This window comes from Sorex araneus, chromosome 8, assembly GCF_027595985.1.
Source record: "Sorex araneus isolate mSorAra2 chromosome 8, mSorAra2.pri, whole genome shotgun sequence".
In the NCBI taxonomy this organism is placed as follows: Eukaryota; Metazoa; Chordata; class Mammalia; order Eulipotyphla; family Soricidae; genus Sorex; species Sorex araneus.
In genome coordinates this window covers 29,961,577-30,103,663 of record NC_073309.1, presented here as the reverse complement: position 1 = coordinate 30,103,663, position 142,087 = coordinate 29,961,577, and the positions used below count along the sequence as shown (strand labels likewise).

The 142,087-nt window shown below is 52.4% G+C and overlaps 2 protein-coding genes across 11 annotated transcripts; one reads left to right on the top strand and one right to left on the bottom strand.

Moving 5' to 3' along the window:
* Nucleotides 1–52,686: 52,686 nt before the first annotated feature.
* On the bottom strand, nucleotides 52,687–108,151 carry LOC129406787 (nuclear receptor coactivator 5-like). Of its 10 annotated transcripts, none has more exons than XM_055145676.1 (11): nucleotides 107,999–108,147; nucleotides 94,044–94,181; nucleotides 83,278–83,344; nucleotides 69,166–69,246; nucleotides 64,069–64,148; nucleotides 63,832–63,958; nucleotides 60,233–60,432; nucleotides 57,796–58,071; nucleotides 56,148–56,339; nucleotides 55,476–55,625; nucleotides 52,687–53,012 (listed from the first exon to the last, which is right to left on the bottom strand). In XM_055145676.1, exons 3-11 carry the CDS (start codon nucleotides 83,334–83,336, stop codon nucleotides 52,954–52,956), a joined length of 1,224 nt encoding a protein of 407 aa, XP_055001651.1. In that variant the 5' UTR covers nucleotides 83,337–83,344; nucleotides 94,044–94,181; nucleotides 107,999–108,147; the 3' UTR covers nucleotides 52,687–52,953. The 10 variants fall into 10 exon arrangements, with proteins under 10 accessions (XP_055001651.1, XP_055001655.1, XP_055001653.1 ...); XM_055145680.1 differs by having other exon boundaries at nucleotides 69,166–69,243; XM_055145678.1 differs by lacking the exon at nucleotides 107,999–108,147 and adding an exon at nucleotides 97,801–98,330.
* Nucleotides 108,152–108,374: 223 nt separating this feature from the next.
* On the top strand, nucleotides 108,375–123,075 carry CNEP1R1 (CTD nuclear envelope phosphatase 1 regulatory subunit 1). The gene is made up of 6 exons (XM_004600679.2): nucleotides 108,375–108,505; nucleotides 109,802–109,873; nucleotides 114,406–114,479; nucleotides 119,392–119,501; nucleotides 119,621–119,675; nucleotides 121,733–123,075. The coding sequence occupies exons 1-6, from the start codon at nucleotides 108,481–108,483 to the stop codon at nucleotides 121,772–121,774; spliced, it is 378 nt and encodes a 125-aa protein (XP_004600736.1). The 5' UTR covers nucleotides 108,375–108,480; the 3' UTR covers nucleotides 121,775–123,075.
* Nucleotides 123,076–142,087: the final 19,012 nt, after the last annotated feature.

Genomic DNA, 142,087 nt, shown 5'->3' with positions numbered 1-142,087 from the left:
GCGGGGGGCTGCTGGGGGGGTCTCTGTGGTGCTGAGGAGCCTGCAAGGCAAGCACCTTGCCTGCTGAACGATCTCTCTGACCGCAAAGGTGCTGGGCTTTTCTTTGGGAGTGGGGGTGGGGGGTGGGGAGTAATTTGGGCCCTACCTGGCAATGGTCAGGGGTGACTCCTGGCTCTGCACTCAGGAATGATTCCTGGCGGGGCTCGGGGAACCGTGCAGGATGGGCAGATGCTGAGGACTGAGCCAGGGTCAGCCACGAGAAGGCAAGTGCCTGAGTCACTACTGCTCCAGCCCCAAGGTGTGGTGTTTTTCAAATTCATTTAGAGGGCTTTATGGGTTTGTTTTGGGGGAGGGGGCGGGGAGGGGAGCACATACCTGGCAGTGCTCAGGGGCTCCTTCTGACTCCGAGTTCAGGGTCACTCCCGGCAGTTCTGAGGGGACCCTACGCAGTGCAGGGACTTGAACCAAAATTGAGGTAATGGGGCTGGAATGATAGTAGGTAGGGCATTTGCCTCGCATGCAGACAACCCGGGTTCGATCCCCAGCATCCCATAGGGTCCCCTGAGCAGCGCCAGGAGTAATTCCTGAGTGCAAGAGCCAGGAGTAACCCCTGTGCATCGCCCAAGGTGTGACCCAAAAATCCAAAAATAAATTAATTAAAAATTTAAAAAAACAACAACAAAACAAAATTAAGGTAGTTACAGTTGCATGGCAGCATAGCTGGCCTTAACCTTTGTATAGTGTCTCTCCGGCCCCAGTGCTCATTGAAACAGCTGTAGGAGGCAGTGTGTGGGCCCAGGGAGACAGCTCACAGAGAGAGCGTGCTTTGATCCCCGACTCCCCTCCCCCACACCAAGTCCCAGCAGAAGCACCCCAGAGCACGGAGCTGAGAGCAGCCTCAGAACAAGGCTGTGGCCCCCAAACCCAAAATAATAGCAGCAGTAACAACTATGTACTCTGCAACCCTTCCCCACATCTACTCCTAACACAAAATCCCAACTTAGGAAGAAAGATAAGGCACGGAGCAAGAGTGCAGAGGGTAGAGCACTAGCCTGGCATGAGGCTGACCTGGGTTCAATCCCCCAGCCCCTGGCATCCCAAGCACAGGCAGAAGTAATGCCTCAGTGCAAAGCCAGGAGTAACCCCTGAGCACTGCCAGATGTGCCCTCCCAAAACAAAATAAATACATTTTTTTTAAAAAAAAAGAAGAGAAATAAGGGGCCGGAGCAATAGCACAGAGGGTAGAGCTTTTGCCTTGCACGAGGCCTACCTGGGTTCGTTGGGTTCGTTCCCCGGCATCCCATAGGGTCCCTCGAGCACCGCCAGAAGAAACTCCTGAGTGCAGAGCCAGGAGTAACCCCTGAGCATCACCGGGTGTGACCCAAAAAGAAAAACAAGAAGAGAAATAAAAGGGACCAAAAGACAGTCCAGTGGGCAGGGTGCTTACCTGGACTGCGCTTGAATGGGGTTCAATCTCCAGCACCCCGATGGTCCCTGAGCACTGTTGGGAGTGAGCTCCGAGTGCAGAGCTAGGAACTGAACTCTAAGCACCCACTGGGTGTAGCCCCAAAACAAACACACACAAAAATAGAGAAAAAGAGAAATAAAGGAAAACGTAGGGGATACATGTGTTGTTGTTTTGGTTTTTTTTTTAATGGCAAGGTCAGAGGTGCAGAAGGCACGTGTTCCCGCGGGAACAGCAGGGCTGAATTCCTCCAGGGAGCACCAGAAATCACCTGAACTGCAATCTCGATGGGCAGAACTGCGCGGCCTCACAAACAGGACACCAACAGGGCTTCAAGCTGGACAGGACATGACCAAGAGGACGTGGCCGGTTCCTGGCAGAGCTGGCCCTGAAGTACACAGCTCAACAGCCGGAGCCTCGGTTAGCAGACACGCCTGAGATTATTATTATTATTATTATTATTATTATCATCATCATCATCATCATTATATATTTTTTCTTTAGCTTTTTGGGCCACACCCGGCGATGCTCAGGGGTCACTTCTGGCTCATGCACTCAGGAATCACTCCTGGCGGTGCTCAGGGGACCCTCTGGGATGCTGGAGATCGAACCCAGGTCGGCCGTGTGCAAGGCCAACACCCTCTCCTCTGTGCTATCGCTCCGGCCCCACAAGCCCGAGATTAGAGCCAGGATGCACACGGGTTCCTCTGCTGGGCGTGGAGGGTGGACACAGGAGACATAAGTTACAGGTACACGAGCAAGAAAGACATTGATTGGTAGGGGCTAGAATGACAGTGGAGCGGGGAGGGCGTTTGCTTTGCACGCAGGCGACCCGGGTTCGATCCCCAGCATGGCATAGGGTCCCCTGAGCACCACCAGGAGTGATCCCTGAGCACAGAGCCAGGAGTAGCCCCTGAGTATAGTCCCCCCAAAACAAGCAACAAGAAAAAAAGAGCATGTATGATAAAAGCCTGAGAAGGTGTCAACCAGAATATAATCAGAACAAACGGTCTGGTTTTCTTTGGGGGTGCTGGGTGGGGGGTGTGTGCACATCGGCTGTGTTCAGGGCTTGCTCCTGGCTGAGCTCAGAGCTCACTCCGGGTGGGGACAGAACCTGGGTCCGCCGTGTGCAAGGCGAGCACTGTTCCCCGGCTCCGCATCATCGGGTTTCTGTTTGTAAAAGCTCCCTCTAGCTGCGGAGTGGGGCCAGCGCGGCAGGACGCCAGGTGCAGGCGACGGAGGCGTCTGGGGCACCCTATGGGCAGATGGCTGCAGGGTGTGGACTGAGGGACCAGGGCGTCGCGGCAGCGCCCCCTGCTGGGGGTCCTGCTCACCACCAGGGCGAACAGAAATGGGAGGGAGGGAGGGGAGCCGAATCCCCTCCAGCCCGGGCTAGGCAGGGCACAAAGAAACAGCCTGGCCTCTGTTCTCTGAGCTTCCTCCCACGGTTAGGCCCTCGGGCTCCCCAGGCTGCGCCCCCAAGGTCCCTCCACTCGCCAGTTCCTGGTGCCTCTGCTTCCTATCCAACCAGGATTCGGCAGGGGCCCGGGGGTGGGGGTGGGGGTGTCTCCCTGCTTCCTCCAGGCTCCCAGCCGGGCCAGCATCCCTGCCGCGCTCAAGTCACCTTCCTCCCTGGCAAGTTCTCCTGAAGCCACAGGCCCGGCCGTCCCCGTGGAGATGCCCCAGGCCCTGTCTGCTCACAGCCCTGCCTCTCTGAAGGGCACCCCAGAGAGGGCACCCCGAGAGCATGCCAGCTGCTCCACAGCTGCCTGGGCTATGGGCGTGGGGGTCTACTGCTCCCACTTTGCCGCTGGACAGGTAGAGGCCTGGATCACCCAATGGCCAGTCCTAGGCACTGTCCTGGCCTCCCACAAGCCCTAACTTCCTTCCCAAACAACTCCTCACCCAGCATGCTAAGTACTCCTTCCACACGCCCGTGACACCAGGGCCCTAGGCCCCGGCTACAGAGAGCTTCACATACTCCCCCCGCCTCCAACACACACACACACACACACACACACACACACACACACACACACACACACACACACACATACACACACCCCTCACCACTGTGTTCCTTGGCTTGGTTATGCATTCTGTTTGGTTGGGTTTGGGTCTGGGGGCCGTACCCGGCGATGCTCTGGGCTTACTCCTGGCTCTTAGCTCGGGGATCACTCCTAACAGAACTCAGGGAGTCAGAGGCTGTGCTGGGGATGGAACCCAGGTCAACCTTGGGCAGAGCAAGTGCCCTTCCTGCCGTCTCATCTCTCGGGCCCGTGACTCAAGTTATAGCTGTGACTTCCTGTCTGTTGCTGTTCTTTGAGGCGTGTTCCTGAGTGATGGGTGCTGCCCAATGCAAACAAAATATGGGGGGGGGGGGAGATGATACAGGGGTTAATGCCATTGTCTGGCTGCAGCTGATTCTAGTTCAATACCGGGCACTGCAATGCTCCTCCAAGCAAAGGGCCGGGAGTGTGTCGAGCACAGAGCAGGGAGTAAGCCTCAAGTTACACTGGGTGGGGCCCAAAACCCAAGGCAAAAGGAAGCAAAACATAAGCCATGTATGCAACTTTATTTTCCTTCCTTCCTTCCTTCCTTCCTTCCTTCCTTCCTTCCTTCCTTCCTTCCTTCCTTCCTTCCTTCCTTCTTTCCCTTTCCTTCCTTCCTCTTTCTTTCTTTCTTTCTTTCTTTCTTTCTTTCTTTCTTTCTTTCTTTCTTTCTTTCTTTCTTTCTTTCTTTCTTTCTTTCTTTCTTTCATTTTTCCTTCTTTCTTTCTCTCATTCTTTCTCTCTATCTCTTTCTTTTTTTTCTTCCTCCCTTTCTTTCCTTCCTCCCTCCTTCCCTTCCTTCTTTCTCACTTTCTCTCTTTCTTTCCCTTTCCACCCAGCTGTGCTCAGGGGCTACCCCTGACTCTGTGCTCAGGAATCACTCCGGGTGGCTTCAAGGGACCATATGTGGTGCCGGGATGAACCCAGGTCAGCCTTATGCAAGGCAAGCTCCCTGCCTGCTATAAGCTTACATTTTTTTCAACAGTCACAGTAACAAAGTGTAAATATAAACAGAAAATTAATTTTAATATTGCTCATTTTAACCAAGTGTGGCTGAGCGCTGAGCAAGGCAGGGACAGGAGTGCCAACCTCTGCTCCTCACGGCTGAAAGTCCACGTGTGACTTGCACCGACTCCCCCGCACTTAACTCCAGTACTCCCAAAGCATCCCTGAAAAACAGGGTCCCCACCCACCGCTGAGTCTCCGGCTGCTCAAGTCCCTCAGCCCGAGTCCAGCATTGGAGAACTCGGCTACCAATGTCCAAGGTTGCTGTGACCCTGAGTGCTGTCATTTCTACACCCAATCAGGGTCTGAAAATTGTTAACAAGGTAGTTTACCTTCTTTATTTCACAGTGAGTTTTGATCTTAATTTTATTATTATTTTTCTTTTCTTTTTTTGTTGTTGTTTTTTGGATCACATCTGGCAGTGTTCAGGGCTTACTCCTGACTCTGCACTCAGAAATCTCTTTTGGTGGGTTCAGGTGACCATTGGGATCCTGGGGATCAAATCTGGTGGGAGGGCTGACTACAAGGCAAACACCCTACCCACTGCACCATCTCTCCAGCACCCCCCCCCCCTTTTTTTTGCTTTTTGGGTCACACCTGGCGATGCACAGGTGTTACTCCTGGCTCATGCACTCAGGAATTACTCCTGGTGGTGCTCAGGGGACCATATGGGGTGCTGGGAATTGAACCCGGATTGGCCACTTGCAAGGCAAACGCCCTACCCGTGTGCTATCACTCCAGCCCGCTACTTTCAGTTTTTAAGCCATACCCAGTGATGCTCAGGATTTACTCAAGCTCTCTGCTCAGAAATCATCCCTGGCGGGCTTGTGGAATTAAGGGTGCCAGGTCGGTCTTGTGTAAGAGAAGCACCCGCTTGTACTATTGCTTCAGCCCCCGTAACAGTGAGTCTTTAACATCCAGTGTGAACACACAAACCTCGGCTCAGACGAGCCACCTTTCAGGCCCTGACCGCTGTGTGTTGTGTGCAGGTGTGCATGTGTGTGTGTATATGTGCGTGTGCATACATGTGTATGTACTTGTGTAGTGGCTTCAATAAGGGCAAGAGATGGAGTGGCTCAAGTGCCCGCTCTGCAAGCCTGCAGCCATGGGCTCCATTCCCAGTGCCCCACGGGCCCAGGCCATGCTGGCAGCTCTGCAGTTTACACTCCCTGGCACGGTAATATCCACCACCACACCTCAGCCAGGAACACGCAAGCACCACCACGAAAGGCCTCCAGGCCAGCACGCACCACAAGTGAAAAAAGCTGGGCTGGATGGGGCCAGAGAGATAGAACAGTGGAAAGGACATTTGCACTGTCCACAGCCGACTCCAGTTATATTCTCGGCATCCCGTATGGTCCCCGGAGCACCGCCAGGAGTGGATCCTGAGTGCAGAGCCAGGAGTGAGCCCTGGACATCGTCCGGTGTGGGCCCCCAAACATTATCAAGCTGGGCTGGAGAGAGCACAGTGAGCAGGGTATTTGCCTTGCAAAAGGCCAGTGTGGGTTCAACCCTGGCAGCTCATTATGGTCCCCAAGCCTCCAGGAATGATCTCTGTGCACAGGGCCAGGAGTAAGCCCTAGCACTGCTAGGCGGGACTCAAAAACAAACGACCAAACAGACAAGCAAAAGAACCGAGAAAAAGAAGACACTATTATATATATATATATATATATATATATATATATATATATATATATATATATGTATGTTAGACCAGGTCTTAGGACCAGAACGATAATACGGCAGGTAGGGCATGCTTGCCTTGCACGCAGCTGATCAGGGTTCAATCTCCAGCATCCCATACGGTTCCCCGAGTACCACCAGGAATAATTCCTCAGTGCAGAGTCAGGAGCAACCCTTGAGCATCCTGTGACCCAAAAAGCAAAAAAAAAAAAAAAAAAAAAAAAAGAACAGGCCTTAATCTAACCGGACTGACGTGGCACCCAACCCCAACACAACAGCTGTGCAAGCTCTGCGCCCGGAGGGCACCCCAGCCAGCTGTGTGTGAGTGCTGAGCCCCTGCGGTTAGACAACAGAGTGTGTGTGAGGCCCCCAACTGAAGCGGCCTGAAGCTCTCCAGAGCCCAGGTGACACACAGCCCCCATCCTTGCAGCACTGCCAGCAGAGGGCTGGAGCGTCAGGTGACACAGGATCCAATCAAACAACAGCAACGCGCAGAGCGGCCCTTTAAGAAATCAGGCCGGGCTGGGAGATGCCCGGTGGTGGAGTACAGACTGCAGATGGAGATGTGATTCCATCCCGGGCACCACAACACACGGTCCTCGGAGCACGGCCAGCTATAGTCGTCTAAAATCCAGAGCAAATTCCTGGAGTGCGCAGCCACATTTGGGGCCGTGCAATACCTCATGCTCTACACTGCTAATGCACCAGGAGCAGCCACCACAGTGAATGGGGTATAAAGTGGAAGACAGGGGCTGGAGCGATAGCACAGCGGGTAGGGTGTTTGCCTTGCACGCGGCCAACCCGGGGTCGATTCCCAGCATCCCATACGGTCCCCTAGCACCGCCAGGAGTAATTCCTGAGTGCAGAGCCAGGAGAAAAATAAATAAATAAATAAATAAATAAATAAATAAATAAATAAATAAATAAATAAATAAATAAAGTAGAAGACAACCGATCTTGATAAAAATATATATATATAAATTAATATATATATAAGCACTTCAACCTGTAACAACACGTTAGTAATCTCTTATACAAGGGATTAATGGCTCCAGGGTGAGATACAACATTTTTTTAATCATTTTTAGCAGAAGATTCACAACAAACAATACAAAATAAATTGTTTAGGGTCTGAAATTGAGGCAGGCTTGGGTGATGGTTGGGAAAATTTGAAAGAGTGGTGTTGGGAAGGTGTAACGGTTGGTGGGATAGGCGTTGGAATATCGAATGTGATAAATTATTGTGAACCTTATAAAAATAACATTTAAGGGGCTGGAGCAATAGCACAGCGGGTAGGGCGTTTGCCTTACATGCAGCCGACCCAGGTTCGATTCCCAGCATCCCATAGGGTCCCCTGAGCACCGCCAGGGGTGATTCCTGAGTGCATGAGCCAGGACTGACCCCTGTGCATCGCCAGGTGTGACCCAAAAAGCAAAACAAAACAAAACAAAACGCAAAAACATTTAAATTTAAATAAATAAATAAAGTCAAAAGTGTGCCAGCACACAGTGCTTCTCTGGAACATGGGGAAACCCTGCCCTCCCGGGGTGCAGTCCCCATGGGACCACGTTCTAGGACCATCAGAGGGGCATGAGACAGAGTATTCCCCAACTTCCCTCGAGCGGCTTCTCCCCATACGGACACGACTCTGGCAGAGCCGACCCACGAATGGGGCACAGGGAGGGAGAGGTTAACGACGATGGCTAATAGTAAAACAGACATCACGACGGGAGGCTGATCGAGGGGCATGGATGGGGCTCTCCCGCTCACGGGGTATCGGAGTATGAACGACACGGAGACTGCAGCCGGCCACGGGGACTGACAAGTGGCAAGTGATGGGGACAGTCCTCAGAAGGCGAGGGGCACGCCTCACCTGGGTCACCGGACTCGCTCTTCTACTTCTGCCCCGGTATACCCACCACCCCCCCGCCCGCCGCCCAGGCATCCTTCAGATCTTTGCTCAAACACCTCATCCCGGGGCTGGAGCAATAGCACAGCGGGTGGGGCACCTGCTTTCCCCATAGCCGCCCTGGGTTCCATCCCCCAGAACTGTCTATGGTCTCTGGGCACCCCCCCAGGAGTTCTCCCTGAGGACAGAGCCAGGAGGAAGCCCTGAGCATCACCAGGTGGGACCCCAAAGCAAAACAGAGCAAAATCCCTCAGGGAGGCCGCCCCTTTCTCTCCCTCCGATTGCTCTGTCCGCCATCCAGCCTGTTTTCTCTTAGGCCCATTGTAAGAATTAGTTTTCTTCTGCTGGGGGACTGTGCTGGACATCAAACCTGACTGGCCACATGCAAGGCAAGTGCTCTTCCAGCTGTACTATCCCTCAGCCTCACACCTTCTACCATCATTTTTCCTTCTTCTTCTTCTCCTTCTCCTCCTCCTTCTTCTTCTTCTCCTTCTTCTTCTCCTCCTCCTCCTCCTTCTCCTCCTCCTGCTTTTCCTTCTGCTTCTCCTCCTTCTCCTGCTTCTTCTTCTTGTGTCTACTCTTTGTCTCCCTGTTAAAATGTCAGTTCCATGGACCAGATAGCACAGAGGTTAAGGCACTTGCCTTGCATGCAACCCAATCTGGTTTGATCCCCTGCCCGACTGCATATGGTGTCCCTCTGATCCCCAGCACAGCTAGAGGCATTCCCTGAGCAGAGTCAGGAGTAAGCTCTGAGCATGTCTAGTGTGCCCAATAACCAGAAAAATAAAGAAAGAAAGGGGGGAAAAGGGGGAAGAAAAGAAAAGGAAAAAGGAAAAGGAAGAAAAAAACAGAATAAAAAAATGGAAGTCACCCACTTGGAAGGGGACCACCATCTTCTAGAACCCACTACCCAGAGTTTGCAGTGACGTGGCACGAAGGAGATCTTGGGATGGGGGTGTTATCAGCACGCTCTCTGCCCAGACAAGATCCAGAGCAGCCACACACGAAACTGTGAACTGAGCTAAAATATCAGAAATCCAAAACTGCCTGGCCGCGATAGCTTATATATTCTTCATTCTCAGCAATGGAACACAAATTGTCAAATGATACCTTTTTAGCAGGTTTGATTGTTGGGGGAGAATTCTAAATAATAATAGTATTCTGTTGAAATATTGAATGTATTCAAAGTATAGAGAGAATAAAGTGAAGATCATTAGCCACAGAGGTAGGGGGATGGGAGAGGTGTACTGGGGTTCTTGGTGGTAGAACATGTGCACTGGTGAAGGGATGGGGATCTGATCATTGAGTGACTGAGACTTGAACCTGAAAGATTTGTAACGTTTTTCATGATGATTCAATTAAAAAAAAAAAAGAATCGGCATTGAACCATGAAAAAAAGAAAAGAAAGTCAGTTCCAGGAGGGGAGGGAAGGTTACCCATCTTGTTTACAGTTTTATACCCAGAATTTGGTACATAGTAGACAGCCAATGAACACTGGTTTTCATTGGGTGGATGGATGAAGAGAATAAGGGTGGTAGGGAGGGAAGGGGAGAGGGAGGAAAGGATTGGTGAATGGATGCATGGATGAATGCATGGATGGAGAGAGAGATGGCTGGGTGGATGGATGATGGATAGGTGGATTGATGAATGGATAAACAGAGAAAGATTTAAGATGGGTGTAAACTGGTAAAGAGATGGGTGTTGGAATACTGTATAACCGAAACCCAGACATGAACAACTTTGTAACTATGTATCTCACAATGATTCAATAAATAAAAGATAAATGGATGAATAAATGGATAAATGGAGAGATGGATGAATGGATTGATGGAGATAGATGGATGGGTGAATGAATGAATGAATAGATAAATGAGTAGATGAATGGAGAGATATGTGGATGGATGGATGAATAAATGGAGAGAGCATGGATGGATGGATAGATGGATGAATGGGTAAATAGAGAGTGCATGAATGGATGAATGGATGAGTAAATGGAGAAAGTGCATGGATGATGGATGGATGGATAAATGGAGAGATGGATCAATGGATTGATGGAGATGGATGGATGGGTGGATGAATGAATAGATACATGAGTAGATGAATGAAGAGATATGTGGATGGATGGATGAATAAATGGAGAGAGCATGGATGGATGGATAGATGGATGAATGGGTAAATGGAGAGAGTGCATGGATGGATGGATGATGGATGGATAAATGGATGGGTAAATAGAGAGGGAGATGAGTGGATGGATGAAACTGAGCTATGTCCTGGCAGGCAGAGTGGTAGAAAACCATGATTCATACATGCCTGTGCACAGGGAGAGCTGGAAAGCATGCAGCACACCCCGCTCACCAGGCACAGTGTGCCCCCTCCTCCCCGGAGGACCCCCACACAGGCAGGCTGAGCCGCTGCCTGGGCCTCCCTCGGGAAGCTTATTTCCTCTGGCCACTTCCTTCTGGTCTGGGAGGTTTTAAAACAGTCAGTGATTTAAAAACAGAAAATCTCCCGGTCTGCCCAATTAATGTTCACAGTTCATTGTTTGTAATTGCACATAAAATTTTATAACGGGAAATTACAAGAATTCTCTGTGAGAACTTCCCCCAAGGAACGGATTTGGGAAGAAAAATCCCATTTCGGCTTTTAAGGGATAAGTTTTCTAAGCAGAATTTCTGGAACCTTCCTAAGAGATGAGCTTACGGGTGGTGTACAAAGAAAGAGGGGGAGCTTTGGGATTGGCTCCCAGCTTGGCCAGATAAGTCAAGCGGCTGTCAGCACTGCTTCATCCACGGTCATTCCCTGTCACTGGTCACACTGTGTTGTCAGTGGTCATTTCCTGTCAGTGGTCAGCACCGTTTCACCCATGGTCTTCCCCGTCATGCACTAAGAAGTGGCCCATTTTTAGATCAAAACACTGAGGCCACCACATGCCTTTTACCTCCCACTCACAAACTTTGGGCTCTAGATTTCCCACTGGGCTCCACAGAATCTTGGAGACCTGCTGGCAAGAGGTCGTGCCCATCACATAAGCCATTGCTTCCTAATGCAAAGGCCCCCTGCACTGCACGTTGAAAACTATGTATGAAAGTACTCCTGTATTCACGGGGTCAGAGAGATAGCACAGTGGGTGGGGTGCTTGCCTTGCATACCCCCGACCTAGGTTTGATCCCTGGCATCCCCCATTATCTCCTGAGCACCACCAGGAGTGACTCCTGAGCACAGAGTCAGGAGTAAGGCCCTGGAGACAGCTGGGTGTGACTCCCCAAAAAAACAAACAAAAAAGAAACAAAACAAGAGAAATATGTGGGGCGGAGTGATAGGATAGCAGGTAGGGCATTTGGCAACCCAGGTTCGATCCCCGGCACGATCCCCTGAGCACCACCAGGAGTCATTCCTGAGTGCAGAGCCAGGAGTAACACTTGAGTATCGCCAGGCGTGACCCCAAAAAGCAAATTAATTAATTAATTAATTAATTAATTAATTAATTGGTAAAGTACTCCTGTGTTCGGTGCAAAAATGCAGCCCCACGGGTGTCTGAAACCTGTCTGGGCATTTGTGTGTTCACTTGTACCTGGAGAATTGATAACAAAAGTGCCTGCCTTGCTCTGCAGAAAATCCCCCTGTGACAGGGCTGGAGCGACAGCACGTGGACAGGGTGTTTGCTTTGCACGCAGCCAAGCTGGGTTCGATCCCTGGCATCCCATATGGTCCCGTGAGCACCACCAGGAGTCATTCCTGAGTGCAGAGCCAGGAGTAACCCCTGAGCATTGCTCGGTGTGACCCAAAAATAAAAAAAAAAAAAAAAGAAAGAAAAAAGAAAGAAAATCCCGGTGTGTGTGTGCCAAAGAGACAGGACAGCAGATAAGATGTTTGCTTTGTACACGGTCAACTTGGGTTCAGAGCCTGGCAACTCGCATGGTTCCCTGAGCACTGCCAGGAGTGGTCCCCTGAGCACAGTCCCCAAACAAAACAAACAAAAATAAACAAGAAAAAGAAAAATCTTGGTGTGCATGTGACCCCTGCAAACTCCCCTGCCCGCAGTTCTCTCTGCCTTTACGCTCTCCCCTGATGTTGCAGGGGGCCCAGAGGTGGGACACGAGGGTGCTGCCGTGAGGGTGCACCCACAGGGGAGTACCCCCACCTCAGGGCAGCTCCCATATCCCTGCAGCCTCTAGCTGGCCCCTGCAAGGGCACCCTCGCAGCACTCTGGACCACAAAGGGGGCTGCTGAGCTACTCTGGAATGTGGCGCCAAGCTAGAACCCAGGGCACTGCAAGTAGCCAGGCGTCACCTCCCCTGACGCAGGGCAGTTGTGTCAGCACCCCACTCTCAGAGCCCCCCACCTCTCCCCAGCATCCCGCTGCGTCTATAGACTCCTCTGGCCAAATGCCTGGCATCATCACTTTCCACTCGCCTGTTAAGTGCTTATTTATTGAGCAGCTACTGTGTGCATCCAGGAGGAGAAAGCAGGAAGAGATAAGGTCTCTGCCCTCGTGGACGCTGAAGCCCGGGGTAAGAGCGAGGCAACTCACGGACACAAAGAGATGGGAAATCTCCAGAGGCAGCTGTGCAGGGGGGTTGAGGGTGGAGAATGGACTCATGGCCACAGGGAGCCCACCTCTCACGGCGGGGGGGGGGGGGACACTAAGAAAAAGCAAAACCGGACTGACGAGAGAACAGAGTGGGGGGGAGGGGTCTGGCTTCAATCCCTGACCCCCCCCCTCCACATGGTCCCCCAAGCCCCACCCAGGTGTGATCCCTGAGCACAGAGCCAGGAATAAGCCCTGAGTATCATTGCGCATGGCCCCTGAAGCAAACACTGAGGCCTCCTAAATGGTGCTTGGTGTATGTGTGTGTGTGTGTGTGTGTGTGTGTGTGTGTGTGTGTGTGTGTGTGCGCACGCGCGCACGCACATGTGTGTGTATGTGTTGAGGGTGGGGCGATGTCCAGGGGTCTACTGGGCATCTAGGCCAGCTGGGCCACAGTTCAGCATCAGCATGCAAAGCTGGAGGTCCCCAGAGCTCATCCTCCTAGACCATGTAGTTCTGGGAATCGAACCCAGGCTGCGTGTCCCAGCTCCTGGCCCCAGGTGGTTATGCTTTTATTGTTTTTGTTTTTTTTAAGCATTTGGGTCACACCCGGCAATGTACAGGGGTTACTCCTGGCGGTGCTCAGGGGACCATATGGGATGCTGGGAACCAAACCAGGTCGGCCGTGTGCAAGGCAAACACCCTGCCCGCTGTGCTATCACTCCAGCCCCCCAGGTGCTTACTTCTTAACTCCAGCTAGCAGTTGCCGTGACAACACAAGCTCCACCCCACCCCACCTCCGCAACCCCCCCCCACACACCTGAACCTGGGGTTCCAATCTTCCAGAAGCCGGACGCCCCACAGAGCAGAAGACCCCCCCTAGGTGCTCACGCTGGCAGCTGGCACGTCCCACCATCATCATCGTTGAGGTCGTGGGACCCTGGAGGCAGCAGGTCCAGGCCAGTGTGCCACACACTCGGACAGGGCCCCCACCGCCGAGCACAGAGGAAGACCTCCAGCCAGCAGGAGTCGGGGAGGGGAACCACGGCGTCTTGTGGCCGGACCCCATCGGCCGTGGCTGGCGCAGTGAATGAACTCCCCGAAGAAAGTGCTCGGCCTTTCCGGGACAACGGTGGCGGCGGCGGTGTTGGTGCAAATCTTCAGGTTTTGAGAAGAACAGAAGCGGAGTGGACTTTTTTCAGCCCAGCCTCGAGCTGCACCCCTCCTTCCCCACTGGCAGTCCCAGCTCCCCCCCCCCCCACCTCTTCCCCTCTGGTAATCTCCGCAGCTCACTCATAAATTATGAGCACATTCATTTGCATGTCAGAAGCTCGGCCAAGAAATTAGATAAAATTGATCCGCCACAATTTATTCTCTCTATTTTTCCAAGAAATGGCCTCCCTCCCATGTTTTATTCATGGAGACACCCAGCTCTCTCTTTTATCTCCAACCCTCAGTAACATTTTCAATTTACTCAATTTATAGCTACGAGACGCCCTTAGGCTGGGCAGGAGGGAGGCCACCCAGAATGGGCCGGCGGCGTGCACGCGGGCAGCGGGCAGGGGGGCGGGAGGCTGGGGGGGGGAAGGCACGGGAGGCGGGCACTCTGAAGGGAGGCGGAAGGTGGTTCCAGCAAGCTCGCTCTGGCCCTGAGCTCCCGAGAAAGGCTTCCAGGGGCCAAAGAAGGCCCTGAGCACTAATGAGGGGACTGAGCTCCAGGGGGAGCACTTGGGGACCCGGGTCCCTGCTGAATCTGAAGAAGAGGCCACCAGCTGCTGGGCTGGGCTGCCCTGGGCCCCACACAGGGGTCATCTGTTCGGGGCGTGGGGGGGAAGACAAATAAATGCTCCCTCTGTCAGCCTCTGTGTCTCCACAGGCCGGCCGTGCCTTCTCCGAGGACGGAGACCTGCAGGAGGAAATTCCCCCTGGCCACACAAGAAGAGCCCCGGGATGTCTGGAAAGCACGGGCAGGGGTGGGGTGGGGTGGGGTGGGGTGGGGTGGCTGGATGTTTTCTTCTTTTTCTCTCTTCTAATTTCAGGACCATTTTCTTCCCTGAGCAGCTTAAGTTCACATGAGTTCATTTCTTTTTAATTTTGATTACACATTTGGCTTTTTCTGGGGTCACCCCCAGTGATGCTCAGGGGTCACTCCTGGCTCTGCACTCAGGAGTCACTCCTGGCGGTGCTGGGAGACCGTGTGGGACGCCGGGGTTCGAACCCGGGTCTCCCGCGTGCAAGGCAAACGCCCAACCCCGCTGTGCCATCGCTCCGGCCCAAGTGAGTTCCCATCTACGAGGGTGGCAACCAGCAGCGGCTGGCTCTGTCTGTCCAGACACAGGGGGCGCCTATCTAGACACCCACCCAGGTCTCTCTAAACAGAGCTGCCGACTCAGATGTCCACCCTGTTCGGACAGGGCTCCGGGAAGGCGAGAGGCAGGAGCTTGGTCCCTGGCTCCACCCCACATGCCAAGTGTGACCCTAGAGACCACTGCTGTGGGGACAGTGGAGCACCACAACGTGTGACCCCCCCAACCCCCCTAAGTAAGCGCAGGCAAGCACCGCCCCACAGCAGAGAGGATGGGAGGGATGACACCACACAGTGGGGAGGGCGCTTCCTTTGCACTCTCGGCCAGCCTGGGTTTGATCCCCCAGTACCCCCCAGGGTCCTGAGCACCACCAGGAGTGGTTCCTGAGTGCAGAAACCGGAAACAAAGCAAAATTAAATTGCCACTAAGTTCCAACACCAGCAAAGTGTTCTTTAACCCCCCCCCCCACAGTCAGTGGTGCTCAGGGCTTGCTTACCCCCGGGGGGGGGGTTGGGGGGTGGGAGGCGAAACGAGGTGCTGGTACGGGAGCCAGGTGTCAGGCTAGTGCCCTGCCTGCTGTACTGCCTCTCTAGTCCCATATTGGTTCTGTTTTTTCATTTTCTTCAGGGCCACACCCAGATGTGGTCAAGGCTTATCCTGGCTCTGCATTCGGGGATCCCTCTGGGGGGGGGGGACTCCAAGGACCATATGCAGAGTGCTGGGGACTGAACCCAGGTCTGCTGCGTGTAAGGCCAGTGCCCTGCCCACTCTGCTATGTCTCCGGCCGTGAATCGGTTCCTTTCGGACACTGATGCAACAACCCCTAACGGTGCAAGACACTTTAGCTTGTTTTATTTTTCCTTTTTTTTTTTTTTTGGTTTTTGAACCCCACCTGGCAATGCCGAAAGCGTATTTTTTGGTTCCTGTGCTCAGGAATATTACACCTGGAAGGGCACAGGGGGCCATATTTGGAGCCGGGAACTGAGCCGGGTTCAGCCACATGCCAGGCAAGCACCTTACGGGCTATACGATCTCTCTAGGCCCCCAACATCCACTACAGGCTGCCGGCTCTTTTTACTTAGGTTGTTCTTTTTGGGTCACACCTGGTGATGCACAGGGGTCCTGGCTCTGCACTCAGGAATTACTCCTGGCAGTGCTCAGGGGACCATATGGGATGCTGGGAATCGAACCCGCGTCAGCCATGTGCAAGGCAAATGCCTAACCCGCTGTGCTATCGCTCCAGCCCCAAGACTGTTGGCTCTTTAAGAATAAGGACCGTGTCTTCTTTCTCTGTGGTGGGGAGGTTACGGGTCACACCTGGTGGTACTCAGGAAGGATTCCTAGCTCTGTGCTCGAGTGACCCATGGCGGTGGTTGTGGGACTGTACACCAGTGGTCGGGAATCAAACTGGACTGGCTGCAGGCAAGGCAGGTGTCTTACCTTCCCCTGCATCTCTCAGCCCTTCTCCATCTCTATGGGGCCCCGCCCTGCCCTGCACTGGACGAACACTCGGTGCCTGCTACGTTGACCTAAGACGTGGAAACCCTCTGAACCTTTGTCTCTCCCTGCCACAGGTGGAGCCTCACACACGCAAGGGAGTGCTCTGTCACTGAGCCACAGCCTGGCTCCCAGAACTCACCCTCTGCTTTTCCCACCATTCGCTTCCTAAGTTTATTTGTGGGGAAGGCTGAGCTAGTGTTGGCAATGCCCAGGGGTTACTCCTGGCCCGCCCGCATGCAGGACAAGCGCCGTACCTGCCCGAGCTTCACTCCCACTCCCCAGTACTCACTTTCCTTGGTCTCTCTGACATCAAACCTTGCAGGCTGTTGTTGTTGTTGTTGTTTAGCTGCTGGTGTATTTCTCAGCTTCCCTTGCAGTCAGGGACTAGTTCCAGCCAAACAGAAGTGAGCTTGACAGTTGAGTGGGAAATGCTGGGAAGGAGGTTGTTTTTTTTTTTTTCCTTTTTGGGTCACACCTGGCGATGCACATGGGTTACTCCTGGCTCTGCACTCAGGAACCACCCCTGGCAGTGCTCAGGGGACCATATGGGATGCTGGGATTTGAACCCGGGTCGGCCGCGTGCAAGGCAAACGCCCTACCCGCTGTGCTATCTCTCCAGCCCTTTTTCTTTTAATTAATGAATTTTATTATTTTCTGTTTCTCCTAAACTGTGCTTTACAAAGTTGTTCCTGACGACTTGTTACGGGCAGTCAATATTCCAACAACAATCCCACCACCGTGATACGTTCCCGCCCCCACTGTCTCCAATTTTCCCAACCACCCCTTAAGTCTGCCCCCATAGCAGGCCCTCAATAATTTAATATTGCTTGCTATCAACAATTTGCTAAGAGGGTGATCAAAAATGTTGAGAAAGAGGTTGAAAGGGAACTGTCAAGAGTTGGCAGGAGGCCCTGTTTGCGCTTCTGTATTCCACCTTCTGGGGATGCTGGCTGTAATGGCTGGAGCCCAGCAGCCATACTGGCACATGAAGTGACCTTGAGGATGGGAGTTGATGCTGAAGTTGTCATGGTAGAAAGATAAGCCTGGGTCACAGAGGGAGGCAGACTCCTCTCCTACACCTGAATTTGTTTCACGAAAGAAACTTGTGGTGCTGGGGATGAAACCCAGGGCCTCATCCATGTGCTACTTGGGTCCACCACTGAGTGGCATCCCTGGCCCAAACTCTATCTTCTTTAAGCTACTATGATTTTGAGGTTTTCTATGACGTGCATCTGCTCCGAACTCACATGCCCTCTTGCAAGGTACAACTGCGGAGTCCCTGGGGAGTGGGAGAATCCACGTGGCCTGCTTTGACCCATGTGATGTGGGCACACAGATGCCCACAGAGGCTTGAAACACGAGCAAATGCATTTTGGGGACTAGTAGGGTGGCTCAGTGCAGAATAGTTGCTTTGCATGGGGAGGAACCGAATTCAATCCCCTGCACTGTATCACTGTTGTCCTGTTGTTCATCAATTTGCTCCAGCAGGCACCAGTAACGTCTCCATTGTGAGGCTTGTTGTTACTGTTTTTGGCATATCAAATACGCCACGTGGGTGGGGGGTTATTTGCCAGGCTCTGCCACGTGGGCAGGATACTCTCGGTAGCTTGCCGGGCTCTCTGAGAGGAACGGAGGAATCGAACCCAGGTCTGCCATGTGCAAGGCAAATGCCCTGCCTGCTGTGCTATCGCTCCAATTCCTAGCACCACAAAAAGGGAAGAAAAGAAAGAGAAGAAAAAATGTTCCACTAATCATAGTGAGAGAGCAGACCAGATCACATAGACTGAGGCACCTTCCGGTCTCCTAAATACTGCCATGGACCCCGAGCACCTAGCTGGGAGTATCTGCTGGGAGCATAGCTCAGTGTGGCCCCAACACAGAAAAAACAAAATTTAAAAAGAAAATACATGATGGGGCTGGAGTGATAGCACAGCGGGTAGGGCGTTTGCCTTGCACACAGCAACCCGGGTTCAATTCCCAGCATCCCATATAGTCCCCCGAGTACCACCAGGAGTGATTCCTGAGTGCAGAGCCAGGAGTAAACCCTGAGCATTGCCAGGTGTGACCCAAAAAGAAAAAAAATACATGAGCTCACCACAAAGGGTCAGCACTTTAGCAAGGAGGAACCATGGTCCATCAGGAGAGCGAAGGGCCGGGTTGGAATGACCCAGGGCAGTGTTTGGACCCCAATTATGCCCAAATCGGGGTCAGAGCGATAAGCGTTTGCACAGTGGGGAGGGCATTTGCCTTTCACGTGGCCAATCCAGGTTCAATTCTCAGTATCCCCTATGGTCCCCCGGCACTGCCAGGAGTAATTCCTGACTGCAGAGTCAAAAGTAAATCCTGAGCATCACCGGGTGTGACCACACACACACACACACACACACACATACACACACACAAACACACACACACAGTAAGCCCTGAGCATTACCAGGTATGACCACACACACACACACACACACACACACACACAGAGTAAGCCCTGAGCATCACTGGGTATGACACCACACACACACACACACACACATACACACACACATACACACACACACACACACACACACAATCATGCCCAAATCACGCCCACAGTATCGCCAGCCTGAGACCAGCTCTCCAAGCCAGGTGAAGACCTCCTGTCCAGACAGCTGTGGTCAGGGAGGTCCCGGGGCAAAGTGGCCGCCTTGGGAGAGGCTCCGAGAGGCCCAGGGAAAGAGGCTCCTCCTCGTACCCCTCGGGGCTTTGTTCTGGAGTGCAGAGCCGCCCTGTCCGCCCCGGCTCCCAGACACATCCCACCTGCCTCTCGGGTTTGTCTGTTGTTGCTTGTTACATGGGAAGGTTCCTACCACCACCCGGATGCTCTCGCTTTTCCTTGAACACACTCATCAAAGTGGCAACTCATTTCCCTGCCAGGCCCCTGCGGGCTGCAGGAGTGAAACCCTCGGGTGGGGTGTCGGCGCGCGGCTCCCTTTTCTCACGCCCCCCCCAACCCTCAGGAATCATTCATTCACGCCGCCTCCAGGGCCCGGTGCTTCCGAGGTGCGAAGCTGACGGGAAGGTTTGCGGGGAGCCAGAGAAGCTGCAGCTCCGAGGGGGCCTCTCGTTTCCCGGGGTGCTCCCCCCAGAGGTCCCCTGCCTCCGTCCTGCCACCTGCCACCCAGCAGCCAGCCGGGACAGGCTCTCTCTGTGGGTCCAGCCACCCCCGTCCCGTCAGCCCCTCCAGACCGTCCCGGGAGCAGACGGGAGACCTGACAGGGGCCTGGAGTCTGGGAGGCAAGGCCCAGCCCACGGCCAGGCTGTCCCCAACTCTGACGGCTGGGCGTGGCTCAAAGGACCTTCTGCTCGGTGAAGAGCAGCCCCCACGCCGCAGGCTGATCCAGAGGCCTCCCGGGGGCCTAGTCCTGCAGGCGCGCTGTTCCCGCCCGAGGCCACAGGGCATGTTCTGGTCAACTGTGGGTGGGCAGGTGGACTAAGGCAGGGGAATGAAGATGGCACCTGGGGAACTAAGCCCCCCCCCTGTCTCTTGGGCAACCCTCTGAGCTGCTGCCTTCCTGGGGTCCACAGGTGAGCAGCTCCTTGGGGCCTCTGTGAGACGGCAGAGCTGGGCAAGTGTTGAAGGCCCCTTTGCAGTGGGCTTCCAGGCCAAGTCGCGGGCAGGTGAGGAGGCCGCGAGCCCTGGGTTTACGGTGACCAGGACTTATTCCTGGCTCTGTCTCGGGGATCAGTCCTGGTGGGCTGGAGCAGCAGATGGGTGCTGAGGACGGAACCTGGCTGGCCCCGGGCAAAGCAAGTGTCCTACCTGATGTGCAGCTTCTTTCTTCTTTCTCTCTCTCTTTCTTCCTTCTCTTTCTTCCTTCCTTCTCTTCCTTCCTTCCTTCCTTCCTTCCTTCCTTCCTTCCTTCCTTCCTTCCTTCCTTCCTTCCTTCCTTCCTTCCTTCCTTCCTTCCTTCCTTCCTTCCTTCCTTCCTTCCTTGTCACACCTGACAATGCTCAGGGGTTACTCCCGGGCAAAGCAAGTGCTCCCTCCCTCCCTCCTTCCTAAGTGCCCTATCTATCTTTCTTTCTTTTCCCTCCCTCCCTCCCTCCCTCCCTCCCTCCCTCCCTCCCTCCCTCCCTCCCTCCCTCCCCTCCTTTCCTTCCTTCCTTCCTTCCTTCCTTCCTTCCTTCCTTCCTTCCTTCCTTTCTTTCTTTCTTTCTTTCTTTCTTTCTTTCTTTCTTTCTTTCTTTCTTTCTTTCTTTCTTTCTTTCTTTCTTTCTTTCTTTCTTTCTTGTCACACCTGACCATGCTCAGGGGTTACTCCTGGCTCTGCACTCAGGAATCACTCCTGGCAGAGCTCAGTGGGCCACATGGGATGCCGGGGGTGGAATTCTGGTCGCTGTGTGCAAGGCAAACGCCCTTCCCGCTGGACTGTGGCTCCAGCCCTGGAAGAGCATTCTTGGAGGAGCAGGAAGATGCTTTCAGGCTCAGTCTATCACCCCTCAAGCTTTCCCATCTTCCTGTCCGCCCTCCAAGACCACACCCGCTCCCTTCCCTCCGAGCTGCAAGGCTGGGCCGGGGGCTGTGGCAGTCAGTGAAGCCTCTGGGATGCGGCTGTGGTTGAGGCTGACACCTGAGCCGCCCACAGAGGAAAGGAGGGTCTGGGTAAGACGGGACCAAAGCCCCGAGGTCCAAGGGCAAGAGCCCCGTGTTCAGGCAGCCGCAAAGGGAAGAAACAGCAGGGCTGCAAAGTGCCGCGGGGAGGCGGGCTGAGGTCTCGTGCGGGCAGCGGGTGCCATGGACACAGCTGGAGCCGGGACAGGAGGCCCCTGCGGCCCTGCGGTGGCGTGGACCACCACCCGCAGCCCTGTGGGACACTGCGAGGCCTGTCCCGGCCGTGAGCCTGGGCTGGTGCGGCGTTCCTGACCCTGCCGTGAGAACCTCTCTTCCCCCCCAGGAAGCCAAGTGCCCTCCCAAGGCCCACGCTGGGGCTCGCCTTCACCTGGGCAGACGGCCTCTGAGGCTGCATGTCCAGCCTGTGTCGCTCGAGGATTCCCTCTGTCTGGGCTGCCGAGGCTAGGGCGGCCGCAAAGGACGGGCTCGGGGCAGGGATTCGGGTCTCGGAGGCTGCGTGGGCCGCAAGAATTATTGTGAGAGGCCCCCAAGGGCTCCTAGTGTGGCTGGCTGTCGGCATCGTGCTGGCCAGCACTGAGAGTGACCGGGTGTCAGGAGGAAGGGGGAGACACTCCCCACCCAGCACTGTCTCCCTCCCTGCACCCCAGGTGCATTTTTGTTTTCTTCTTTTCTTTTTTGGGTCACACCCGGCGATGCTCAGGGGTTACTCTTGGCTCTGCACTCAGGAATCACTCCTGGTGGTGCTTGGGGGACCCTATGGGATCCTGGGAATTGAACCCGGATCTGCCTCGTGTAAGGCAAATGCCCTCCCCGCTGTGCTATCGCTCCAGTCCTCCAGATACATTTCTGACATCTACTTTTTGTTGTTGTTCGTTTCGTTTCTGAGCCACACCCAGTGATGTTCAGGGATTATAGCTGGCTCTGCTCAGGGGACCATATGGGGTGCCAGGGATGGAGTCCGGGTCAGCCAGGTGCGAGACAACTGCCCTCCCCACTGTGCTACGGTGTGAGCCCCTCTCATCCCTTCTGCCTAGGTCAGCTGGAAGGTGCTAGAGGTTTCTGAGGCTGTCACTGTCACTGTCATCCCGTTGCTCATCGATTTGCTCGAGCAGGCATCAGTAACGTCTCCATCCTGAGACTTGTTACTGTTTTTGGCATATCGAATACGCCACAGGGAGCTTGCCAGGCTCTGCTGGGCGGGTGGGATACTCTCGGTAGCTTGCCGGGCTATCCGAGAGGGGCGGAAGAATCAAACCCGGGTCTGTCCTGTGCAAGGCAGACGCCCCACCCGCTGTGCTATCGCTCCAGCCTGAGGGGAGCAAAATAAACATGCCTCCAATCCCCGCCAGCCCCTCTTAAAACACAAGGGGAAACCACCCAGGGGAACCCGGTGCCCTGGTGTTAAGACACCCCTGTCTGTCTCCACACGCTGCCCACCTGGCAGCCCTCACCTGGCCCGGCCGCCTGGGCTGGGCACCCTGGCACAGGGCGTGGGCTGGGGGAGTGAACCCGGGGTCAGACCACACCTGAAGCTCTGAGGGGGCTCGGCCCAGACGAACGGAGCCCAGCTGGCTCTCAGGGGGTCCCTGGTGGCCGCTTGCCACCTTGGACGCAGCCCCATTATGTCTGGGCAGCAGAAGTCTCGCCTGCCCCCTGCTGGACGCTGGAAATCCACAAGAAGTGGCCGGCTGGCAGGGGGCTGAGAGCAAGAGGGTGGGCTGAAGCCTCCTGGGCCCCCTGGCCCCATCCTCCCTCCACCATAAACCTCTGCCGGACCCCCAAAGAACCGGAGCCATAGTGCAAGGCGAGACGGGCTCCCCGAGACAGGTCCCCTGTCAGGCCATGCTGCCTTCTGCAACCTGCCAGCGAATTTTTTTATGCAGGGGAAGGACAGCTAGTTCAGTGCTGGGGGGGCTACCCAGACTCTCTGTTTGGGCATCTCCAGCATTGCGAGGGGAGCATGCAGTAGTGGGGAATCGAACCCAGGTCAGCCACATGCAAGGCAAGAGCCTTAACTTGCTGTACTATTTGTATGGTCTCGCAAATTAATTTTTAAGGGGCCGGAGTGATAGCACAGCAGGTAGGGCGTTTGCCTTGCACGTGGCCGACCCGGGTTCGGTCCCCGGCATCCCATATGGTCCCCCAAGCACCGCCAGGAGTAATTCCTGAGTGCAAAGCCAGGAGTGACCCCTGAGCATCGCTGGGTGTGACCCAAAAAGAAAAAAAAATTAATTTTTAAATTTTTTGTGGGGAGGCCACACCTGAAGGTGCTTAGGGGACCATATGTGGTACCAGGGACTGAACCCAGGTCAGCCACATGCAAGGCAAGAGTCTTAACACCGTATTATCTCTAGCCTTACAAATTAGGGCTGGAGCGATAGTACAGCGGGTAGGGCATTTGCCTTGCATGCGGCTGACTCGGGTTCAATCCCCAGCATCCCATATGGTCCCCGAACACTGCTAGGAGTGATTCCTGAGTGCAGAGTCAGGAGTAACCCCTGAGCATCGCTGGGTGTGACCCAAAAAGAAAAAAATCCAGCTTTACAAATTAATTTTTTTGGGGTGGGTCATACCTGGCAGAGCTCAGGGATTACTCCTCGCTCTGAGCTCAGGAATCACTCCTGGCAGTGCTCAGGGGACCATATGGGATGCCGGAGATTGAACCCAGATCAGTTGAGTACAAGGCAAATGCCCTTCTATTGCTCTGGCATGTGCAATTTTTAAAAAAAAAAATATTTATTTTTTTTGCTTTTTTTAGGTCACACCCAGTGACGCACAGGGGTTATTCCTGGCTCATGCACTCAGGAATTACTCCTGGCGGTACTCGGGAGACCATATGGGATGCTGAGAATCGAACCCGGGTTGGCAGCCTGCAAGGCAAACGCCCCACCCGCTGTGCTATCGCTCCAGCCCTGCAAATTTATTTTTAATAGGAACAGGCTAGTTTCTCGGGCACAGTTCAGTGGGCCTGCTAGGCGCAAGCTGGGTCATTTAAACCTCGTCCTATTAAGTCTGTGGGAGAAGCTTGTTTTGAGGGTTTTGTTTCCGCTCTAACAGGGCTGGAGGAGGTGGGCCTACACGCACCAGGCCCCAAAACACCCGAGATGTGCGGATAGGGGTCTTTGTCCCAAGGGGGCCTGGAGCCTGTCGCAGCTCTGGCCCAGTTCTGCGCCCTCAGAGCCCGATGCACTGGTGAGCACCTGGCTGCAAGGCCGCCTCCTCCACCGACCTGTGCGTGGCCTTGCCAGGTGACCGTCCCTCCACCCCCGGGGCCACCCGTATCGCAGCGGGTGGGATGAGACTGCGATATGGGGCTGATACGGGACAGGAAGGAGGCAGCCCCCCACGGGTCCCGGTGAGCCTGTGCTCACCCCTCACGCTGGCCTCGCCAGGACTTCCAAGGGCCCCCAGGTGCCGACTCACCATCTCCTAGTGAAGGGATTTGGAGGCCCACCCGCATCACCGGTGAAGAGACGGCAGCGCTTTCGTGCCTTCCCTGGTCCTTAGACGCCAAGTCCGGTGCCTCGCTCCTTGCCCTGGACCTACTTGTGCCTGTACTTTCGGGTGGCCCCATCTTTTTCTTTTTTTTTTTTGGTTTTTGGGTCACACCCGGCAATGCACAGGGGTTACTCCTGGCTCTGAACTCAGGAATTACCCCTGGCGGTGCTCAGGGGACCGTACGGGATGCTGGGATTAAAACCCGGGTCGGCCGCGTGCAAGGCAAAGGCCCTACCCGCTGTGCTATCGCTCCAGCCCCGCCTGTGCTCTTTTTTTGCTTTTTTTTTTTTCTGCTTTTTGGGTCACACCCGGCGATGCACAGGGGTTACTCCTGGCTCTGCACTCAGGAATTACTCCTGGCCGTGCTGGAGTGATAGCACAGCGGGTAGGGCCTTTGCCTTGCATGTGGCCGACCCGGGTTCAAATCCCAGCATCCCACATGGTCCCCGGAGCACAGCCAGGAGTGATTCCTGAGTGCAGAGCCAGGAGTAACCCCTGTGCATCGCCAGGTGTGACCCAAAAAGAAAAAAATAAGAGCACAGGCTTCTCCAGAGTGGAAATAGGCAAGCACAGAGCCGCCGGGCCTGACGCGTGCCAGGAGCTCAGAGAACCCAGTGGAGGCAGAGAAGCTGTTCTGCCAAGGACGCAGCCAGGCTTGCTCTTCAGGCCCATGTACTCCCCCGAACACGTCTCTCGCTTAGGGATGTGTACAGCGGGGAGGGCCCATGCCTTACATGGGCCAAGCCAGGTTCGATCCCCAGCACCCCATATGGTCCCCGGAGCACTGCCAGGAGTGATCCCTGAGTGCAAAGGCAGGAATCAGCCCTGAGCATCGCCCAGTGTGGCTCAACAAAACAAACAAAAACGCACACAGCAGCCCTGGGCCAGGGAATGAGTGATCCCCGGGAGGCTCGCTCAGGAAGGAAGGGGAAGACAGATCCCGAGTCTTCCCTGAGATACCGGGAGGTTCTCCCCGGAACCAGCAGTGTGGCACAGAGCCTGGTGTGTGTCTGTGGGTGAGGGTCCCGCTCCCCACATCTCTGTAACTGATACCACTCACTCAGATGAGATTCTGTATGAAAGGACTGGCTGGTGGTACGGAGACCACCAGGCCACGCTGCCACCCAGCGCTGTGAGAGCCAGTCGCCTGATCAGATGCCCGCTTCTCTCTGGTCTCTTGCCTGGGTGTTCGGGCTTCCTGCTCGGCCAGTCCCGACCCAGTTCCTGTTCCAGGGTGATCTGCGTTTGGCCACCTCTCCAGAAAGGACACTCCAGCAGGACGCTTCCTTCCCCAGAAAGTTCCAGGCACAGTCTCGGGAAAGGCTCTCACTGAGCCAGCGGGAGACTCAGGTCCAAACCCCACTGGACCGATCACAGAGGCAGAGGCAGTGGAGGACAGACGGGGACAGGAGGTCGGTGATGGGGGATCCAGGAGGGACGCTCTGGCGGAGGGGGTGGTGTGGGGACACTGGATGCAATGAAACCCTATCAACAAGGATATTGTCAATCACTGTGCCGGAGAAAAAGGAACAAAATGATAAAGAAAAATTCTTTGACATCAGCCTAAGTAATGTCTTTTTGCATAGATCTCCAAAGATTAGGGAAACAAATTAAAAAACAAACAAATGCGGGGCTGGAGCAATAGCACAGCGGGTAAGGCGTGTGCCTTGCACAGGGAGGCCGACCGGGGTTCGATTCCCAGCATCCCATATCGTCCCCCGAGCACTGCCAGGAGTAATTCCTGAGTGCAGAGTCAGAAGAAACCCCTGTGCATTGCCGGGTGTAACCCAAAAGGCAAAAAAAAAAAAAAAAAATGAGGATATCTACTGAATGGGAATATATGTATTTGAAAACTCTGTATCAGACAAGGGGTTCAAGGGGTTAGTATCCAAGGTTTATAGAGAACTCCTAAGACTCAGTGAAAAGCGATGTGATTAAAAAATGGGCAAGGGATCTGAACAAGATCACATGCCGATTGATGGATGACTAGATAAAGAAATACACACACACAATGGAATAGTACTCAGTTACAAAAAAAGAAAGATGGATTCCTGTCATTTGTAGCAAGGTGGGCAGACCTGGAGGGCATTTTACTAAGCCAGATGCAGAAAGACAAATACTGTGTTGTATCATTCCTATGTGGCAGGAGCAGAGCCAAAGCAAATGATAAACAAAACAAAATAAAAGCAAACTTTTAGCCTGCAAGAACAAAAGGGTGATTACCAGAAGGGTAGGGGGTAGGGTAAATTGGGTAGCAGGGTCAATTTCATAGTGATGGATGAAAGCCAGGCTTTTGATGATGAGCATAATGTGGTATACATATAGATGCTGGTCTAGAATGCTGGAAACCTGAAACCTACATCATGTTATAAGCCAATGTTACTTCAAAAAGATACAAGAAATGCCATTTATTATCATCAGTTCACAGACAAAGAACATCTTCACATAAAAAATAAAGGACATCAGTTTAAAGTATCATTCCCTTAGCTTTTGAATGCAACTGAATTTATATATGTTAAAAAAAAATAAGAAACTGGGGCTGGAGTGATAGCACAGAGGGTAGGGCGTTTGCTTTACACATGGCCGACCCAGGTTCGAATCCCAGCATCCCATATGGTCCTCTGAGCACCGCCAGGGGTAATTCCTGAGTGACCCCTATGCATCGCTGGGTGTGACCCAAAAAGCAAAAAAAAAAAAAAAAACAAAAAAAACCTGTAGAAATCAAAGCAGTGTGTTACTGGCATGAAAACAGGCCTACAGGAAGGCCAGGGAGAGTTCAGGGACATAGCACAACCCACATGCCACGTCATCAGCGTGTGTGAATATCACCACTGAAAGTGTGCTAACCCTAATACACAGAGCCACGCATGGCCAGGCCCAGACATCAATGAAACAACAAAGAGAAGGGAAATAAGATGAAAAGAAAAACTCGCATGCAGACCGAGAGAACAGAATGCTGACTGAAGAAGGAAACCCACAATATTCAACAAATGTCAAACGTTTGAATATCTGACAAGAAAACTAATACTATTCAACGGGACCCTAATAAAAGATGAATGTTCACATGAAAAAGAATTAAACTGGGGGGCTGGAGCAATAGCACAGCGGGTAGGGCGTTTGCCTTGCACGCGGCCGACCCAGGTTCGATTCCCAGCATCCCATATGGTCCCCTGAGCACCGCCAGGAGTAATTCCTGAGTGCAGAGCCAGGAGTAACCCCTGTGCATCACCAGATGTGACCCAAAAAGGAAAAAAAAAGAAAAAAAGAATTAAACTGGGGCTGGAACAATAGCACAGCGGGTAGGGCGTTTGCCTTACACAAGGCTGACCCGGGTTTGATTCCCAGCATCCCATATGGTCCTCTGAGCACTGCCAGGAGTAATTCCTGAGTTCAGAGCCAGGAGTAACCCCTGTGCATCGCCAGATGTGACCCAAACAAACAAACAAACAAACAAACAAACAAACAAAAAGAATAAAGCTGGACCCCTTATCCCCCACCACTCATAAAAGATAACTCAAAAAAGATTCAAGGGGCTGGAGTGATAGCACAGCAGGTAGGGCGTTTGTCTTGTACGCGGCCGACCCAGGTTCAATTCCCAGCATCCCATATGGTCCCCCGAGCACTGCCAGGAGTAATCTCTGTGCATCGCTGGGTGTGACCCAGAAACCAAAAAAAAAAAAAAAGATTCAAGACCTAAAACTGTAAGACTCAAAGATAGAAACATAAAGGAAAAAAACCCTTGACATTGGTGTGGGTGGTGATTCTTTGGATATAACAAAAACAAAACTAAATAAGAAGAGTCACTGTCACCGTCACTGTCATCCCGTTGCTCATCGATTTGCTCGAGCGGGCACCAGTAACGTCTCTCATTGTGAGACTTATTGTTACTGTTTTTGGCATATCGAATACGCCACGGGTAGCTTGCCAGGCTCTGCTGTTCGGGAGTGATACTCTCAGTAGCTTGCCGGGCTCTCCAAGAGGGGCGGAGGAATCGAACACGGTCGGCCTCGTGAAAGGCAAACGCCCTACCGCTGTGCTATTGCTCCAGCCCAAATAAGAAGAGTAAATCAAATAAAAAAAATTCTTCTATACCATGAAAGAAACAAAAAGAATTAAAAAAAAAAAGCAAACTACAGAAAGAAAAAAAAAAGTTATCTACAAACCATTTATCTGATAAGGAAGTAATATCCAAAACATGTAAGGAACTCATCGAGCTCAACAGTAAAATAACAATAATCCAATTTAAGCATAAGCTAAAGGACATGAAGAGACATTTTTCCAAAGAAAATATACGAAAGGGCCGACTGGTACATACAAGTGTGTAGCATCACTAAGCATCACGGAGATGCAAATCAGAACCATCAGGAGATGCTCACTTCCTCTGTCACCAGGGCTATTATTATCTTAGCCACAGGAAGGGGCGCGGGATGGAGAGAGGAGGGAACTCTGCAGACTACTGCTGCAATGTCGATTAGCACCGGCTATTTGAAAAACAGTCTGGAACTTCTTCAAAAAATTACAAGTAGAGGGCTGGAAAGGCAGCTCAGATAGAGAAGGGACCACCAAGTAAAGGGTGCTAGGAGGGCCCCTTCGGGATGGGAGATGCATGCTGAAAGGAGACTATAGACCGAACATGATGGCCACTCAATACCTCTACTGCAAACCACAATACCCAAAAGGAGAGAGAGAGAATAAAAGGGAATGCCCTGCCACAGAGGTGGGGTGGGGTGGGGGTGGTGGGAGGCATGCTGGGACCAATGGTGGTGGAAAATGGGCACTGGTGGAGGGATGGGCACTCGACCACTGTATAACTGAAATGCAAACACGAAAGCTCCTAAGTCTGCAATTGAATCTCATGGTGATTCACTAATAAAAAATTAATGGGGCTGGAGCGATAGCACAGTGGGTAGGGCATTTGCCTTGCACGCGGCCAACCTGGGTTCGATTCCCAGCATCCCATATGGTCCCCTGAGCACTGCCAGGGGTAATTCCTGAGTGCAGAGCCAGAAGTAACCCCTGTGCATCTCCGGGTGTGGCCCAAGAAGAAAAAATAAAAGAAAATGAGAGGGGGCTGGAGCGATAGTACAGTGGGTAGGGCGTTTGCCTTGCACGTGGTAATCAAACCGACCTAGGTTCGATTCCCAGTATCCCATATGGTCCCCCAAGCACCGCCAGGAGTAATTTCTGAGTGCAGAGCCAGGAGTAACTCCTGTGCATCACTGGGTGTGACCCTTCCCCCCCCAAAAAAAAAAAGAATAAAATGAGAATGTAAACAAAGCTTTCAAAAAATGAAATGCTTACTGGAGAGAGAGATCAGCATGTAGGGAGGGCTGGAGTGATAGTACAGTGGGGAGGGCATTTGGCCGACCTGGGTTGGATCCCCGGCATCCCATAGGGTCCCCTGAGCACTTCCAGAAGTAACCGCTGAGCATCACCAGGTGTGACCCAAAAAGCCAAAAAGAACAGCAGGCAGGGCGCTTGCCTGGCATGCGCCTGACCAGATTCCATCCGCGCCATCCCACATGATTCCCTGGGCCCCACCGGGAGTGATCCCTGAGCACGCGCCAAGGGTAAACCCCGAACAAAGCTAGGTGTGGCTCAAAAACAACAATAAAGGGGAAAAATGCCTACTAATAAATATTTAAAGACCAAGAATATTTGGGGCTGGGGCAATAGCACAGTGGGTACTGCATTTGCCTTGCACGAGGCTGACCCGGGTTCGATTCCCAGCATCCCATATGGTCCCCTGAGCACCTCCAGGAGTGATTCCTGAGTGCAGAGCCAGGAGTAACCCCTGTGCATTGCCGGGTGTGACCCAAAAAGCAAAAAAGAAAAAAAAAACCCAAGAATATTTGCCAACCAATGGGATTTCTGCAACGCCAGACCAGGGGTGAGATTGGCACCCAACGGTCCGCCCGGCTCGGACCAGAGGCTTCAGACCCGTGGCCCTGGTCTTATGGCACTCCTTGGGGGGTCACAGGCAGAGCCCCCTCCTCCCGAGCCCCTGAGCTCTGGTCTGCTGGCTGGGCAGGCCCCCTGCCCTTGCCCTGCTCTGCTTCCTCCGGCCCACGTGCCCTCATGAGCCTTCCATGAGTCACTGTCCCCGCTCAGGCCCACTCTCTGGCTCCCTGTCCCATCACCACACTCACCTAGGTAGGTGACTGTCCTACTAGGCCGAAGCCCAGGCCCCCGTGACTGCCTCCTCTTTACCTCCTCTTGGCTTCCTCTCAAAAAGTTCCATGCCAATGCCTGCCCATCCCCAGGCCGGGCACCACGGTGCGGCCGAGATGTGCCGGCACAGGATGTCAGCTCCACGGGGACGGGGGGTGGGGGTGGGGACAGGGTGATGTGCCCAATCCCCTCCCACCCCGATGCACTGGCCACTCCTCAGTGAAGAAACAGAAAATGGGCCCGGGGCCTGGAGGTGTCTGAGCCCGTCTCCCCCACCCCGGCAGGGAAAAAGGCTCATCCAGCGCCAGACAAGACACCCGGCTTCCGCGGGAAGCAGCTCGTGGGGCTGGGCGGGGAGGCATGGGGCAGCCCGGGAAGCTGCCACCGGGCGGGTGTGCAAGGACGCTGTGGCTCCCGGACGGAGTGAGGGAGAGTGAACTGCAGCAGTGCAGGGAGGCGGCCGCTCCCGCCCACCTCCCAGCCCTGCTTCCCCGGCCTCAGTCTCCCCTCCTCCTCCTCCTCCTCGTCACTGTCCTCACTCTCTGGCAGGGACCTGAGGGGTGGCCCCAAAAGGCCCCCTTTCCTCTCCAGAACTGAGAGCCTGAGAGGAATAGACGCGACCCCTTCTGGGGCGATTCTAGGTCGGGCGCGGGAGTCACGTGGCCAAACACACCCCAAAGGAAGACGATGTCAGGCAAGGCCCGAGCTCCGGCCTGGCTCAGAACCTCGGCACCTTTGGTGACGGGATGCACCCCCGGGCCTGCTGGAGGCGGGCTGGAAGGCCAAGCTGGGGCCTGGGCGGTGAAGCCCCCGCTGCTTCCTGAGGCCTGCGGGGACGGCAGGGGCCCTCGCAACCGCACGACATCCACGGACAGGCCACAGGGAACTGCTAGAAACGACAGTGCTCACGAGCCTGGTGCTGGCCCTCCCCCCTTTTTGTTCTTTTGCTTTGGGGCCACACCCAGTAGTTCTCAGGGCTCATTCCTGGTGGTGCTCTGAGTACTGGAGACAGAACCCAGGCCGGGTGCATGCAAGAGCCTGACCTGTTGCACTATCACTCCTGTCCCTGGTGGCCCTCTTTTCCCCACGTCCCCACCCCAGCCTGCCGAGCCCTAGGATGAGCACTTTGTAATAATCACCCAGTTGCCACTACCAGGGGGCGGTGTGGGGCAGCCACACCACAGGGGTCTGGGGGAGCTGCCAGCCAGCCACCCTCTCCCGCTCCCATTAAATCCGTGCCCCCTGGCTCCCAGTGCGCCCCCATCCTTTGCTGGGTTCCCACGCCTGCGACCAGCCCCTCACTCCCTGTCAGTGGGAACCCTGGGAATATGCCGTGTGTCCCCCAGCATCCTACCAGGAGGAGGCTGCCCATCTCAGAGGAGAGACCAGCCTTCCTCTGCAGGGGACCCGGGAGGGGCCGGGCCCAGGCTCAGAGCGCTTAGGGGCCACGCTCAAGTGAGACGTGAATCCCCACGGCCCCCAGCTGGAGACGCAGGGGTCACCTGGACGTGCCTGTGCGTGTGTCAGGTCTGCTAAGTTATGTTTCCAGCAAAGCTGGGTTTAGTGCTCATCACGCAAAAAGCCCATGAAAGAGGAGGAGCTTTCGGTTTTTTTGTTTGTTTGTTTGTTTGTTTGTTGCTTTTTGGGTCACACCCAGCGATGCTCAGGGGTCACTCTGCACTCAGGAATTACCCCTGGCAGTGCTCAGGGGACCCTATGGGATGCTGGGAATTGAACCCAGGTCGGCCGTGTGCAAGGCAAATGCCCTACCCTCTGTGCTATCACTCCAGCCCCGAGGAGAAGCTTTCTAACTCAGGTGGAAACTCTTTTTTTTTTCCTGGCCACGTGCGGCTGTTGTGCTCTGGTTACTTACTCCCGGCTCTCTGCTCAGGGGTCACTCCTGGGCAGTGTGGGGCTCATACCCGGGTTGGACATGGGGAAGGCAAATGCCCCGCCCGCTGTACTGTCCCAGCTCTAAGTACTGACAGCCTTTCAAAATGAGTCCATCATCTCAAACTCAGCCGGAGGATTTTGCCACTGGTAAGGGCCAACAGGAAGGGCTAGAGGGACGGCAGCGGGAGTGCAGGGCCATCGGACATCGCAGGCACCGCCAGGGGACACCCAATCGCTGGGAACAGCCCCAGGGCACCCTGGGCACAGTGCCAAACCACCACCAAGGAACATTCACAAATTCTCTTTCTCAGAATCTCTCCTCAGGAGAGGCGCCACTCAAGCCGCATGAAGACGGTTTTACCAAGAGATAACTATAGTAACGGGCTAGCAGGACCGAAATAAATGTCCAACCAGGGACTGGTTCTGTCGAGTGTTGTCTGCATATGGAGAGAGAGTCAATATTGAGAGGGTGTGATGCTGGCGTGCGAAGGAGCGAGAGCAGCTCAGTTGGTGAAAATGATCTAGAAATGTGGCAGGAAAGTGTAGGAGGAGACAGGAAAAAAAAAGTGCATCGGCAGCTACCTCAGGGTGCTGAAAGGGTGTCTTTTAATTTGTGACATTTCTGAATCTTTCAAGTTCTCTGCCTTGAGTATATGCTATGCCTCCAAGGGAGAAAATGTTTTTTTTTTTTTTTTGGTTTTTGGGTCACACCCGGTGATGCACAGGGGTTACTCCTGGCTCTGCATTCAGGAATCACCCCCGGCGGTGCTCAGGGGACCATATGGGATGCTGGCAATCGAACCCGGGTCAGCCGCGTGCAAGGCAAATGCCCACACCCGCTGTGCTATCGCTCCAGCCCCGAGAAAATGTTCTTTTCCTATTAAACTTTTTTTTTTTTTAAAGACAGGGTCACACTGGCAGAACTACTCAGGGCTTAACTCCTGGCTCTTACTCAGCGATCACTCTGGGCAGAACCTGGGGGTCCACATGAGGTGGGTGCTGGGAATTGAACCCGGGTTGGCCGTGTACAAAGCAAGGGTCCTACTTACGGTATTTCTCTCTCCAGCCCAGAAGGGGCTCGCTCGCTCTTAAGCTCAGGTATCAGATCCTTGTTACTGGGTTTTGGGCTACACCTGGCGATGCTCAGGGGTTACTCCTGGCCCTGCAAATCAGAAAATCACTCCTGGCACTGCTCAGGGGACCCTCTGGGGTCAGCCTCCGTGGGCGGTGTGTGAGGCCCTTCCTGCTTTACCCTCTAAGTACCAGATCTGAGATAACACCGTCCCCGAGGGGCACGGTCTCTGTCACCGTGATTCTCCGGGGAAGATAAGGCTGCTGGGGGTCCACCAGCAACAAAAATCACCACCCCCCCCCCACCACCACCCCATTTCATATTCAGGGCTGGCCGGCACGACCCGAGGGTCTGAGCAGCAGGCACTGGCAGCAGCCTCCCTGGTGCCCTCTGAAGCGAGTCCCCTGCTGGACCTCCTGTCACCGAGTCCAGCCAGCCAGGGAACCCCCTCACCGGAGACGGAGCCAAAGGGCAATCCGATAAGGACGTGAGAGGCAAACATTGACTCTGCCAACACCTTCCGATAGTTTGTCATACATAAACAAGCAGAGGAGAGAAGGGTTCAAGTTCAAGCTAACTCATTTGCCGAGCCGCCTCCGGGGGCACACACAAAACACAGTGGCCAGACCCCTGTGGCCATGCGGGTGGGTCCCTCCTGTAGCCAGACCACCATGGTGGGAGAGGCAGCGGATCTGGGGGCGATGAAAGTCAGTGTGCAGGGGCTGGAGCGATAGCACAGCGGGTAGGGCGTTTGCCTTGCACACGGCCGACCCGGGGTTGATGCCCAGCATCCCATATGGTCCCCTGAGCACCACCAGGGGTAATTCTTGAGTGCAGAGCCAGGAGTAACACCTGTGCATCACCAGGTGTGACACCCCCCAAAAAAGAAAGAAAATCAGTGTGAAAGAAGAACGGGCGGTCACCACTGGGTCGTGGTGGCAGGATGTGGGTGAGCAGCAGACACAGGGGAAGGATGTCAGGAAACATCACACACGGCAACTGCGACAGTCCACACGCCACTCTGTGATGGGTTTTCATAAACCCTCTGTTCCTGGAGCCAAGATTTTTGTGGTTTTGTTGTTGTTGTTGTTTGGGGGCCACCCCTGGCAGTGCTCAGGGCTTGCTTACACCTTACTCACCGTCCTGTGCTCCAGCCAAGAGGCACAATTTCTAAAGGAAAACTGCAGAAAAACTTGGGGCTGGATAGACAGTACAACAGGTAAATCACTTGCTTTGTGTGCAGGCGACCTGGGTTTAATCCCAAGTGGTCCCCTTAGCCCTGCCAGGGCTGATCAGAGCCAGAACCAGGAGTCAGCCAGAAGCGGCTCAAAAAAAATCTCTAAACAATATTTTATTTACTGGCTTTTTGGGGTAACGCCTGGTGATGCTCAGGGGTTAATCCTGAGTCTGTACTTAGGAAATATTCCAGGTGGTGCTTGGGGCACCATACAGAATGCTGGGAATCGAACCCGGGCCGGCTGTGTGCAAGGCAAATGCCCTGCCCGCTGGGCTATTGCTCCAGCCCCAGTATATATATATATATATATATATATATATATATATATATATATATATATTGCTTTTTGGGTCACACCTGACTATGCACAGGGGTTACTCCTGGCTCTGCACTCAGGAATTACTCCTGGCGGTGCTCAGGGGACCATATGGGATGCTGGGATTTGAACCTGGGTTGGCCAGGTGCAAGGCAAATGCCCTACCCGCTGTGCTATCGCTCCAGCCCCCATATATATATTTTTAAAAATAAATTTGATAGGCATGCTCCTTCGGCATCTTAGAGAGCTCTGGTTTCCTTCTTTTCTTTTCTTCTTCGACTTCTGGGCCACGCTGCTCAGGGCTCACTCCTGGCGGCACACAAGTCCCCAACACCCTGTACTTCGTGCGGTCCCCTTCCGTCTCTCCTCCACTTCACCTGCAAGCGCTCTTCCCTAGAAAAAAGCTGCTGTCTCCCTCCATCAGGAAATGTTCACTGAGCATCTCCGGCGCACCTGGTAGGCTCTGGTGAGCCTTCAGCGCGGCAAACCCCGCTCCTGAGGACAGAACATGCCGGGCTCTGTGGGGGAGTTCAGAGGCTCCGGGCTGTGCCCACCAACCCCTCAGAAAGAATCAGCCACGATGGCCTCACGCACCTGCCTGGCTCCAGGCAGAGGCTCCAGGTGTGTGAGTGGGGGTGGGGTGAGGATGTCTATGGCGGGCCAGAGGTGGACAGTGACCCCTGCTGGCAGAAGCGTGATAAACACTGGCACTCTGCAACTATGGAAATGATCAGGGGAAAATCAAGCAGGCGGGATGCTGGGCTGAACCTGGAGATGAGAAAAGGAATTCATGGAACTCGGGTGTGTGTGTTTGTGTGTGTGTGTGGGGGGCAGAGGGGTGTGTTTGTGTGTGTGTGTGCAGAGGTGTGTGTGTGTGTGTGTGTGTGTGTGTGTGTGTGTGTGTGTGTGTGTGTGTGTGTACAGAGGGGGGTGTGTGTGTGTGTGTGTTTGTGTGCAGAGACTGGGATAAAGGCTTTAGTCCCGGGCCCAGTAATTCTCAAAGCTACTGTGTGTGTGTGTGTGTGTGTGTGTGTGTGTGTGTGAGCAGAGACCTGGGATAATGGCTTTAGTCCCAGGCCCAGTAATTCTCAAAGCTACAAAACACAGTGGCTTTCTCTCTCCCTCTCTGCACCTAGACACACAGACACACACAGACACACACACACATGCTCTGCATGATCAGCTAAAACCCTAATACTGTGGATGTTGTTGTCTAGACATCAAAGCAAACCTAAAAAGAAACATGGATATTAAAGTTGCATTCCTGGGGCTGGAGAGACAGCACAGCAGGTAGGGCACTTACGTGCACATGGCTGACCCCGGTTTGATCCCAGGTACCCTACATGGTCTCCGGAACACTGCAAGAAGTGGCCCCTGAGTGCAGAGCTAGGAGTAAACCCTGAACATCGCCCAGTGTAGCCTCAAACCTCCAAATAAATAAAGTTGCATCACAGGATAAAGCAGTAATCCAGATAAGTCAGCAAAACGCACTGTGAAGATTGAGACTGAAACGTAACATCAAAAAATCCCTGTGCGGGGGGCTGGAGCGATAGCACAGCGGGTAGGGCATTTGCCTTGTAAGCGGCCGAGCCGGGTTCGATTCCCAGCATCCCATAGGGTCCCCTGAGCACCGCCAGGAGTGATTCCTGAGTGCAGAGCCAGGAGTGACCCCTGTGCATTGACGGGTGTGACCCAAAAAAGCAAAAAATAAATAAATAAAACAAAATTTAAAAATTCCTGTGGAACTCAACTTGTAAGGTCTGAAATCCCTCAAGGGTCTGGGGCCCTTGTTTGAACACCCGCAACATTCCCCAAGAAAGGGCTTTTCTTAAACATCTTTTTGTTTCGGTTTTTGGTTTTAATCATGCCCGCTGGTGCTGAGGGCTTACTCCTGGCTCTGCCCTCAGGAATCATTCCCGGGGACTCGGGGAATCACATGGGGTGGCGGGGATCGAACTGGGGCCGGCTGTGTGCAAGGCAAGCGCCCCACCGGCTGTACGTGTCGGTCCAGTCCCTACTTACATACCTGCCGTGGAGGAGATTTCGCTTCCAGAGCACGGACTCGTGTGCTAGAGAAGGCTGCTGCTGGGGCTGGAGCCCAGGAAGGGGTGACTGCAGGGTCCGGCCGCGGGAGGAGAGAGAGGCTGTTCCTGGACTCCCCGCTGTCCCTGACCAGGGCCCTGCCTTCTGGGACCCGGAGGCTGACGGAAATGTGAGCCTGAACTGATGACTGACGTAGACCACCTGATGTCACAAGATGGGAAGTAGACTGGAGGGGGCGCTGGGCTGGACCTGGTGGTCCTCAGGGGCCACGGGGTACCAGGAACTAAAAGGGCTGCCAGGCCATGTCTCCAGACTGTGAACTAAGCTTTTGCTCCATGCTGCCCCAGGAAGGGAAATGATGCAATTTCCAACTTAAATCTCCCTGGACTTAATTACTAAAATACAGAAATCCTAAACCTTTATATCTTTATAAAGGTTTATATCTCTTCATTCTCATCAGTGGAAAACTAATTATCAAATGTTTCCTTGTCAATAGGGCCATATTTTGGGGGGATAAACTCCAACAAGAATAGTGAGTTCTGTGTTGAAACTCCAACAATAGTGAGTTTTGTGCTGAAATATGGAATGTAATCAAGGTAAAGAGAAAATGAAGTGAAATTTATCAGTTATGCAGGTGGGGGTGGGTGGTTGGGGGTTGGGGGGTGGGAGGTATACTTTTTTTTTTTTTGGTGGTGAAATATGGGCACCGGTGAAAGGACGGGTGTTTGAGCATTACTGTATAACTGAGACATAAGCCTGAGAACTTTGTAACTTTCCACATGGTGATTCAATAAAATAAATTAAAAATGAATAAATAAATAAATAAATATATACATATATATATATATATATAAAAGGGCTGCCAGGCAGGCAAGCACCCTGACACCCTGGAAAAGCAGCCTTTTTTTTTGGGGGGGGCACACCTGATGGTGCTCAGGGCTTACTCCTGGCTCTGTGCCGAGATCCCTCCTGACGGGGCTGGGGGAACGAAATGGGGTGCTGGGGACTGAACCCCGGTTGGCTGCAGGCACAGCAAGCACCCTACCTAATGTTCTTCTTGGCCCAAAAGTGGTTTTTTTTGGGGGGGGTGGGCCGGGCTATACCCACCTGGGCTCAGGGATCATTCCTAAGTGGTGCTCAGGGGACCACGTGAGGTGTTGGGGATCAAACCCACACTGGACACACGTAAGGCAAGCACCCTACCTCCTGCTGTACTCTGGCTTCCAAAGCGGATTTTTAAAATGTGTTGGGGGGTGGGTGGACCTCCAAAGAAGATTTTTAAGGGGCCGGAGTGATAGCACAGTGGATATAGGGCGTTTGCCTTGCATGCAGCCGACCCGGGTTCAATTCCCAGCATCCCATATGGTCCCCAGAGCACCACCAGGAGTAATTCCTGAGTGCACGAGCCAGGAGTAACCCCAGAGCATTGCCAGGTATAATCCAAAAGCAAAAAAAAAAAAAAATAGATAAAATAAATAAAGCACAAGCATTATGGGACTGGAGCGATAGCACAACGGGTAGGGCGTTTGCCTTGCACGCGGCTGACCTGGGTTCAATCCCCAGCATCCCATAGGGTCCCCCGAGCACCACCAGGAGTAATTCCTGAGTGCATGAGGCAGGAGTAACCCCTGTGCATCGCCGGGTGTGACCCAAAGACCAAAACCAAAAGAAAGCGGATTTTTTTTTTCTTTTTGGGTCACACCCGGCCTTGCACAGGGGACACTCCTGGCTCTGCACTCAGGAATTACCCCTGGCGGTGCTCAGGGGACCATATAGGATGCTGGGAATCGAACCCAGGTCGGCCGCGTGCAAGGCAAACGCCCTACCCGCTGTGCTATTGCTCCAGCCCCAGAAAGCGGATTTTTTTTTTTTTGCTTTTTGGGTCACACCCGGTGATGCACAGGGGTTACTCCTGGCTCTGCACTCAGGAATTACCCCTGGCCGTGCTCAGGGGACCATATGGGATGCTGGGATTTGAACCCGGGTCGGCCGCGTGCAAGGCAAACGCCCTACCCGCTGTGCTATCTCTCCAGCCCCCAGAAAGCGGATTTTTTAAATGGGGGATGGGGGGGTGATGACAGAGAGGGTGGGGTGGGAGAGTGCGGGCTGAGGACGAGTTTAGCACTCAGTAACCACACCGAATTTCCAGTCTGGGTGTTGAGGACTGTGGACACAGGGCCCGGGCCCCCGGCAGCGGGGACAGTGGTGCCAGCCCACTGACCACTCTCAGGACACTGGAGACTCGTCCCCGGCACCCCAGCCCTGAGCGACAGGCAGGCTCAGGCTCGCCAACCCCGGTGCCCTGCTCGACACCCGCCTGCCCCCACGCCCAGGAAGCCGCAGACTGGGCTCCGGCTCCCGAGGGCCGAGGCGCCCGTCTGAGGGGTTCTGCGAATGCTTTCACAGGGGGCTGCTGCTCCCCCAACTCGTGGACATGGGCCCGGCTCATCGGGCTGGCAAAAGTCACCAGGGCAGCCTAGAGACCTCGGACCACAGGGCCCCGGGACTTGCCTGGGACCCTCTGACGGCTGAGGGGATGGCAGAACCCTGAGCCGGCCCCTCTCCTGCTCTTGTGGGGGCTCCTAGAGCGGCTGGTGATCCTGCTGTGAAGCCCTCCAGCCTCTGGGAGTCCCCCTTCGCCTCTGCTTCGCAAGCACCCCGCACAGGCCCCAGGATGGGCGTTTCTCCGCATGGCGGCGACGGCGACCACTCTGGAAGGGTCCTGGGTTCCTCTGGCCGGACGCTCCCTGGCGACCAGAACTGACAGCTCTCCGCCGCCGGGGCCAGCCACGGGAGGCCTCGTCCTCCATTTGGGGGGCCCTCTCCCGGCCCTTGGGCCCCCCACACCCACTGTCCAGAGGGCGAGGCCGAGGGCAAGGGCGCTTCGAGCCCACACCTGCCCGTGGACTGTCCTCCCAAGGCCCGTGAGGTGGCCTGAGCTCCTGTGAGGGTCGGGGGCAGGTGCCGGACAGGAAGGCCCAGTGTCACCTTCCGCCTCTGCTGTGCAGACTGACCGGCCTGGAGGGCCACAATACCCGGCTGGGGACGGCGATGGAGACGGAGCCGCTGCAGCTGATGGCCGTGCTCTGGGCTTGTCCCTACACCATGGAACCCCGCAGTTCCCACCGGCGCGGCTGGCCTTGCTCTTCGAGCCCAGGCTCTCCCTGGCACACGACCCTCGCTTGCTCATCTCGTTTCCTCGCTGGCACCTTTGCCCACCCTGGTGAAGCCCACGGGCTTGAACATGTCCTTCCTCTCTTCCTCCCATGTATTTTTTATTTATTTATTTATTTATTTATTTGCTTTTTGGGTCACACCTGGCGTTGCACAGGGGTTACTCCTGGCTCTGCACTCAGGAATTACCCCTGGCAGTGCTCAGGGGACCATATGGGATGCTGGGAATGGAACCCGGGTTGGCCAACGTGCAAGGCAAACGCCCTACCGGCTGTGCTATCGCTCCAGCCCCGCCCCTTGCATCTAACTTCAAATAAAATGACCTTGCTCAGGGCCACGGTGATGTACAGTGGGTAGGCGCTGACCATGCATGCAGCTGACCCAGTTTGATCCCCGGCATCCCAGATGGTCTCCTGAGCATTGCCAGGAGTGACACCTGAGCATCGCTTGGTGTGACCCAAAAAATAAACTTGAAAAACCCCAAAACCCCACCCTATCTCTCCTAAAATAGATGAGCCCTAGAGGCTTTTTTTTTTTTTGCATTTTGGATCACACCTAGCAATGCACAGGGGTCACTCCTGGCTCTTCACTCAGGAACCACCCCGTCGATGCTCAGGGGACCATATGGGATACTGGGAATCGAACCTGGGTCGGCTGCGTGCAAGGCAAACGCCCTACCCGCAGTGCTATCACTCCAGCTCCCCTAGAGGCATTTTTTTTGGGGGGCCATACCTGGCAGAGTTCAGGGTTTACTCCTACATTTGTGCTCCCAAGGGGTCCATCCTGGAGGGGCTAGGCAAGCGCCCACCCCCTGTACTGTCTCTGGCCCAGTACTCCACTACTCCCTCGAGCCCAGTAACATGATCCCAGAGGACGGTATTTGATTCATGAGACTATCTAGCCAGGATGAACCTCGTGAGCTAACTCCAGCTGGGATGGTGCCTGTGCATGACACTGGACACCTCACACAAGGACACCGGTGCCATGACGTACAAGAGCACCTCTAAGAGCGACCAGCAGGCGCCCCGGAAAGATGCACCCCGGGCTGCAAACCAGCAGCTCAGTCCACGGTGGCATCTTCACACCTGGAGCAAGGCAGGCTCAGCCAGAGGGCACTACTTTTTTTTCTTTTCCTTTTTGGATCACACCCTGCGATGTACAGGGATTACTCCTGGCTCTGCACTCAGGAATCACCCCTGGCATTGCTCAGGGGACCATATGGGATGCTGGGAATCGAACCCGGGTCGACCGCGTGCAAGGCAAACGCCCTACCCTCAGTGCTATTGCTCCAGCCCCGAGGTCACTATGTTTTAAACAACAACAACAACAACAAAATGTTTCTATTTTCGTTTGAGTGGTGCTGGGACTGATGTTGAAATATGGACGGTAACCAAAGTAGAGAGAGGGTATGGGGGAAATTGTCTGCCACTCAGGCGGGGGAAGGGTGGGAGGGGTGGGAGGGGGAATATTGGGGATTTGGGTGGTGGAAAATGTGCACTTGGTGAAGGGATGGGTGTTGGATGACTGCATGACCGAAGCTCAAACGTGGAAGCTTTGTAACTATATCTCACGGTGAATCAATAAAAAGGGGAAAAATAATAAAATACAGTTAACATTTGAATTAAAAAAATGGGAATTCATGCCCAATTCAATCAGTGTAATCAATGGCTGAATAAAAAGCAATACTCCTACATTATAAAAAAAAAGTTTCTACTTCTTTATAGCAAGCCCACCATCTTTTGCACAAGATGAAGCCTGAGCCTCAGCTATTTATAACCTCATGCCCTCTGCACCCGTGTGGGGTGGACTTTCACTCCCTTACTGTCTTGGCCAAATTTTATTTTATTTTATTTATTTGTTTTTGCTTTTTGGGTCACACCCAGCAATGCTCAGTGGTTACTCCTGGCTTTGCACTCAGGAATTACTCCTGGCGGTGCTTGGGGGACCATATGGGATGCTGGGGATCGAACCCGGGTTGGCCGCGTGCAAGGCGAACGCCCTACCCGCTGTGCTATCGCTCCGGCCCCCCCTAATTTTATTTTTTAAATTAATTTATTTTTTGCTTTTTGGGTCACACCCAGCGATGCTCAGGGGTTACTCCTGGCTCATGCACTCAGGAATCACTCCTGGCGATGCCTGGGGGACCATATGGGATGCTGGGAATCAAACCCGGGTTGGCCGAGTGCAAGGCAAACGCCCTACCCTCTGTGCCATTGCTCCAGCCCCCTTATTTTAGTATTTACCTGCTCAGCTCACTTCCGCCATTTACTTTGGTTTTAGGGCCCAGGGCTGACTCCTGGCAAGGCTCAGGGGCCGGATGGGGTGCCAGGGAGAGACTACTGGGTTGGCTGCGTGCGAGACTAAGCACTTTTCCTGCTGTACCGTCTCCAGCGCCAGATCCTACTCCCGGCCGCCCGCGCTCACCGACACAGTGGGGACCGGTCAGTCTTCTCGCTGGGCAGGCTTGTCAGGACCACGGATTGTTTCGCTCTGCTTTGGGGTCCTGACGGTGCTCAGGGGACCAGATAGGGGTGCCGGGGATTGAACCCAGGTCCACTTTGTGCAAGGTGAGCACTGTGCTGTTGGCCCGGCCCCAGAATCACATTCTGAAGGCCTGTCCTGGAGGGCCCATAAGGCAGACACGTTGCCGTCTTCAAGGCCTCTGTTTTCATTCCCATTGCCAAGGGCAGACCTGAGCACCCTCCAAACACGTGAGCTTCAGAGCCAAGATGACGGGATGTAGGGATGAGGCTCCCTTGGTGCTGTTGGGTCAGACCTGGGAACGCTTGCCCCATCTGGGCGGGCCTGACAGTGGACGCTCCACAGGACGCTCATGGTGCTGATTCCGAGAGCCACACTGTGAGTGGCGCTGGGGGAGGGGCACGTGGAGAGGACCCCAACTCAGGCCTGTGTGCGCGGGGGGTGCAGTGCCGGCTTTCCCTTGAGTCACCTCCCCGGCTGCCACACTAGGTTTCAGCTTAGTCCCGGCAGGTCTCGAGAAGGAAGTGCTGGCTGCCCAGCTGGGGAGAGAGCACAGCAGGGAGGACCCTCACCGGGTTCAACCCCTGGCACCCCACAGGGTCCCCCAGGCCCCACCAGGAGTAATCCCTGAGGGCAGAGCCAAGAGTAAGCCCTGAGCATGGCAGGGTGCAGCCCCCAAACCAAAAATGTCAATTTGTTGTCTTTTGCACTGTTTACTGAAATACAGTTTAGGGGACTCACGCCTCATTAAAGGGGTTTCTTCTTGTTGGGGTCATTGTTTTACGATTCAGGTCACAGCTGCTGGTGCTCAGGGGATATTTGCAGAGCTGGAGACGGGACTGGGTTTGGCTGCATGCAAGGCAAAGAGTCTTAACACCCCCCCACCCCCAGTTATCTCTCCTGCCCTATTTGTTTTTTTTTTTTGTTGTTTTTTGGGTCACACCTGGCGATGCACAGTGGTTACTCCTGGCTCTGCACTCAGGAATTACCCCTGGCCATGCTCAGGGGACCATATGGGATGCTGGGATTTGAACCCGGGTCGGCCGCGTGCAAGGCAAACGCCCTACCCGCTGTGCTATCTCTCCAGCCCCTCTCCTGCCCTATTTGGATCAAGCTTTTAAATGTGATGCGCTATTTTAACATAGGTAATCTTCCTATAATGTATTACGTATACTAAGTATTAACTTACCCTTTTATAAGTCAAACAGACATGAGAAAATATAATCGAACTTTTTTTTGGGGGAAAGGGGGCCCAAGGCTTAATCCTGGCACTCAGGGGGCCATATGGGGTGTCAGGGATTGAACCCAGGTTGGCTGCGTGCAAGGCAAGGGCCCTACCCACGGTGCTCTCTCTCTCTCCAGTCCAATACTTAAACCTTCTAAGAATGATTCAGTTTAGTTGGGTCTGACTTTTCTTTGTAAAGCCCAAACATTTCCAGCATGTTGATCTAACTAGCAATTTAGAGGATAACCTGGAAATTTTGTAATATTCGACACTATCGTTCTATTAAAGTGCCAGTGTCTTATTTTTTTTCAAGGCCTTGGAGAGTTACATAGACGGTACACCGTGGCTATTCCTGGCTCAGTCATGACCCTTGGCAGAGCTCAGGACACGGTATGTGGTGCCAGGGACTTGAACGAGGGTCAGCCGGAGGCAGGACAAGCAGCTTAACCCCGGTACAATTTCTCTGCCCTAAAGTTCCAGCGCTTTAAGACAGTCTTCTTATAATTGCATAGGTTTTTCCATGTACTACTGTTTTATAAAATTCTATATCATTTTTGACTTGGACTTTGTCTATTTGCATTTATTAACAAGCTCAGTAAGAACAATGATCATGATTTCTGAATGCTACCAATCAATAATTACTAATATCAACAAAGGCCAAAAAGAAAGTGTAAAGAATTCCAGGGGGAAAACTGGAGACAATGGTAGAGTGAAGGTGTACCAGTGCTGGGATTGGTGCTGGAGTACTGAATGCCTGTAACAAATCATCAAGAACAACTTCGTAAACCACGGTGTTTATTATATAAAGCGTAAGAGGAAGTTGGAAAAAATTATTTTTTTTAAAAAAAAAGGAATTCCAGAAGGTACCAAGTCTCAATGGAGACGTTACTGGTGCCCGCTCGAGCACATCGATGAGCAACGGGATGAGAGTGACAGTGACAGTGGCCGTGAAGGGAAGTGAGATGTTTCTTCTTTTGCAGGGCTGCCGGAGAGAAGCTTTTATTCCCCCACTGGACAAGTGCTGAGAAAGAACCAGTAGTAAGGAGAAAGCATTTTTAGAAAGTCATGACATCTGAGGCCAAAGTGAGTCCAGCGGGGAGACCATTTGCCTTGTGCGTGGCTGACCCGGGTTCCACCCCCAGCATCCCACATGGTCCCCCGGGGCAATCCCAGGAATGATTCCTGAGTGCAGAACTGGGTGTGATCCAAAAAGGAAAAAAAAAAGTCATCACATCTGATTGAATGACCAGAAAATAACAGACTACTACAGTGAGGCCAAGCAAAAGTGCTCAATCGTGCACTGGCATTTTGTAGCTGACTCATCAGACGGGGAAATGAGTTACTCCTTAACGACCAACTGTTCAGAGAAAGGGCCAGCGATTCCAGAGCCTTCTGCAGCAGCACCCGACTGGAAATCCAAGCTCGCCTCCAAGAGTCCACCCACTGGTGGTGGGACTCTCGGCTCCCCTTAAAGGGAAGATCGGGGTGGGGTGGGGGGGAGGGGGGTGTCAGGCTCAACCCACAATCCCTTGAAAAGGTCATTCTGGGGGCTGGAGCGATAGCGCAGCAGGTAGGGTGCTTGCCTTGCATGCAGCCGACCTGGGAATACCCAGCATCCCACAGGGATCCTGGAGCATTGCCAGGAGTGATTCCTGAGTGCAGAGCCAGGAGTGGGCCCTGAGCATTGCTGGGTATGACCCAAAAAGGAAAAAAAAAAAAGAAAAAAGAAAAAAAGGTCATTTTGGTGACAGGAAAGCAACCAACCTGCCATGTGGTGAGAGAAGCGTCCATGGCCAGGACCAGGGATGGCCCCATGGGCTGGCAAGGGTCTCGGCTGACAGCGAGAGAGAAAATGGGACCTCAGCCACAGATTCACAAGGCAATTAACGCTGCCATCCACCAGTGAGCTGGGCCCTGTGTCCCCCCACCCTGAAAACGATGTGGATGTATCCTGCCGCCCAGTGGGAGGTTACCTGTTACCTGACCTGCTAGCCTCACGGATGCATTCACACAGCAGCTCTGATAGACCCACTCCCCTCCTCAAGAGACCCGGAATAAGTAACGTGGGAAATAATTACGTACTTGGCAGCGTAGAGCGAAACTAGTATTAGTATTTTCGACCTGGTACACTCTTTACCCCAAATCCACGAGGGATCAATCAGAGTCTACAAGCAACACCCCAATGTCCTACCATGATCCCAGAAAGGGGGCTTCGTTTGACATTCTCTGCAAGTGTCAACCTATCGTGTTAATTGATGGCCTGAGTTGGAAGCACGAGTGTGTTAGCCTGAGTAACACATTTTCATTCATAAAATTCACCACATGGGCCTTCTTTATATTCCCGCCTAATAGCAGAAACCCAATTTTATTACACCGTAAGTAGTAACAGTGAGGAATTTTGAAGAATTGGCTCCAAAACGCGTTGCTCTTCATCAGAAATGCAAAGCCAACTTACACCAAAGTAAACTCGCGTTAGCAGTAAAAAGATTAGAAAAGATTAAAAAAAAAAAAAAGCTCAGCAGAAGAAAAGTGCCTGCCATAGAGGTAGGTAGGGGACAGAGGTGGCAGGTAGGAAACTGGGCTTATTGGTGGTAGGAAATGGACACTGGGTGGACGGACGGGTGTTGGACCATTTGAAGACTGAAACCCAATCAAAACCTTTGTAATTGTGGGAAAAAAAAATGTTCACCAATAAGGATCTAATGAAGCAAATTGTAGCACTGGAGCACTGTTGTCTCTTTGTTCATCGATTTGCTTGATCGGGCACCAGTAACGTCTCCATTGTGAGACTTGTTGTTACTGTTTTTGGCGTATCGAATACACCATGGGAAGTATATTGCCAGGCTCTGCAGGCCGTGCAGGTGGGATACTCTCAGTAGCTTGCCGGGCTCTCCGAGAGGGATGGAGGAATTGAACCCGGGTCGGCTGTGTGCAAGGCAAACCGCCCTACCCGCTGTGCTGTCGCTCCAGTCCCTACTAAGGCTCTCGAATAACCTGCGACTCTTACGTGGCAGCAGTAGACTTGTAGGCACTGTCGGCTGTACTGGGCGATGGTACGAACTCTTCGCAAGTGTCTGCACTCCTGCAGGTGGAAGGAGATACCAGACGCTTTCTTCGTCATGCTGAGAAACGGAAGAGATGAGCTGCTGTTCAGGGTTCACCTGTTTCCTCTCAGTACTGCATCATGCACCTGATCCATCTCTTTTTTTCACGAAGCAACAACTCTTCTGTTAACCTTTTGGGACCACATCCAGTGAGGTGCCCGGGGACCGCTCGGTGCCAGGGATGGAGCTGGTCAACCGCACGCAGAGCGTGTGTGCTTGCCCTCCGAGACCTCTACCAGTCCTTTCATTCTTTTGGCTTTTGGGGTCATACCTGGTGACGCTCAAGGGTTACTTCTGGCTCTGCACGCAGGAATCACTCCCGTCGGTGCTCGAAGGATCATAAGGGGTACCGGGGATCAGCACCCCACTGATCAGAACTCAGGTCGGCCACGTGCCAAAGCAAACGTGCTCCCCGCTGTTCTATGGCTCTGGCCCCTTTCCTGGTCCTTTAAGCGATGCCCCACCCCCTTCCTTTCCCGTTTTGTTTCTGTGATGACTGGGGGCTGCATGCACTATGCTGTGATGTGGGGCGTGATCGTGTGGTGCTCGCACAGTGCACGCTGAGGACCCTGCTCTGCGCCACAGTGCTCACACACCTTGTGGGTCCCACCCTTGAAGCTGCGGTGCAGCTGACCCGGAGGGCTCTGCAGTGCCTCCTGGACAGCACAGGGCACAGAGAGGCGGCAGTGGAGATCAGACTCAGGCTCTCACGCCTTCAAGGCAGCAGCTTCTAATTTGGGGAGGATTATCGGGGGCCTCACTTGGCTGTGCTCAGGGACTAGTACTGGCTCTGTGCCGAGAGACCACTCCTGGCAGGGCTGGGGACCGTTCGGGGTGCCAGGGATGGAACCCGGATCAGCTCCACGCATGGCAGGTGCCATCTCTGGCCCCAGTGCTTTTCCCACTGAGCCCTCCACTATATCATCTATTCCTTTTTTTTGCTTTTTGGGTCATACCCGGTGATGCACAGGGGTTACTCCTGGCTCATGCACTCAGGAATTACTCCTGGCGGTGCTCGAGGGACCATATGAGATATTGGGAATCGAACCCGGGTCGGCCGCGTGCAAGGCAAATGCCCTACCCTCTGTGCTATCATTCCAGCCACTATATCATCCATTCTTTTTTTTTTTTTTGCTTTTTGGGTCACATCTGGTGATGCACAGGGGTTATTCCTCGCTCTGCACTCAGGAATTACTCCTGGCAGTGCTTGGGGGACCATATGGGATGCCGGGGATCGAACCCGGGTCGGCCGCATGCAAGGCAAACGCCCTACCCACCATGCTATCGCTCCAGCCCCATATATCATCTATTCTTAACAGCACTTATTTTTCATTAAAAATTTTTTTTCTTTTCAAAATTTTATTTTGATAAATCAGCATGAATTACAAAATTACTCACAGTCAGGTTTTTGACATATACTGTTCCGTCACCAGCCCTGCCACCAGTGTTTTCAGATTCCAATCTCCCTCTCTACCCCTTTTTTCAGGGGGAGGGGTGGGCACAACCGACGGTGCTCAGGGGATACTCTTCCTGGCTCTGCGCTCAAGATTCACTCCTGGTGGGCTTGGGGGGACCCTATATGATGTCGGGAGTCAGACCTGGGTCATCCACGCGCAAGGCAAGCACCCTGCCCATTGTATTACTTCTCCAGCCCTTAAAAATACTGTTTTATTAAAAAAAAAAAAGGGCGGGGAATGAGGGACTAGAGAAATAGTACACTGTGTAAGTAAGGCATGTTCCTTGCATGCCGCTGACCCAGGTCCAATCCCTGGCAGTCCTAAACGGTCGCCCAAGCTGCCAGCAGTGATTCCTGAGGCACAGCCAGGACTACTGCTCAGCCTTGCTAGGTGTGGTCCCACACAAGCAATAAATAAATAAATAAATAAATATAAAAGAGGAAATGAGCCAATGTCCCCTCCAAAGAAAAGAAAACGATCTGCGCTTAAAAATAAAAACATACAAATTATCTTCAAAATCTTAACACAAGTTACGGTTCTAATCTTGTCTTCCTGCATTATTCAGTTAACTGTAAATAATCGTCTTTCTAGCGTAGACGCTAGTGATTCATCCAACAACTCCCGCTGTCTCGAGGAAGCCTGCACATCTGCCCTGACAGGGAGGGCCCCAGGCCCCCGGAGACCCAGGACCCCGCGGGCCCGCAGCCAGCCCAGCAGCTCAGGGCTGGGTGTGGGGCTCAGCCAGGTACGTGGCGGCTGCCACAGCTTCACCTCACCCAGGGCAGCCGAGGCATCAGCTACCACCCCCACGCTGCAGAAGATCTGAGTGTGTGCCCTCTGAGGTGACCTTGAAAGCAAATCAAAAAGCAAACAAGGGGGGCTGGAGTGATAGCACAGCGGGTAGGGCGTTTGCCTTGCACGCGGCCGACCCGGTGTTCGAATCCCAGCATCCCATAGGGTCCCCTGAGCACCGCCAGGGGTGATTCCTGAGTGCAGAGCCAGGAGTGAGCCCTGTGCATCGCCGGGTGTGACCCAAAAAGCAAAGCAAAAGAGGAAAAAAAAAGCAAACAAGGGGCTGGAGCGATAGCAAAGCGGGCAGGGTGTTTGCCTTGCATGTGGCCGACCTGGGTTCAATCCCCACCATCCCAGGTCGTCCCCCAAGCACCACCAGGAGTGATATCCTGAGTGCAGAGCCAGGAGTAACCCCTGAGCATCACTACGTGTGACCCAAAAAGCAAAAAAAAAAAGGAAATAGTGAGCTCTCCTTTGGAAAGTTGGTCCTTTCTTTGGATGATGGGAGGAGTTTAGGGCCATACCCAGTGGTGTTCAGGGTTGACTCTGACAGGCTCTGGGGATCACATGGATTACCAGGGACTGAAGTGAGTCGGTCACGTGCAGGACAAACACCTTACCTGCTGCACTATTTGCTCCGGCCCCTCCTGCTAAGAGTTGGGAAGAGACAAAGACACGGAGACAAATGACAGGAAGACATAGAAGGGACTGCTGGGTGCTGGGAGTGTTGCGTCTGCCTCCCAGGACACCAGGACGGGGAGGGGTCAAGGACAGGTGTATGCCCAGTGGCCGGGCACAAAGCTCCAGACACGTTCCTCGGGGACATCCAGCTCACCCGGCCCCTGCCCGCCCCCACCGCCAGTGTCTGCCCCAGGTAGGAACATGCAAGCATCCGGCCCGAAGCAGTCTGATGCGTCCTCTGTCGGCTGACAGACTGGGAGGGGCCAACACACATCCACTGTGGCCGCCAGGGAATCGCCAAGTCCAGACCGGGTGGACCCTTCAGCACAGTGGACAGGCAGAGTCCCGAGCTGCTGCCCTCAGCAGCGTGTGGGTGTGCCCGCGTGGAACTCCTAGGCATGCGGGAGGGTGGCCAGGCCGGGGTCCGGCCACACGGGCTGTCATTACATTAGATCTGCCTCTGCCCTTGGATCCCCTCAGCATCCCCGCCCGCTCCTAGGACTTACCAGGACAACTACAAATTAATTAATTAATTAATTAATTAATTTTGCTTTTTGGGTCACACCTGGCAATGCACAGGGGTTACCTCCTGGCTTTGCACTCAGGAGTTACTCCTGGCGGTGCTCAGGGGACCATATGGGATGCTGGGAATCGAACCCCGGGTCGGCCACGTGACGCCCTACCTGCTGTGCTATTGCTCCAGCCCCAACAACTACAAATTTAAATCCACAGAAGGATGAGGATCACAGCAACTTTACAACAGCCCTCGTGGGGGGTCGTGGCATGGTGGGGGGGTTGGGAGGCCCAAGTCCCTAGCAGGACCTCCTGCCCCAGGACAGAAGGGAGGGACCTTTGGACGCACGCCACCCCCAACTCCAGGTAAACACAGGGAGGGGCGGAGACGGCGCAAAGGGCTGGTGCTTCTCCTGTTCTCATGAGCTGGGGGAGAAGGCGGCTGGGATAGAGGAGGGATCACTAAGCCAATGATGGTTGGAGGATTCGTTCGGGATGGGAGATGTGTGCTGAAAGTAGATCGAGGACCAAACGTGATAGCCTCTCAGTATCTGTACTGCAAACCATAATGCCCCAAAGTAGAGAGAGAGTATGGGGTATATTGTCAGCCACGGAAGCAGGGGGAGGTGAGAAGGGGGGTGGGGGGACACGGGATATCGGTGGTGGGGAATATGCACTGGTGGAGGGATGGGTGTGCGATCATTGTATGATTGAAACTCAAACATGAGAGCTTGTAACTCTCTCACAGTGATTCAATTTTTAAAAATAATAAAATTTAAAAAGAAAAAAAGGGGGAGGGGGCTGGTGTTTCCGGGCTGCCCAGCCCCAGTGGCCTCAACTTAAAGTGAGTATCTCTGGGGAGGAGAGAAGCAGGGAGACCGTGCTGGAGTGAGGAAGCCCAGGACAGAGAGACGATCAGAGACACCGCACAGCCCTTGAAATGAACCCTGCTTTCAAACAAGGCCAGGGCAGGGCAGTGCGTGGGCGGGAAACCCCAACAACAGCCCGGAGAGTCAGGAAGTCCAATCAGTAAGGATAAATTAAAATAACAATAATATACTGCAGCACTGTCATCGATTTGCTCGAGCGGGCACCAGTAATGTGAGACTTGTTACTGTGTTTGGCATATCGAATACGCCTTGGGGAGCTTGCCAGGCTCTGCCGTGAGGGCGGGATACTCTCGGTAGCTTGCTGGGCTCTCCAAGAGGGGCGGAGGAATCGAACCCAGGTCGGCCGCGTGCAAAGCGAATGCCCTACCCGCCTGTGCTATTGCTCCAGCCCCAAATAATAACAACAACAACAACAATAATAATAAAACAAGACCACAAGCACATTCTTGAGCCAATGAGGAAAATTCAAATCTTGGGGCAAGATGCGATCAAGTTCTTACAGACACGCCCTGAGCTTTTCAGACGTGGTGACAGCACGCCACAGAATGAGGCCTCCAATCTTAGAGCGGGAGAAGCTCAAGTATCCAAGAGGGAGGCCCGGGCCCGGGGGAGAGCTCGGGGGGCTGGCAAGTGGAATGAAGTGATTTACTTCTCATGTTTGAGGGGAAAGAAGTGTTCTTGCAGCTACATGCTCTTTGCTAAAACATGGCAGGACGCGGATAACTGTTTCACCGACATCTAGAATACATGGATGTTCACTTGTTCATATATTATTCAAATTCTCCAGATACTTAAAATGTTTCATCATTTTTTTTTAAAAAAAAAAAGTAGTAAACATGAAAGCTAGAGCCTAAAAGTGATCTAAAAGTGATGTGGTGTCGGGCCAGGCTTCCGGGACAGAAACCTCTAGAGCTACGTGGCAGTCGGTGTCACCAACCGAGTGTCCATGGCCAGGGGGCATGCCGTGGCCAAGGCCACGCACCAGGGAACCGCTAGGGGGCGCTGGACGAGGGGGCGGCTGCGGACCTCAAGCCATTCCAGAATGAAAGTAGACTATGAAGAGAGACGACCAGTATGTAAAAGCTAGACGTTTTTATTGTGTTTAACAGACAGACTCGAACAACTCTGAGATCCCAGGGCCAACCGTGACGCGGACTGTGGTCGGGCCTCAGGACTCTCCACACGCCCGGAGGTTCCCTGGGCTCGTGGATCTGACAGAAGGGGCCCCCCTGGGCCCTGGACGAGGGGATGGGGGCGGGGAGCCAGCACGGGGGTTGGGGGGGCACCACGGGCGCGTGTGGGGGAGGGTAGGGGGCAAAGGTGGTCTGGCTCGGTGTCGGCTCCTTAGTTCAGCAAAGACATGGGCTGCCCGGCCCCCCTGGGCAGGACCGACTGCAGAAGCGCTGCAAAGAGGAGGAAGAGGGTCAGTCTCCCGTCCCCGCCCGCAGGGAGACGCACGGACAAGTCCCGAAGCCAAGGAGCCACCGTGATGCCAGCCCTCCCCTGACGAGGCGTGCGTGGGACTCGGGCGTGCTGCCAACACGCCCCGCCCCTCCCGGCCACTGGGGGTTTCTGGTGCGTCTCCCCCATGGCAGCCCGGGTCGGTGATGTCCTCCAGGGCAGCCTGGGGGTTATCACCCCAGACCCACATTTCTCACCCTGACACTGAAGGGCCAGCCCCGGGGCACACGGGAGAATGACGGCTGGTGCTGACAGGTGTGGCTGGATGCGCAAGAACTGAGGCCAGTTTTATTGTTTGTTTGGTTTTTCGGGCCACACCTGATGGTGCTCAGGACTGACTCCTGGCTCTGTGCTCAGAGATCCACCCTGGATGTGCTTGGGGGAGGACGGGGGACCACACAGGGTGCCGGAGACCGAACCCAGGTCAGAACTGACGTGTCTTGGTTTTGTTTCTTGGGTCACACCTGGCGGTGTTCAGGGCTGACTTCTGGCTCTGTGCTCAGGAGTCAAATTTTCCAGGAGTGATTCAATCGTGGTGGTGTCGGCAGTTGGGCGAACCATACAGGGTGTCGGGGACCGAACCCGGGTCAGCTGTGTGCAAGGCCCTGTGACTCTCACGCCAGCCCAACCACCTTAAAGCCGCGTCACCCAGCAGTGACGGCGTAGGGAGCATCCCGGGGGTGGAGCAGAAGGGGGTGGCTCCCCGGGGAGGGACCGAGGGGCCCCGTGTGAGAAGCGAAGGCTAGGAGGGAGCACTGCCACGCGGAGCCCCTGCACGGAGGGCTCTCGCTTCCACCTCGGCTTCACCAACTACCGGTCCTTGAACTCAGGGCTGAAAGATCCTGAAACCACAAGAGGCCACCACGGGGGAGGGGGGGGGCGAAACCAGGTCTCTCGGGTTCAAATAAAGCCCCCCGGTGTGTCGGAGCAGGGTCCCGGGGAGGGGGTCAGGGAGAAGGGGCACTGGCCCAGGGTCATTCCGTCTCACTCCCTGGCACAAAGGTGCATCCCTGTCTTGCCCAGGCCCGTTATGAGTCCTTCCCGGGGCCCCTCCATCCTGCTGGCTGCCCCGGGTCCCTTGCCAAGACCCCCCCACACCCCATTCACGTCATTTTCACTGTGGACCCCTGGGCTGCCCCGAGGGACGCTGCCCACCATGGCAGGCCAGGCCTCAAGGACACCGGCGTCACCGGAAGCCAGGGCGGAACTGGAAACGGCATGAGGAACAGTGCCAGGCGCAGGAGACTCGGGGCAAGAAGGCGGGTCCTGAAATCCCAAGGTCCAGCCCCAGATCTTGACAGGAGGGACAGGGGGGCCACAGGGCGCTTGCTTGGCACACGGCCAAGCGGCATTTGATTCCCCACATGTCCTGGTCCCCTGAGCCCTGCCAGGGAGAGACCCTGCCCCCAACCACCCACAGAGCCAGGAGGAAGTCATGAGCACCGAAAGGTGTGGCCCAAAAGACCCCCCCCCACACACACACACACTCTCTCATCTCAGCACACAACTTGAGCTGACCGAGGGGACCCATGGAACTGAGAAATGAGGCGGGCAGGATACCTGCTGGGCCACCATCGCCCCACTCCGGGGCGACCCCTCGGCTCTTGGCCCGTTTGGCAGACCTGGACTAGAGTCCTCGCGCCCGGGGAGTCAGGGCCAGGCTGGTGGCCACTGGGCTTGTCTCCCCTTCCCCACCCGCACACGGTCGACCCGGGTTTGATTCCCAGCATCCCATATGGTCCCCTGAGCACTGCCGGGGGCGATTCCTGAGGGCAGAGCCAGGAGTAACCCCTGTGCAGTGCCGGGTGTGACCCAAAAAGAAAAAAAAATAAAATTAAATTAAAAAAGAAAAAAAAAAAACCTAAAAATAAACCTGCTCAGGAATCACTCCTGGCGGTGCTCAGGGAACCATCCGGGATGCCCGGGATCTAACCCGCGTCAGCCGTGTGCAAAGCAGACGCCCTGCCCGCCGTGCTATCACTCCGCACCGTGCCTTCTACCTTTCAAGTGCTCACTTATTTTCCAGCAACGGAGAACGAGACCCACTGATGGCAGGGATGCGGGATACGCGGCTTTACAAGACAGCAGTGAGGGTGGGAGGGGGGAGACGGAGATGTAGTAGATTCCCACGGGCCCCCACGGCCACGCTGCTGCTGGACACACCGGCCAGCTCAGAACTGCACTGCTCACGGTTGGAGACGGGACCCACACGAGCCGGCCCCTGTGGCCCCCGTCATGGAAATGGACTGAGATTTGAGGACCCGAAGACACCAGGTTCTCGGTCCTGCCGGCCCCCGATGGCTGGGGTCCCGGCCCGCTGCCCCCAAGCTCCCCGACCCCCAAGGAGGTCCCCCCTTCCTCGGCACACACCTCGTGGCTGGTTCACAGCAAATCCGGCGGCTTACCTGGAGGTGGTGCTAAAAGGCCTGGTTTCTCCCCGAGCAGCACGGGGCGCTTGGCGGGCTTAGGCGGGAGACACCCCAAAGGGGCAGGCCTCTTGCAGGGGGCCACCAGCAGCAGGGGCGGGGGCAACGGGCCTTTGGGGTTGGCCAGTCCTGCAGAGAACAGAGACAGACATGGAAACAGGAAGACGCAGGATGCGCCCCGGGGCGCCCCGAAACCCCCCGAAACCCCCACCCCCATCCCCCCACGGTCTGCCTCTGCTCCGCCGGGGTCTCTGGGTAGGCTCCCAAATCCCAAGTGACCCCAGGCTGTGCCTCAAAGTCTAATCCAGAAATCTGAGGCTGGGGGCCAAATCCAGGCTGGTGACTGTTTTGGCTCGGTCCAATTAGAGACTTTAAAGCCGCTTTCTATTGCGGGGGACGGGCTGGGGTGTCCGCATCCCTGATGATACTCAGGGGTCCCCCCAGCTCAGTGCTGGGGGGCCCGGAGGTCCAGGGGGTCAGACCCACAGAGCAGGTGCTCCAGCCCACTGAGCTCTGCAGCCCCCCTTGGGGGAGCTCTGCCCAGGCCGTCTCCCCACCCTCCCCATGGCCCCCTCGCCCTCTCCCTGCCGTGCCTGCACTTCCTCTCTGCAGCCCCCCCTGCTCTCCCTACTGTCCCCGGGCAGCACTGACCTGTGGACGCAGCAGAGCCTCCTCCCGGCCGCTCGCCCAGGCGCGCGCCCCCGGGGAAGGCGGGCAGCGGGCCCAGGTAGGAGCGCTGGCCCGGGGTGGGCAGCAGGGGCGGCGGCTTGCCCTCGGGCGGGGTGCTCCGGCCTGCGAAGGAAGCGGCGTCGCTGCTGGCCAGAGGACTGGGGGTCTCGGGGCCTGTGGGAGGGAGAGGAGAGGCGCGGCAGGCGGTGAGCGGCGCCTCCAGAACCCACCGTGCGGTCCTGGCCGAGAGGGCCTCGGGGCTGCGGGTCCCCCGGCTCCTGGGAGCACGGCACCAACGCCCAAAAACCAGCCCCACGTCCCGTGCAACAGCTGGTTCCTCTGTGGGGGGCGGGGGGTGGCCCACAGGGTTGGAGACGGGTAATGCCCGGGCCCGGCAGTGCCCACCGGCCACCCGTTTCACTGGGGTGGGGTGTCCTCTGACGCGGGGACAGCGTCAGGGCCTCCCGAGGGCAAGGCAAGCACCCCGCTGTCTCCTTCGGGCTAATAGTGGCTTCTGGGCATTTAACACGGCCCTCCAACATCCTCAGCCTTTTCCACCGAGGGAAAGTGACTTGTTTCCTTTTGCCTCAAGCAAGGAAATAAAGGCCTCCTCCCCTCCCCTCCTCCCCTCCTCTCATCCCCTCCCCTCCCTCCCTCTCCCATATTCAGGGGTATTCCTGATGCTCGGGGCTGGCTCCAGTGCCGCTCAGGGACTGATCAGTGGTGCCAAGGATGACACTGGGACTGGCCACATTCAAGGCAAGGAGGTGCCTTCATTCTTCACTATGTCTGCTCAGGGCTGACCCCAGACGGTGCTCAGGGAGCCTCAGGAGACTCCAGCGATCCGAACTGGGGTCAGCGGCATGCAAGGGGAGCGCCTTAAAAGCCTGCGCTGTCTCTGTGGCACAAGTGAAAGACCAATTTTTAAGTGCAATGGGTAAACATGAAGGAAGTCCCCAATCTTGAAGATTTCAAAGAATCTCCCAGTTGAAAGCGAGCCTCCTTAAAGAGTGACTTTTCAGAGGCCAGAGCCCCCCATCCTACTCCCGAACTCCTACCCCAAGTCTTGGGGGGAAAAAAAAAACACGGAGGGCTGGGAAGACCGTGCAGAGGAGGGATGCGGGGCCTGGCACGCTGGCCATGGGGGGGAGTCCAGAGGACATCCCAGAGCACCTGTGGGTGTGGATTCGGCCCTGGTGGCCTCTGGCACTTCGGGGTGGGGCTTGCTGCAAACTTAGCTGTCAGGGCCGGCCGGTCTGAGTGTCACTGGAGGTGGCCCCAGAGCCCTGGGCAGTGCCTCGGAGGCCCCTGTCCCACCAATAACTAACTAAATAACTAACTGCCAGAAACAGAATCAGAAAAATAAACTAGGGCCGGAGCGATAGTAGAGCGGGTAGGGGGCATTTGCCTTGCATGCAGCAGGCTGGCGTTCAATCCCCAGCACCCCATACGGTCCCCCGAGCACCGCCAGGAATAATTCCTGAGCACTGAGCCAGGAGTAACCCCTGTGCATTGCCGGGTGTGACCCAAAATAAAACAGAGAGATTCTGAGTCTTTGCTCCTCCGAGGGTTTGCAGAAACGGGTTTTTCGGCTGCGGCGGGGGGCAGGCAAGCGGGCGGAGACAAGTACCTTCCAGCTGACCCCTCCTGGTCTTCAGGTAGTCGATGAGCAGGTCCAGCTCATTGCGGTGCAGATGCTTCCCCTCGGTCAGCAGGAAGAGCAGGTGCCGGATGCCCAGGGGAACGGTGTGGCTGCTCAGGCACTCCCGGGCCAGGAAGTCATCCACCAGGTCGCCGGCGCGCAGAGCGATGCTGGCGCGTTCCCGCTGCTCCCGCTGCGTGAGGAACCGCTGGTGCTCTCTGCCCACCAGCGCCAGGGCGTCCTCCAGCGGCATGTGGCGGTGGACTGCGGGCGAGAAGGAGCCTCACAGCCTGGGGGTCCCCGGCATCCCCCTCGAACACACTCCCCGAAAGAGGCCAGGAAGAAAGAACAGCCCCGGGTAGCGCTTAGAGAGAGAGAGAGAAGTGTGTGTGTGTGTGTGTGTGTGTGTGTGTGTGTGTGTGTCCAGAGCATCTCAGCAATCAGCACCCATGGGATCCCCAAGGAACAACCCTCCAGGTAGTGCTTAATCTGTGTGTGTGTGTCTGTGTCCAGAGCACCTCGGCAATCAGCACCCATGGGATCCTCAAAGAACAGTCCTGAGTAGCGCCGTGTATGTGTGTGTGTGTGTGTGTGTCCAGAGCCTCTCGGCAATCAGCACCCATGGGATCCCCAAGAAACAGTCCCGGGTAGCGCAGAGAGAGACAGAGAGAGACAGAGACAGAGACAGAGAGAGAGTGTGTGTCCATCCAGAGCGCCTCGGCAATCAGCACCCATGGGATCCTCAAGGAACAGTCCCGGGTAGCGCTTAATCTCTCTGTGTGTGTGTGTGTGTGTGTGTGTGTGTGTGTGTGTGTGTATGAGACTATATCCAGAGCATCTCAGCAATCAGCACCCATGGGATCCCCAAGGAACAGAGTCCTGGGTAAAGCTTAATCTGTGTGTGTGTGTGTGTGTGTGTGTGTGTGTGTGTGTGTGTATGAGACTATATCCAGAGCATCTCAGCAATCAGCACCCATGGGATCCCCAAGGAACAGAGTCCTGGGTAAAGCTTAATCTGTGTGTGTGTGTGTATACAGAGCCTCTTGGCAATCAGCACCCATGGGATCCCCAAGAAATAGTCCTGGGTAGTGCAGAAAGAGAGGGAGGGAGGGAGGGAGGGAGGGAGGGAGGGAGGGAGGGAGACAGAGAGAGAGAGAGAGACAGAGAGAGAGAGTGTGTGTGTCCGTCCAGAGCGCCTCGGCAATCAGCACCATGGGATCCTTAAGGAACAGTCCCAGGTAGCGCTTAACCTCTGTGTGTGTGTATGTGTGTACCCAGAGCCTCTCGGCAATCAGCACCCATGGGATCCCCAAGGGACTCTGGGGCTGAACCCGAGATGATGGGTCCCAGTTGGGAGTTCAAACCTCACTCTTCATCAGAACAACTTCACTGCGTCTCTTCAAACCAACCAACCACCAACCGAACAGCTGAGGGGAGTGGGAGGGGGAGGGGGAGACGGAAGCAGGAGAGGGGAGAGGAGGAGAGAGGAAGGGAAGGAGACAGAAAGGGAAGGAGAGAGAAGGGAAGGAGAGAGAGGGCAGGAAGGAGAGAGACAGAGAGAAGGGGAGGGAGAGGAGAAGGAGAAAGGGAGGGAGGATGGGAATTCTAACCCTTACAAACATGACTTACTCGGGGAGGAGATACAGTACAGTGGGTAGGAGGCTGCCTGCACACCACTGACTGGAGCTTGATTCCCGGCATCCCTGGCCCCCAGCCCACCGGGAGCGATCCCTGAATGCAGAGCCAGGGGTAGCCCCTGAGCATCAATAAGTATGGCCCCCAAACCAAAAACAACAACAAACAAACAAAAAAGCCAAATGTCGTGGCTGGAGAAATAGCACAGTGGGTAGGGCGTTTGCCTTGCACGCGGCCGACTCAGGTTCGATTCCCAGCATCCCATATGGTCCCCTGAGCACCGCCAGGGGTAATTCCTGAGTGCAGAGCCAGAAGTGACCCCTGTGCATCATCAGGTGTGACCCAAAAAGAAAAAAAAAAAAAAAGAAAAGAAAAGAAAAGCCAAATGTCATTTCCCAAGGACAGGAAACACCTTCACCCCTAGGTATTTCCTAGCAGGTAGGAAACTAGCAACTAGCAACTAGGAAGGCCGTCCTCAGCAGAACCTGCCAGCTCTGAGCGAGAGAGGAAAATGAGGGTGGTGTGTGTGTCGGGGAGGGGGGGTGGTCAGGCCAGATGCATCTGCCAAAGTCTGTGCACTGTAAGGAAGGGAAGAAAGGCTCATGTGGGGGGCAGGGTCATGAGTTTAAGAATAAAACAGAAGGGAGAGAGAAAGAGAAAGTCAAGCCGGCAAGAAGGAGCAATAAAGAAAAAAAAAAAGTGAGGCGTGCGTGGTCCCCTCCCGCCTTGCAGGGCAGCCCCGCCCGGGCAGGTGTCCCAGGTGACAGGTGTCCACGTGGCAGGAACTTACTTTTGATAGACTCGTGCAGCAGGATCACGGTGCAAGAGGAAAGTTTGACGTTAGACCGCTCGACGAGAATGCAGAATGGGGACCCGTCCTCTCTGACTTCCTGGAGCGCGCGCGTGAGCCCCGACTCGGTGGTGAGGTGGATCATTTCCACCACGAGGCCATGATCCTGCAACCGGTGGCCCACGGCTGTGGCGTATTCCCTTAAAAACACACACACACAAGGAACACGGGATGTTATTTTCCGTGAAGACATTCGTCATCTTCAAACAACAAGAGAAAAACCTCCAGCACCCAGAAGCTGTTTCGCAGACATGTGGGTGCCACAAGTTTGAGTGAAGGGTAAAGATATACCATATTTATTTTATTTGTGTGTGTGTGTGCGCGTGCTTTTTGGGCCACACCCGGTGATGCACAGGGGTTACTCCTGGCTCTGCACTCAGGAATTACTCCTGGTGGTGCTCAGGGGACCATATGGGATGCTGGGATTTGAACCCGGGTCGGCCGCGTGCAAGGCAAACGCCCTACCTGCTGTGCTATCACTCCAGCCCCTCCAGCCCCATATTTATTTTAACCTGCTTTTCTGGTTCACACCTGGCGACGCTCAAGGGTTACTCCTGGCTCTGGCTGCACTCAGGAATCACTTCTAGTGGTGCTTGGGGGATCAGATGGGGACGCTGGAGTTGGAATCCAGGTCGGCCGCGTGCAACGTGAACACCCTACTTCCTGTACTATCTCTCTGGCCCAGAGATACCATATTTCAATTCTGTCTAGGTAAATGAGCCGGACAGTGCTATGTGTTTTGGCGGGAATGGAAACTGGGGGGGGGGGGGTGTCACAGAGGCTCCCTAACAGTGTCTATGAGCCCAGGGCCTACACCCAATGATACCCGGCTGACCTTGCTGGGTCCGGCAATGTGGCACGGATCATTCAGTGGTGCTGGGGCTCCCCAGACCTCCTCACCCTCGCCACTCAAGATGGCCCGATGGCACCAGCTTCTCTCCAAAGTTCTGACACCTCACTGAGCGTCAAGCACTGGTTTCTCGAGTTAAATTTATACTTTCTTGTGATTTCTGGACTCTCCCCAAAGTCCTTCCAGCTGGGCCATTCCTGCCATTCTGTTGGCTTGACCCTTAGCAAGTCTCCCCTCAGGCCCCATGATCCCCGAGCACGCCTGCACTCGCTTCCTGGGACCCTGCCCTGGCCTCCTCCTGGTCCAGCGGGTCCCCCTGCCTGGGGCGGGGCGGCCTCTCCAGCTCCCCGAGTCTCTGATCGCCGACCCTCAGGATGGCTCCCCCGGACCCTCGCCGGGCGCCACGCTCAGCAGGGAGCACGCGGGCATGACAAGCCCCGAGTGCTGTGGTAGTTTAGTAAAGTGCTTTCCTGGCCACGGCGCTGACCACGAGTGACTTCCGCCAACACAGGCAGGGCGCCGAGCAAGACGCGGCCCGGCGCCTAGCCAGAGGGACCCCCGCCACCCCAGCAGGCGGCCCACACCACTCGCCCCGGGTGCGCCTGGCGCGGGGATTCACTCCCCTTTCAGAGGCTCGTCCAGAGGAGGGGTGAGTCAACCGAATCATCGCTAGGACTCTTGCCAGCACCCAAGTAACAACAAGGCATGGGTCAGCCGCACGCCCGGCCCCCATGGCAGAGGCCTGTTCGGGCCGCACCACCGAGGTCCCCGTCCCCGGGGCACCCAGCTGAGGCTCTGGAATGCAGGAGGAATGGCTTCCCTGCCCCCTCGGGTGGAGGGAGAAGGAACTCGCTCTCCGCCACAGTCGGATTTGGAGCCCGCCCGCCCGCCCCGAGGCTGGCAGGGCAGGGCTGGGCCTGGGAGGGCCAGAAAGGAGCGCAAGACGCTGCAGGCGGAGAGGAGGCTGGGCTGCCAACTGTGGTCCTGGGCGGGACTGGGGAACTGTGTCCCAGGGCTGGAGCCCCCGCCTGGCAGGCGTGCGGCTCTGATCTGAAACCTCAGAAAGCACTGTAAGCCCATTTCCCCCCCAACCCCCCCTCCCCCCTCCCTGGCCCAGTGGCTCTTAGGCACCATCAGGAACGCAGCCCACCCCCTCCCCAATTCATAAAATTAATTTATGAAATTAAACCAGGGCACGAAAGGTTGCCTCGCAATTATTCCTGAGAAAGTCCCGACTTTTCTTTGGTAGAAGAAAGTGGTCTGGCTTGGAAAGCAGCTTAGTAGCACAGCACTTGCCTTGCCCGTGTGCGGGGGAGGGAAAAGGGGGGGGAAGGAGAGGAAAGGAAGGAAGGAGGGAGGGAGGGAAGAAAGCAGGGGAAGGAGGGAAGGAAGGAAAGGAAGGAATGAGGGAGGGAGGGTAGGGAAGGCAGGAGGGAGAGAGGGAAAGTATGAAGGGATGGAGGGAGGGAAGAGAAGGGAGGGAAGTAGGAATGAAAGGAGGGAGGAAGGGCGGAAGGGCGGGAGGGAGAGAGGGAGGGAGAGAGGGAGGGAGGGAGGAAAGGACAGAGGGAGTGGCCTCTCTCCCTGCGCGGTGCCTGAACCGTGTGTGGAACTGTGTGTGGGGAACTGAACTGTGCGGTGCACCGTCAGCCAAGGACCAGTCCAAATACGCTCCAGTTGACAGCTGGCTAGACGGGTGCCTCCACCCCTCCCGCAGTAGAGACGCCATGTACAGATAAGCAGACTGCGACAGAGGGGCTGAAAATCTCCACCAAGGAGTACTGGGATTAAGCACTTGCCTTGCCCACTGCTGACCCTAACTCAGCCCGACACCTCACCTGGGTCCCCTGGAGCCCCCCCACCAGGAGTGCTCCCTGAGCTCAACGCCAGGAGCAAGCCCCGAGCCCCGTGGGATGCGGCCCTGAACTCCGCCCCCCCCCCGACAGAATCTCCATCACTGTAAGGTTTCAGGTCTCCAGAGAAGAGCAGAGCCCGTGCTGCCTCGGCGGTCAGTTCTGTGCTGGGCACTCGTGGCCTCCCGCCCGGGGATCAGGAGCTGTCCGTGCCTTGGGCTTTGCCCAGTCGCTCACGACCTAGCCCCGAGGCAGTGTGCTTGCCCCCAGTCAAACACGGACGCCCCACACAACCCAGACCACCCCCCGCTCCGCCCCCCGCCGTCACATCTCACTTCCCTGGCTGCAGTGAGCACTGTGCACGCCCTAATGGGATGAGCTGCCCGGCAGGGCAGGCCTGGCCTCTGGGCGGGGCAAGCCACAGACTGTGTGTGCACGGGCCTCGGCCAAGCACACGCACAGCATTCTGGGAAGAGACGCACGCTCCTCCCAGCCATCAGCGAGGACACGGGGCTGCTCTCCGCATCGCGTGCCGGCATCCCACAACACAACACCAGGCCTGTCTGCAGTGCACGGGGGGCCGGGAGCGGGTGGGCCCCCACCCTGAAGGGTGCCTGCGATGTTTTTCGGATTGGGAGACGCCCTAATGCCCGTTTCTCACAAGAGTAAAGGTCACAGAAAAGCCAAATAAACAGCCGGAATAGGAGGGAACCACCCCGAGCACGGCCTGGCCATCCAGAGGGTGACGCCCACAGCCTCGCTCTCAGGGACTCGGGGGCCGGCCCCGTCACGCCTCAAGTACCCTCCTCCCCGAGTGCTCAGGAAATCAAGCCCACCTCTGCTCTTGGAAAATGGAGACCACGATGCAGTCCGAGGGCCTCCTCTGGTCGCGGTCCTTCTGAAGCGCCTGGTAGAAGTGCCGGAACAGGCCCTCCTTCTGGGCGTCCCTGCCGCTGGCATCGTCTGGAACACAGGGACGGCTCGAGCCTGAGGGTCCGGGGGCCTCCGACGGCCGGGCACGGGGAAGACAGGGGCCAGGAAGAGGCCGGTGGCACGGCCAGCGGGACTCTTACCTAACTGGGAGTATCGCTCCTGGTCATCGTCGTTCCCCTTGGAACAATCGCTCATGGTCCGCCATAGCTCTTCGATGCGGCTGGGTGAATGGAAACACAATCATTTGTGCAAAACGTTAAGTTTTCCTCTACGTGTGTAGCCCAAAAGCAAAAACAAACAAACAAACAACAACGAAAATCCCTAAAAAACCCAAACGCCAAATCCTTCAGATAACACAGAGAAATTTAAAGGCTGGAGTCGGGGCTGGAGTCATAGCACAGCGGGTAGGGCGTCTGCCTTGCACATGGGCGACCCGGGTTCCATCCCCAGCATCCCATATGGTCCCCTGAGAACTGCCAGGAGTAATACCTGAGTGCAGAGTCAGGAGTAACCCCCGAACATCGCTGGGTGTGACCCAAAAAGAGAAAAAAAACAGGCTGGTGTCTACTCAGAGGTAAATTTTAATGATGTTCAACAGAGCCATAGAGACAGGTAGAGAGGCTGAAGCCGTGTTCTGAACACCAGAGGGTGGGCTTAATCCCCAGCACTGCTGGGAGTGACCTCAATGCCCCAAGCCAGGAGTGGCCCCTAAGCTATGCCAGATGTGGCACCCAAATGAAAAATAAGGAACCCCTCTCAGAAAGAAAGATGCCAAGTCTGTCTCACTTTAGAGTAACGGGAGTGTCCGCGAGACTGTCCCGTGCACTCTCCTTACCTGTCAAGAACCAAAGCTCTGGCCTCAGCCAGCCCCAGACATAGTCATACTTTGGTTTGGGGGCCACACCCACCCAGTGGTGGCCCTGCACTCAGGAACCATATGGCACGTGGGGGGATGAGCCAGGATACAAGCACCCCTCCCTGTATGTCTCTCTAGCCTGAGACATTCATGCATCAAAGGTGCTATTTCAAAGGACACGAGAATCTTTCCGAAATGTTTGTCTTTTTTCTTTTCTTGCTTCTTTTTTTTGGGGGGGAGTCACACCCAGCTATGCTCAGGGGCTACTCCTGGCAGTGCTTGGGGGACCATATAGGGTGCTGGGAATTGAGCCCAGGTCAGTCATGTGCCAGGCAAATGTCCAACCTGCTCAACTATTGCTCTGGCCCTGACTTCTTTTCTTTTCTGCAGTACTGGGGATCAAACCCGGGGCCTCACATGCACCAGGCAGGCCATCTACTGCACTTCATGCAATCAGTTTGAGGAAGGGTGCACAGCTCTGACGAGGCACTGGAGAGGAATGGAAATAAATCCCGGGTTGCGGGGGAAGTGGAGGGGTGGGGGTGGGGAGGTGTGGCACAGTGACAGAGGATGTGCCCAGCCCTGCTCGGCCTGAGCTTGAGCCTGGCATCACAAAACCCTCCGAGCACTGCTGAGCATGGCCCTGGCATTCCCTGGGCATGACCCCTATTTGAAAAGAAATCGACAGTATGTTTCATTCTACTTTTAATTTGGGGCGTGAGGGGAGGGCACTCCTGACAATGCTCAGAGGTTACCCCTGGCTCTGCACTCAGGAATTATACTCCTGGCAGTGCTCGGGGGCTGGGGGGGGGGGGAGAGGGCACATGTGGGATGCTGGGAATCGAACCCTGGCCGGCTGTGTGCAAGGCAAACGCCCTACCCGCTGTTCTCTCTCTGTCCGGGCCCAGTATGTTTTCATCCTCAGTACAGAGCGCCAGTGGACAGGTCAGCCTTGCTGCCACAATGTGCAAAACTGAGGGCCAGATGCTGGGCAGTCTGTTAGCAATCTAAAGTCCCCTCTGAGGTGATCAAACAGAACGAAGGAGGGACAGGCTGGACCCTGCACCCGCAGTCAGGCCCGTGTAGGGGCGCCGGTCAGGACAGAGCCACGGAAGGCAGCAGTCGCTCCTTGCTCCCAGGGGCACAGCCTGTCTGCCCAGGAGTCGCCAGGAGTGCCAGGCAGGATGCTGCATGCATCCCCGGGCCCTCCCGACGGGGCAGAGCTGCGAGTCCTTCCCCCCAGGCTCTGCGCCCCCAGTGCTCTGAGGACCCTGGGCGTGCACAGAGCGGTCTGCCGGGTGGGGGGCTGGCTCTCCGTTCTTGCCTGCCCACGGGTGCTGCAGGGCACCTTGAAGCCGCCTGTTCTCGCTCCCCCCTTCCAGCTCTTCTTGCTCTAGAACTTGAGAACTCAGACCTCCCAACTTCCTGTGGAAACAAGTGGTCGGTCCTCAGACGCACCACAACCTTAAGGGACAGGAGGGGAAGGCTCGGACACCGGTACCTGCCCTGCCCTCCCCACCCCGCCACCCCCAGGAAAGGCAGCATGACAGTGTTAGAGGCGGCCACGGTCCAGATGGGAACCTCAGCCCTGTCACAGCTGGCCAGGGAAGCCGGGATGAGCTACATCACCACGCCTCAGTTCCTCACCTGTCAGACGGGGCTGTTCGGAGAACCTGCCTGGTTACGAGGAGAAAGAGCAGAACAGGGGAGGTGCAGGCCAGGCCCTAAGGCTCTCGGAGAGACCAGGGCCAAGAAAATCTCTGCATATGGCTCAAGAGTTCTCGGTGTCGTTTTCCAGGAAAAGTTTACCTGGGAGAAACTACCCTCCATTAAGAGTCACTCCTGATCCTCCCCTGCCAAGTGCTTCTGCAGCTGAGGAAAGCGTTTTTCAATTCTGAATTATTAATCTAATCTGACACAAATCTCATATTTAATGCAAGCTAGAGAGAGGCCCTGTCAAGGCTTATACATATAAAAATCAATTCAGACACAGTTCAAGGAAAACTGCGTTTACCAAAACGACAGAGGGAGACCCAAGGCAGGAATCTTGAACTGCCATGTTGATTTACCTATTTAGTTACTCAGAAGACCTCTACCGCTGCACGCGAAGAACAAAGTAAATCAAGACACAGTAACTTCAGAGGCGCTTTACACATTCTGGAACGCGACAGTGGCGAGAAACAATGAGGGGGAGGCAGGGAGGGGAGACAGCTCAGAGGGTGCGTGCGTCGCATGCAGGACCCCCCATGTGCCAGGATGGAGGTTGAGCACCACCAAGTGTGCCCCCCAAATGAAAACAAAATGAAACAAACAAAACATTACAACAACCACAACAACAATCCCAGAACAAGAAGAATGAACACTCCTCTACACTCAATTGTTAGATGAAGTAAGTCGTGGAACTATCTACCAGATCGAGTGTGGGCCCCCAACTGAATGAAAGCCAAATTCAAGGGTTTGCAAAAGGCCAGGGATGGGGCTGGGGGGCAGCGGGACTGCTGTGTGTGTGTGTGTGTGTGTGTGTGTGTGTGTGTGTGTATGTGTGTACGTGCGCGCGCACGCAGCCTGCCTTCTACCCCTGGCACCGTGAAGGAAATAAAGTCGGGAAAAGAACAGGAGAATTCAGCAATGGAAAACAAATTGTCAAATGCTTCCTTTTCAGCAGGTCTGACTTTAGGGGGGAGACTCTCCAAACAATAAATAGTGAGTTTTGTTGAAATATTGAATGCAATCAAAGTGAAAGTAAAGTGAAATTTATCAGTTACACAGGCAAGGGGGGGGTAGGGGTGGAGCTATACTGTGATTCTTGGTGGTGGAATATGTGCACTGGTGAAGGGATGGGTGTTCGAGCATTGTATAACTGAGACTTAAACCTGAAAACTTTGTAACTTTCCACATGGTGACTCAATAAAAAAATTCTAATAATAATAATAATAATAATAAACAAATTTTTAAAAAACAAAAACAAAAACGAAACAAAAAGAACAGGAGAATTCTAAAGAGTTTTATTATAAGACACAGCTTCCCTGGGTCTCCCACATGGTGTTCAGGAGGCCTCGGGGCCAGTGGGTCAATGGCCAGCGCCCAATGCCAAGGCCCGGGGGAGTACAAAAGGGTTACGTGGGCCCCCTCGGTGGTGCTTGGGGGCCGCCAGGGCTGCACTTGGCAGAATGCTCAAGGCCACGTGGTGCCAGGGATCCGGCCACGTGCAGTCCCACGCGTGGCAAGTGACCGCTGCCTTATCTCCCTGGGCCCTGATCATCAGACTTTTGTTTTTTGGGGGTGGGGGGGCCCCACCAGGCGATGCTCGGGGCTTTCTACTGGCTCTGCACTGGAATTACGCCTGGCCATGCTCCGGGGGCCATATGGATGCCCGGGATCAAACCCAGGTCAGCCGTCTGCCGGGCAAATACCCTACCCACCCTACTATCGCTCCAGCCCTTCTCCAACATTTCAGTATCTGTTTGTTCATTCCTAGAGTTAAAAAAAAATGTTTTGGGGCCATACCCAGCCCAAAAAGCAATGCTCAGGGCTTTTGGCTTTGCGCTTTGTGCTCACTTAAGAGACTGACACGGGGCTGAAGCGATAGCCCCGTGTCAGTCTCTTAAGTGGGAAGATAGTGGGAAGGGCATTTGCCTTGTAAGCAGCTGACGCGGGTTCAATCCCCAGCATCCCATATGGTCCCCCAAGCACTGTGAGGAGTAATTCCCGAGTGCAGAGTCAGGAGTAACCCCTGTGCACCGCCGGGTGTGACCCAAAAAGCAGGGAAAAAAAAAAGAGACTGACGCATATATTCTTGGATCTGGAGTACTGGTTCACCTAGTAATAAAATTAATTTGGATTTTTTTTTTTTTTTTGCCTTTTGGGTCACACCTGGCGATGCACTTGAGTTACTCCTGGCTCTGCACTCAGGAACGAGTCCTGGCAGTGCTCGGGGGACTATATGGGATGCTGGGAATCGAACCCGGGTCGGCCGCGTGCAAGGCAAACTACCCACTGTGCTATCCCTCCAGCCCCTAATTTGGATTTCTTAAACAGAGTAACGGTAGTGCCATACAGGGTGGGAGGTACGGAAGAAGGGCACCTAGGCCTGCTAGGGCCCACCCCACGGGAGCCCTCGAAGCTGCCCAAAACGCCACAGTGGAGAGGCCAGGGCAGCTATGTCCTGGCAGCCCGCAGGGCCGCTCTACTAGCCAGCACCCGGGCAACGGCAAGCGGCAGCGCGGACGGGCCCGAGATGATCAAGGTGACCTGGGGGACTTCCCCCAAAAGCGAGTATTAATAACATCCATTTTAACACACACACACGTCTGCACAGTAAGAACACATCTGAATTACACTAAAGCTTTTAGCAAATTGAGCCACAACAATAAAATTTTACCTTAGCATGTCTTCACCCTCCTTTAAGTAGCTCTCTTGGGGAGAATAAGCAGTCGGCAGAATGGGTTTATACGGCTTACTGCTGGAAAAACCAACAAAGACAAAAATGACTCTTTGGAAGGGATTCTGTCCCCTGGTCCGAGCATTAGTCTCTGCAGCTCTGGCTCACTCCGAGGTGATTAACTCCTCCGTTAACGCCACTTCCAAAACTCTCTTTAACAACGGCTCTTCTCAAAACTTGGTATTGTTTCAGCGCCTCTATTTTCGCTCCTGCTTAGTTCTAATTTTCTGGTCTCGTCTGCCTGCTCAAGTGCTTCTGCCAAGTTGACAACGGGAGAAATATCTGCCACGAGACAAGACCGCTATGATTTCTCCAACCTCACCACCCAGCGGCAAGGGACTGGACCTGACGGCGAGAGTGAGAACCATTCGCTACCTGAGGTCTTCTTTTTTTTCTTTCTTATTGTTTTCTTTCTGGTTTTCAGAGCTTGGAGCACCCTAAGAGGTGCTGTGGGGGCCAGAGAGACAGTGCAGCAAGTAGGGCGTTTGCCTTCCTACAGCCAAGCTAGGTTCGATCCCCAGAGTCCCGTATGTCCCCTGAGCATGGCCAGGAGTAATTCCTGAGTGCAGAACCAGGAGTAACCAACCCCTGAGCATCATCAGGTGTGAACCAAAAAGCCCCCATCCAATAAAAAAAAAGAGAGATGCCATGATAGAACCCAGGTCGGCTGTGTGCAAGGCTCGCACCCTACCCAACGGACTGTCTCTTAGGCTGTCCGTATTCTTCTTTGTCGCACTGTCCATTTGCAGTGGTACGTGGGTTCACAAGAGTGTAGTGTTTAGGTGACTTGGGGGTACACTTCCCACACCCTCCACACCGAACGGCCAGTGTCCCTCCACCACCATCCACGACCTTCCCACTTCTGCTCCCCACCCGGCCGCCCCAGTTCTGATATCAGACCAGAAGATGGTTCCCGCAAACCAGACGCTTCCCACTTGTTTCTACTCCAGGTAGGGATGAGATCACCCACGGAGTCTTTCTCTTTCCCTTGCTGACCTCTGGTTTGTTTTTTAAAGCCACTCTTTGCAAGATGCTCCACCAGTATCACCGCCATGTTTCATGGCTTATCAGTCAACTTTTTTTTTTCTTTCTGGGTTAAACCCAGCAATGCTCAGGGCTTACTACTACCCCCTGGCAGTGCTCAGGAGACCCTATGGGATGCTGGGAATCGAACCCAGGTCGGCTGCGTGCAAGGCAAACGCCCTACCCATTGTGCTATTGCTCCAGCCCCTTATCAGCCACTTTTAACATACCACATGCTAATTCCACTATGGGGCTTATGGGAAAAAAAAACAACAACTATTAAATCATTTATGTCATCAAGTCCCAGGACTAAGAGCACCGTAACTTACATGCCCGATGCATTCGTACCCGGGAACCCATCTCAGAGCTGCGGGGTGGGGGCAGGCTCCGTGCCTAAGGCGGGGCCGCACGTTCAAGCCTCAGAGTTGCTGGTGGGCACAGGGAACGGGCTCGGCAGTCCTGCCCTCTGGAATCCCACCCAGCACTCACAGAGGCTGCACCCGGGGTATCGGCAGGTGTACATGAGCACCAGAACTAAGACGGTGGAACACTGGGCCCATGAGTGAGACCCCGAGAACATACGTGTGATGATCACAGTATTCCCCAGCATGCACAAGCCCCACAACCAGGGGTCCAGATACTACAACCAAAGTGTGCGAGGCCCCTAGTCACCACAACGCCACCACAAAGGAAAGGGGCTGGGAGGGACAGAGCGACAGCTCAGCGGGAGCGGAACCTGACCCGGTTTGATCCCCGGCATCCCATACGGTTCCCCCACCACTGGCAGGAGTGATTCCTGAGTAGCTGAGCCAGGAGTAAGCTCTGAGCACCACTGGGTGTGGCCCAAAGACGAAAAAACCAAAATAATCATTTTCCACCTTCCTTTTTAATTTTTTTCCCCCTTTCTACCTGCTGTTCTGCTGCTGCAGCCAGGAAATGATTTTCCAGAGCTGTGATTAACGTAGGACGCGGGTCTAAATCAAAGACGAAAACAAACAAAAATAAAGGCTTATCATGTAAGAAGAAAACGAACATTGTCTCCAAGCAAAGGGAAAGAAACAAGGGGTAAAATGAGCTCAGCTTCGAGGCAGTGTGGCGGAGAGGGTTAAAAGAGTTACTAGAAAGTGTCGCCTCTCCAAACAGGATCAGGAGCACAGATGCTCCACTGGACCCTCTTCTCAAGGATCCTGGCCAAGTCTGAAGGCCACGAGGAGGCATCAGCAGATGGTTCAATGTGAGCAAGTCAAAAGCAAGTTGCATTCGCCGTACTCGGCTTCCTAGCAACTAGGCTCAACGATGCCAAGGAAGCAGCCGGCTCCGAGGGGAAGAGCCGCAGGAGATGCAGAGCCCAGCGGCCAGGCAGGGGAGGGGAGGCCCCCAGACACCCCAGCCGGCAAGACCGGTCCCTGCCCACTGAGACCCCCCCCACCCCAGCCCAGCCTCTCCGGGACAGCGCTTTCCCTCCAGCCTGCCTGGCCACAACTGCAACGCCAACCACTGATTCCTCCTCGAAAGGACGTTCAGGACGACCTTTCCACAGCAGCAGTCACACCCGAGGGCTGGAGAGAGAGAGTACATGCTCCACTAGGCCCCCTGGGCTTGAGTCCCAGGGCTGCTTCGTCCTCCCAGCGCCCAGGGGTGCAGCCCCCAAAACAAACTAACAAAAAGCCTCCAGTTGCTCATCTGAGCAGCCGGGCCGGCCGGCCAAGAGGAAGCTCCCCAGGCTCCTGGCTCTGCACTCGGGAATTACAGCTGGCGGTGCTGGGGGACCCTACGGGATGCCAGGGATGGAACCCAGGTTGGCCGCGTGCAAGGCAAAGGCCCTCCCCACTGTGCTATCGCTCTGGCCCCTTAGTCACTCTCCAGACACAGAACAGCCAGCCCTGAAGGTTCCCACAGCCCCGAAGGCCCAGGGTCTGAGAGTGAGAAATGCACACACGGATCCCGGAGCTTCCTCCTGCAGCCACGGGACATGGGTGCCCCTTCGGGGACTGCAGAAGAACCCCACGGAGGCGGGACGTCCTGGGGTAGTTACGTCAACAAGTTCGTCAGATACATCCCCAGCAGGCGCCAACACCAAAGGAAGGCTTGGGCGATAGCTGATACTGGTCTCCGGAGCCCTGGCAAGGCCGCTCACTCTCTTCTGACACATTCTGTCTCTCTAACTGGGGGCACCCTGAAAACGGCGGTTTTCCTACTCATTGAATGGGTAGGAGCACCACTGCCAAGTAGGAAATGAACCGGAAACTTCGTAAAGCAGCTTGGGAATGAAGATGTTTTCAAAGTAAGAGAGTTAAGCCTTACAACAATTGCAGGAGCAGCGGAACGCCAACCTCCACACACTTTTCGGTGGCTGCCGGTTTGGGGGCCACACCTGGTGGTGTGCCAGTCTTACCCCTGGTTCAGTGCTAAGGGATCATCCCTGACGGGCCAATACGGAGTGCCAGGGATGGAACCTGGTTTTGCCATGTGCCAGGCAAAAGCCCAAGTCATTGTTCTGGGGCTCCAGCCCCCACACCCCCACACCCCACTTTTGAGAGAGAGACGAGGAGGGGGCAAAGCCAACCTGCCTTCCGTGCGGCCAGCCTGAGTTTATCCCAGGTGGGACCGAGTGTGGCCATCTTCCCCACCTCCCCACCCCCGCTGCAGAGCCAGGAGTGTTTCCTGAGCAAGGCTGGGTCTGGCCCCAAGTCCAACAACAAAACCAGCACCGTACAAGGAGACCGAGGCTACGGTCATGTGACTTCCCGTGCCATTAAACTGTAAAGTCCAAATCCAAGTTCAGGAATGTCTGAGACTAAAATCCAGGTTCCTTCCGATAACGCCTCACAGCCCAAGACACTCTCCTGGACTACACCTGCAACTGTTTCTAAAACAATGAGAATGCGTAAAAGGGATAGAGATGGGGCCGGAGCAATTGCCTTGCACGCGGCCAACCGGGTTCAATTCCCTGCATGCCATATGGTCCCCGAGCACCACCAGGAGTTATTCCTGAGTGCAAAGCCAGGAAGGAGTAACCCCTGTGCATCGCCGGGTGTGACCCAAACAGAAAAAAAAAAAAAAAAAAAGGGGGGGGGGATAGAGATCTTAAGTCACTGTGAATTTTTATGAAAAATAGATTTACAGGGGCTGGGGCGATAGCACAGCGGGTAGGGCATTTGCCTTGCACCCGGCTGACCCGGGTTCGAATCCCAGCATTCCATATGGTCCCCTGAGCACCGCCAGGGGTGATTCCTGAGTGAAGAGCCAGGAGTGACCTCTGTGCATCACCGGGTGTGACCCAAAAACCAAAAAAAAAAAAAAATAGATTTACATTAGCATGAAAAAATAAAAACCTCTCGTTTAAAAACACAGAGCATGACCAGGGAGCCTGAGTGAATGGGTTTCCTTCCCTTGACGCCCCTGACTTGGGGACAGGAGCCGGCCCCCCCACGGGTCGAACATGCCAACATAAAGAAGCCTCAGAAGTCTTGGTGCTGCATCAGAACGATAGCACAGCGGTCAGGACGTTTGCCCTGCACGCAGCCCACAAAGGTTCGACCCCCGGCATCCCACAGGGCCCCCCAGGCAACCGCCAGGAATGATTCCTGAGTGCAGAGCCAGGAGGAACCCCTGAGCATCGCCACATACATAGTGGCCCCAGCACCCCAGAGAACCTCGCCAACCGGGAAAGTGAAACACACAGAAGCAGGCGGGCCTGCTCCTCCCGTTCCCCCGGCAACAGCCCAGAGCCGGGGTCCACACGCATGCCCCTGCGTGCCGGCTGCCGGCAGCTCCAGAGCTGGAACAGACCGTCTGAGTTCCTGGCCTGCTCAAGCTGCCATGGCACGTGGCCAGCCTCGGGGCCTGAGCACACAGTAGATTCTCGGTGGACCCGGGCCCGGGGGGGGGGGGGGGGCGGGGGGGATGGGGTGCAGGACCAAGATGCGGGCACAGTGGGGAGCCGGGGCGCGCTCTCTGCCAGCGTGCAGGTTGGCAGCCTTCTCGCCACATCCTCATCCAGCTCTGGTCAGTGCACACACACAGCGTCACGTGGGGCACTGCCCGACCCCCGTCCCTCTTCCAGCCCTGCCTCCAACTACACCCACACAGGCGCACACAGCTTCCGCACACGGGCTCTGGAAGGACGGCAGTCCTCGGGGCCAGAAAGCCTAACACCACTCAGCAGTAAAGAGAGGCAGCATCGGGGGGGGGGGGGGGAAAGGCGGCTCAGACAGAGAAGGGAGCGCCAAGTAAAGGGTGTTTGGAGGGCCTGCTCGGGATGAGAGGAGCGTGCTGAAAGTAGACTGCAGACCGAACATGATGGCCACTTAACACCTCTATTGCAAACCACAACACCCTAAAGGAGAGAGAAGTAAAAGGGAATGTGCCTGCCTCAAAGGTGGAGGGGAGGGGGTTAGGGTGGGATGGGGGATGGGAGGGATACTGGGAACATTGGTGATGGAGAACGGACACTGGTGGAGGGATGGGTACTCGATCAATGCATGACTGAAGCATAAGCACGAAAGTTTGTATGTCTGTAACTACACCTCATGGTGATTCACTGAAAAATAAAAAATTAAAAGAGAAAGGCAGCGATACAGAGATGACTCCAACTAACCAGGCTGACGGGGACCCCGGAGACAGCTTGGTGGGCTGGAGGGCAGGCTCTGCACACACCCTCGTCTGATCCCCTGCACCACACAGACCCTAGGACATATGGTGCCCCCAGCCCCTACCCGCCAGGCCCCCCCCCCGGAATGGTTCCCAGACAATAAGACCATCATACATTGTCAAAGCTGGGGGAGGGAAAAATGCGAGTCTCTTTCCTGGAGCACCTTTTGAAACCGACAGCTTCATCATCGGTGGGTTTGATGTGTGGCAAGCGTCTGTACTGGTGAGAAGATGTGTTGATTCTGGGATCCTGACACAGAGAGAACCTGCCCCACCCAGGGCGGAGACCACCGACACGCTTTCCTCAGGACTGCAAATTAAATGTGCCCGGCACCTCCCAAAGCCGCCAGGAGTGCCCCTGCGAGTATTTTTAACTTTGTACTGTTGTATCTCAATTTCCTCCAACTTATTAGACAGCTCTCTATTAAGTTCTCAGGGTAGGACCCACTGGGGATAAATTTTAAAATTAAAAAGATTTTTAAAAATCCACTCTTCGAAGTTCCATCATAATTTCAAATTTCACTGAAAACAATTTGAATTTTAACACTCCTCTGGAGAAATTTCAATCTAGCAGGGAAAAGATGAGTAAGACGGAGCACATGGGAAAAAGCCCCCGAGTCGTCCTGCTAAGCAGGGGTCAACTTGGAGCTGACGGGGTTGCCGCGGGACTCAGACACTGCAGTCCCGCCACCCCGCCGCCCCGATGAAGAGCGTTAGGGCCACAGAACAAACGACAGCATGGAGATTACAGCACGTAAATTCTTTTTTTTTTTTTTTTTTTTTGCTGTCACACCCGGCGATGCACAGGGGTTACTCCTGGCTCTGCAATCAGGACTTACCCCTGGTGGTGCTCAGGGGACCATATGGGATGCTGGGACTCAAACCCGGGTCGGCCGTGTGCAAGGCAAATGCCTTACCCGTTGTGCTATCGCTCCAGCCCCAGCACGTAAATTCTTAACTGCCCTAAGCGGGAAGCAACCAAATGCCCTTCATTAGTGAATACACAAACTGTAGCTAATCCATAACCATACAATGAGTATTATTAAGTGACAGAAAGCAGTCACAAAAAAGGCCTCAATGAATCTCTGGGGTTTTTTGGGGGGAGGAGGACGCAGGGGCACCATACCTGGCAGTGCTCAGGAATCTCTCCTGGCAGGTTCCAGGGACCTGATGGGATGCCAGGGATTGAGCCTGGGTCGGCCACGGGCAAAGGTAAGACGCCCTTCCCTCTGTACTACTGCCCCAACCCTGAGACCTGAATTAATCTCAGGCGCGTACGGCTAAGTGGAAGAGGTCAGTCCAAAGCAGTTCTATTTCCACGGCTCCAATGAGTGACAGGCTGTTCTGGAAAAGCAGAACTATAGGGAGGTTGAGAGAGAGCGACGGTTACCCACAGCTGTGACTCCACAGCTGACAGTGAAACTGCAGTGCATGACACCTCGAGAAGACCAGGGCCACAGCACTGAACCTAACCCACTGGATGGGGAGCCAAAAGTGAGCCGAACGGAGCACCATTTTTAGCACAGGTGGCTGTGTTCAGAACTTACTCCTGGCTCTGTGCTCGGGGATCTGAGCACTGCCAGGGGTAATTCCTGAGTGCAGAGCCAGGAGTAAACCCCTGTGCATTGCTGGGTGTGACCCAAAAAGAAAAAAAAAACCCACAAAAACACAGCAGGTGATAAACAGCAATGAGATCTCTTCCGCCCAGATCCCCCATTTTCCAGTAGCTAGGCAGTCACAGCCAGGGACTGCCCCCGGCGCCGAGTAATCCCACCAACAGCCAACATCCAGAGACTTAAAACCAAGCTCCCAGATCTATAGCCTGCTTCTCTCTCTGGGAGAACCTGGCAAGCTACCGAGAGGAGAGTTTCCTGCCCACATGGGAGAGCCTGGCAAACTCCCTATGGTGTATTCATATGCCAAAACCAGTAACAATGCTGGGTCTCATTCCCCTGGCCCTGAAAGAGTCTCCAATGGGGCATTGTTGAGAAGGACGAGTAGAGAGAGGCTTCTAAAATCTCAGGGCTAGGAAGTATGGAGACATTTCTGAGACCGCTTGAGAAATTCGACGATCAACGGGATGATGATGATGATGATGATGATGATGATGATGATGATGATGATGGTGATGATGGTATCTTTTAGGAAATAAGTGGCTGCAAGGCCACTATCCAGAGTTAGAAGCCAGCTGAGTGCCAGGACAGCCACAGAAGGTCACAGACTCTGGAGTCGCCCATTTCCACTTCAGATGGGACACATGGACAGAGACGACAGGAGGGCCGTCCTGCTCAATGCACCAGACTGGCAGCTTCTCAACCTCCTCAGCGTGAGCTGGAAATTCTATTCATTCAATACGTCCTCATTGCACACCTACGCTCTGGTGAGCAAGTGCTCGAAAGGCTGTTCCCGGGGGTTCAAAAATACAGCTCAACTGGTTGCATGTGTGCCTGGGTTTGACCTGGGCCCAGCACCTCCCACCAGCACTGCCAGGAGAAACCCGCACAGAGCCGAAAGCCGTCAGAGCCCCGCTAAAACACATGAAAATGGATCCTTTTTCACTGACCGCAACCCAGCAGTGCGCCCTAGATCAATATTTTATTAGTTTTGTTTGATGACCACACCTAGAAGCACTCAGGAGCCAGGTGGTGCCAAGAATCACGCCAACCCATGGGCCTGTATCACCCTGGTCCTAAATGGTTTAAAGAGAGCATAAAAAAAAAAAAAAGGTTTAAATTCCTCCAACAAGTGAGGAAACACATGTCCGTCAGTACTAACCCCATAAGCCAGGAGACAAATCTGCAAATTATTCTAGAATTCTAGACTAAAAAAAAAAAAAAAAAAAAAAAAAGTCACAGCTGAGAAAACAATTAAATTTACAAAGCTGAACCAAAGCTTAACCTCAATTATACCAAAGAGCAAATTCAAGAAGTACTCTCAGGAGGAATTAATACAATTCCAAAACGGCCGACAAAATGTTACAGACTGCCCTGAGTTTTAAATTTGGAGCGAAGGTCAGTGGGTAGCATACCAAGAGTGATCAAGGGGGGCTGGAACCATAGCACAGAGGGCAGGGCGTTTGCCTTGCATGCGGTCAACCCAGGTTCAACTCCCAGCATCCCATATGGTCCCCCGTGCACCACCAGAAGTAATTCCTGAGTGCAGGGCCAGGAGTAACACCTGTGTATCACCGGGTGTGACCCAAAAAGAGGAAAAAAAAAAAAATAAAGGGAAGTTCCCTCCCTGGGTTTGGAGCCGATTTGGATGGTGCTCAGGGCACAATCTATAGTGCTAAGAATCGAACCCAGGTATCCTGGGCACCACACCTCTTAGCTACCTCCTAGCCTGAGAGTTTTAATTTTTAAAACATTTATAGGGGCTGGAGCGATAGCACAGCGGGCAGGGCGTTTGCTTTGCACGCGGCCGACCCGGGTTCAAATCCCAGCATCCCATATGGTCCCCTGAGCACCGCCAGGGGTAATTCCTGAGTGCATGAACCAGGAGTGACCCCTGCGCATTGCCGGGAGTGACCCCCCAAGAAAAAAAAAAAAAAGCAAAACATTTATAAAGTGATTCAAACCCTTATGAGAATTGAAAAGATGGAGAGGACTCAAAACTCTGCACAAATGGCTTTTTAAAAAATTTATTTTAGGCGGCTGGGCCGGAGCGATAGCACAGCGGGTAGGGCGTTTGCCTTGCACGCGGCCGACCCGGGTTCGATCCCCGGCATCCCATGTGGTCCCCCAAGCATCGCCAGGAGTAATTCCTGAGTGCAAAGCCAGGAGTAACCCCTGAGCATCGCTGGGTGTAACCCAAAAAGCAAAAAAAAAAAAAAAATTATTTTAGGGGGCTGGAGTGATAGCAGTGGGCAGGGTGTTTATCTCACACGCGGCCAAATCAGGTTCAATACCCAGCATCCCATATGGTCCACTGAGCACTGTCAGGAGTAATTCCTGAGTGCACAGCCAGGAGTAATCCCTAAGCACCACTGGTTGTGACCCAAAAAGAAAACTGTAGCACTGTAGCACTATCTTCCCACTGTTCATCAATTTGCTTGAGTGGGCACCAGTAAAATCTCCATTGTGAGACTTGTTACTGTTTTTTTTGGCATATTGAATATGCCACGGGGGGAGCTTGCCAGGCTCTGCCGTGCGGACGAGATACTCTCGGTAGCTTACCAGGCTCTCTGAGCAGGATGGAGGAATTGAACCCGGTTCAGTCGCATGCAAAGCAAACGCCCTCCCCGCTGTGCTATCACTCCAGTCCCAAGAAGAAAAAAAAATTATTTTAGGGGCTGGAGCCCCATAGGGTCCCCCAGCACCGCCAGGCGTAAGTCCGAGTACAGGAGCAACCCATGGACATCGCCAGGTATTACTCCTGGCAGTGCTCGGGGTTGCTGGAGGCCTCCACTCGGGGAGTGCAGGATGTGTAGGCATCCACTCAGGACTGCCGTGACCCGGGACTAAAGGGCCCTACACTGCAGAGGAGATCTAGCCCTAAGGAAGGATATATGCCTTGAGATCTAGGGCCATAGACACATTTTTTTATTCTTTTGGGGGTGAGGGGGACACACCCTGCAGTGCTTAGGGATTACTCCCCGCTCTGCACTCAGGAATCACTCCTGGTGGGCTCAGGGGACCGTATTTGGTTCTCTGTCATATGGTTAGGCAAACGCCCTCCCGGCTCTACTACTGCTCCAGCCCCTGCGACAGTCCTTTGACGGGCGCAACCTCACTGCATTTGCTGTTGAAGGCGGAGAAGCGACGGGCTGAAGAGAGGTGGCACTGTGCTGTGGCTGGCACTGAACACAGAGCAGGTGCCTCGTGGCCTCTGGCAGCTGAGCCAGCAAGTTTACAGAGAGGAGGAGAGCCCGGTCAAAGGTCTGGAGAAGAGAGATTTCACTGCGAGGTTCGAATTCGACCAACATTCTGAGAAGGCGAAGGAAACACGCTCTCTCCACAGCCTCCCCAGCAAGCAACAGTCAGCCGACGCCGGAACCTCAGCCCGGGGAGACCCACGGAGACACGGACCAGCAGAGCTGGAAGAGATGCTCTTGCCCAACGCTAAGTCTGTGGTCGTCTGACCTGGCAGAAACCAGTACCTGGTCCCTGTGCTGCCCAGCGTTCTGTCTCGGCCTGGGCCTGGCCTTTCTTCTGGCAGGCGGCTCCAGTCTCTGTGACGACAGCCAATTTCCCAGCTCACAGAGACGTGAGCTCACAGAGATTATCCACATCATGCTGCAACGGGGGCTGGCTGGAGTCAGGCGTCCACCTCACACCGACTGGGGCTTGGCTGACGGGCTGCTGTGAATCCAACTGCCAGCAACCAGCCCCATGTCCCATGTCAGGGGCAAGCTGGGCTTAGCAGGCAGCCGAGTTTCCTCCCCAAGAACGGGATTCTTGGGGCTGGAGCGATAGCACAGCGGGGTAGGGCATTTGCCTTGCACGCGGCCAACCTGGGTTCTATTCCCAGCATCCCATAGGGTCCCCTGAGCACCGCCAGTGGTAATTTCTGAGTGCAGAGCCAGGAGTGATCCCTGTGCATCATTGGGTGTGACCCAAAAAGGAAAAAAAAAAAAACAAGAAAAAAAAAAACCAAGAACTGGATTCTCAGAGTGGCACTAAGACCCACAACGAAAAGTCACCTCCACTGCCGAGTGAGACAGAGACCTAGACCCCAGTCCTCAAAGTCAGCAGGAAACTGCACCTCAAGGAGCTCTTCAGGTCAGCCCCGGGCACCCTGCAGCGGCAGGCAGGAGGGTGGTGCAGGGACAGGATGGCCGACCCACCCGGGTTCCCTACTGAGGGGGAAGGTGTGTGGACTCCCTCCCTCTGGTCCTAGCATGACAACGATCAACAGAAAGGCACAGGAATCCCCAGGCTGCCTCCAATGGCGGTGGGGAAGGGAAGGGGGGAAGGCGGGGGAGGGAGGGAGGCGGGGGGGAGGAGAGCCGAGTGTTCAGCCTGAGCGTGGACTTCGCCAGCACCAGCACAGAACATCTACCGAACTCTTCCTCAGCTGCTGACGTTGGCGAGTGCCCAAGGGTGGGGCCCCGGAGGGTCTGCGCTTCTTCAGGAGAGCGGGGTCTGGACCACAGCCAGCCGTGCTCAGGGGCTGCCCTGGCTCTGCGCTCGGGGCTCACCCCTGGCAGCTCGTGCACTCCGGCCCCCGAGTCATCTCCCCAGAGTCCAGGATGTGTCCTCGTTATTCTCTGTGGTAGTCCAGTATTTAAAAGCACATGGGGAAAAAAAGATATATATGTATATATATATGTGTGTGTATATACATATATATATGTATCTATTATTTTTGATATGAGGAAAGATGGAAAAATGGCCTGGAGTGATAGTACAGCAGGGAGGGTGTTTTTGTCTCGCATGCAGCCTACCTGGGTTTGATCCCCAGCATACCAGATGGTCTCCCAAGGAGTTAATATCTGAGTGCAGAGCCAGGAGTGACCACCCCCCAAAATTGCTAGGTGTGATGCAAAAAGCACCACCATGAGTAATTCCTGAGTGCAGAGCCAGGAGTAACTCCTGAGCATCACTGGGTCTCACTCTCTCACATACACACACACACACACACACGATAGAAAAGGATGCTGGTTTTTTGGGTTTTGATTGTTTGGGCACCACACATGGCAGTACTTCGGGCTTATTCCATATTCAGGGGTACTGCTGGCGGGTTGGGGAGACCACGTGTGGTGCAAGGAGCGGGACCCGGGCTGGCTGCGTGAAGGACAAGCATCATACGGGCTCTACTATCTATCGCTCAAGCCAGGGAGAGAGTTTTTTAAGGAAATTCTATGACCTGAAAGTAAAAACCAGCAAAAATTACCAAAATTAAATCTCGGAGTCTTCAAAGTTTAGTACAGCGGGCAGGGGCGCTGGTATTGCATGTGGTCGAGATTTCTACCGGTTTCTACCCCCGGCACCCCATCATGACCCCCCAGCCCCACCGAGAGTCATCCCTGAGCACCACTGGAGGTGGCCCAAGACAGTAGAAACAAAAACAAAATCTTGCTATTTATTTTGGCAAGGCCCCGTTTGATCACAGGCATGGCATACGGTCCCCAAGTCCTGCCACAGTCATAATAGTCCCTAAGCATCGCCAAGTGTGGCCCTGAGCAAACAGAAAAACTAAATAAAAATTAAAAATTAAAAAATTAAAAATTGGGGGGCTGAAGTGATAGCACAGCGAGTAGAGTGTTTGCACTGCACGCAGTCGACCCGGTTTCGATCCCTGGCATCCCATATGTTCCCTGGGCACTGCCAGGAGTGATTCCTAAATGCAGAGCCAGGAGCAATCCCTGAGCATCACCGGGTGTGACCCAAAAAGCAAAAATTAGTTAATTAATTAAAAATGGGTACCCACATCCGGCATCTATGAGTTAATCTAACCTGCTAACCTACAACAGAGCACCATCATTTTTTAAATTCTTCTTTGTGATAGTTTAGGTAACATTATTACCAGTGTTAAAAGTTCATAGTTTCCTGGTGTACAAAGTCACTGCCCCTTCACCAAAACACTGCCCAGTACCTGCCACCACTGTTCCCAGGTCACATCTGTCCGACCTTCTTTCTCCCCCAACCCACAATCTGAGTTCTGTGCTCCAAGGCCAGGGGTGTGACCTCGTTCAGTAGTGTCTAGTCCCAGACATAGACTGCTTGCACTCACTTGTGGGATATAAAACACATAGTCTGAGACTCATCCCCAAGGACTGCAGAAACGCAAGGGTCCAGGAGGAATGGTCCATCCACCGTTGGAAGCTTGACACAAGTATGTGTGGGGTGGGAGGAGACAGTTTAGAGACGGGACCCCTATGCTCAAAGGAGGTAAAGAGATCGACATGACCACCTTTCAGTAGCTGTGTTGCAAACCACAATGCCTAAAAGGAGAGAGAGAGAGAGAAAACGCAAGACAGAGGAAGAAGAAAAGTCTCTGCCATAGAGATAGACTGGTGTATGGGGGGAGTGGCAGGAGGGAACCTGGGGACACTGATGGTGGGAAATGTCCAAAGGTGAAGGGACGAGTGTTGAAACACTGTATGCTGAAACCCAATCACGAACCATTTTGTAAATATCTCATGGTGATTCGATTAAAAAAAATAATAATAATAAGGGGCTGGAGCAATAGCACAGCAGGTAGGGCGGTTTGCCTTGCACGTGGCCGACCTGGGTTCAAATCCCAGCATCCCATATGGTCCCCCGAGCACTGCCAGGAGTAATTCCTGAGTGCAGAGCCAGGAGTAACCCCTGTGCATCGCCGGGTGTGACCCAAAAAGCAAAAAAAAAACAAAAAACTGTCTAGTCCCTTGTTCCATCTCTTTAGAGCCCTGGGTGAGTGCGAGACACCGATTGAAAGAACTTTCCACTGTACCTTTTCGTTACCAGAGGTCTTCCATACTGCCCTCTGTGAAGCCTGGCCAACGACGACATCTTAAGTCCTAGGAAAACAAAGCGCAATTTTAAGGACTAAACTGGAAAAGCATTTCAATAGCATCAGTTGAGTCGCAGAGCCGTAGCAGTGAAGCTTTTTTCAAAACCCTGCTCCCACCCCCCAGTCTTCTCCCACGACACCAAGTTTTAAGCAAAGATAACAACGAATACCAGGCTGACCACAGCCTCAAGACAGCCTCCCGGCTCCACGCCTCAGCAAGGGGCCAGTGTGAGAAGGTGCTGTGAACTCGGGCCGGACGGCCCCGCCCCACAGCAAAGGGAACAGGAATGACCACGACAGTGAAGGTGCGCTGGTGAAAACCAGAGGTCGGGAGTAGCTCCAAAGGGGTGCAGTGCTGGGGCTGGAGCGATAGCACAGTGGGTAGGGCGTTTGCCTTGCACGCAGCTGACTCGGGTTCAATTCCCAGCATCCCATATGGTCCTCTGAGCACCGCCAGGAGTGGTTTCTCAGTGCAGAGCCAGGAGTAACCTCTGTGCATCGCCAGGTGTGACCCAAGAAGCAAAAAAATAAACAAATTAAAAAATAAATAAAATAAATTAAAAACAAAAAAACACAAAGGGGTGCAGCGCTGCCTAGCATGCACGAGATCCCAGTACCCCTCACCCCAGCTTTCACCAGGACGAGGAAGGCAGGAGAGGTTCCCGAGTACAGTGGGGGAGGCAAGCTCCCTCAAGGAAAAAAAGCAAAGCCCCCAGCCTACAATGGATTCTATTTCTATGATTTCTTTCTCATCCTCTAATCTCTGAGAAGAAACGGGGCAAAGCAAGCCACCACCAACGTGCTGTCCGGGGCTGGGGCTAGGGCTAGCGCCGGCAGGGAATTTTTTGTTTTGTTCTTCTGAATGAGCTGATTTTCCGCATTGGAGGATCGTGTCTTGCTCCAGATGCTTTTTTGGGAGCCACATTGGCAATTCTCAGGGCTTCTTCTTGGCTCTATTATCATTCTTGGCAGTGCTTGGGGGAGAGGGGGTAACGGGGGGGACCCCCCGACACACACCATGTGGGATGCCAAGGGTCAAATCCAGGTCGGCCACGGGCCATGGAAATGCCCTCCCAACTGACCATCTCTCAGGACCCAGAAATTTCACTGGTTTGTTTTGTTTTTGCTTTTCCTTTTTGGGTCACACCTGGCGATGCACAAGGGTTACTCCTGGCTCGTGCACTCAGGAAGTACCCTGACGGTGCTCAGGGGATCATATGGGATGCTGAGAATCGAACCCAAGTCGGCCTTGTGCAAGGCAAACGCCCTACCCACTGTGCTATTGCTCCAGCCCAATTTCACTTTTTAAAAGAGATGAGCTTCTAAGTTTTTCTCTCCTCCTTCCTTCCCTCCGTCCCTCCCACACCCTTGCTTCTAATACTCAACAGTAAAATGCAGAATAACACATTTAATAAAAAAAAAAAGGGGGGGGAAGAAACATCTAGTTAAGGAAGCTGTCCACTTTCAATCCATGTAATTTCACATACCATAAAACATACCTTACGGGCAGGGAAGCAGGCTCAAAGGGTTCAAGGTATGCACAGGGTCCCATTCCCCACACGGCCAGGGCTATAGCATAGCCCTGGTGCCCCCCCCAACTGCCGAAAAGGGCCCCCCAAATAAACAAAGAAACAACCACAGAGGTTTATGGCACGAGCTTTCGAGCATATTCACAAAACTACACAATCATCAACATTTACCTAATTCTAGAATAATCCTTCCTTGGGGCTTTCCTTTGCACTCAGAATCAAACCTCAACAGTGTCTGACCTCGCAGATGGTCCACCGTGCCTCAGGGTCACTCCTGGACAGGTCCTCTGCTCACAGCTACCCATGCCATCCTCTCAACGCCGTGTAAAGTCTCTCTCTCACCCCCAACCCCGGACCCTGGCACCTTCTAGCTCTGCGTGGTGTGTCTGAAGCAATCATATGCCACAGGTTCCTCTGGGTCTGTACACGTTCACTTGTTCTTGTTCTGTTTCCGAGGCCTCTCTACCCCGTGCAATTAATCAGCATTCCACTTTGATTTTTTTTTTTTTTGCTTTTTGGGTCACACCTGGTGATGCACAGGGGTTACTCCTGGCTTTGCACTCAGGAATTACCCCTGGCAGTGCTAGGGGACGATATGGGATGCTGGGATTCGAACCTGGGTCGGCCGCGTGCAAGGCAAACGCCCTACCCGCTGTGCTATCGCTCCAGCCCCTCAGCATTCCACTTTGGACACCACACTTCCTCGCAGAGTCACCACATGTTTAACCCATGCCCTGACCAGAGGGCATCTAGATTGTCCCCACTGGGTCGTGGATAATGATGCAACCAACACTTGTGTACACGCTGCGGCAAGCCCGTGCCTTCAGTGGTCCTGGGTCTCCGTGAGGTGGATCCCTGCCGGGAAACTGCATTGTCAACTTTCTGAGGAGCCGCCAGTCTCCTTCCCTCCGCTTCACGCTATTTTTCATTCCTACCAGCGGCGTTCGAGGGCTCCAGTTATCACCACACCCTTGCCACATTTACTGTCAGTTTTATCGTCTTTATAATCTTCATGACCACACCCCCCTCCTTGACTGCAAATGGTTTTGCCAAGTGGCTTTTTTTGTCGTGGGGCCATACCCAGGGGTCTAGGGGGCTACAAGTCTGTTCTGGGGGGTGGCTCCTGGCGATGCTTGGAAGACCAGGAATGGTACCCAGGCCCCCAGCATGCAAGGCGAGGACACGGCCTGCTGAGCTATATTCCCAGCCGTCTCAGGCTGCTTTTAGCATCGCGTTTCTCTAAAAACAAATGATGCCACAGAGGTGAGGGGGGACGGCAGGAGAGATAAGGGGGATGTACGCTGGTGGAGGGATGGGTGTTGGAACACTCTGTGACTGAAACTCAATCATGAAAGCTCTGTAAACCTCTCTCAAGGTGACATGGTGATTCAATTTGGGGAAAAAAAATGAATTAATTAAAAAAAAACCTAATGATGTTAACTAAGCATCCGCGTCTACTTTTATGCTGACGGGCCACATCTCAGTCTTCTCTGAAGTGTCCCTGCACACACCCGGGACGCGGCTTTTGAGGAAGGTGGGTGTGAGTCCCTTCCCGTGGTTGCTTGTGCTTGTCGAATGTCACATCCAAGACCCCAGTGACTCACAAAGGTCCCATCGCTCCACGTGTCTCTGCCTGCAGTGCCAGGGATGAAGCAACCACAGTGCCAGGTACGTACTCTGCAGCGGGGCCACGTTCCCTGCCCCCGCTCTACGCTTCTTTAGGTGAAGCTTTGCTCAGAGGGGCTGGAGAGACAGGACAGCAGTTAAGGCGCTTGCCCAGCGTGCAACGGAGCCCCGGTCCAGTACCCAGTTTTCCACACGGCCTCCCGAGCACCACCAGGAATGATCCCCGAGCACAGAGCCAGGAGTCAGCCCTGTGCACTGCTGGAAGGGGCTCAACGCTCGCCACACCCATACCTCTAGAGATATCTGTGGCGCTTGCCTTGCATATGGCCAACAGGGCTCGATCCCAAGCATGGCATACAGTCCCCCACGTAATGCCAGGAGTGACGCCTGAGCACAGAGAGAGGAAGCAAGCCCTGAGCACTGTCAGGTGAGACCCAGGCCACGCCTGATCAGGAAATACAGCCCAGCAGATAAGGCCACCTGCAAGCCAGCCTGAACTTGAACCCTGGCAACCCAGGGCCTCCCAAAGATCCCTGGGGGGGGGGGGGGCTAGCCCTGATGCTCCCGGCACCACATGGCCCGAGATGTTTAGCATCCTCTGAAACCAGCCCGACTGGCAGAGTATCACCAGGAGGGAGCCCTGGTCTCTCAGAGCACTGCTTGGGAGTCCTTCTCCCCCTGCAAAAAAAAAAAAAAAATCAGTAAGACAGCTCAAGGGCCGGAGAGCTTGCTGTGTGTCTCAGGGCCCCGAGCCTGATCCCAGCCACCACATAAACCCCCCAAGCACCACCGTGTCAGACCTCACTGCCAGGACAAGGATCACTTAGACTGGCTTCCTGGGTCCTCAAGCATCAAGAGGGTGGCCCCACCCCCCAGATAAACAGGGTATCCAGGGCCCAGAGCAACAGCACAACAGCACCAGGCCTCGGAGCAGCTCTGCAAGCAGCTGGTCAAGAGTTCAAATCCCAAGTGGCCCTGCAGAAACCGTCTCGGCAGTTTGGGCCTGGCCACCTGCAGTCCCCGGGGCCACGGGCAGCTACAGGCCACGCATCGCCACGGCCAGGCGTGCAAACACGCACTGCCCAGAGAGGGAAGCACGGCAGCTAGAGATGGGTGAGGCCCACCGGCAAGACGTGGACTGACCGTACAGCGGGTGGGGCATTTGCCTTGCACGGGAATCGGAACCAACCCGGGTTCGATTCCCAGCATCCCATATGGTCCCCCGAGCACCACCAGGAGTAATTCCTGAGTGCAGAGCCAGGAGGAACCCCTGAGCATCGCTGGATGTAAACCACCCCCACCACCAAAAAAAAGTAAGTCTGGTGAGCACCTGTGTGAGATCCAACAGCCACAAACACAACCGTATGCCTGGACTCTGAGAGTGTGAGACTGCAGCTGGTCACGAGAGTACCGCAATCAACACAGCTCAACAAGTGAGTGCGAGCATCACAGCCAGGCCTGTGTGCAGCCCTGCCCCACCCACCCCCGTCCCGTCTCCACCCCCATCAACATCAATGAAGGGGAGAAGGAGGGCGAGGGGCTGGAAATTCATCGTATCATTAGACCACACACATAACTCAGTTAGAAAAATCTACCAGACCATAGGGCTGGAGCGATGTAACAGCAGAGAGGTCACCTGCCTTGCACACTGCTGACCCAAGTTCAATCTCTGGCATCCGATATGGTCCCCTGAGCACTGCCAGGAGTGATTCCTGAGTGCAGAACCGGGAGTAACCCCTGAGCACTGCCAGGTGTGACCCCAAAACAAACCAAAGTAAAAAATAAAAGTACATCAGAGGCAGGAGCGATAATACAGCAAGTTGGGCATTTGCCTTGCACGTAGCCCGGGTTCAATCCCCAGCACCCCATATGGTCCCCCGGGCCGGCCAGGAGTGATCCCTGAGTGTAGTCAGGAGTAAGCCCTGAGCACAGCCAGGTGTAGCCCGAGGCCCTCCCTCCAAAAATAATAATAATAAAATAAAGATATATCAGACACTGATGCCAGAGCGATGCCTTGCACATGCCCCACCTCGGTTCGGTTTTTGGCACTCCGTATAGTTTCCTGAGTCACCCAGGAATGATCCCTGTGTGTAGAGCCAGGAGTAAGCTCAGCACCGCTGGGTGTGGCCCCAAAACAAACAAACAAACAAACAAAATCACCATTTTAGGGCTAGAGCAATAGTACAGCAGGGAGGGACCTTGCCTTGCATGTGGTTGACCCAGGCACCCTATAGGGTTCCCTGAGCCCCAGGAATGGTCCCTGAGTGTAGAACTAGAAGGAACCCAAGAATACTACCAGGTAGCGCCCCCAAAGACAGACACCTTTACCTGGAGAGAGAGCTCAGAAGGGCTGAGTGTATGCTCTGCACTGCAAAGAGGGGCTGTCACAAGGCGGGTGGGCGGGTTTCAGCCCCGGGACTGTGTAACCTCGCCCCCAGCACACTGCCTAGAGCTACCCCTGAGCATCCCTCGGTGTAACCCCAAAACCAAACCCAAAAGACATCATTAAAAAATTTTGGGGGGGGGCTGGAGCAATAGCACAACGGGTAGGGCGTTTGCCTTGCAAGCGGCCGACCCGGGTTCGATTCCCAGCACCCTATATGGTCCCCTGAGCACCGCCAGGGGTAATTCCTGAATGCAGAGCCAGGAGTGACCCCTGTGCATCGTCGGGTGTGACCCAAAAAGAAAAAAAAAAATTTTTTTTTAAATATTCTCAGTCAGAGGCCAGAGCGATAGTACAGCGGGTAGGGCTCTTTCTTGCCTTACATGTACAGGCTGACTGGGGTTCAACTCCCAGCACCTCCTAGGGCCCCCCATGAGCAGCACCAGGAGAGAGTCTTGCAAGCAGAGCCAGGACTAACCCTGAGCATCTCCGGTGTTCCCTCCCCAAGAACAAAAATCAATCAATGAACACAAAGTGAGGGTCAGGGAGACGGTTCAAAGGGCTGGAGAGCTCACTCCATGTTGATCCCTGGCACTGTGTGTTCCCCCAAAATATCACAGGGAAAACCCCTCAAGCAGGGGAGCCAGAAGCAGCTCTCAGAAGCCAGCAAGGGGGAAAGGGCAGGAGTCTGAACACGACTCTGGGGGAGCGCGCATGCACGGCCTGAGGTCCAATCTTGAGGACCACCTAAAAAAAAGGCAATAAATGTGGCCAGAAGACAGTTCCCAAGGCCGAGCACAGGCACTGGGTGCAGGAGGCCCGTGTCCATGCCCGGCACCACCTGGTCCTGTGAGCACTGCCAGATGTGCCCCCCCCCCCACAAATGAATGAATCCAGGTGAGCTCCATCTGCTTCATTTTGCTCAAAATATAATCAGAACATGCACAGAGGGAGGAGGCTCTGAAAACCTTTCTAAGTAGAATCAAAAATGTCTTAGTGGTCAACTTACAAACATGTATGATTCATTTTGGTTTGTCCACCATGAATACGGGTGTGGGGTCACTTCCCAATCAACCTCTAACACTGACCACCACCACCCCCACACCAAAAAAAAAAAAAGCCAACAGCTGACTGCTAGTTTCATTCAAATGACTCTTCAGATAGAGGGGAAAACTAGGTGAGGGGACTCCCAAACAGTGCTCGCATATCTATGGGGACCACTCCCCACTAGCACTGGGGAGGGGAGGGAAGGAGAGCCCCTGCACAAACCTTTTCCCCGGCCTCAAAGTGCTGTCTTGATCACCCCCAACTGCCCCTCCGGCACAGAGCTGGGCTAGAGAGCAAGAGGGTGATCAGAGACTGAGAGTCAAACGGAAGGAAATGATCACAGATGCAAAGTGGCAATAGGGAGGGTGGGTAATTAAGCTGGGTCATCTGAATCCAATCTCCGCTCCACACCTTCACCCTCAATGACCCAAGTAATGACCCAAAGATCCCTTACCGGCCAGAGCGATAAGCTCAGCCGACTGGACCACCTGCCTTGCACCACAAGTTCTCCTGAGCACTGTCCAGAGGGGTCCCAGCACCGAGCCCCGCTGGAGTCTGACCCAAAATCACATTTTTTAAAAATAAAGGAAATTCGGGGGCTGGAGCGATAGCACAGCGGGTAGGGCGTTTGCCTTGCACGCGGCCGACCCGGGTTCGATTCCCAGCATCCCATATGGTCCCCTGAGCACTGCCATGAGTAATTCCTGAGTGCAGAGCCAGGAGTAACCCCTGTGCATTGCCGGGTGTGACCCAAAAGGAAAAATAAATAAATAAAATAAAGGAAATCCATCAAGCGTTAAGTTCTATGATGACCCCGTCCGGGTTGGTAAAATCAAACAGGCAGGTCCTGTTTGCTCCAGGTCCTACTCTCCCGGGGTCACCCGGCGTGCCCCCGATGCATCCTTCTACACTCACGGGCAGAAGCCTGGTACCACCGCCGGGTGCCCGGAGACACGACGCAGGAAAGCGTGGGGGATGAGCAGGCTCACCTGCAAGGTACCGACCCGGGCGAGGGCGAAGGATGCTGGAGGGGCGCAGCCACCTGAGATGCAGGCCAGGCCTGGGGGAGGGAGAAAGTGGGGCGGCGGGGGCAGGCCCAGCCCGTGCCCCCCGGGGCCAGGCCATCACCCGGACCAGGTCATCAGCCCACTTCCCAGCCCGGGAAGACGAGGCCCCTCCCCCAGCAACCGCAATCCGGGGGGTCCTGGGCCCTGCCGCGGCCGCGCTGGGCTCCCAGCAAGCCCTGGGAAACGATCCTTAGCAGCACTGGCCTGCGGAGAGCGGGGACGGGGCGACCCTCACTTCCCCTGGCCGCCCCCTAGGGAAACATACCTGGTCCAGGTGGCCCCGCTCACCTCCCTCCAGCCGCCTCTGCGAGCCTGGCCAGCAAGTTCCCTCTCCCGGCTTCCTTCGGGGCCACGCCCCCCAGAGGCCCCGCCCACCGGGAGGCGGCGCCCACAGCGCCCCCCGCAGGCTGGGAGGCTCCGGCCGCCAGCACCCCCAGTCCCACCAGGTGATGCTCAAGGGTTATACTCCTAGCTCTGTACAAGTCCTGGCGGTGCTCGGTGCGGGGAAGCACATACGTGTGCGGGATGGAAGCCGGGTCAGGCGTGTGCAAGGCAAATGCCCTACCCCACTGTACTATGACTCTGGCCCCACCCCATTTACTTGATTTTTTTTTTTTTTGCTTTTTGGGTCACACCCGGCATTGCACAGGTGTCATTCCTGGCTCATGCACTCAGGAATTACCCCTGGCGGTGCTCAGGGGACCATATGGGATGCTGGGATTCGAACCCGGGTCAGCCGCGTGCAAGGCAAACACCCTACCCGCTGTGCTATCACTCCAGCCCCTATTTACTTGATTTTTGACACAGTCTTGGAGCAGCTATTTTCCCTCTGTATCGCCTGGTTCTGGAGGGATCTATGAATTCTTAGATGGCAGTCCAACTGCCAAACAGAAACGTCTTTACATACGGCAGAATTATTCAAAAAGAAAGAAAATTCGGGGCTGGAGCAATAGCACAGCCGGTAGGGCGTTTGCCTTGCACACGGCCAACCCAGGTTCGATTCTCAGCATCCTATATGGTCCCCTGAGCACCGCCAGGAGTAATTCCTGAGTGCAGAGCCAGGAGTAACCCCTGTACATCACCGGGTGTGACCCAAAAAGCAAAAAAAAAAAAAATTCTGAGACGTGTAACAATAAGGATGAATCTTGAGGACATGATGCCAAAAGAACTAAATCTCTGGGGCTGGAGCGATAGCACATTGGGTAGGGCGTTTGCCTTGCACGCGGCTGACCCCGCGGTTAGATTCCCAGCATCCCATATGGTCCCCTGAGCACCAGGGGTAATTCCTGAGTGCAAAGCCAGGAGTAACCCTTGTGCGTCGCTGGGTGTGACCCCCCCCCAAAAAAAAAAGAACTAAGTTTCAAAAAGACAAATTTTGGATGCTTAAGCAATTGTATAGTGGGTCAGGCTTTACTTGCCTTGCACATGACCGACCCAGGTTCAAACCCTGGCAACCCATATGGTCTCCCAAGCCAGAAGTAATCCCTTGAGCATTGTCGGGTGTGAGCCAAAAAGCAAAAAAATGAAATAAAAAGGTGGGGTGCCGGGGCCAGAGAGATAGTTCAATGGGTAGGGCACTTGCCTTATACATGGCTGACCTGGGTATGATCCCCAGCATCCCATATGGTCCTACAGGAGTAAATCCTGAGTGCAGAGCCAGGAGTAACCCTTGAGCAAAGAGGAGTGTGGCCCTGGAAACAAAAAACAACAAAAAAGACTGGGGCTCTGTTTCTATAAGGTCAGTATCATCATAATCACTGATACCCGGACCTGAGTAAGTAGGGGGTTTTGCCTTGCACGAAACCAACCGGAGTTCAATGCCTGGCATCCCATAGGATCGAATCCTAAGTGCAGGGCCAGGGCCAGAGCCAGGAATAACCCCTGAGCACTGCTGGGTGTGACCCAAAACCAAAACCAAAAAAAAGTCTGCAGATACCTGACAGCATTCATTCTCATTCTCTCCTTTCTTCTTTCTCCTCCTCCCAACCCTCCACCCCACCCATTTTCCCTCACCCCATGCCACACTCAAAAGACACTGTGAGGACATTGTGTACAGGCAGTAGTCGCCCATCAGAGCTCTCAGCAGGGGGGAAGTGTTAGAACCTCAAGTAGCACAAAGGTCAGCAGAGAAAGATCAGCCCCTTGTCCCTCCTCTTCCCTACTTTCTTCTGTAGAATCACAGTGAAAACAAGGGCAGAGAGCTTGCTCTGCCATGTGGCTGACCCGGGTTCGATTCCCAGCATCCCATAGGGCCCCCCCAAGCACCGCCAGGAGTGATTCCTGAAGGCAGAGCCAGAAGTAACCCCTGAACATTGCCAGGTATGGCCCCAAGACAACAACCACCACCAAAATGACTAGTGAGGGGCTGGAGCGATAGCACAGTGGGTAGGGCATTTGTCTTGCATGCGGCCGACCCGGGTTCAAATCCCAGCATCCCATATGGTCCCCTGAGCACGGCCAGGGGTAATTCCTGAGTGCAGAGCCAGGAGTAGCCCCTGTGCATCGCCAGGTGTGACCCAAAAAAAAAAAAATGACTAGTGAAAACAACAACAAAAAGTGATGAGAAGGGGCCCGAGAGATAGTGCAGGGGTTAAGGCACTAGCCTTCCATGCAGCCGACCCAGGTTCAAATCCCCAGAACCCCGTATGATTCCCCAGAGGGATCCCTGAGCACAGCCAGAAGTAAGGCTTGAACACCACTGGGTACAGCCTCCGAGCAAGCAAAAATGTGAGAGAAAAGATAGTAATAACACAGGAATGTGCTAATACCAGTATTCACCATCAGCTCCTCATCAGGGTTTCCTGCACACGAGTGCTCAACAAAAATTCAAGCAGAGGGGCTGGAGCGTTAGCACAGTGGGTAGGGCATTTGCCTTGCAGAACACGGCCGACCCGGGTTCGATTCCCAGCATCCCATATGGTTCCCCCAAGCACCGCCACAAGTAAGTCCTGCGTAACCTCTGTGCATCACCGGGTGTGACCCCCCCCCCAAAAAAAAAATATATATATATATTTTTTTTTTTTGAGCAGAGTCCCGCCTCCTAAGGCGTCATACCTGAGCGTCAGGGTGACCAGCCCCAGAGGAGACAGACAGGGCAGCTTCCTGGTAGAGAATCCCAGGTGGTCTGTGGGTGTGGAAGGGGGTGTCTCAGCTCGATCCCGGGAAGCCTCCAGAATTCCTGAATGTCAGCTCCTGAAGAGAGAGCCAGGGAGCCCGCTGAGCATGCACGCCCCCGGCCTGGCACCTGCCGTGGCCCGTTGGTCCCACTGCTCAGAGGCTCTGCCAGGCCCTGGGCCCGTCACTGGGGAGCTCACCGTCACATCCTCCCGTCCCACCGTGCTCCCTGCTGGCGCGGTGTTATGGGTAAGCTCGGGTGGCGTGGCAGGCATGGCACAAGAGAACCAGGACTCGGGGGTCGGGACAAGCGGTCCCCTGCACAGGCTGGGAAGGCAGTGCTGACCGCTGAGCTGACTGCGGCTCGAGGTGCCGTCCGATCGGCCCCGCAGGCTAGTTCAGCGTATCTGACCTTCAAGAACGAAAGGCCTTTCCCACCCCACCCGGATGGACGGTGCTTGGGGGAGCGTCGCCCTCGCGCCCGTGGGTCAGGGGCGGCAGATGAGCACTTTCCCCGGAGGATACCGGAGGTGGGGCTTGCAGTCACAATGGGATTCCACGGCGACACAGCCAGTCCTCTGAGAACCTGAACGAAGCCACTGTGACCCCAGTGTTCCAGAAGCTGCCTCTCTCCCCCAGACCCACCCCCACAGTGGGGACTGTCCTCCCTGGTCCAGTCCTGGCCCACATGGCCCCCATCAACTCCTGGTGATGTGCCGGGACTTGCCCGTCCCCATTGCACTGGTCTCCTTTGCGGGATGCGGTGCTACTGGTCCCACAGGCCTTGCTGCACTTGGGAGTGTCCCCTCCCCAAAAGCCAGAGCCGCGGACAGGGGCTTGCAGAGGGGCAGAATAAGGCCTGCCGCCACTGTGGCTGTCAGAGGGCCCACAGGACGCCAGGTCTGGTTTTGTCCAGAAATTCCAGACAGACTGCGGAGGGAAAGACCCCCCACCCCCTGGTAGCTATCCTCACCCTGGTCCCCACAGCAAGTGGACAGGGCCCCAGAGGATCCCCCCAAGTTGATCTGCCCACTGTCACTGAGGCAGAGCCTGTCCAGTGCCCTGCAGGACCCACGGGACCCTGGTCTCTTCTGCACTGATAGTTCTTTTTATAAATTAACAAAAAGGGGGGGAGGGGGCACCCGGTGATGCTCAGAGGTTATTCCTGGCTCTGTACTCAGGGATCACTCCTGGTGGGGCTGGGGAGACCATAAGGGATGCCGGGGATCAAACCCTGGTCAGCCAGGTGCAAGGCAAGCACCTTACCCGCTGAACTCTGCAGATCCTGTCCCTGATAGACTGCCAGACAGTTTGGTCTCCGTAGCGGGGCACCAGAGCTCCAGGCAAAACCATCTTCTAGGGTCTGGAGTGATAGCACAGCGGGTAGGGTGTTTGCCTTGCACGTGGCCGACCCGGGTTCAAATCCCAGCATCCCATATGGTTCCCCCGAGCACCGCCAGGGGTGATTCCTGAGTGCATGAGCCAGGAGTGACCCCTATGCATTGCTGGGTGTGACCCAAAAAGCAAAAAAAAAAGAAAAACCATCTTCTAAACATACTGAGCTCAGCAAGGTGCCCCCCAGCCCCCCCATGGAGCACAGATCCACCTGCACGAGAGGTGTCCAGTCCAAACCCGCCCTCAGAGCAGCTCACCAACGGGCACTGGAGATGTGGCCTGGTCTGAGAGCCAGTCAGCACTGCCAGCCGCCTGGGAGAAGCCCAGAACAGGGGGCATTTGGGAAGCTGGCTCCGGGCTTTACCAGGAGACTGGAGTATGGCAGAAGGAGGTAACTCGGGAATAGCCAGATGGAAGAGATGCCGCCTCACCACTGTCCCAAAACCTTCGACTTGCCCACCCACAGTAAGCCATGAGGCTAAGTTTGGGATGAAAAGCTGCTAAGTTTTTTAAAAGTACCTCAAGCCACGGAGGTGACTCCACGTTGGAGCACATGCCTGGTTTGAAGCCCAGCATCATGAAAATAAAATAGTATGTGACAAGACGTAGCACCAAAAGTCAGATAAATGGGTGTCTAAGTGTTGCGAGGTGATCACATACGACACTCAAGGCCAAAAAGATAATACAAGATAATACAAGAGTTAAGGCACTTGCCTTGCATGTGGCCAGACCCCACTCTGCTCCCTCAAGCACCACCAAACACGATCTGAAAACAAAGCGCTGATAGTAGCCCCCAAGCACCTTGTGGGAGGGGGTGACTCCCCCCTAGAAGGAGAAGAGTTGAAATAAAATAAAGGGGTAAACTTATCACCATAAGCAGAAGAAACGCCTGCCTAACTATACCGAGGGACATGCACAAGCAATGTCCGTCAGCAGCTCCGCAGGCAGGACGCTTGCCTGGCACTCTGCCGACCCGAATCAATTCCCAGCACCACATGTGGTCCCCCAAGTCCTGCCCCCCAAAGTACCATTCATAACAGAAGAAGAAGGAAAGAGGAACTGAGCTTAGAACATCTATCAGCGAGAGGGACAGTACCATTAGCAGTGCTTGCCTGGCATGTGGCTGACCTGGGTTCTATCCCCCACATCCCATAGGGTCCCCTGAGCTGCTGCATCAGGAGGGACCCCTGAGCACAGAGCTAGCAGTAAGCCAGTAAGCCCCGAGCACCACCAGGTGAGTCTCAAAAACAAGAACAAAAAAGGAAATATCTATCAGCAACAAAATGCATGAGTAACAGTATCTTGCAGTGGATTACTACAAGAAGGGAAATCCAAGCAACACAAATGAAATCCATCAACACAAATGAATCCTAAGAGTTAGTACCAATGGACAAGCAAAATGACTCAGAAGTATTATGAACATGCCACTATTTGGTGAACCATACAAACAAGTACTCCCAATAATACACTGCTTAGAAATACATGTCCATGGGGCTGAAGTACAGTGGGCAGGGCGCTTGCCTGGCCTGAGGGCCACAGGGGTTTGATCCCCAGCACCCAATATGGTCTCTGAGCCCTGCCAGGAGTGCTCCCTGAAGCCCTGAGCACTGTTCAGTGTGGGGAAGAAAGAAGAGAGGGGAGGAGAGAAGAGGGAAGGAGTTTCAGAGGGGAAGAGAGGAGGGGAAAGGAAGTAAAGGGGAGAGGAGAGGAGAGAAGAGGAGAAGAGAGGAGAGAAGAAAAAGAGAAAAGAGAACAGAAAAGAGAAGAAAAAAAGAAAGTGAAAATGAAAAAAAAAAAAAAAACAAGGGCCAAGGCGATAGTACAACGGGGACGGCGTTTGTTTGCCTTGCACGCGGCTGACCCGGGTTGGATTCCGGCATCCCATAGGGTCCCCCACACCGCCAGGAGTGCTTCCTGGGTGCAGAGCCTGGAGTAAGCCCAGAGCATCAACGGGTGTGACCCAAACAGAAAAAGAGAGAAAAAAAAAAAAAGTAAAAGGAAAGGGAAAATAAAACGACCTGCCTGTGCAACAAAAGTACAAACTGCCGCCTGGGGCACAGAAACCTGAGCGAAGCCGGGGCAGTCGGAGCCGCTCACCCACTTCAGTGCGTGGGTCAGCGGTGCGGGGAGGAGCGGGAGACGCGGTGGACACGCGGAGCAGCGCGCTAGCCCCCCGCCCCCCGCAGGCGGCACACCCGGGCGGGGAGGCTCGGGCGGGCACGCACGCGCGCGCGCACGCCCCACCCGGCTCCGCGCGCACCGGGGATGCTGCCGGCGCGCGCGGGAAGCTCAGGTGCCTTACCTGGGAGCACGCGGGCGGGACGGAGGGGCCGGGGCCCAGCCCCGGGAAGAGAGACAAAGGCGGCGCGCGGGGCTCCGCCTCTGAGGACTCCCCAGAAGTGGCGCCGGAAGGAAGCCGGACCCCGGTCCCTGGAAGCCCCGGCGCGGGGCCCTGGGCTGCTGCCCCAGCCCCACCTCCACTCCGGGGCAGCATGAAAAGGAGGCGTGTTATGTTAAATTAAAAAACAACAAACAAACAAAAACCGCACGGCGCGCCCTGGCCGCCTCCCGAGGGACCAGGCACCCGGGGAGGGGCGCCCACTTGGGTTGCATTCTTGCATTCTTTGTCGTCCTTGGTTTGCTTTTTCTTTTTGGAAAGCTTTCAATATTTTCGATTGTGTTAAAAGTTAAATCCGGAAATCCCGTCCCCTGGCCGCGAGTCTGCGGACCATTCAGTGGCACGCAGCAAATACAATGTTGCCATTGACCCCCGAGCTTTGTCAGCCCGCTCAGGGGCACTTCAAGGGGCTGGTGTTTTCCTGGCTCGGTGCAGGGCACTGTTCCGGCCAGACAGACGGAAATGCACGTGAACAAATAGTTCCCCGGGGCGCTCCTGCCCGCAGCGTCCCCATCCGGGGCCCTGCCCTGTCCCTATGCAGCAGGACGCTCAAGGTTCCGTGGTGGTGGCGGCGGCACATGGAAGGGTCTCGCGGCAGCCCACTCCAGCCCGTTGGGAAGACCGCCTGTTCCTTTAATTTTATTTCATGGGGGGGACCATAGGAGAAGCCAGGGATAGAACCCGGGTCAAACTGTGTGCAAGGGACACGCCCTACCCGTTGAATTATCGCTCAGAGCCCCGAAGCCTGTTCCTTTTAAAGCGCAGAAACGGAAGGCACGGAGTCAAAAAGTCAGACGGAGGGAGGGGCGAGGACGCCAAGGCCTCTCGTAGGCAGAAAGCAAAGAGGGTGGGTGAGCAAGGCCAGCGAGCGTCCGGAGCACAGGTCCAGGCCGAGCACCAGGCCGAGCACCAGCCCAGCGACCCAATCCAAGGGAGCCCCAGGGGAGGGGGGAGCGGAGAGCAATTGCCCAGGTGTGTGTGACCAAGGTAAGCCGGACCCCCTGCTAGGTCAGACACTTCCGGCAGATCCCGAACACAAAGTGCACCCCGGGAGGTTTGATACAGGAAGGGCAGGACCCCCCCCCCAGATCCCGCTGAGTCTAGACAAAGCAAGAAGGAGGTGTGGGGGAGGAGACAATTAAGACTGATGAATGGCCCCTTCCAGGCAACGCCCTGGACAGTGGGGAAGGGAAGGAGATTTGGGGTCCACTTTGAAAGTCAAGTGAGCAAAACTGATGCGATGGGGGGTGGGGGCCCAGGAGTGGAGTTAAGAAAGTCCCCTCTTCTCCTTGAGCATGCCCCACCCAGGTTCAACCTCCAGCATCCCATTTGGTCCCCCCTGAACCTCCCCCAGTTGCAAGGCCTAAGTGCAAAGCCAGGAGTATCCCCAGAGCATCACTGGGTGTGGCCCAAAAACAAAAAGCCAAACAAATTGAGAACTGAGCATAGCAGGGTATGACCGAATGAAATGAAAAAAAAGGAAAGAAAAGAAAGAAAAAAAGGGGGAAAAAAGTTGTTTGTCTTGGACATTGGCATTTAAAAATAAGGTATGGATGATGTTTTGGTTTTTTTTTTTTTTGAAAGTAAGGGTTCTGATGAAAGTGCGATTCTAGGGGCTGGAGTGATAGCACAGCGGGTAGGGCGTTTGCCTTGCACGTGGCGGATCCGGGTTCAAATCCCAGCATCCCATATGGTCCCCTGAGCACCGCCAGGGATGATTCCTGTGCATTGCTAGGTGTGACCCAAAAAGCAAAAAAAGAGAAAAAGTGTGATTCTACTGTCAGGTTAAGGCAAAGGATTACCTTAACCAGGATTGAACCTGACCCCACACCCTCCTGCCCTCTGAACTACTTTTTCATGCTGGCCTGCTGGCTTTCACTGGAAATATTTCAAAGGTGTGTTGTAATACTAGCAAAGATGCATTTAAATGACCCATTTTCCTAGTTGTCTAAGGGAAGGATCAGGAAAATTTTGTTTTTATTTTGACATCTTTTAGTAAAGGCTTATCCATCAATTGTTGTTTGTTTTGCTTTTTGGGGTCACACCCGGTGATGCACAGGGGTTACTCCTGGCTCTGCACTCAGGAATCACTCCTGGTGGTGCTCAGGGGGACCATATGGGATGCTGGGTATCGAACCTGGGTCGGCCGCATGCAAGGCAAATGCCCTACCTGCTGTGCTATCTATCATTCCGGACCCTCATCAATTGTTTTTGTGTTACACCTAGTGATGTCAGGGGCTACTCCTGACAGTATTCAGGCCAGCTCCCCCCTCCCTACCTCATTATGGGATGCCAGGGATCAAACTCAGGTCGGTCTCATGCTAGGTAAATGCCCTACCTGCTGCACTAGACCCTAGCTCACCAATTTTCTAGAAAGACAGGAGGTGAGAGGGTTAGAACCAAGAAAATCTTTTGTCTGGGGCCAGAGGAAGAATTCAAGGAGTTGAGGCACATACTTTGCATGTAGAAGGCCCAGGTTGGATTATTAAACTGGGAGTAGCCCTCAAAATGCTCCAGAGTGTGGCCTCAAACCTCACCCCACACCACCCCCCAAAAAAATCTTTTTGCAGGGGCTGGAGCGATAGCGCAGCGGGTAGGGCATTTGCCTTGCATGTGGCCGACCCGGGTTCGATTCCCAGCATCCCATATGGTCCCCCCGAGCACCGCCAGGAGTAATTCCTGAGTGCATGAGCCAGGAATAACCCCATGTGCATCGCTGGGTGTGACCCAAAAAAAAAAAAATCTTTTTGCAAAAGAGGAAATTTCCACAGAATTGAGGAGGATCTATTTTATTGACCCGACAATAAACTTTTTGTTTGGTTAGGGGAACACTCCCAGCAGAGCTCAGAGTCTATTTCTGGCTATGTGTTCAGGCGGTCACTCGCCAACTCCTTGGGGATCGAACCCAGGATCCAGTTCCCACAAGCAGGGAGCAAAGGGGTCCGATTGGTATGGATTTTTTTTTTTTAACTGAATCACCGTGAGGCAGGCCATTACAAAGCTGTTCATGACTGGGTTCCAGTCATGCAGTGTTCCAACACCTCTAAGGATCGCTGACAATACTTGTTACTCTGTTTCTGTATGATTCCAACCATCCCAGTAGAAGTGACAGCATATTTGTGGGTTGTTTGGTTTCTGACATATCTGTGGGATTTTTTTTTTTTTGGTCTCTTTGGTTTGGGGACCACCCCCTGCAGCACACAAGGCTGATCCTTGGCTCTGCACAGGGATCGTTCCTAGTGGAACTCAAGGGACCACGTGAGACACCGAGGACCAAACCTGCATGGCCAGCGCCCTACGCACTGTACTGTCACTCTGAGCGCCCATAATTTGTGGTTTGGACTTGCATTTCCCAGAGGCTACAGGGAGAGAGCCCAGTTGTGCCCGCTTGGTCATCTGTTTCTCTCTACTGGATATCCATCCAATTGCTTTGGCCACTTTTTTTATTTTATTTTTATTTTATTTTTTACTTTTTTGGGCCACACCTGGCAATGCTCAGGGGTTATTCCTGGCTCTGCACTCAGGAATCACTCCTGGCGGTGCTTAGGGGACCCTGTGGGATGCTGGGAATTTAACCCGGGTCAGCCGTGTGCAAGGCAAACGCCCTACCCGCTGTGCTATCGCTCCAGCCCCCACTCTTAAATTTTTTTACTTTATTGGTCACCCTTAGCAGTGCTTGGGAGCTACTCTCAATGCAATGCTCTGGGGTTGCTCCTACCGGTGTTGGAAGGACCACATGGCACTTGTGATCGAATTTGAAGCCCCAGCCTTTAAGCTATCCCTCTGGCCCTCTTTGTCAACCTTTTATGGGGGGCGGGGTATATAGGCCATACCTGGCAGTGCTCATGAGCTGCCCGAGGCTAGAGATTCAGTACAGCAGCTGGTAGGACGCTTGCCTTTCACCCTGCTGACCCAGGATCTATCCCCAGCATCCAATATCCGCTGCAGCCTTGCAAGAGGGATCCCTGAGCACAGGGCCAGGAGTAAGTCCTAAGCACTACCAGGTGTGTCCCCAAAACCAAACCAAGGGCTAGAGCAATAGTACAGTGGGTAGGGCAGTTGCCATGTACATGGTTGACCTGGTTTCCACCCCTGAGCACTTGCCTGGAGTGATTCCTGAGTGCTGAGCCAGAAGTAACTGCTGAGCATTGCCAGGTATGGCCCCCAAATAAAAATAAACAAAAGCAAACCCAAAACATAACAAAGAACACAAGGGTTATTCCTAACTTCCTGACTATAACTGAGGGTTTCTCCTGCTGGTGCTCTGGGGATCATTTGGGTTTTTTATATATATATATATATATATATATATATATTAAACTTTTTTATAAGTTCACAATAATTACATTCAACATTCCAACACCAGTCCACCACCATTGCACCTTACCAACACCATTATTTTGAAATTTACATTCAAATTTATATTCAATAATGAAATTTACATTCAATAATTACATTCAAAATTCCAACACCAATCCACCACCATTGCACCTTACCAACACCATTATTTTGAAATTTACCACCACCACCCAAGCCTGCCCCAAAGGCAGATCCTCAATACTTTATTTTGTATTGTTAATAGTAATCTGCTAAAAATAATCCAAAGGGGGCTGGAGTGATAACACAGCAGGTAGGGCGTTTGCCTTGCACGAGGTCCACCCAGCACCCCATATGGTCCCCTGAGTACCGCCAGGAGTAATTCCTGAGTGCAGAGCCAGGAGTCAGCCCTGTGCATCGTTGGGTGTGACCCAAAAAGCAAAAAAAATTAAAATAATAAAAAAAAGATCCAAAAAGGTTTCCTTAGAGAAAAGTGTACGAAGATTGTTGTATCTCACTTTGGAGCCATTAAGCCCTTTTATAAGAGATTACTAACATGTTAGTACAGGTTGAGCCTGTGTGTTTATATATATATATATATATATATATATATTTTACTTTTTTGATCCAGATTAGTTGCCTTCTACTTTACATCTGGGATTATTTGATCAAGCCCAGGATTCCATAGTCAAAAATATACACTTGACCTTTGAGCTTTCTCTCTGGCTCTTTTATTTTTTTATTTAGTTTTTTTGGGAATGGGTGTTTGGTCTACAATCAGTGGTGCTCAGGGCTTACTCCTGGCTCTGTGCTCCAGAATCACTCCTGGTGGTTCTTCGGGGACCATATGTGGTGACAGGGATAGAACCGGGTCAGCTGCATGCAAGACAAATATCCTACCTATTGTACTATCTCTACAGCTCTGGGCTTTGTGTTTTGAGTTTTTGTGTTGTGTTTGTTGGTTTGGTTTGGTTTTGGGCTACACGTAGCAAGTACTCAAGAATCACTACAGGAGGTGCCTGGGGGACAATATGTGGTTCATGGGACCAGGGATGAAACCCAGGTTGGCCTCATACGAGGCAAGTGCCCTACCTGCAGCACTATTTCTCTGAGCTAAGTTCTTTCATTTCGTAGCTTTTTTTTTTTTTTTGGCTTTTTGGATCACATCCAGTGATGCACAGGGCTGACTCCTGGCTCTGCACTCAGCAATCACTCCTGGCAGTGCTCGAGGGACCACATGGGATGCTGGGAATCGAACCCGGGTCGGCCGTGTATAAGGCAAACGCCCTCCCCGCTGTATTATTGCTCCAGTCCCTCATTTCGTAGCATTGATTAATACTTCCTTTCTGTAAAATTCTGCTAAATAGAAATACATTTTGTTTACTCATTCATTAGGCGACAGACTCTTGTGTTTCTTCCACTCTGGCTTTTAGAATAATGATGCTATGTACATTTGAGTATCAGATCTTGATGAACATATGTTTCAGTTCTCTTGGGTATATACCTAAGAAATACAGGCACATAGGAGGAATTTCTGGCTCATATACTAACTGAATATTTACCTTTTTGAGGACCTGCCAACTGTCTTCCAAAGTGGCCACATTCTTGTTTTACATTCTCACTAATAATGTACAAGTACTCCAGTTTCTCTACAAATCATGCGGTCTGTTCTTTGTTCTATTGATGGTACCTTCTATTAATTTTATTTTGCTTTGTTTTTGTTTGGGGACCACACCCACTGGTGCTCAGGGCTTTGTCCTGGTTGTGCTCAGAGATAACTCTCTCGGCAGAGAGAGGGGGACCATACTGGTATTTGAACCCATGTCAGTTGTGTACAAGGCAAACATTCTGCGCACTCTACTCTCTCCAGTCCCATAATTTTTTGATGCTAACCCAATTTTGCTTTACTGAGATAAATTATATCGCATGTTGTATAATCCTTTTTATATATTGCTAGATTCAATTTCCTAACATTTTGATGATTTTTCCATTTATATCATAGACTAATCTTCTCTGTATTGTTCCAATTTTAGTATATGTGCTGCCGAAGTGAGCACAATGGGCAGGGTGCTTACCTTGCACGAAGCTGACCCGGGTTCGATTTCTCTGCCCGTCTCGGAGAGCCCGGCAAGCTACCAAGAGTATCCCACCCGGACGGCAGAGCCTGGCAAGCTACCCGTGGTGTATTCGATATGCCAAAAACAGTAACAACAAGTCTCACAATGGAGACATTACTGGTGCCCACTCAACAAATCGATGAGCAACGGGATGCCAGTGATACATATTCAGAGACGCTGTTAAGTTGGTGGAAGGGAGTTTGGGTCATACCTGGAAGTACTCAGGGGATACTCAGGGCTTTGTGCTCAGGAACTATACATGTAGTGGTGAAACAGAACCAGGATCAGTCACATGAATGATGAGGATTTCAATCCTGTGCTTTCTCTCCCGCCAGTGTTTTTTTTGGGGGGTGTGTCTGTGTGTGTCTGTTTTGGCAGAGGGCTGACCCAGCAGTGCTCAGAGCTTACTCCTTGCTCTTAGCTCAGGACTCACCCCTGGTGAACTTAGGAAACCATATGGAGTGCCAGGGATCGAACCCAGGTACAGGGCAAATGCCCTGCCCACTGTATTATCGCTCTAGCCCCGTCTCATCATTTTTGCTTTGCTTGTGCCATGAGACAAAAAATAGATAAATATAGATTGAGAAGTATTATAAATAGAAAGGAAGGGAGATCAGAGAAATCAAAATGGCTAGAGGGATGGGGGCCAATCAATTCATTGACTCATCTGTCAACTCATCTTTGAAATAGGTTTGATGACAACCTTTGGCTCAGCTGTTGCCATTGGAGAAAAGGAGAAATAAAGCCCAGGATTATACATAAGAGGTCGAGAGCTTCAGTAACAGATGAGCTAGGGGGCCACAGAGATAGCTCAATGGGCCAGGCACAAGTTTTGCATGCAAGAAATACAGGTTTATCCTGCGAGAGCATGGTCCCTTGAATACGTGCCAGGAGAAAAAGCCTGAGTAGTCCCCAATACCGCCAGGTGTAAGCCCCAAACCAGATAAACTTTATTTTATTTATGGTTTTGGCTTTTGGCATCACACCCAGTGATGCTCAGTAGTTACTCCTGGCTCTGCACACAGGAATCACTCCTGGCGGTGCTCAGAGGACCATATGGGATGCTGGGGATTGAACCTGGATCAGCTGCATGCAAGGCAAGCACCCTACCCGCGTACTATCGCTCCAGCTCCTAAACAGATAAACTTTAGCTTGTCTGTAAGATCTTACTGATCTTCATCTTTCACTACCCTCCCCTCCCCCCCCCCCCCCCCCCCCCCCCCCCGCTCACCAGACAAAGAGAGTAAGAAAGAGTCTCTTACAGATCTCGGCTCTGGTTCCTATACCATAGCCCAGAACATGTAGGCTACACTTTGATACTTTCCATGAGTCAAGACCCATCAATTGCTGGAGCAATAGCACAGCCGGTAGAGCATTTATTTGCCTTGCATGCGGCCGACACGGGTTCGATTCCGAGCATCCCATATGGGCCCCTGAGCACCGCCAGAGGTAATTCCTGAGTGCAGAGCCAGGAGGAACCCCTGTGCATCGCCAAGTGTGACTCAACAAGAACAACAACAACAAAAGACCCATCAACAAGATGGTTTTATAAATCTTGTCTTGTTTGGGGTGTCACACCTGCAGTGCCAGGGATAAGGAACACTGTGTGGTACTAGAATTGAACTCAGTCTCGTCATGCAAAGCATGCACTCAGCACTGGCTGAATCCATCTCTCTGGCTGTGATGTTTCTAAAAATCTGTTCCCTTTGGCATTGTCATCAGCACAGGTTCCAGGTGTCTGAACGGTGTTTGCCTTGCACACGACCAACCCAGTTTCGATCCCCAGCATCCCACAGGGTCCCCCGGAGCTTGCGAGGAGGGAAGGGACTCAGAGACCCTATTTCTCCTCACGCACTAACCACAAACTTCCACAATCCATACTTGGAGATACCAAAGGCAGTCCAGGAAAGAGCACCCTTTCAGAGAAAGGCATGTTCGACATTCACTGGTGAAAATGAACAGTGGAGAAGAAGAACCCCAGGAGGTGGTCTGTAGTCTTCCCTCTGTTGTCCTAAGCTCTTGCTAGAAATGTGCACACCCCATCAGGCACACAAAAGCTCGGCAGTTAACAGAACTGTCTCCTTTGAAGGCAAGTTAGCAAAACTCCCACTTATCACAATGCTTTGCAACGTCCTATTCATCAGTCTTTCTCACTCCTCACCTCCCCAGGATCTGGCCCAGGAGAGCCTGTCATGTAACAGATGTTCAATAACCATTCTCTCAGCTCTGCTGGGTACCAAAGGGAAAAGTGATGAATAAGATTTGGAGATGGAGAAATGCAACATTGAACAAGAAGTCAAAAGGGAGAGTTTGACTTATGGATTAAACCCAAGCTAGGATAATAATTGCAAAAACTAGGCAACTACTCACTCTCCTCCTTCAAGGCCTATTAAGACCTAGCTGGGTAAGTTTCAGACTTTTTTAACTGGAATATGCTTTGCCTTGGAATCAGAGCATAGCCTACACACAGACACAGATACTGATACTCTCTCTCTCTCTCTCTCTCTCTCTCTCTCTCTCTCTCTCACACACACACACACACACACACACACACACACACACATTAGCCTCAAGGGGGGATGGGGGTGGTGAAAATCATGAAACTTCATTTTCACTGATTTTTAAAAAATTGTTTATTTTAGTTATTAAAAAATAATAGTTATAACTCATTCAATGAGCTTGGCAGCTCTCATTGGTTTTAACTTAGAGTTCAAAATATATAGTCTCAGAGAGAAAAAAAACTATGAAAGCAAAAGGTATGGTCCAATTTTCTGGCTGGGATGTGCTAGTATACTTCTTATACCGCCATACAAACAAAATTTACCAAGGTAGAAAAAGGGATTGGTCTAGTGTAAGGGTCCCTAAACTGTGAAGTGTTGACGTAAAGTAACCAGGACCAGAGCAATAGTACAGCAGGTATAGCGTTTGCCTTGCACATGTGGGTTTGATCCTGACACCCCACATGGTCCCTGAGCACAGCAGGAGTGATGCCTGAGTCCAGAGCCAAGAGCAAGCCCTAAGCAAAAGGGGGGGAGGTAAAGTAATCAACAAAAACGAAGGAATGACGAGAGGGGGTTAAATTAATTCATCAAGACTGATGACTGAATAAGATACACAAAATACCAATACTCCATACTGCTTTGGAACTTCCTTAGCCTCATCTTTGCTTGAGAAGTTTCTTCTGATGTCGCCTGAGCTTCTCATTTGAATTGAAAGCCCATAACGCGCCACCATGCCCAGCACTTCTTCTGATTAGCCCTTGTATATAGAAAACTTACTTGCTTGTGTATCACTTGTTGTAACCCTTCCACTGGGAGGAATAATCTGTCTCCTTTGACCTTATCTCTAAGAAAGCACTTAGCAGATCACGCACGAAAGAGCTGCTGAATAGGTGAAGGAACCCAGGAGATAAACAAGTAAACATTAAAATCCAAAATAAATGTAGTCGATGCCTTACAATTTTTTTTCCTGGTAGAAAAATAAGAAGTTCTAGGTATCGGGGCTTATACTTTGCTTCCTTTAGGATCTGGATGAGTTGGGTGACGGAGAAAACAAGTAAATAAAAAAAGAAAAAGACATACATACTTGCGGGGTTAGCTATCTAGGAAAGAGATCCCTTCCTTTCGAGAAATGCATCCCGTTTGAGTTCTGCTCCGTTCTGCACATACCTTATCTCCCCTCGCATCCTACCAGGAGGGCCGGCTCGACGATCTCCGAGTCTCCCGTTTGCATTCCGGTAGTTGGCCTCTCAATCAATAAGAAAACTCCCCAAGACGGAACCAGCCGGAAACCAGCAAAGGAGACACGAACGTGCTGGGCGGGGAAAAGGGGGGTTTGTGGTTGCAGTTCCTCCCCGGGTCGAGCGGCGGCGCCAACTTTCCGCCAGAGCCCGGCCGCCGGCAATTCTTGGCCCCTCCGGCTGACCGTCCGACGCCGAGCCCCGCGGCCAGGGCCGGGGGATCAGCCAATAGGAAACGCCCTTAGTTGTGTGGTCACCCCGAGTCACCCAATGGACGCGGACGACCTTGGCAAGGGGCGGGGCGCCGCGGAGGGGCGGAGGGGAGCGGGCCGAGTGGGAGTTGGCGGCGCTGCGGGCCGGGCGCGGGGCCGCGGGGCTGAGATGCGGCGGTGACCGGCGCGGCCGCCCGACATGAACTCGCTGGAGCAGGCGGAAGGTAGCGCGGGCGCCCGGGGCGCGGGGGCGGGGCGGCGCCGCGGTATTTCCGTCGGGGTCGGCGGCGTTCCTGGGGGGGGAGGGGGGCGTCCTGTCCTTATTTCCCGCCCCGCTAGCCGGGCCCTGGTTCCTGGCGGCCGCCGGGGCGGGGGCTGCCTGTTGCCTGCCCCTCGGAAGGTCCCCGGGCAGCGCGAGTGTGGACGCGCGTGCCCCGGGGCCCCCCGCGCGCGTCCCCGAGCAGCACGGGCCGCGCGCGGGCTCTAGGGTTCCGCGGGAGCGCGCGGGGCCGCCGGCCGCCCCGTTCCTGGGGGCTTCTCGGTCCCGGCAGAGGGGAAGCTGGAGGCTTGGGCTGGTTCTGGGTTACTGGGTTTTTATCTTTTCGGAACCCGTTTTATTTGCAACCTCCCCAAGGTGAGCTGGCGGCGCCGGCCGAGAAACCAGATTTCCCACCCGAGCATTTTCCGTGCAGGGTTTGTTGCTGCAGCTAACTGCGGTGCCGGGGGTCGAGCCTACGCCTCCCGCGTGCAAGCCCCTGTGCTACCTACCCCGTTGTGCCACTTGCCACGCTTACCCACTTATAGGCTCCATAAGTTTGGGGGAGGGGGGCGGAGCGATAGTGCTTGTCTTGCACTATCTTGCACGTGCCAGACCTGCGTTAGATGGGGGGGTGGGGGCGTATGGGCGTGCATATACACACACCCGCCTCCGCCCCCCCCCAGCTCACCAGGAATAATTCCTGAGCACTGCTGGGACCCCCATATGCGTGCACGAATACACACACACCTGCTGCCATCCCCCAGGTCACTGGGAGTAATTCCTGAGCACTGTGCGTGCACGCGCGCACGCACGCACGCACGCACACCCCTCTGTCGCCGCCCCCCAGCTCACCAGGAGTAATTCCTGAGCACTGCTGGGTGTGGCCAGGAGTAATTCCTGAGCACTGCACACGCACGCACACACACACCCTTTCTCTGCCACCACCCCCAACACTCTATCTCTCTCACCCCCCCCCCAACCGCTGCCCCCCACCCTCAGCTCACCAGGAGTAATTCCTGAGCGCTGCTGGGTGTGGCCCGGAAACAGAAACAAAAAGCTTCTGAAAGTGAACAAGTTTCCTCATACGTGGAATTGAAATTAAACCCAGCGTTCTTAAGTATGTTAAAGCCTTCATGGTAAAGAAGTAAACAGTGCAGTCCATGTAAGTTGGTAAAATGTGAAGCGCAGTATCTAGCGCTTCATCCTCACAGCTCGGAACTTGTAGGGAGACTAATAAAAATCACGAAATCTTTTTACCTAGATCTTAAGGCTTTCGAGAGGAGACTTACTGAATATATTCATTGTTTGCAACCTGCCACTGGACGTTGGAGAAGTAAGTTTCTGAGTATCTGTTTGTTTTAACAAAAACGTTGTTGTTGTTGTTGTTGTTGTTGTTGTTGTTGTTGTTGTTGTTGTTGTTTTTCTTTTTGGGTCACATCCAGTATTGCTCAGGAATTACTCCTGGCTCTGCACTCAGGAGTTACTCCTGGCGGTGCTCAGGGAACCATATGGGATGCCAGGGATCGAACCCAGGTCAGCTGAATGCAAGGCAAACACCCTACCCCCTGTGCTATCGCTCCACCCCCTTTAACGAAAACTTTGGAGAGAGTGTAGTTTGGGTGAGTGCTTCCCTTGTGTGCAGCCCACCAAGTTCGATCCTTGGCACCTCACATAGCAGATGAGGAGTGGTCCTGGAGTACAGAGCCAGGGGTAAGCCCAGAGCACAGCTGGACGTGGTCAGTCTTTTTTTTTATTAATATTTTTTTGTATTGGGGTCTAAGCAATATCATACCACAGGTTGAGTGCTTGCCTTGTATTGAAACCAAACCGGGTTACATTTCCAGCACTACATACGGTTTCCTGAGCACCGTCAGGTGTGACCAAAATAAGATTTTGTTTTGTTTCATATCATATCTAGTAGATTGATCTGTAAGATTTTAATCTTGTGAAAATCTTGCCAGTGTCAGAAATCAAACCAGGGGTCGTGTATTGTGAGGTTGGTCAGGGTTCCTAAGTAATGGTTTTCCCAGATTCTCTGGTTTACTTAGAAATCGCCGCTGCTGGAGAAATGGTCCAAGAGGTAAGCCTCTTGCCTAGCCTGAGACCGACCTCACACCACATGCGGTCAGACTTGGTTTTACTGCCACTTGAGAGTCTTGGGACCATTCCGAAATTTGATGTTGCTCCCAGCATGACAGTGCCCAGGGCAGTGAGTACCAGAGAGCAAACCGGCCTCTTGCATGCGAGCCAGTTGAACACTCCCATCTCTCTTTACTTCACCTTATTTTGTTTTGGTGTTTGGGCCACACCCGGTGATGCTCAGCGCTTACTCCTGGCAGTGCTTAAAGGACCATATTTGGTTTGAGGGACTGAGTGGATCAGCTGTTCAAGCGAGCACTTTATCCCTGTTACTCTCTCTCCAGCCCCTCTATCTACTTACCTATTTGTTTTTTGTGTGTTTTTTGTTTCTGACTTTGGGCCACACTTGCGGTACTCAGGGCTTACTCCTGTATCTGCACCTGGGGAGCTCCTGGTGGACGCGGGGGACCGTGTGGGGTGCCGGGGATGAAACCTGGATCTGCGGCGTGCAAGACAAGTGCCCACCCACTGGACTATCCCTTGGCCCCTCATCTTCTAAACTATAGAGGATGTTCTACTTTACAAAATGAAATGTACTGAATACACACTGTCTGCAGTTCAAGGTCTTAGCACTCACATCTAAACAATATAAGTGGTTAATGTAACAACCATAATATGTTTATGTAGTACTATCTGATAAATTTGATCTTGCTTGTGTTTTATATAAAATATTAAATAATCGGGCCAGAGAGATAGTACAGCTGGTAGGGCATTTGTCTTCTGTGTGGCTGACCGGAGTTGATCCCCAACATCCCATATGTTCCCCCCAACCCCAAATCTGCCAGGAATATGCCCTAAACACAGCTAGGTGTTGCCTTCAAACCAACAAAAAGGGGGGCTTGGAAGGTAGTTTAAAGAGATACTTTGATCCTTGGGACTGGAGCGATAGCACAGCGGGTAGGGCTGACCTGGGTTCGATTCCCAGCATCCCATATGGTCCCCCGAGCACTGCCAGGAGTAATTCCTGAGTGTAGAGTCAGGAGTAACACCCCTGTGCATCTCTGGATGTGACCCAAAAAGGGAAAAATAGAGAGAGAGAGATACTTTGATCCTTGACCCTGCATAGTCTCCCAAGCATCACAGGGTCCTCTGAGCACTGCCAGGTGTGGCTTTAAAACAAACTGGATGCTATAGCAGTGTATACACACACCCCCTACTCGCTCTTCTTTTGAGGGGGCAGGCCAAACCAGGGATGGAAAGCACACACCCACTAGAGTAGTATACGCACACACTCTCTCTTTGGGGGGCTGGGAGGAGACACTGCTACGAGTGGAACCCAGACCTTCAGATAAGCAGTGCAGGCACTTGACCACTGGTCTGTACTCCTGACCTTAGTCATATATCTATAGTTTTTGTTTTGTTTTGGGGTCACTTCCAGCGATGCTCAGGGGTCTGCATTTTGGAATTACTTGCGGTGGAGTGTGGGGAGCCATATGGGATGCCAGGTCAGGCACCCTACCTGCTGTACTATCTTTCTGGCCCCTTAGTCATACATTTCTTTCCTTGGGGGGGGGGGGGGGGTTATACCTGGTGATGCACAGGGGTTACTCCTGGCTCTGCACTCAGGAATTCTTCCTGGCGGTGCTCAGGGGACCATATGGGATGCTGGGAATCGAACCTGGGTCAGCCATGTGCAAGGCAAACGCCCTATACCCTCTGTGCTATCACGCCAGACCCAGTAATACATTTCTTAATGGAAATACTTAAGACATTTAGTTCTGTACTGGGCTCAGAACATACTGTCACTGTCACTGTCATCCCGTTGCTCATTGATTTGTTCGAGCAGGCACCAGTAACGTCTCTCATTGAGAGACTTGTTGTTACTGCTTTTGGCATATCCAATACGCACGGGTAGCTTGCCAGGCTCTGTCGTGCGGGAGCGATACTCTTGGTAGCTTGCCGGGAGGGGCGGAGGAATCGAACTCGGGTCGGCTCAGAACATAATTAAAAGATTTTTTATTTTATTATCAGATACCTAAAATGAGGTTTTTCTCTCTAATTTGCCTCTTCTGAAAGTACATTGCTAAGAATTCTAGACGATCATTTTATTTTATATTTCCGTTATTCTTTGAAACTTGCTCCTTGCCTTTTCCCTCTGCTGTGCTGGGCCTCAGGCATGTGAGATGCCTGTGCTGCTCCTTGGAGCCACGTTCCTAGCCCTGGTCTCTGTTTTTAAAAATTGGACCAATTTAAAAATTCTGGTACCAGCTGAAAGGTGACCACCCCTCTTGATCTTCAGAGGCTGACACTGTCTTTTTTCCGTTACTGTGTTTTATTTATGGTATTTAGAATTTCTAAAATAATGCCTGGCCGGAGCAACAGTACAGTGGGTAGGGCGCTTGCCTTGCATGCAGACAACCTGGGTTCGATCCCCAGCATCCCATAAGGTCCCCCAAACACCGACAGGAGTAATTCCTGAGTGCGAGCTAGGAGTAACCCGTGAGCATCGCCGGGTATGACCCCAAAAAAAGCAAAAATAAGTAAAATGATGCCAGCTTAGTAGGAAAAATATGTGTATGGAGTGGGGTCTTGGTTTTGTTTTTTTGTTTGTTTGTTTGTTTCTTTTTTTGGCATTTGGGCCCCGTGCAGCGCTGCTCATGGCTTACTCCGGGCTCTCTAATCGGGGTCACTCCTGGTCGTACTCGGGGACCAGGTAGGGTGCCGGGGATTGAACCAGGGTTCGCTGCGTGCAAGGCAGGCACCCTCCCCACTATGCTACCATTCTGGCCCCAGGTTTTGGGCCCACTGGTGCTGGAGAACCATGTGGTGCCAGGGAACTGACCCAGCCCTCTGCATGCAAACTGCACATGTGGCCCATTGAGCTCTCTCTAGCCCCTGAACAAAAGCCTTTATGACATTTTTGTAATCATTTTGGGGGATTAGACTTTTCAGCCACACTAGTGAGGTTCAGAGGCTACTCCTGGCTCCATGCTCTGAGGTCATTCCCTGGGGATCTTTGGGGTTTGAACCAAAGTCAGCTGCATTCATGCTGGCCAGGTTCCTTACCTCTTGCACTGGCTCTCCAGCCCAAGAAAGAAACCTTCCTAAGATCCATGGTCTTACCCAGACCTTCCTTTAAGTCCTGTAAAGAAAACCTAGTGCTGATGGGTGTACTCCAGAGTTCCTAACACTGGTCTTTGTTCAATAGCAGGCATTTGTCTGCGGGAATCCTACTTTCATAAAGAAGTCTTTGTTTCGTTTGTTTGTGTTGGAAAATGATGAGGGGGCGTGGGAGTGGGCGGTTGTTTTCAAATAGATCTGAAAAACAACAACACAAAGCAGGGCAAAAGTCACATAGCAATGTTATATGAATGTTTTTACCATATATTTTGCTGCTTTTTGCAGTGGGGGGAGGCATACCCAGTGGTGCTCAGGGTTACTCCTGGTAGTGCTTGGGGGACCATATGGGATGCCGGGGATTGAATCTGGGTTGACCGTGTGCAAGACAAGCCCCCTACCTGTTGCACTATCTTCCTAGCCCCATGTTCTTGGTACTTTTAATTTTAGTAATTTGTATATGTTCTGATGAAGTAATAAAAGGAACAGATTGGCCTCAGTTAATAAGGTTTACGGGTGTTTAAGAGAATTCCTCAAGATCGTGTGCATAAGTTCCTTCATTTTTTAGTAGGTACATTTTTCGTTTAATAAATTTATTAGGGCCAGTGGTAGTAATATTGAATATTGAGAGCTTATTTCCTTGCTAATTTCATGTTTATCTTTTATCAGTGCTGCTTATAGTGGTATCTGTATGTACAGCTACTGGTGCCTGGAACTGGTTAATAGATCCTGAGACACAAAAGGTAGAGTTTTTATTTAAAATTTGTAATGAATTATATGAGATACATAGTGTTTGTTCTTTATGTTATTTAAATGTTACTTATTATTACCAGTAGGAATAATCACTTTATTAAGATTCGACTTATAACAGGCCAGAGGAATAATACAGAGGTAAGGCACTTGCCTTGCAGGCCCCATCCCAGGGTCAATTCGAGCTTCTCAGAGAGTGATTCCTAAAGACAGCCAGAGTAAGCCCTGAGCACCGCTGGGTATGCCCCCAAAACCAAAAATTATACCTGTTATATCTTACTATAATATTAGTACCTTAGTATATGTAACACGCCTAAGAAGACTTCTTTATGAATTAAGTCCTTTTTTGTTTGTTTATTTTGTTTTTGGTTTTGGGTCAGATTCGGTAATGCTCAGGGGTTACTCTTGGCTCTCCAATCAGGAATTACTTCTGGCCGTGCATGGGAGACCATCTGTGGTGCTCTGGGGATCAAACCCCAGGTCTTATGCCTGCGAAGCAAGCATCTTACCCGCTGTACTATCTCTCCAGTCTCTAGAATAATAGTTTCACTGGGGAGTTAGGTCAAAGGGTAGATGCCCTGGGTTTAATCCCTAATACCACGCGACAGCATGGTCGGATATGGCCCCTATTAAAAGCATTGGCAAAATGACATTTTATTCTGTCTATTTTCTCTATTAATACCTTTCGTCGTTGGGGCCGGAGCAGTAGTACAGCCGGTAACGCATTTGCCTTGCACTTGGCTGACCTGGGTTCATTCCGTAGCATCCCAAATAGTCCACCGAGCCAGGTGTAATTCCTGAGCATTGTCAATGTGGCCCAAAAAGAAACCAAAAAGAAAAACAGTACCTTTCCTCATCACTTATCAGAAGACTTTTCTGGAAACATCTATAAAACAGCAAAATTAAAATGTCAGAACTTGAAGAAAATAAACTAGACGAAGGTCAAGATTCAGAAGGAAATCAGGTCACTGATATATAGGCCAGGTGAAGTAGCACAGTTGCCAAACTCTGGTAAATTAGTCTCTGAGCTCCTAAGCTGTAACATTCCCGTCAGTTCTGTGGTATTTGTTGCCTGTGAAGAAAACGTGTGTAGTCCCTAGAGCTAGCAGAGCTTTTGTTTCTGTGCACGCAATCTCAAAAACTTTTTTGCCCAAGGTTTAATACAGAAAGCACAGATCTCCCATTAGGTGCTGTCCAAGAACATCCCGATACCAAATACAACAGCAGGTTTATAACGTGACGAATTTTTGTGGGGAAGAGTGCCCGTGCAGTGCTTAGAGGGCCAACCCTCCTGCGCGCTCACCCCTCTCCCAGCACCGTGTCCTGCCGGGGATCTGGCCCGTGGGGCGATGTGGGGCAGCGGCCCTGATCCTGGGATAAGCCCAGTCTTAGCTCCCCAGCCCCCTGTACATTTTTCCCTTGGCTTTTGTTTGGAGCCACCCCCACAGTGTTCGGGGCTCAGTCCTGGCTCTTGCTCCAGGATCACTCCTGGAGTGGCTCAGGAGTGGTGCTGGAGATTGAACCCAGGTCAGCTGTGTGCAAGGCAAACTCCCTACCCTCTAGTATCTCTCTGACCACCCTCCCCCATAGTATTTCCTAATTTCTAATCACTGTCTGATGAAAGCTGGTAGCATGTTTCCAGCTGTCCTGCCAAACCTGTTTTAAGTTTTTTACTTGAATCATCCTCAGATGCAGTTACAAAGTTGTTCATGATGGAGTTTCAGTCATACAAGTGTTCCGACACCCATCCCTTCACCCTGTACATTTCCCACCGCCAGTGTCCCCACGTTCTTATTTCCAAACTCCGCCTTTTGTGGTGGGGCCAGGGCTCTCCCCTCGCTTGGCGTGTCTTGGTTGCTGCCCGTCGTGGTCAGGGAACCACTCGATGTGGGGGATTAAACCTGGGTTCTCTTTTTTTTTTTTTCTTTTTGGGTCACACCCAGCGATGCTCAGGGGTTACTCCTGGCTTTGCACTCAGGAATTACTCCTGGCGGTGCTTGGGGGACCATATGGGATGCCAGGGATCGAACCCGGGTGGGCCGAGTGCAAGGCAAACGCCCTACCCGCTGTGCTATCGCTCCGGCTCCAAACCTGGGTTCTCTTGCCCATCGGGTTCTCTCTCCAGTCCTCAGGTTCAGGTGGCATGGGGAGGGGGGTGCAGTACCCAGCAATGCTCAGCGTTACTCCTGGCACTGAACTCAGGAATCACTCCGGAGCACCAAATAGGGTGCTGAGGGTCGAATCCAGATTGGCTACTTGCAAGGCCAGCACCTCACCCACTGTGCTATCGCTCTGGCCCCCGAAACACAGACTTTTACACTAGAGAAGCAATAATCTCCAGTTACTTTGGTGAAGACTTTTCTTTAGGTAGTTAGGAGTGATGTGATTTTCACAGTTCTTAAAAACCCCACTCAGGAGGCAGAGAGCTAGCTCAGCCAGCTAGAGTGCATACTTTGAATGCAGGCAGCCCTGGGTACCGCCACAGGCAAGCTCAGAGGACCTCCATGGCGGGCCCCAAACCAGGAAACCCTCACTCTTCACTCTTAGACTTTAATTAGGGGTTGGAGAGACGTCCAGGGGCTAAGCCTCTTACTGTGCGTGCGGCCAAGCCCGGGGCAGTCTCTGGCACTGCATATAGTCCTGCACTGCACCGGTAACCCTTGCACCTCCTGGTGTGGCCCAAAAAAACAAACGACTAAAAGTAAGTTAGACTGCTTCAATTAGCTATCATCTTTAGCTTATGGAGAAGAAACACCTAGTAGTGAGGCTTTTGTTACCGTTGTAAACAGTAATTCAGTTAGCTCCGTTTCTTTCGCCTGCCGTCTCCCCGGCTATACCTGCTGGAGTGCAGATATAAAAAGATAGGAAGCAGGGGAGGCTGGTGATGGAGTTTTATGTTAATAGAGGATTTTTTTTATGGTAGATAAAAATGTCTCCTGTGTGTTCATTTATAAAAATCAGATCTTAAGGCTGCACTTGGTGCTCATCTTTAGGGGAAGAGTGAAGGAGGCCGACAGAAGATTGAAAAAGGTCTGTCTTGGGAGACGAATCTGACTTCTAATTGGGGGAAAAATATAAGCTGATTTCAGCTAGTTGAGATCTTAATAAAACACAGAATTAAATGTAATTTGAAATAGACCCAAAACTCTGTAGTTAATAAAATTTTCTAAATTAGATGAGAGTATAACTATTAGCCTAAGGGTTGGCTCTTTATATTTCAGTATTTAATAACCTCAGATCTGACAAGAGTTTTAAATAGCGTTTGTATCTATAGCAGAAGTTACAAACGGCAAAGCCAGTGGCTAGCTGGGAAGAGGCCAACGGGAGATTTGCAGACTGGGAGTAGACAGATGACGGCGCCCAGGGGCCCTCTGCTCTCTGGGTGCGGCCCTGGGGGAAAGGGTGGTGATGCCAGCGGGTCTCGTTAGGATTCGGTCACAAAGCACTTGGTGTGCTAAGTGTGCGGGCCACGTCAAACAACGCCACCCGTGGAGACCACAGGTTTGAAGGCAGTCTTCCTCCACAAGTGCTCAGTTGAACGTGCAGAGCCTGGAAAGTGAACCAGGGCTCCTGCAAGCACAGCCTGAGTACTCCAGACCTGAAGGAACTTTGCAGCTTTAAAACTAAGTTAGGGGCTGGAACAGTAACACAGTGGGTAGGGCCACGCGGCCGACCTGGTTCCATCATTCCATATGGTCCCCCAAGCACTACCAGGAGCAATTCCTGAGTGCAGAGTCAGGAGTAACCCCTGTGCATCGCTGGGTGTGACCCAAAAAGCAAAAAATAATAATTTTTAAAATAATAAAACGAAATTACGGGCCTAGAGCCACCGTACAGCAGGGAGGGCGATTGCCCTGTGAGCATCCAAGCAAGGTTTGATTCCCGACATCCCATATGGTCCCCCGAGCCCTCCAGGAGTGAATCCTAAGTGTAGAGCCCAGATTAACCCCTGATCATTGCCAAGTGTGACCCCAAAACAGAGGGAGAGGGGAGGGGGGGAAGGTAGAGGTAGAGGAAAGAGACAGTCAGTCATGCTTGACTCTGTCTAGTGAGTTTTGTGGGATGAGAGTTCCAGATGCTAACCCAGGGCCTCCTGTTTGAAAAGCATTCACTTCACCTCTGAACTACGTCCTTGGCCCTTTACGGTATTTATTAATCACCTGTATTTTCCAAATGCTATTTTATCCTTTTATTTTTTACTCAGTTTATTTTTTAACCGATTAAATATTTTGGGAAGTGAGAGATCGTCTAGGGATTAAGACCCTTGCCTTGCATGTGGCCAGCCTGGGTTCAGTTCCCAGTGCCCCAGCGTGGTCCCCTGAGCACTTTCGGATGTTGCCTAAAAACAGCAAAGAATGTTTTTGTAAAAGGGCTACCTGATGCTGGCTTTTATGATATTAATGTGTCCGACTACCCCAGCACTACCAACATGCCGAAGACCCTCCACCGGTGTCTCAGTACTGTTACATGGTTTAGGGGGAGCCATTCCCAAAGCTGCTCCTGGCTCACTCCTGGCAGTACTCAGGACCATATATGGTGCTAGGCATGGAACCCGGGTCAGTCAGGGGCACGGCAGGTGCCGCACCCTGTGGTCACCTCTCCAGAGGCCATTTTAGATACAGGGCAGCATACCTGCCGTAAAGGAACTTACATCACTTACAGTAGGGACAGCTGAGCGGGTAGTTTCGGTAGATTTTGGGTGGTAGGGACGGATTTGTACTGGCTTAAGTATTTGAAATGGCAGGCGTGCTTTTTCTAAGCTATCACAATATAGGAAATTTAAGCTGTTTGAAGTATTCCAGTTTCCATAAGTCGAATTAAACACTTTGTCCTGTGTGCGTGCGTAGTGGAGGGGTCGACACTGTTGTAAAATGTTGACAGTTTCCTATTCCAAACTCCGTGCAGGTGTCCTTCTTCACCTCGCTATGGAACCACCCGTTCTTCACCATCAGCTGCATCACTCTCATCGGCCTGTTCTTTGCTGGGATACACAAGAGAGTAGTCGCGCCGTCCATGTATCCTTTCCTGCAGATGGGTCCTGTCTCTGGACTGAGTCACAGTGCTTTCTTGGGGATGTCGGGTGCGAGATGCTTATTTTTGAAACGATTGGTTTCCCTTGACCACGTGTATTCAGTATAGCCGCTCGATGTCGAACTGTATTAGCAGAGTATAACATGTCTTGTGACGATGTAAGTATTTTTATGATTAGGAAAATGGAGCTATACATAAAAGAACTGTAAGGTTTGGCCTGAATAAAGGAGTTTTAAGGGGCCAGAGTGATAGTACAGTGGGTAGGGATTGCCCTGCACGCAGCTTACCTGGGTTTGATCCCCAGCATCCCATATGGTTCTGCATGCCCTGTCAGGAGTAAGTACTGAGTGCACAGCCGTGTGTGTGTGTGTGTGTGTGTGTGTGTGTGTGTGTGTGTGTGTGTGTGTGTGTGTGTGTGTGTGTGTCAGGAGTAAGTACTGAGTGCAGAGCCAGGTGTGTGTGTGTGTGTGCGCGTGCGCAAGTGCGTGCGCAGAACCGTGTGCGTGTGTGTGTGTGTGCGCGTGCGTGTGTGCAGAGCCAGGTGTGTGTGTGTGTGTGTGCGCGCGCGCACTCAGGGATCACTCCTGGCAAGGCTTAGGGAACCATCTGATGTGCCAGGGATTGAATATGGGTTGGCCAGGTGCAAGGCTAATAGCTCTGGCCCTCTACCTTTAATTGTTTGTGTGTGTTTCATGTTCTTGTTTGCTTGGTGGTGGTTTTGTTTGGGGGCTACACAGGCAATGCTCAGGAGTTACTCCTGGCTCTAGACTTGGTAATCATTCCTGGCGGACTCCACAGCCCGTATCGAATGCTGGGGATCAAACCCAGGTCAACTGAGTGCAAAGTACACGCCTGCCTGCTATACTATTGCACCGACCCCATATTTTAAAATAAATTACTGGGCCAGAGTGATGGTACGGCGGGTAGGGTGTTTACCTTGCACAAAGCTGACCTGGGTTCCATCCCCGGCATCCCACATAGCCCCCGAGCACTGTCAGGAGTAATTTCCTGAGTGTAGGGGCAGGAATAACCCTGAGCATCACTGGGTGTGACCCCCCCAAAATATATATTATATTTTTTATATTATATATATATATATACACACACACACATATATGTATAATGTTTACTTACACGTTGTGTTTTTTGTTTGGGTTTTGTTTGGGACCACTCCTGGCAGGGCTAGGAGCACCATATGGGATGCTGGAAATTGAACCTGGGTCAGCCGCATGCAAGGCACCTGCCTTACCCACTGTACTGTGATGCAACACCAGCCCCATTTTTTCCCCCTTTTTTAAAAAAAAACATTATCCGTTAGAAAATTAGAATAAAGAGAAAAAGATGTTAGAGCAGGAAGACAGCTGGGTCAGTAGGAGATAATGTAGGCTAAACATTTTGAGTTTTAAAATAGAGGTTGAGGGCCACAGTGATAGCACGGCACACAGGGTGCTTGCCTTGCGTGCGGCTGACCCAGGTTTGATTCCGAGCACCCCGTTTAGTTTCCCAAGCCCTGCCAGGAGTGATCCCAGAGCAGTGCTAGATGTGGCCCAGAAACAAGAACAAAAATGGGGGGGGAGCATTTGCATTGCACGCAGCCCACCAGGGTCGGTCCCCAGCATTCCATATGGCGTCCTGAGCATCTCCCAGAGGAGTTCCTGTGTGCAGAGCCAGCAGTAATGCCTAAGCATCGCTGGGTGTGACCCAAAAAGAAAAAAAAAACACCCAAAAAAACCTAAACCTTTGAGTGTGGGGGGAATAGCTCAAAGGGCTGGAGCATGTCTCTGCTTGCTGGAGCCCTGGGTTTGGTCCTCAGTACCGCACGGGTCCCTTGAGCCACTGCTGTGAGGATCCCCACACACCTCTGGGTGTGGTACAGAAGAGAAGAAAACTTGGGGCTGGAGTGATAGCACAGCGGGTAGGGCATTTGCCTTGCATGTGGCCCACCCAGGTTCGATTCCCAGCATCCCATATGGTCTCCTGAGCACCTCCAGGGGTAATTCCTGAGTGCAGAGCCAGGAGTGACCCCTCTGCATCGCCGGGTGTGACGCAAAAAAAAAATGAAAACTTTGAAAACATAACTGTTAATTGCTTGAACTTGACCAGGGGTCCAGTGGGGTTCTGATAGCCTGTGAATGCCTTTCGGGTTCAGAGATGTGGCATCTCTTAGAAGTGTTCATTGAAAAACTGTTTCTTGTTTTGTTTTGTTTTTTTACAGACAGGAAAACTAATTTTGAAACCCAGGCCTCATGTTCAATGACAATCTGCACTCGTTACTGTGGGACCTAAAACAGCCTTTCTTCAAATTAAGTTATACAGCAAAAAGCCATAAAGGATTCCTTTCCCAGTTGGACATATGAAGGTCACAGTAACAATTGACAAGAAGTGTGCAATATTTACCCAGATTCTCTTGATGACGACTCGCATTGTCAGTGCTTTGGTACCTTTGATTATCTGTGTTTCAGTATTAGTGTCACTTTAATACTTCGGCTCCTGCAAAGATCTTTGCAGATGAAGTATGTACGTATGTTACTAAGTTAAACTTAGACACAGAACCTCATCCAGTTTTTATAATGTATTTTTGCAAACTCCTGTAAATAGCCAATCAATGCCAATGGTAAAGAGGAAGACGTGATGCGGACTGTGTTCTCCTGTACCAGTATTTCAGGAACATCTTGTATCTCCACAGCCCTTCCCAGCCAGCTCTCGTGCGGAGCTGTTCCTTCATCTCACGCGGCACGTTTTTCATCTTAACACAGGACAAACACCAGACGGGGCATCGACGGAGGAAAAACTCATTTCCTTTATGCTGAGAGAAATTACAGAGGTTTAGAGACATGATCCGTGTTAGACCACATAGTCACGCCAGCCGCTGTTGTGTTTTCCAGTTTGTTTGTCTTCATTTCATGCTCCACATACTTGATATTCTTTTTAAGTAATTTTAAGGATACTCCAAAGGCTTCTGAGTATGCAGGCTTAGTTATAAAGGACGTACGGTCTGGGGGTGTGATAGCCCTTGGTTTAGACCGTTGGATCTTAGGCTGTGGTAGACGGGCTGGGACGTGAGTGTCACGCAGGAGTGGCCCCCTCCTCCATCACCCGTTTCGTGGAGCGGTGCCACACACCAGGCGACAGTTCTCACTGCTCCGAGAGTTAACGACATACTGTGTATGCATATTAGCCCCGTGTACGATAATGGCCCTTAAAATCAAACTATTGGGATTGCTGTAAATATTTTAAAGAACTGGAGGTGCCTTTTACCTGTTTATTGGAAGATTTTTGAAAAGGTTTAAATTACTTCACACGCCGTCTTTTAAATTTCAATGAACGACAAACTGAAAATTCAGTAATTCAAATTTTAATCGGGCTAGCAACCACTTAACTGAAATGTGTTCATTTTGGCTTAAACATGTATAAAATTTTATTCTTTAAACTGCAGCAATAAAACCCTCTGCTCCTAAGAAGTCCTAAGAGGGTACTCTATATATTCTGCATTGTTTTATTTTCTGTAAATTTTGTAGGTAAATATGTGCATAAAAATAAATACTTTATATATAATTAGTTGGTTGGCCGTTCTTGTTTATTATGTGTGTAATTTTGAGAAATGGATGTGTCAGCTATAAGATGGGTCCAAATCAGATCTTTCAGTTTTATGTCCAGTAGTACCAGTTTCAAGTAACAGTTTTTAAGTGCCAAGTTTCTTAATAATCCCCTCAGTGAGTCTCGGCCTGATTCAGGGCGAGGGCCCTGCTGTGCCAAGGGTTACCCAAGCCGCCTTGGTAGGCCCCAGCGCTGTGTCCAGTGATGGTGGCGACCGTGCGGTGTGGGCAGCAGTGTGCCTTCACCCCTGCGTGTAGCGCCGTGCAGCGGGTGAGTGCGTACCTGTGCGCAGCTGACCCAGGTTCATCCCAGGCATCCTGGCTTCCTCCCGAGCCCCCTAGGAGTGGGTCTGAGCATAGCTGGTTGTGACCCAGCTCCCTACCCCGCCCTCTGAAAGAACCAGTTCTATTAATCATGAAAGTTAAGGGGCTGGCTGTGCTCAGGGGACCCTATGGGATGCTGGGAATCGAACCCAGGTTGGCCGAGTGCAAGGCAAACGCCATACACACTGTCTTATCGCTCCAGCCCCCAAAACAAAAGTTTTTTGAAATGAAAGGCAGGGGGCAGGGGCACGGGCAGGAGTCAGTGCCGAGGGAACTATGGGTCAGGGACTGGACCCCAGTCTCTCCGTCACTGAGCGACACCTGCATGCCCTAAGACCAGCTCGGGGAGGAGCTGAGTCCCCATACCTGGCAGGGCTCCGGGCTTGCTCCTGGCAGTGTTTGGGGACCCTATGTGTCCCTGTTGTATCTTTGGCCCCTCACCTCGCTCTTTTTATATAAATTTCAATAGAAACTATGTTGCTTCACAAAAAAATTTCTTCTCTAGCAACCTCAAAAATACTAGATCTTGTTAGTAACTAATAGTGGTTTTTTTCTTGTTTGTTATGATTTTTTTTTTTTATTTAAGCCACACCACGCAGTGCTCAGGCCTTACTGCTGGCTCTTTGCTCAGGAAGCACTCTTTATTTTTGCTTTTGGGGTCACACCCAGCAATGCACAGGCGTTACTTCTGGCTTTGCACTCATGAATTACTCCTGGCAGTGCTCGGGGCCATATGGGATGCTGGGAATCGAACACGGGTCGGCTGCGTGCAAGGCAAATGCCCTACCCACTGTACTATCGCTCCAGCCCCTATTTATTTTATTTTTTAATGAATCACCATGAGATTGAGTCAGGCTGGAGCGATAGCACGTTTCTTCCACCCCTATTGGAGAGCCCGGCAAGCTACCGAGAGTATTGCGCCCGCACGGCAGAGCCTGACAAGCTACCCGTGGTGTATTGGATATGCCAAAAACAATAAAGTCTCACAATGAGAGACGTTACTGGTGCCCACTTGAACAGATCGATGAGTAAGGAGATGACAGTGACAGTGAGATTGAGTCTGTCACCTTAGACCACTCAGCCTGATAGCACAGTGGATAGGCCTTGCACACGGCCCACCCGGGTTTGATTCCTCGGTACCTCTCGGAGAGCCCGGCAAGCTACCCAGAGTATCCTGCCCACACGGCAGAGCCTGGCAAGCTACCTGTGGCATATTTGATATGCGAAAAACTAACAAGTCTCACAATGAAAATGTTTCTGGTGCCCGCTTGAGCAAATCAAACAACAGGACAACAGTGCTACAGTGCTACACCATGAGATACAGTTACAGACTTAGAAACTTTTGTGATACCTTCAGTCATACAATGATCGAGTACCCATCCCACCACCAATGTTCCCAGTATCCCTCCCACCACCCCCACCTCATTTTCCCTCCCCCCAGCCTCTGCGGCAGGCACATTGCCTCTTTCTCCTTTTGTGTGTTATGGTTTGCACTACAGGTACTAAGTGGCCATCGTGCTACAGGGAGCATTTTTTTTTTTTTAGCTTTTTTGAGTCACACCCAGCAGTGCACAGGGGTTACTCCTGGCTCTGCACTCAGGAATTACTCCTGGCGGTGCTCAGAGGACCATATGGGATGCTGGGAATCGAACCTGGGTCGGCCACGTGCAAGGCAAACGCCCTACCTGCTGTGCTATCGCTCCAGCCCCCCAGTTAAAAATTTAGCTCCAGCTGTGTCACCTATTTAACAGTTTAGAATTCCTGGAGTGACATCTCATCTTGTATATCACTGATACACCAGGAGGAGCACAGCACACGGATGGGGTGTGAAGTAGAAGGTGACCGATCTTTAGATATATAGGTATAGAAAGATAGATTAGCACACAAGGCTCAATCTGCAACAACACGTTCATAATCTCTTATGCAAGAGCTTAATGGCTCCAAGGTGAGATCTGACCATCTTCACACACTTTCCTGTAAGAAAACTTTTGTTGGATCATTTTTAGTAGATTATTGATAACGAGCAAGACGAAATAACATTATTTAGGATCTGCCTTGGGGGCACGCTTGGGTGGTGGTGATAAATTTGGAAATAATTTGGTGGGAAGGTGTAATGGTGGTGGGATTGGTGTTGGAATATTGTATCACTTGTCATCCCATTGATCTTTGATTTGCTCGAGCGGGTGCCAGTAATGTCTCCATTTGTCCCTGTCTAGTACTAGTGTAGCCCAATGATATCTGCTTGCTCCAGGAACAGGAAGAGCCTCAAACCGCTCATTCAGGGCCTTGACAAAGAAGTCTGACCATCTCATTGGTAGACGGCCACTCGGTCTTTTGACGTCCCGTGGAATCCAGTCGGTAACAGCTCTAGTCCAGCGATCGTCTCTGGATTGCATTACGTGTCCGGCCCAGCTGATTTTCGGCAGCATCCCTGATTCTTGACCATCGACAGAGGTTGGAATTCTGAATTCCCTCTCTCACTTGAGTGAAATGTGATACTCCAAGTATAGCTCTTTGGATTCCTCTTTGGGATACCCGAATAGCATTCTCAATCTGTTTTCATAGGACCCAGGTCTCTGATGCATACATTAGCGTAGGAAGAATGGTGGAGTTGAAAAGATGTGCTCAGAGCTGGAGGTTCTTCGTCCTTTTAACCACTTCTTCAATGCTCTTGAAGGCGTTCCACGCTGCTCTCTTCCTCCTGCTCAGTTCTGGCGCCAAGTTGTTCCTCATGTTGAGTTCTCGACCCAGGTACACATAACTGCTGCATTCGGAGATGTTCGTTCCACTGAGAGCAAATGGAACTTCAGGGACTAGTTCGTTTTTCATGAAAACGTTTTGCTGAGATTCAGCTGCAGTCTGACCTTTCCACACTCGAGGTCGAAGTTGGCCAGCATTTGTGCCACTTGGCTAATGTTTGGTGTTATGAGAACAATGTCATCAGCGAAGCGGAGGTGGTGTAATTGCCGACCGTCTATCTTCACTCCCATTCCTTCCCATTCCAGTCATCAAATGACGTTCTCGATGGTGGCACTGAAGTGTTTCAGTGAAATGGTATCACCCTACTGAACCCCTCTCTTTACATCAATGACCACTTCCTTGTAGAATGGTGAGATCCTGGTGGTGAATCTACAATACAGCTCGCGGAGGATCTTGATGTACTGAGTTTGAACGCCCTGTTTGGCCAGGGCTTCGATGACCGCCTCAGTCTCAACAGAATCGAAGGCCTTCTTTAATTCGATGAAAGTTAGACAGAGCGGCATCTTGAACTCTCGAGAAACTTCAATGAGCTTGGTCACTGTGTGAATATGGTCTATCGTGCTGAATCCTCTTCGGAACCCGGCTTGCTCGAATGGTTGTCCTTCGTCTAGTGTTCTGCCTATTCTATTCAGGATGACTCGAGTGAACAACTTGTAGACGACAGACAACAGGCAGATTGGAATATTGAATGTGATAACTTATTGTGAATAACTTTATAAAAATAAAACACTGGAGCTCACACGGGCAGAGACATGCATTCTGGCCTTGTGAACCTTCTCCCTGGCTCCAACAACAGCTTTGAAAGGCCTTGAGTTGGAAAACCAAGGCCCCCAGGGAGCTATTGAACAGCAAACCAACCCCAACCTTTTTCAACCTGCATAACCTGTCACAGAGTAAAGGTTCCGTGATCACTATGGTTCAGGAGCATGACAATTCCACTGTCACCTGCAAGATTCCTCGTGTTCCAAAGCATTTGAAGCACCACCATAACTGCAGTAAACAAGCCTGTTTGAGGGCTGGAGCGAGAGTGCAAGCAGAGAGGGTGCTTGCCTTGCATGCGGCCCACCGGGGTTTGATCCCTGGGGTCCCCTATGGTTCCTGAGCCCACCAGAAGTGATTCCTGAGCACAGAGGCAGGAGTAATCCCTGATCACTGCCTGGTATGGCCTAAAAGTAGGAGGAAAGAGGGGAGAAAAGGAGGAAGGGGGGAGGAACGAAGGGAGGGGAGGGGGATGGAGGGAGGGAAACCTGTTTGTTTCCCTGCAGGCTTTTTTTTTTCCTTTCTTTTTGGGTCACACCCAGTGATACACAGGGGCTACTCCTGGCTCTGCACTCAGGAATTACTCCTGTAAGTGCTCGGGGGACCATATGGGGTGCTGGGGATTGAACTGGGTTGACTGCGTGCAAGGCAAACACCCTCCCTGCTGTGCTATCACTCCAGCCCCTAATCAAGGCTGGAGTGATAGCATAGCAGATGGACGTTTGCCTTGCATGCAGCCAACCAGGGTTTGATTTTTCTGTCCCTCTCAGAGAGCCCAGCAAGCTACTGAGAGTATCTTGCCCGCACAGCAGAGCCTGGCAAGCTACCCGTGGTGTATTCGATACGCCAAAAACAGTAACAACAAGTCTCACAATGGAGATGTTACTGGTGGCCACTCGAGCAAATCGATGAACAACGGGAGGACAGACAGTGCTGCTGCTATTGGTTAATTGCTATCGCTATTGGTATTCTGCATCACATCCCAACCAATCTGGTGGGTATTCCTAGTTTATCAGTATTGTAGAGTTCGGGGCCACATGCTCCGGGGTGCAAAAAATTTGAACAGGGTGATACAACTGGAGTTAAATCTTTAACTGGGTGGCAGCTTTGGGGCCTGTCTGTGACTGCTGGGGCTGCCAGAAGTTCAGGAGATGGGGGGAGGTAGCCCATCCCAACTCCTTGAAAGCCTGGAGATTTCAATCACAAAACTGCACATCTGAGTTTTCAACAGATTAATTTCTGGGTGAGGCTCATCCTGAGGCTCATCCTGAGCAGTGAAGTCCGGCCAGGAGCCTGGCAGTGATTATGGAGTGTGGAGGTTTTCGGCTGCTGGGTCTCTGATTGGGCAGGTACTAGGCTCACCCACCCCCCTCCAGGGGGCTCTGTCAGCCTTGCACATGGTCCAGGGGAAATTCTGCCACTTGTTGATCTCTTTCGAGATTTATTTATGAGTCTCTGGATCAAGGCTGGAGAACTCGCTTACTTCTCTGGCAACCCTGTTTTTTTTTTATTTTAATTTTTTGTATTTGGTCACACCTGTTGATGCACAGGGGTTACTCCTGGCTCTGCAACTCAGGAATTACTCCTGGTGGTGCTCAGGGGACTATATGGGAAGCTGGGAATCGAACCCGGGTCGGTCGCGTGCAAGGCAAATGCCCTACCCGCTGTGCTATTGCTCCAGCCCCTGGCAACCCTGTTTAATCAACCAAAGTTAGTTGCTCTTTGTTTTGTTTTTGTTTCTGCTTTTCTTAAGCAGGGTGGGAAAGGGGGTGAAAATGGATCCCACCCAGCTATGCTCAGGGTTCAACTCCTGGTGGCTTTGGGAGACATACAGGCTGCCAGGGATTAAACCAGGGTGGGTACGTGCAAGGTAAGTCTCCTATCAGCTGGACAGTATCTCTGGCCTTAGTTTCCTTTATTGGCTTTGTGCTGGGGTCACACCCAGCAGTGTCCAGGCCTTCTGACTCTGAGCTCAAAGATCACTGTTGGCTGGCATTGCTAAGGAAACCATATGTGGGGCTGGACATCAAGTCCAGGTAAACTGGGGCGATAGTTCAGAGGGCAGGGCGCCTGTCTTGCACACAGCCCGAGTTGGATTCCCCAGCACCCTATACAATTCCCCAAACCCACCAGGACTGATTCCTGAATGTAGAGCTAGGAGTAACCTCTGAGCACCACCAGGTATGGCCCCAAGACCAAAACCAAACAGTAAAATGAAATTTTTTTAAAAAAAAAATTTCTTTAATTTTTTATTCTTTTATAGAATCACCATGTGGAAAGTTACAAAGCTTTCAGGTTTTTTGTTGTTGTTGTTGTTGTTTTTTTTTTAATTTTTTATTGTGGAAAGTTACAAAGTTACAAAGTTTTTAGGTTTAAATCTCAGTTATACAATGCTCGAATACCCATCCCTTCACCAGTGCTCATATTCCACCACCAAGTATCCCAGTATAGCTCCACCCCGTCCCCTCACACTCCAAACCCCCCCTCGCCCCTAGCCCCCCCCACCCTAAGCCCCCCCCCGCCTGTGTAACTAATAAATTTCACTTTACTTTCACTTTGATTGCATACAATATTTCAACAAAACTCACTATTATTGTTTGGAGAGTCTCTCCCCTAAAGTCAGACCTGCTGAAAAGGAAGCATTAGATAACTTGTTTTCCATTGCTGAGGATGAAGAAGTATGAGGTCAAGTGACCACACTTAGCGGCCTCTCAGTTTTGGGTTTCTGTAATTTAGTATTTTAGTAACTAAGTCCAGAGAGATATCTGCCAGAAGTTGCATCGTTGCCAACTTGTACTTCTCAGTTACATTATATTCCACATATGAGTGCGATCTTTCTATGTCTGTCTCTTTCTTTCTGACTCATTTCACTCAAATGATACTTTCCATGTTGATCCACTTGTATGCAAATTTCATGACTTCATGTTTCCTGACAGCTACATAGTATTCCATTGTGTAAATATACCAGAGTTTCTTTAGCCAATCATCTGTTTTCGGGCACTCTGGTTTTTTCCATATTGTGGCTATTGTGAACAGAGCGGCAATGAACATGGAAATGCAGATGTCATCTCTACTATACCTTTTTGCGTCTCCGGGATATATTCCCAGGAGTGGTATTGCTGGGTCAAATGGGAGCTCAATTTCTAACTTTTTGAGAATCGTCCATATTGTTTTCCAAAAGGGCTGAACCAGTCGGCATTCCCACCAGCAGTGAAGGAGAGTCCCTTTCTCCCCACATCCACGCCAACACCAGTTGCTTTTGTTTTTGGGGATGTGGGCCAGTCTCTGTGGTGTGAGATGATATCTCATTGTTGTTTTGATCTGCATCTCCCTGATGATTAGTGATGTTGAACATTTTCTCATGTGCCTCTTAGCCATTCGGATTTCTTCTTTGGAAAAGTTTCTGTTCATTTCATCAGCCCATTTTTTGATCGGGTTGGCAGTTTTCTTCTTGTGGAGTTCAACCAGTGCATTGTATATCCTTGTTATCAACCCTTTATCGGATGGGTACTGCATAAATATCCTTTCCCATTCTGTAGACTGTCTTTGTATTTTGGTCACTGTTTCTTTTGAGTTGCAGAAGCTTCTTAGTTTGAGATAGTCCCATTTATTTATCTTTGTTTTCACTAGCTTAGCCAGTGGCGTGTCAGCTTTGAAGATACCTTTGGCTTCAATGTCGTGGAGGGTTTTGCCGACCTTATCTTCAATGTACCTTAGGGATTCTGGTCTGATGTTGAGGTCTTTAATCCAGTTTGATCTGATTTTTGTACATGGTGATAGATGGAGGTCTAAGCCCATTTTTTTGCATGTAGCCGTCCAGTTTTGCCAGCACAATTTGTTAAACATGCTTTCCTTGCTCCACTTCACATTTCTTGCTCCCTTATCAAAGATTAGATGATCATATATTTGGGGGTGTATGTCAGAGTATTCAACCCTGTTCCATTGGTCTGCCGCTCTGCCTTTGTTCCAGTACCATGCTGTTTTAATGACTACCGCTTACAAAGCTTTCAGGTTTAAGTCTCAGTTATACAATGCTCGAACACCCATCCCTTCACCAGTGCACATATTCCACCACCAAGAATCACAGTATACCTCGCCCCCTCCCCCTGACCTCCCCAGACCCCTACCCCGCATGTGTAACTGGTAAATTTCACTTTCACTTTACTTTGATTACGTTCAATATTTCAACCAAAAATTCACTATTATTGATTTGGAGTTTCTCCCCCCTAAAGTCGACCTGCTGAAAAGAAAGCATTTGATAATTTGTTTTTCATTGCTGAGAATGAAGAAATATGAGGTCGAGAGGCCGCATGGGTTTGGATTTCTGTATTTTAGTAACTAAGTCCAGAGAAATATCTGACAGAAATCGCAACATTGTAAGCTTGTACCTCTTAGCTACTTTATATTCCACATATGAGTGCGATCTTTCTATGTCTGTCTCTTTCTTTCTGACTCAGTAAAATGAAATTTTAAGTCTGCTGCATGCAAACCCAGTGTACTGTAACTCTGGTTCTCCAGAGTTGGGATTTCCCAACAGTGTTTTCCTGTTTAACATCAAGCCTGTTTACATTTTGTTTGGTTGGTTGTTCGGAGGAGGGCTAGGCCATCCTGGCTGTGCTCAGGGCTTACTCCTGTCTCTGTGCTTAGGGATCACTCCTGGAAGCGTTTGGGGAACCCCATCTGTGGGACTGGGAATTGAACCCAGGTCATCATCATAGAAGACCATACCCTCACACTATGGCTCCGGCCCCAAAGTTAATTTCTCTGACTCAAAACGAAGATCCAGGTGGGATGTTGCACAGGAGGCAGATTTGGACTCCCCGGCGGTATTCAGAGGGTCCACTGCCAGCAACACTCTGCCAACTCGACGGACAGTTGGATGCTAGTGGAGTTGGTATGAGATGCTCTCAGACCCTGAGGTTCCAAGAGTAAGCCCTGAGCATTGCCGGCTGTGGCCCCAAAGCCAAAAGGAACAACAACCACAAAGCCTGAAGTGACCGGCCAGGCCGAGTTCCAGGCTGTGTGGTGGGAGAGGTCAGGTGGGCAGGTCCACTTATTTGATGTGGGTCATTGACCTTTTCCATGAACTGCTTGAGCAAGTCGCTAAATCTCAGTTCAGTCTATCACAACTTTCGGAGATTTGCTACGAGGACTCCATGAAATGGTTTTTGTAATAAATCTTTAAGGGAGCCAGCGAGATAGTACAGGAGGTTAAGGCATTTGTCTTGCATCCCAACAACCCTAGTGTGAATCCCTGACATTGCCTATGGACCCCCGAGCTCTGCCAGGGCTCACTCTGAAACACAGACTCAGGACCAGTCCCTCGCACCCCTCCCCTAAAACATACCTGACAGCTTTTAGTTACTAGTTTGAAATCCCAGTTAGGAGTTCTTGTTCATTCTGTGGAAAGCACTTGATTACTGGGGCTGGAGCGATAGCACAGCGGGGAGGGCATTGGCCTTGCACGCGGCCGACCCAGGTTAGCCTTAGTTTCCTTTATTGGCTTTGTGTTGCATCCCATATGGTCCCCTGAGCACTGCCAGGAGTAATTCCTGAGTGCAGAGGCAGGAATAACCCCTGAGCATCACCGGGTGTGGTTCCCCCCCACTGCAAAAAAAATTGACTAGTAGGGAGTCAGCAGGAGCTAGAACAGCAGTTAGGGTCATGTCTAACAGGTCTTTGTTTGATCCCCAGTACCACAAGGCCTTCCAAGGGCACCCAGATGCAGTTAATAGGAGAACACTAAAATATTTAAGTCGGGGATGGTGAGCTGTCCAGGGGGTAAGGTACTTGGCCTGCATGTGGCCAACCCCAGTTCTATGGATTCCCCAGCACCATCCATGGTCCCCCGAGTACTGTCAGGAGTGACCCCTGAGCATAGAGCCAGGAGTAAGACCTAGTGGACACCACCATTGCTTTTTTTTTTTTATCCCACAGTGCCCCCACCAAAATAGAATAAAATAAAATAGAATACATAAGTCTTTGTAACCTCCATAAGTCAGTAAGTGCCAGGGAATTAACTCAGTGGACTGAGTGGGTGATTTCTGGGTGGGAAATCCAGATGTGAGCTTTCGCAAAAATAGAAGGAAAAAAAAAAGAAAATTATATCCTTGTTAGAGGCCAATTTTTTAAATGTGTTTCCCACATAATATCAGACTTATTTTTTCCCTTTTGTTTCCTGAAAAATATGTGTGTGATGCTCAGGGCTTACTTCTGTCTCTGAGCTCAGGAATCACTCCTGGCAGGGCTTGGGGGACCATATGGGATGCCAGAGACTGAACCCAGGTCTGCCACGTGCAAGGCAAGCTCCCTACCTGCTATACTATTGACCCCTGAAAAAAATTTTCTTAATTAATTTTTTTGGAAGCCAAATCCAGCAATACTCAAGGCTTACTACTGGCTCTGCACTCAGGGGTCACTCCTGGCAGTACTCAAGGGTTACTCCTGGCTTTGTGCTCAGAGACAACATTCAATGCTGGGGACCAAACCAGGGTCAGCCACATGCAAGAGAGGCACCTTGCCCCTGTACTTTCTCTCTGGTCCCTGAAAAATATTTTTCTCAAAAGAAGAGAGAACAAAAGGGAATGCCCTGTCACAGAAGCAGGGTGGGGTGGTGGGGAATGGGGTGGGGATGGTGGGAGGGATACTGGGAACATTGGTGAAGGAGAATGGACACTGGTGGAGGGATGGGTAAACGATCACTGTATGACTGAAATGCAAACACAAAAGTTCACAAGTTTGTAACTGTACCTCATGGTGATTCACTAATAAAAAATTTTTAAATATATATTTATTTTTTTGTTTGATTTTTTCTTTTTGGGTCACATCTGGTGATGCATAGGGGATCACTCCTGGCTCTGCGCTCAGGAATTACCCCTGGCGGTGCTCAGGGGACCATATGGGATGCTGGGCATCGAACCTAGGTCAGCCGCATGCAAGGCAAACGCCCTACCCACTGTGCTATCGCTTCAGCCCCAGAAAAAAAAATACACTTTTTTGGTGGGTTTTTTCTTTTTTGGACGATACCTGGTTATGCTAATAGCTTATTCCTGGCTCTGTGTTGGAGGTAACTACAGGCAGGCTTGGGGGATTGCCTGGGGTTCTGGAGATTGAACTCGAGTTGGGCTCATACAAGACAAACACCTTACCCACTATCCTATCTCTCCAGCCTCCTGAAAACTATTTCTAAAGCAGATTATTGTTGTGAAAGTTATATTCTATTGGGGGCTGGAGGGATAGTACAGCGGGTAGGGCGTTTGTTCACCAGGTTCGATCCCCAGCATCCCATATGGTTCCCTCGAGCACTGCCAGCAGTAATTCCTGGGTGCAGAGCCAGAAGAGCCAGGAGTAACCCCTGAGCATCGCCAGGTGTGACCCAAAGAGCAAATATATATATAGTACTCTATTGTATTTGTTTTGTTTGAGGCCACACCTGTTGGGACTCGGATACTACTCCTGGGTCAGTGCTCTGGCACAGCTACTGGTGCTTCTCAGGAAAGTAGGAATCTAGGGGCTGGAGTGATAGCACAGCGGGGAGGGCGTTTGCCTTGCACGAGGCCAACCTAGGTTCTATTCCCAGCATCCTATATAGTCCCCTGAGCACCGCCAGGGGTAATTCCTGAGTGCAGAGCCAGGAGTAACCCCTGTGCATCGCTGGGTGTGACCAAAAAAGGAAAAAAAAAAGTAGGAATCCAGCATGGACCTTTTTTTTTTTTTTTTTTGCTTTTTGGGTCACACCCGGCGATGCACAGGGGTCACTCCTGACTCATGCACTCAGGAATCTCCCCTGGCGGTGCTCAGGGGACCATATGGGATGCTGGGATTCGAACCCGGGTTGGCCGCATGCAAGGCAAACGCCCTACCCGCTGTGCTATCACTCCAGCCCCCAGCATGGACCTTTTGGACGTAAAACATGTACTCTAGCCCCTTGAGCTCTCCATATGGAAGATTTTTTTTCACTGTTAATTTTATTTTATTGACTTTTTGGGTCACACCCGGCAATGCTCAGGAATTACTCCTGGCAGTGCTCAGAGGACCTTATGGGATGCTGGGGATTGAACCCATCTCAGCTGCATGCAAGATAAACTGCTGTACTATTGTACTATTGCAGTACTATTGCTCCAGCCTCTCCACATGGAAGATTTTAAATATATGTAAAAGTAGAGAAAAATAGTATAATGAACACCCATGTTTATATAAGCATCACTGAACTTTTCTGTTTATGTCGGAGCCACACCAGGTGGTGGTCAGGTACTATCCCTGGCTCCATGCTCATGACTGGCCCCTAGTGGTGCTGGGTGGGATGGCACTCAGTGCCAAGAATTTAAACCCAGGCCCTCTGCGAACATCTTAAACTCTTTATCAATTCTCCGGCCCCACTCATGGCTCAACTTAAATAACATTTAGATCCTCAGTCTCATCTCATATACACCCCATTTCTGCTTCTTCCCTCACCCCACGAAGGATTCATTTTACTTAAATCCCGGGGTTTTATCATTTTATCTGAAATATTCCAATAAATATCTCCCCAAACTAAGGACTCAACCAATACCCTATCACACAAAAACAGTGAAATATTTAACCCAGCTCAAGCTTATTGTTTCACAAAGGGCTTTTATGTTGGTTTGAATTAAGATTCAGATAAACTTGAACAGCAGCAATTTGGAAAAATACCAGTTAAGTGCTGGGGGAGAGCGTCTGAATTGTTTTGTCTTGTTTTTCCAGCCACATCCAGCTGTGCTCAGGGCTCACAGCTGGCTCTGCTCAGCGGTTACTCCTGGCGCTGGGGGACCCTATGTGATGCTTTGGGGATCAAATCCGGGTCAGCTGTGTGCAAGGCAAGCACCTGGTCCACGGTACTATCTCTCTGGCACAGAGCTTTTGAATTTTGTTTGATTTTATTTACGAATCTCTGGGGTACTTGTCAAAAAACAAATGTAAAGTGACTTTTGCCATGAATTTCCAGAGTTGGGACTGGAGAGATAGCACAGTGGCTAGTGCCCTGGCCCTGCATGTGACTGACCCAGGTCAAATCCCCTGTGCCCCATAGAGTTCCTTAAGCCTGCCAGGAGTGATCCCTGAGTGCAGAGCCAGGAGTAAGCAGAGTCCTGGAGTACCACGGGGTGTGGCATTACCCCCTCCTCCCAACCACACAAAGAATTTCCACAGTTAACTGTCCCTACTGGAGAGTTCCAGAGTTATCCTCCAGTTATCTCCAGTCCACCTCTATTATTCTCTTTTCCTGCCCTGCTTGGTGGTCTTAGAACCAAGACTTTGTCATTGGTTGTTGCTGTCAGTTTCCCTGTTTTGTCTCTCTAGACCACAGACGAATGAGATGCTCTGGTCCTCTGGCTTATTTCACTTAACAGGATTCCCTCCAATTCCATCCATGGTTGCCGCAGAATCACAGCAGAGGCAAAGACGGAGAAGCTCCAAGATGAGATGGAGGAACCTCTTGAAAGCAAAAGAAGATGGGAAAGAAGTCTGAAAAGAGGGGCTGGAGTGATAGCACAGCAGGTGGGGCATTTGCCTTGCACTCTGCTGACCCGGGTTCAAATCCCAGTATCCATATGGTCCCCTGAGCACCGCCAGGGGTGATTCCTGAGTGCATGAGCCAGGAGTGACCCCTGTGCATTGCTGGGTGTAACCCAAAACAAAAAAAAAAAAAGTCTGAAAAGAAAAGAACAGCATGCTAGAGAACTATGGGACAAACTCAAGAGGAACAATGTGATCCCAGAGTGATAGTACAACAGGTAGGGTGTGTGACCTTCACATGGCTGACCCAGGTTTGATCCCTGGCATCCCATATGGTCCCCCAAGCAATTCTTGAGTGAAGAGCCAGGAGTAACCCCTGAGCATCACTGGGTGTGACCCAAAAAGACAAAGGAAAGAAAGAAAGAAAGAAAGAAAGAAAGAAAGAAAGAAAGAAAGAAAGAAAGAAAGAAAGAAAGAAAGAAAGAAAGAAAGAAAGAAAGAAAGGAAGGAAAGAAGGAAGGAAGGAAGGAAGGAAGGAAGAAAGAAAGAAAGAAGAAAAGAGGAGCTGGAGCGATAGCACCACATGGTCCCTTAAGCACAGCCAGGAGTAATTCCTGAGTGTAGAGCCAGGAGTAACCGCTGAGCATTGCTGGGTGTGACTCAAAAAGCAAAAAGAAAGAGAAAGAAAGAAAGAAAGAAAGAAAGAAAGAAAGAAAGAAAGAAAGAAAGAAAGAAAGAAAGAAAGAAAGAAAGTATTAGCACAGAATTATACATAATATACATATGTGTGTATATAAAATATATGTATATATATGTATATATATATATATATATATATACATGTTTTGGGGTCACAAACAGCAGTGCTCAGGGCTTACTCCTCGCTCTGTGCTCAGAGGGCTTTGGGCGGTCATACGAGATGCTGGGCATTAAACCTAGCTTAGTTACGTGCAGGCTAAGCACCCTACCCACTCTATAATCTCTCTTCCTCCCTAAAATAAACTTTTAATCGACTCATATATAGTAAATATGTATCACATTCTTTGATAAAAGAATCAAATAAGATAAGGAAATAAAGGAATCAGAATGGTAAGACTGGTTCAATGGAGGAATAGAAATTTATAGTCAGTATAGGAAAATCTACCTAAATCAGTATTTAGGTAGATGCAAATCTGCTTTCTAGGTATTTAGGCAGATGTATATCACTATGTTTGTTGTAAATCTGGTTAGTGCTCAAAGCCACAACAAAAGCTTCAAAGTTTCCTTTGAAAATATATTTTCTTTTTTTTTTGCTGTTTGGGTCACACCTGGCTGATGCACAGAGGTCACTCCTGGCGGTGCTCAGGGGACCATATGGGATGCTGGGAATCAAACCCGGGTCAGCCACATGCAAGGCAAACACCCTACCAGCTGTGCTATCGCTCCAGCCCCTGAAAATATATTTTCTATTGAATCAAAATAATTTGCATTTCAAATGGAAAACATCATTTCCAGTTGCTCACCTATAAATTGATATTAAGTTTCATAGGGTCTAGACGATTAACTATCCTCACAGCTAATAGTCGGGCAAAAGTCCATTGCTCTAGTTCAGTGATTCTCAGTAAGAATGACTTTCATGCCCACGGGAGCTTTGGCAAGCTCACGTCTTTGCTTGTCAGAACTGAGGGTGCTGCTGGCCTCTAGCGGGCAGAGCGCAGAGGAGCTGCTAAACATCCTATGGCTACAGGATGGTGGCCCAGAACCGAGAACCATCCAGCCCCAACTCTCAGCAATGCCTGTCCGGCCCCTTTCAGTGCCCACCTGGTGCCAGGCACCAGAGCACAGCCCTGCCTTGTTACTGTAGACAGTTCTAGTGCTTAGCGGCAGTCCCAAGAAGGAATCTTTGGATGGGCACATCAGACATTGGACCAAAAGGACACTGGCAGCACAGACCGTCGCTGCGGAACCTGCGGGCTCCTTGCTCAGGGGTCACTTCCAGTGGTGCTCAGGGTCAGGCAGGGTTGGGGGTGGCCACCCAGGCGCCCACATGCACCACAGCCCTTTGCGCTATATCCTGCGCCCGGGATAGCACTTCTTTGTAACATACTTCTATAATAACGTTAGCATAAAGCCCCAGTCTCCAGAGTGCAAACTCCCTGACCTCAGGGCTGGCGCTCAGCTGCCAGGGCCCAGGGGAGTGGATGTGGGAGGGGATGAATGAATCGGGATTTCTCATGAGCAGCAAATCTCACTGGAGTGGATTTCTAGGGCTGCCAGTGGATACAGTAGAAGAACTCTCTCAGGACAGTTTTCATTTTTTTCTTTCCCTTTTTTTATTTGAATTTTCTTGTGATATCGTGGGGTTTTTTTTTGTTTTGTTTTGTTTTTGTTTTGTTTACACATTCAGTGGTGCTCAGGGCTTTCTCTCGGTTTTGTGGTAAAGATCACTCCTGCCAATGCTCGGATGTGGTGTCAGGGACTGAATCTGATCAGTTGAGTGCAGGATAAGTGCCTTAGGTGCTGCTCTGTTTCTCTGGTCTTGTTTTTGTAGTTTTTTGGTGGAGTAGCGGGGAGGAGGATGCCAGGAGTCAAAACCAGGACTTCAGGGGCCAGAGAGATAATGCAGCAAGTAGGACACTTGCCTTGCACTCAGCCAGAGGCTTTGATCTCTGGCATCCCATATGGTACCTGGAGCTTGCCAGGAGTGAATCCTGAGCTCAGAGCCAGGAGTATTACCAGGTGTGGTTGAAAACCCCAAAACCAACCCACAAACAACACCTCCCCCCAACCAGGACTTCATATCTTCAAGTTTCTGTCTCCTGAGTTGTATCTTTTTACCTGCTCCATACACCTTACTTTCTCTTCCCCCTCCCTTTCTTTCCCCCCTCCCTTCCTTTCCCCCCTCCCTTTCTTTCCCTCTCTCCCTTTCTTTCCCTCTTTCCCTCTCTCCCTCTCTCTTTCCCTCTTTCCCTCTTTCTTTCTTTCTTTCTTTCTTTCTTTCTTTCTTTCTTTCTTTCTTTCCTTTTTCTTCCTTCCTTCCTCCCATTCTTCCTTTTTCTCTCTCATTCTTTCTTTTTCTTTCCTTCCTTCTTTCTCATTCTTTCTCTTTCTCTCTTTCTCCCATTCTTTTTCCTTTTTCTCTTATTTTTCTTTCCTTTTCTTTCTCTCATTCTCTTTTTTCTTTCTCTTTATCATGCTTTCTTTCTCTTTCTCTCTCTCATTTTCTTCCTCCCTCCTCCCCTCCCTTTCTTCCTTCCTTTCCCCTGGAATCCCTGAATGCTTAGAAATCTATTTCAAGAAGTTTTGGGGTTTTTTGTTTGTTTGTTTGTTTTGCTTTTTAGGTCACACCGGCAATGCACAGGGGTTACTCCTGGCTCTGCACTCAGAAATTACTCCTGGTGGTGCTCAGGGGACCCTATGGGATGCTGGGAATTGAACCGGGGTCGGCAGCATGCAAGACAAATGCCCTACCTGCTATGCTATCACTCCAGCCCCAATTTCAGAAAGTTTTGTTTTGAATTTGTTTGGGCCACACACAACAATGCTTAGGGGTTCCTATAGGCTCTGTGCTCAGGAATTACTCCTGGCAGTGCTTGGGGGATCATATGGAGTGCCAGGGATCAATCCTGGATCGGCTACATGCCCTACCGGCTGTACTATGTCTCAGTCCCACCTCAGGAAGTTTTGATACTTAGGGTTTAGGAAATTGCTCTAACATTTCAAATACCCTTGAATAGCGTTGGTCGGTTATCGAGGAAAGGGAAGCTTCTGGCCTGGATCTGTCTGCTGGGGGGCAGCGATGAAACAGGGCATGGGGGTTTGATTACCTGCAAGTGACATTACTTGGTCATGGCGACCAAGTCACTTTACCCAGGGGCAGTTGAGGCAGAGGGCAGGAGCCACGAGGTTGGGGCTTCTGCAGGACTCACCTGAGGGCCAGTGGCTGCTAACCCACAGGCTGCCCTGTCCCCACCCTGGAGAGAACTCAGAGTTGTCACTGGGTAGGGCCTTGTGTTTGGAGTTCTCTGCTCAGGAGCGACCTGACGGTGCTCAAGGCAGTGCCAGGGAATTGAACCAGGATCAGCAGGATGCTCGCCGAGCACCTTGGCCCTTGGACTCTCTCCTGACCAAGACTTTGACTCTTCTTTAAAATTTACTTTTATTTTTAAAAAGTTGTTCACAATAATTGATTACATTGAATATTCCAGCACCAGTCCCACCACCATTACACCTTCCCACCACCATATTTTGAATTACTCCACCCCGATTCCCCAAGCCTGCCCCCAAGGCAGAACAAAACAGAAATGTTCCCCTTGCCTTTTCTTAAAAGGTAAGAAGGTGAAAAACTTAATCACAAATATTTCTTTGTAATTGAAAGGACTGGAGCAATAGCACAGCGGGTAGGGCATCTGCCTTGCACGCAGCCACCCCGGGTTCGATTTCTCCGTCCCTCTCGGAGAGCCCAGCAAGCTACGGAAAGTATCGGGCCTGCACGGCAGAGCCTGGCAAGCTACCCGTGGTGTATTTGATATGCCTAAAACAGTAACAAGAAGTCTCACAATGGAGATGTTACTGGTGCCCAGTGCTACAGTGTTGCCTTGAAAGAATTTCTCACCCTGAAGGAATTTACTGATCACACTGGTGCTCAGTCTGCAACCTGCCCTAGGAAAGACGACCTTTGCCTATAAAACTGCTTCCTGTGACTGGGCAGGGGAGATGGTTTTTAGGGTGGGGGGCACATGAGTCCACCATTCTAGCCTAGGGTTTGCCAATTGTCCCCCCAGTGGCACCTGCACTGGCATCCATCACCCCCACTCCCTGCAAAAAACACATGTGTATTTGTGAAAGAATCCATTTGTTAATACAAAGTTTCCATCAGTATATGCAAGTATTTTTTAATTGTACTGATAAATGCTTATTATGTATCAGTTTTTGTTCTTGGCTACTTAAACTCAGTAACCCAATCCTCTTGACAGGTTGGAAATGAAAGATTCAGTAAGGGTGTGTGGGTGTGTGTGTGTGTGTGTGTGTGTGTGTGTGTGTGTGTGTGTGTGTGTGTGTGTGTGTGCTCACCCATCAGTGGTCGGGGTGGCTCTCAGTGATATCTAGGGATGAAACCAGGGCCCTCCACCTGCAGAGCCTGCACCCAGGTCTTGGAGTGACCTCCCCTGGCCCTGTTTGGTTTTCTGGCGCTGGGAATCTAGAACAGACCTTTATCAATGGAAGGCCAGTGCTCTACCCTTGTAGTTACAGCCTCTCCCAAGATCAAGTAAATTATTTTTTATTTAATATTTTGCTTTTTAAATTTATTTTTATTTATTTTTTTTTAGCTTTTTGGGTCACACCTGGCGATGCACAGGGGTTATTCCTGGCTCTGCACTCAGGAATTACTCCTGGCGGTGCTCAGGGGACCATATGGGATGCTGGGATTTGAACCCGGGTTGGCTGCGTGCAAGGCAAATGCCATACCCGCTGTGCTATCGCTCCAGCCCCTAATTTTTTGCTTTTTGTGTCACATCTGTCTATGCACAGGGGTTACTCCTAGCTCTGCACTCAGGAATCACCCCTGGCGGTACTCAGGAGACCATATGGGATGCTGGGAATCAAACCCGGGTCGGCTGTGTGTAAGGCAAATGCCCTACCCGCTGTGCTATTGCTCCAGCCCAAATTATTTTTAT

Coding starts and splice junctions, on each gene's coding strand:
- LOC129406787 (XM_055145677.1), bottom strand. CDS start 83,336: ATGTCGTCGTTGGCCAGGCTTCACAGAGGGCAGTATGGAAGACCTCTG. Junction 63,959..64,068: donor GGAGCGATACTCCCAGTTAG/GTAAGAGTCCCG, acceptor CCTGTGTTCCAG/ACGATGCCAGCGGCAGGGAC. Junction 60,433..63,831: donor TCCATTTTCCAAGAGCAGAG/GTGGGCTTGATT, acceptor TGTGTTTTTAAG/GGAATACGCCACAGCCGTGG.
- CNEP1R1 (XM_004600679.2), top strand. CDS start 108,481: ATGAACTCGCTGGAGCAGGCGGAAG. Junction 119,502..119,620: donor AGAGTAGTCGCGCCGTCCAT/GTATCCTTTCCT, acceptor ACGTGTATTCAG/TATAGCCGCTCGATGTCGAA. Junction 119,676..121,732: donor ATAACATGTCTTGTGACGAT/GTAAGTATTTTT, acceptor GTTTTTTTACAG/ACAGGAAAACTAATTTTGAA.